The sequence below is a fragment of the Telmatherina bonti genome, assembly GCF_933228915.1.
Source record: "Telmatherina bonti genome assembly, chromosome: 22".
NCBI classification, from domain to species: domain Eukaryota; kingdom Metazoa; phylum Chordata; class Actinopteri; order Atheriniformes; family Telmatherinidae; genus Telmatherina; species Telmatherina bonti.
The window spans coordinates 14,875,762-15,019,940 of record NC_136631.1 but is presented as its reverse complement, the minus strand read 5'-3'; the positions used below and the strand labels follow the sequence as shown (position 1 = coordinate 15,019,940).

The following is a 144,179-nucleotide window of genomic DNA, read 5'->3' as shown; positions in this document are numbered from 1 at the left end:
TGCTGCACACTTATTACAAAAAGCATTGTAAGATAACTTGGACTACTTGCTTGGTCTCTACAGCCACCATACAATTGTTAGCACACTGCCATGTGCCTATATGCATTTTGATATATGTATAAAACAGACAGAAGGAAGGCTGTTTCATGTCTTAAAGGACCACTCTGCTCAAACTGGTGATCTTTATCATCCATTCAGGACAAGACTGAAGTTTTAATCATCGGTCCTGAAGACAAGAGAGAGATCATTTCATGCAAACTGCAGAGTTTTAAATCCTCCCAGTGTGTACGAAATCTGAGTGTTATTTTTGACTCTGAGCTGAATTTTATTCAACATATCAGAAATGTTACAAAGACAGGATTTTATCATCTTAAAAACATCGCCAGAGTCCGCCCATTTCTCTCTCTTGCCAGCACGGAGGTGCTAATGCATGCTTTTATTTCTTGTAGACTAGACTACTGTAATGCCCTGCTCTCTGGTCTTCCCAAAAAGAGTATTTCTAGTTTACAACTACTGCAGAACTCGGCAGCACGAGTTCTGACAAGGACCAGGGGGCGGGAACACATTACACCTGTTTTAAAGTCGCTGCATTGGCTCCCCGTGCATTTCAGGATTGATTTTAAGGTTTTTTTAGTGGTTTATAAATGTCTTAATGGGGTTGGGCCTTCTTATTTATCTGACCTATTTTTAAAGTATGAGCCCTCGCAGACCCTGAGGTCCTCAGGTACTGGCCTTTTAGTTCTTCCTAAAGTTCGTACCAAAACATATGGCGAGGCCACATTTCAGTATTACGGGCCTCGCCTATGGAACAGCGTGCATGAGGGCCTCAGGGCTGCAGAGACTGTTGAAGTTTTAAAAAAAAAAAAAAAAACGCTCAAGACCTACCTTTTTAGTTTAGCTTTTAACTAAGTTTTAACATTCTTATATTAACCCATATTTATTCTTCTTTTTAGTTAATTTTATTTATTTATATATTTTATATATTGATTTACATCTATTTAGTTAATATATATATATATATATATATATATATATATATATATATATATATATATATATATGTGTGTGTGTATATATATATATATATATATATATATATATATATATATATATATATATATATATATATATATATATTTTAGGTTTATTTATTTATTTTATTTTTTCATTTTAGGTTTTGTCTTAATACATTTTATAAGTTTTAAATGGTGTTTCCAGTGTTTCCTTTGTGGGAGCTGTCTGCAACCTGGATGACGGTGGTGGATAGGGTACAGTCTTACTGGTGCCTGCCATTGCGCTACCCCGGTGCAAACGGCTCCTCGGATGGGGTTTCCACGACTAGTCCGTCTGCACTTAGCCTTCTCATTTAGATGTATCTAAAAAGGGGGGTTGAAGGTATCTTTTTATATAATGTGTCTGTGTATTTCCTTAATGTCTGATTTTAAACTGTAAAGCGCTTTGAGTTACATATTTTATGTTGGAAAAGCGCTTCAAAAATAAAGTTTGATTGATTCTTTTGTCAGTGTTGGACCACAGTCTAAAGTAGATGAACAAATTGATTTCATGGTTTAAATCTCTTAAATAGATAGACTAGATAAACAGACTTGAGTTGCATAAGCAAAACACAGGCCTTGGAAATGCTTTTAATTTTGGTTTTGCTGCCTCAATTATGCTACTTTCAGTCTCCTTAGATCTCCAGATCTGTGGCAATAAGCAAAGAAGTAAACAAACAAATAGATTGACCTCTCTCTTTATAGGTGTTCAATAACTGACCAGTTTCAGAAGGATCTTAGCTCATGCAACGGTAGGACCAAAAGGAAAATGTCAGACACATTAATCCATTGTGACTCATCTCAACCTGAACAAAAGAATATGTTTCATGTTCTGCGTGGTGACTCACTCACTTTTTCTTCCTCCTCTTCCTCTTCCTGTCAGTTTCATTCTTTATCTTTCTCCCTCTCTCCTCATCTTCGTTCACATTCCTTGGAAAACATTTCATGCCTGAACAAAGTGCATCTGCTTATCTTCATCCATACCTCATTGCTTTCGTCAAGCCCGGACAGCTGGGAAGCTTTGGGTTTTTTTTTTTCCAGTGAAAGACTCAGGAAGCTTACCTCACTTTGCCCCTATACAACATAGCGACGGACACGTATTAAAAGCACCAAGATTTTGCATTGCAATGTAAACGTACAGCAATGGCACCGTGACTGTTTGTCTCTCTAGACACCCAAATACCTTAAACACTAATCATTCTCGCACTCTTGTCTGTACATATGATGTTTGATGCCTGACATTTGCTGTTCAGCAGCGGAGGAGTGATGCTGTTCGAGCACATCTCATCTGCTTCCTGTCACTTTCACACAGCATCAACCCCCCTGTGACTCCAAACAGCTCAATGGCAAAGTGCCTGCAGGAGGGCAAGAGGAATCTTTTAGGCTCCATTAAGACTTTAGGAATTCATTCTTCACGTTTTAAATCATCTATAATTATCTCTAATCTGATCTAAAATACCAGTAAAACAAAAGTAGGACATCAAGAATTACAGTTTTATATAACAACCCATGAAAAAACATTTTCTAGATTCTTTCATATTGAAGCAACCCGGTTATATTCTCCCATAATCAATAATGTTGATCAGCTATACTAGGTTCAGTGAAGTAGAAACTTTGATCAAGGAGAACATAGTAGAAATAAGTCGAGAAAGTTCACTTCCTCTTCAGCAATGAGAGAGAGTTTTATTGAAAAGGAATTTGATATTTAGATGGATTTTCAGTGAGCAACCCGAGTCACCGCCCGCTTCACGCAGCAGCTCAGAAACATCTCAGCTTTGCTCCTTTTGTTTAGATAATGATTCTGTCATTTTTATTGCACAAAATCTGTGGTGTGAATAATAAGCACAAAACTCCTAGTAAATACTGGAAAAGAGATCCCAGAAAGTGAAAAAATCAGATCAAAAGAATGTGGAACAGCCAACTATTCAAGTTATACACAGAGTGTAATGCTACTTCTACACCTTCTTTACGTTTTGTGTCTGCAATGTCGATTCCTAAACCTGACTACGTAAGTACCTAAACATGTAATTCACCACTTTAAGCTAAATATATAATCCATTCATGTCTGTTTAATCAGAATAAACAAAAAGACTGTTGTTAATAATGCGTCTGAACTGAGTTCATGATAGTTTACAAATTACCATGAGATTGGATTTGAACAATCTGTTTTACAAGCAGTATCTTTTTCTTTTTTTTTTTTTTGCATATTAAGTTGATTGTCTGGGCTTTGAAAACATGAAAGATTAATTAATCACTTCCACAACCACAAAGAAGAGAACAATGAGTAAGTGCAGTAGCAGAGAGGTGTGGTGTGTGATGTGTGACTTTGATATCGTGGTGTTGTGGTGTTACCACAGTGGTTAAAAGTATGTGTTTAGAGGCATACTAAAGGCAGTGTTGTGGCTTTTGATGTCAGGTTCTTTTGTGTGCAAGCCTCATGGCTTTTAATGAGGCAACCGGCCTCATTATCCTGGCTCTGCGAGGCCATGAAACAGCCACATGGTGGGACCGCCTCTGCTCGCTGTTCCGAAGCTGCAAATTACAGCAGCTTAGCCCCTCAGCGGGTACAGAGGCCAACCTAGTCACCCTCTCTAATGGCTCCCAGGGGGACACAGAATTGTACCTGCACATATATTTGGTCAAAGCTTAATGGGCAGTTCCTTTGTTAGTACCATTACTGGGAAACTTTAAGATGTGAATTTGGGATTTTGTCTGTGTGACTGAGAAGAAATATTCAGTAAGTAGTGACACAAAAGCCATCCGCCTCCGCTTTCAGTGCGTCCTTTGTTGTGACTCTTCTCTCACTTTGTTTGGCAGTAATTTGCCAGAACAGTTAACTGGAAATAAAAGTTTCTCCTGACCTGCCAAGATTCACCCAAATTTTAATTTCACCTGGAGACGGCTTAAAAACAGCACAGCCCAGCGGGTATGGAAATATCATCAGCAGAATAAAATTAATATGCTTCAGAGTCTGTTAAACTCCCATTAACAATATTTCATTACCTATTCTGCGGCTTTACCTCAGTCTCTAATTGACCTTTTTAAATTTGTACGAACGTTATTATGTAAATATCAACGTGTTCTTTAAAGTTTTTCCCACTGACACCTTAATTAACCTCGCTTTTAATAAAAGAATTCTGTTTTGACCAGGAGAAACAATGAAAGATTAATGCTATTTTTCAAGCAATGCAGACTCTCCTGTGTTTTTCTCTCTAGTCGTTACTGAGGAGTCATTTGCCTTTTACATTTCTGTTTAATTGAAGGAGAGGAAAAGATTGAGTTAATGAGAAGGGAATAAAATAAGTATGCTGTATGAGTAAGAAATGCTATTAAAAAGCAGTGGGATATTTATGAACCGTTTTATGTGGAGTATAGAACATGATACTTATCTCATTAAACCTGTGTGCCCTTCCCTCATCTCAGAACAGATATCTGAGTAATCTCCATATGCTCTGATCCTGTTGAATGGGGTTCTTTTACATATAATCCACTACATGATTATAATGTTCTCCAATGGATAAATACTCATTTAGAGGGAAATGACCTAAATTAGTTTTCCTGATGCCAAAGCTTGCAGACGTGAGCTTGTTCTTTAATGGCTTCTGCTACTAATGCCGATTTTCCGGTCATGCTAAGTGGAAACACGCACTCCAGTTTAATGCAAAAAAATCTTAAACCGTCTTCAGTCAAACTGGCTAAATGCAAACTGAACAATAAAGCTGATACAACCGTAAGAAAGCACTTCCCCAAACTGAAAATTTAGTGTTTACTTTCTTCAGGCAGGTAAGGCTGGGTCAACTTTAAAAAGCTGAACTAAATAAATACAAACTATAGTTCATAGTAAACAGATCATAATAGCCCATAACACTTTGATGGATCTTTTCTGCCTATTTCCAGCAACTGAATAAATTGCCAGTGTGTGCAAACTTTGTTTAACTGCATGCTGCCTGAGACAATATACTGACTTCATTTAGTTTAGTTTTTTTTTTCTTCTTTTTATTGTCTTGTCCAGCATTTAAGCAGGCAAAATTGATTTTCTGGATGCTCTATTCTGCTGGGCAAATTTACTTTGCCAAGGGAAGCATTATAGATATAATGCTCCCCTTGATATTCTGGATTTTAATTTTATTTTTCTATTTATTTTGCATAATTATTTGTTTTACAAAGTTTGTACTGCTGGACCGGACCGGAGAGGACAGAAGAGGAACAGAAAGAGAATCAAAAAGAAGAGAAAACAGAAAACACCTTGTGGAGAGAAAAGGAGAGAAAAAAAGACAAAAACAAGAGAAAGAAAGATTGAAAAAGAGAACAACCTACAAAAAACCTAAACTAAATAAATACAAACTATAGTTCACACATACACACCCACTTATATATACACACATCCATACACCTATACACACTGGAGTCATGTTCCCCCTGCGGGAGGATGAAGCCATCAGTTATCAGGAAAACCTAGAGCTCACAAGCTAAATCAGACACACAGGAAGAAAACCAGCTGTTGTGAGTAAATAAACCTGCAGACAACTCAGTGACTGTGTCACATGCAGAACATGCAGAGTGGAACGTGTTCAAAGAAGAGTGACTGACTTCATTTAGTTATATAGTGCTAATAAATTTGTCATTTCAGTTAACTTAAAAGCCTAATAGTTTTATGACACAGCTCAGTCTCATGGAAAGATGTGGTACAGCTCATGGAAAGCATTTGTGCTAAATCTGTCCTTTGTTTTTGGAGGGTGGGGCATTCTTCGTGACTTTCAAAGTGTATTCAGATAGATTATCTTGTTTGTGTGTATCGTGCATTTTGTGTGTTAAATGCTCTACCTTAAAGGTGGAGTATGTAAGATTTTCAATATTTTCAAAATAAATTAAAAAAATAACTACAATCATCCATACTGTGAGCTTTCTCCGGCCAACAGATCATTCTCAGTGGCGTCATAATCAACGACTCAAATGAATCAATAACTCAATGAATCAAACGACCATGTAAACAGTTAAATGTGTTTACATGGTCGTTTACATGGTGTGCCTTTTGGGGTATGAGTGTGTGTATAAATGGGTGAAAGTGACATTTAATGTAAAGCGCTTTGAGTGGTCGGCATGACTGAAAAAGTGCTATATAAATCCAACTCCATTTACACCATTTAAATCCTAATGCAAATTTCTATTCGGAATTAAACTTCATGCCGATGTAAGTGGCTGGTTTATTCGCTTTTTAATTCCAAACTATTTAATTCCTCTGTCATGTAAACCTTAATTCGGCTCTAAGTTAATTCCGGTCATTCTGCACATGCCCGTGACCTTGTCCTGTCCCGATGACGAGCGTAGTTTTGCCTCCCGTGTTCAGTGGTTTATCTTTCTTCTTCTTCTCAGTTGCTGCAAAAGTGAAGTAGTATGCCTGTGCTGAACTTGTACTTCAAATTTATAATAAAAATAGCAGCGAAACTGGTACTTATTATGTAGTTTTACAAGTTACAACTTAAAAGACGAAAAGCAGGGAGCGAACTTTGTTTATTTCAGGTATACGTCATACGTCACGTGCACAACTCTGTTCAATAAGAACACTTTCCAACCCACCGCTCTAAATAGGAATTAAGTAAGGACGCGGTTCATGTAAACCTTTATTTGGAATTATTATTTTTATGTAAACTCGTAGGAGAATATGTCAATTCTGAATTATTTAATTCCGAATTATTAATTCCAAATGAAAAAACATCATGTAACCGTACCCATTGCTGGTTACGCTACCATTTTGGGTGGCAAAAAGCCAGCTGCCGTTAACGAGTGACTGTTATTTTGATGCTAATTATTTATCAACAAGGATGGAACTTGCAGAATTTACACTCTCCAAACCAATTCAGTTGTTCTATGATCAGGTGAGACAGAGATAGTTTAAAAGATATGTCCTAGTTGACGCATGAGACCGTTGTGGTTTTCCAAATCTTGGTTTACAAACCTTCAAAACCACCAAATGATGAATTTAGCTTACAATAAAATTTACAATTACCTATGCTCGACAGTCGCACTTCACAGAGAAAGATTTAAACACTTAAAAGTTGTTAGAGAAATATTTTGTGTCTGGGTATCAGACCTTCAGCTGTAAAAAGTGCCCCAAAGAAAGTTTCTCCTTTTCATATCAAATTTAGTAAAAAGAAAAAAAAGCAGACACAGTTAACATTAAACCAATGTAAAACTTGTCTTGATGTTATATTTAGGTGTATACATATGATTACTGTGAGAAAACATTACCATTTTATGATGCATTTTATGTAACTTTTAAATGATACTGAAAATGTCTTTACCATATCTACAGCATTTACACCACATGAGAGCTGAATTAGTCAAATATCCAAGTCATTCGGCCACAGTTTACAATGTCAGAATCTAATTCCAGCTCAAACTAGGTCTCTCCTTTGGTCTGTAGGAATCTCCCACCACCCACACCCACCCACCCACACCCACACACACACACCTCCTTCATTTACACAGTAGTGTGATGCTGGTTTGCCCTTGTATGTGATTACTAACAGACAAATAAGTGTAGCGGTGTTACAGATACATTGATCATATTCTGCTGGATGAAAAGCAGGAGCTGCCAAATAGATAAATACAAGAGTTGCCTGACCTCTCTCCATAAAGACCCAGAAATAGCAAAGACTTCACAAACCCAACAGGCAACCGCGACACACCATTAACACATACAGGAGAACTGGCAAACACACAAAAGGATAAGGTGACAAGGACAAACAAAAGCACAAGTGGGCCCCAACACCCAAGTTATTAATCACTATCTATCAATACACAGTCCTCTGACACACTGTTTGAAATACTGTCCTGAAAAGCTTCAAACACACTTGAAACAAGATGCAAGCAGCAATGGCTTTTTTGCAAGACATGTAAGAGAATGTAGAGAAATGGGAGCTGCAACCCGAGTCCTACTTCCTGACTCTACTGTATGCAGGCTTTTATAAACACTTTCAGATTTCCTTCAATCACACATCTTCAGATTTCCTCCATCTTGTTATTTAAAACTGAAAACTTTTGTGTGTTCATGTCGAACCCTTGAAGCACTTTATGAAAGTTGACTCTTTGTTATGAGTTCTTGCCTGGACATGCCATACACCTTTCTATACTTAGCACAGACAATAGTTACCCTGCTTGTTCTTAATGAAAATTACACTTTTACTAAAATAGTGTTTGTTGCCCAAAGCAGCAGGCAAGGTGCAGAATGCTAATTGGCTGAGATGTCTGTCAGGAGTCCTCAGTGGGCTGGTACCTGCAGGCCGTTTACCCAGCACCACCCTGACGCTCAGCTGAAGTGTTTATTTTCGGCATACAGCCAATGCCCTTCATGTGGTCCACCATCCTCCACGCAGACAGTTTAGCACCCCACCACACACCAACAACTTACTCACTCTCACAGTAGCAGCTCATTGTATGAAACTGGCATCAAAGCTCTACCGAATTCCTCATTTGTAAGAACCATACTGAGATTCCCCTCAAGCAAGTCGATCCATTTTGTTTCTGCTTGTAGATGTAGATGACTTGTTCTTCTATGAGTCAAAAGCACTGTTGCATGACTTTGTTTTGAGAATATGTATTAGTACGCTAGCAAAGATGAACTATTGCTCAAGGGGGTTTCTTGTTGTTTATCAGTGAGATCGACTCATTTCAATTCCTGAATAATTAATTGATATGTCTAATGTAAAGTGGATCCTAGATGAAGAGAGATGAGAGTGCTGCTCTTAATGGAAAATAAACACAGATGGCCTTCCCAACTGCTGAGAACTCCCAATGCATCAGAGGTTTGGCGTCACACCGCTGGGCCATCAAAAAAAAAAATTAGACGTGACATCTCATCAAAAGTTTGAGGATGAATTCAGGCTAATTCATAAAGTGCACTTTGACAATTTGAAGAGGCATGCTTGTCTTTCTCAGGCATCTCAAGTATGACTCTTCATTTCCTTTCTAAATAATGTGTTGTGGTTTATTGATGAGGTTCACTTTACCGTGAAGCAGTGTATCAATTGGCTGAAGTCAAACTAAGCTCTCAACACAGTGATAGGGTTCGACAGCAAGACAGCAACTATAGATAATGTGGTACATTTGTGCAAGTGATTTTTGGGAAGGTCCACAATACTTCATAAAGTTTTTTTTTTCCATAATCATAAAAAAAACAATCCATTTTTAGATTTCTGATTATTTTTGGGCTTCAGTTTGGAAAACAATGCTAGCAGGATACACATATAAAAATTATGTTTTTAAAAATGGCATGGTAAAAGTCCTGCCACAGGCATTTTTTTCACCACCTGACTGTATTTAACATACAGTCAGCACAGACACCTTGTGATTTTTGGCCCCTAGGTGTACAAAACCTGTAACTTCAGATTACACAACATTACCAAAGTTTAAAAATCTAAATCCATGTTTTGGGATTTTATTTGCAGACCACTTTGATCAGCTCATAGCAATTCGGATTGAGGAATTCATGAATATTTTTTAAAAATTCTTCACCATTTAAGGATAAGGCTCTGGAGTAGTATGTGTCGCTGAAATGTTTAAGGCCACGTTAGCTTTGGTCTTTAGCCGATTAGCTAGAACTAGCCACATTTAGCTTCTAAAGCTAAATTAGGACACAGACGTATACTGCAATGTTCTGCAGCTCATTAGGCACTTACTGAAAGATGTTAAAAAGTCCATCACATTTTGGTACATTTGTACCACAGACAAAGAGCTAACTTATCAGTCTAATAATACCGAGGCAAATGGACTGGGTTTTGCATCCACACTGTTCTTTAATCAGACATCACCAAGCGATTTCTTTCCCAAGGTTGACTCCTGTCTTTCCTCTGGAGCGAACCATTTCCAGCTTTCTCCTTCTGGCCTCCAAAGACACCATTTTCACCTTCTTACTTTGTTCAACAATGACAAACGTTCAATTAAAGAGGAGTTAAAAGTAGTACAAAGCCGAGGCCCTCTGTGTTTATAGAGGTGGAGCCGTAAAACAAAATGCCCCAGGTCACGCAAACCCACGCAAGAAGGATCCGCTCATGCAAAGTTGCGATGTCTTGTTTTCTGAAGAGTGCTGCCCCTTTGGAGTGCCAACATGTGAAACAAGCACTGGATATTGACTCCAGAAATCATGCAAGATTGTTCACATTATGCTAACATTTAGGCTAACATTTACAGGGTATCCCTTTAATAAGTTGATTTAATATTATGAAATAAACAGATGTGTGTGGTTTTACCTGATACTTTCTCGTGCAACTGTTACAGGCCTCTGTTGAGTCCTGTATATTTTTGCAGGAAGGAAAAGACACGCGTGAGCTGTGATCTGTTGGCAGGCAGGCTCTGGTCTGAGCATGCGTTGATTCTCAGCAGATCACCACACCCAGCGCTCACCTTGGCCCAGATGTCCTCTGCTGTCCTAATATTGCAATTACACTTACAACAACAGGCCTAAAAAAAGGTGTATTATAGATGAGCTAAGACCTTCTTCTTAATAAAAAAAAACCAAATTAAATCACATTTGTGATCCTACATTTGTAGGCGTCACACAACACCATATTGAGAAAAGGGGACGATGCCTCTAAATAGCCCAACCAGAGTAGGGGATATGAGGATGCATTCCAGCTACAGGTGATTACACTTATCAGGCTTCTTGGTTTATGTCGCAGTGCAGGAGAGACAAGTAGGATAGTTGTACCTTGGATTAACCCCTTAACTAGCAGGTCTCCGCGTCAATATCCACAAGGGCTTTAAAACGCACAAACAAAAAAAACCATTTGACTGTGTCATTGCCTTCAAAAGGGCCCTGGGGTGGGCACCACTGAATAAGGGGTTAATTTAATCCTTTTAATGGAAAATTGGACCAGCTCTTAACATGGACACTGCAGGGTCCATTTACCCATCCATTCCTCATGTGTTTTTCAGACAAGTAGCTCTGTAAGAGGAGGTTTGGAAATATTTGTCAGTGTGGCCTTTGCTACAGACCATTTGCTTGATTTATATCTGGTATGGGTTGTATAGTCAGAAGTCCGATTTTTCTCTTGTGGTTGCTGAACTTCGCTAATGAGTGCCAATTTCTCCAGTCTTTTTTTTTGTAAAGGGAATCTTGGGACAAAACTAAAGGACAGAGGGTTTCTACTTCATTTGGTTTGTGATATCAGCTTTGCTTTTTGCAGATGCAGTCTTTTTGGCTTCATCAAGCAGAAACCTCTAAACAGCACAAGCATAGTTTGCAGCTGAGTGTGAAGCAGCTGGGAGGAGAGTTTGCACCTCCTAGTCTGAGGTCATTGTTTTCTTTAAAAACAAGGTTTCACAATATACCATTAAGTGGGCATTTTTCATCAATGCACTTCATCCGTCATCTCAGAATATTCTTGATGATAAGTAAAGAAGATTCCCAGAATCCCACTTGGGAGCCTCCTCCTCCCCCATGCATGCACGCAGGCAGGTATTGAATGGTAATTCAGTTCTTAGGACACTCACAATTTGCTTGATTTTTACATTTATTTGCATGCTCCATGTATTACTCTCTGTTTTTGGTATACTTTAGTGGACAGTCTTGCATATATGTGTGGAAACACACATTTCTTGGGATGATGCCATCTTTATGGAAAACATTTAAAAATACAATTAGTTCTATCTCTCTGCCTTTAGTCTGCCTGTTTGTTTCACAAACTGCTGGGTTTTGTGATTTATATGGGTTTTTTTTGTAATAGGTCTTGGTCTAACTCAGGTTCCATTGAATTTTAGGAGTGATCTAGAAGGAACTGTGGACACAGGAATTTTTAAAAGGACTCTCCCCAGAATGGGTGGAAATGAGCTGCTTAGTAGAGGTCTGCATTCTCCGAATGCTTTTGAAGTTGCCAATAAATCCATAGGGGACCTTATTTAAGTGATGGGGTCAAAAATAACCTCTGTCAGCCACTGACCAAACCTTTCTCGCTCTTGCATCACATGTGCTGGTCAAACAGAGGAAAGGTCAAAATCTGAAACACAGCAGTCTCTGCATTACATTAACTGCAGTGGCCATTACTGATCCAACCTCTCATTGTTATTAAAGGCACCATGTTTGCTCCTGCATTATAGGATAATCCCAACATTTCATTTGCAGCATAAAATAAAAGCAAACAGATTTAAAGATTCACAAGCAGGATTATACTCCTGTGATTGTATCTTTAATCAATAACTTATTGTTGCGCTTATCTCCTGGCAAGGTAACAATGGCAGCATAAAACCCATTTCAGATAACAACTTTAATACTGGCTTTGGGCACTGGTATCAACTGTCTGCATTGTTTTATGAACACAATAACCTCAAGCTGTCTCAGCCAAGTCCTAGGGCACAAAAATACATAAAGCTGTGTAGAAAAACAGCAGTAAATTGAGTTTATATGCTTGAGCCATGGTGAAATTACCTATGGAACTTATGGCTTCCACAATGGATCAAATGTCATTGTGGTACCAGTTTTCCCTCTTCATTGCTGTCTAGAGTCAAATTAAGTCATTTGTTTGGCTTTTTAACCTCCAGGCAGTTGAGAGTTATAGAGGGATGTCTATGCCATGAGCTGGTTTTAGTCCCTTTCCACATCTGAAAAGCCTCTTCTCAAACTCAGACGACCCAAGTGGTCAAAGGGATGGGAAGCACATACAAACCAATGCAGCACATAATATCAAGTAAAAAAAAAACAAAAAAAAAACATTTAACTGTTAATGTCAAAGCTTCAAGTAAATAAAAACATATTTATGTTAGGTTACCTTAAATTAGAATTCATTTTAACATGACATAAATGCATTTTCCTTGTCTGAATATAAAGAGGTCCACAATCACAACTATAGCATTAAGTAAGCCTCTAAGCATCTTTTTTTTTTTACATTAAAAATATGAAAATAGTATTTTACATAATAATGATAATAATAAATAAAAATACAATATTTTGCAAAAAAAAAAAGCCATTCTTGTCATGAGAAGCTTAAATTTACTCAAAAATACAGAAAACTACAAGCTAAAATTGTAAAACTGTGGATATTTAGATATAAAAAGCAGTAAGTATATATATATATATATATATATATATATATATATATATATATATATATATATATATATATATATATATATATATATATATATATATATATATATATATATATATATATATATATATATATATATATATATACATATATTAATCTATCAGAGGAATGTGAATATGGAACCTGAAACATTAAAATAGACTAGTTGTGAAATTCACTGGTTAAGAGGACCAGCTGGATGCAGTTAAGTATGAAACAGTCCACTTTATCTAAAGAAAATACCCATAAAACATTGGTGGAGCAGGAAAACCTAACTTTAAAGAAAAAGGCTGCACGAGGAAAGGCAAGACTTAAGTGATATCTGAAAGCAGCATCATCAAGTAAAGGAAAACCTTCAGTGTTTATCGAAAGCAAGCTGACAAATGAACAAATGGGAACAAAAGCCTGGTTTGTAGCAGGAAAACCGTGAGCAATTATACATCAGTTTTTGGACAAACGCTGATATTAGTATTTCTTTTTGCCTTCCATCCACGTGAAAATGCAGTTCTAAGTCATAAAAAATTAACTCAGGGGGTCACTTTAAAGGCTGAAGATTTTCTGATAATATGGCTGTGTTGTAGGGTAGAACGGATAAAGGAGGAGGGGGGCAATCCAACCTTTATTTATCTGGAACTGGATGACCTTTTCAATGTTATCCTTGTTAAGAGGACTTTGTGTACAGCAAAACCAACTCTATCAAGATCAGGCTGGTACTACTGAAACAGAGCCATAAGATTATGACGCCAGAAAGAAGGAACTTTGTAATTGCACATAATGCACAAGCTATCAAGGTCTAGCTGTTCCTGATGTCATGTCAGGGTGTTAGGTCAATGTTGGCCAAAAGAAGACAAAAAGTTGCCTCTGGAAACAAAGACTCAAGGAGAAACAACCAGCATTGACCTACTTCTGCCACCCATGGATGGGTTCACAGCTTGCCTTCAATTTTTTAAAGCGTTTCTCGGCTCACGACATCAGCATGATTCACATCATTGTTTGCTTTTATTCCTGTCTCTGGTTGTGCTTTTTCAGGGATGAAGGTTGTCAAAAACAGCAAGCTATGATTGGTCAGTGACCAAAGTCTGGCATGCTCTGTGTTTTGGCCAAAAAAACAAATACAAAGTGCAACAATCAACAACAACCAAACAAGTGCTTTTCAATGGCATTATTACTGCAAACATGCTGTTTTAGATTTGAGCATTTCAGAGCTCTGCTATGTAAAGAGCTGATCTCATGGCTGCAGAGTCTTGTTGTTAAAATCTGTGGAAAGAACAGTCAAATTCTGCTCTCTCTGTGACCTGCGTCAGACAAACGGTTTTAGCACAAGCAGTCAAAATGCGTAGCTCGTACTTCTCATGACGAGGGGTCCATGAAATCTCAAAATGTACTTATTCAGTACTCTCAGTTCTGACGCTTCAAATTACACAAGCTGAAAGTGGCAAAGATCCAAAGAGCAATAAATGCACCATGAAGTAGAAATTTAAAACTCTTCAGAAGAATAGACAGCAGCACCATAAACCACTCATAGAAGTTTACCTCTGCTTCCTTCTTTAAATTTTGCACGAGTCAGCGGCCGTGTGAAACCCATTAACCCTGTTAACAGATAACAACATTTATTATTCATGGAAAGGAGGAGCATCTTAAGATTTAATTATGTAATCACCATCTTTATCAGTGTCTTCAATCTTGTGTTCTTTTTGCTTTCTTTCCAGACTGTCATTGTTCTTCACCGACTGTGAATCACATGTTGTGATTGAACTGTAATTATCATCATGTCACTGAAAGAGGGTGGCTGCACCGTTTTATGAAAAACAACATACAGGAAGGAAGCAGCAATTTAAATGATAACCTTGTGATTAGGGATAAATGGATCATTACTTAAACATGTTTATGATCACTGACTACAACCTCCAGCATGATTGCCTTGATTGCAGCGATCCTTTGTTTTGTGCACCTGGCAGAACTGATGGCACGGTTCTTCTGGCTCTGTATGCTTCCCAGACATTTTTTGTTGGAGGAGCTGGAATGAGATACGATTAAAGTAAGGTGGTATTATACAGTATTTGACATTTTTCTATCACCCCCTCTGCCTCACACACTTGTTCTTGCTCTGTCTGATCCGCTGTATAATCCTCTCACCTTTTTCTTTTCTGTGTTTGAATCCGTCCGCAAGTGAAGGATTACCTTTTACTGATCTCAGAGACTTTGTGGTTTGTGTGCAGCATTATCAGGATCAATACTGTAGAGCATGAACATATTCTTTCATACTGCATACATTAAAGCATCGGTCCGACATTTTGAGGAAAGACATTTATCCGAGGGGGTGAATATCAAAGACTGATAGCACTCCAAGATTGAGGACTTCACAGAAAAACATCTTCTGTTTGGTGATGAGGCGCTAATCCCTTCCCTGATAGCAGAGAAGACATATTATCCACTTTAAAAAGTCTGAAAACAATAATGATGGTAAATTTCAATCGTATTTGAAGGGGAATATTAAGATGTACTAATCAGAAGGGAAAAATAATGACTCAGAATCTCATGAATGATTGTTTATTTCAGCATTACTTGTTATATACTGGAAATACTCCCAGTAAAGAAAGATAAATAAGAATCTACTATGAAAGAAAAAGTAATAGAGGTTAATAGACAAAGCTGAACATTAAAGAAATCTGCATTTTTTTTCTTTTTAAGAGTGATGTGAAATAAATGCCAGAGCGCAGAATGTAAAATGGCAGCCTTTAAAGAGTGATTTCTTAGAAAATGTCAAAAGGAAAATGTTATTCCCAAAGTTTATTTTAATGATCCTGCATAGTGACATGAAAGTATTTACAAAAATGAGAAAAATGTCAATCAATACAGCAACAGGTTTGAAATACAGCTGTATTAGACAGAAAGGGTAGAAAGGGCAACAGGAAGTTAACATATTTATTTGTTTTGAGACGGGATGAAAATTACTTTCACTGCAAGGCTGAGCCCGTACACCACAAAGATATCAAAGATCCACGTGAAGAAAATTGTCAATTCATAGTTCAAACTGTCCAGTGTTTAAAAAGAACATGGAGCTAAATTTCCAACCCATCTCTCAGGCTGGTATTAAGAATTGGGGGAACTGACTTGACCCAGATGGAATGACGTATTGAGCGGCAACAACAAAAGTAAAGAAAGATTTTTAACTCCAGTAATGACAGTGACAGCAGATTTTGGCAGAATTCTCCCAAGCTTCTTATTGCAACATACAAATGATAGTACACCATAATTAGGTGTTATATTTACTAAAAATTGTACAAAGGCTTTTATTTTGTCTTCTTATCTTTACCTTTGAAATGTGCGATGATATAATGTGGGTGTACAAACCTGAAACAGCAGATTTCCAGCAAGAAGAAGCTCAGAATGAATTCCTGAAAAGTCCCATTCAACTTGTCTCACATCATCATATATGGAATAAAATTATCACATTATAGATTGTTCAATAGCTTCATTCAAATGCTTCTGTTACCATGTTTTCTTTAACCTGCTATCTATACTATTCTAATTTCACTTCTAATGGAGACCTTATTTGTTTCCATTCTAATATCATATAATGACATCTTTCAGACTGTTGCTGAGACTTAGTGAACAGTAAACAATATACTGTTAGACTTATATTAAATTTGTAAAAACATGGTTTAACATACATTTATAACCCTCTCATATTCAACAGTCATGTGCTGCAACATTACTGCAATGTAAATGTGCTTATATACATATATTACACATATGTACATGGATGGATGGATGGATGGATGGATGATAGATGAATGGATGGATGAATAAATGGATGATGGATGGATGAATAAATGGATGATGGATGGATGGATGGATGGATGGATGATTGATGGATAGATGGATAGATGGATGGATGATGGATGAATAAATGGATGATGGATGAATGGATGGATGAATAAATGGATGATGGATGGATGGATGGATGGATGATGAATGAATGGATGGATGGATGAATAAATGGATGATGGATGGATGAATAAATGGATGATGGATGGATGGATGGATGGACAGATGGATGGATGGATGAATAAATGGATGATGGATGAATGGATGGATGAATAAATGGATGATGGATGGATGGATGGATGGATGATGAATGAATGGATGGATGGATGAATAAATGGATGATGGATGGATGAATAAATGGATGATGGATGGATGGATGGATGGACAGATGGATGGATGGATGGATGAATAAATGGATGATGGATGGATGGATGGATGGATGGATGGATGATGAATGAATGGATGGATGGATGAATAAATGGATGATGGATGGATGAATAAATGGATGATGGATGGATGGATGGATGGACAGATGGATGGATGGATGGACGGATGGATGGATGGATGACCGATCATAAGTGTAAGATTGTTCATAAAGTCAAACATATAAATCCTGTAGAATCTCTCCTTTGTTATTAATGTCCTGAAGCAACATAGTAGGCTTTAGTTTACACTTACAAATACTAATTCATATAATGTTGTACTTGAATGTAATCTTTCTTTGGTCATTGGAACCTGTCAATTGAATAAAGCTTAATTTGTGACTGTAAAATTCAGTAAATATGAATAAAAGTCTTTCAACTTTACTGTTGAACGGCTGCTCCCAACAGCACGGTTATTAAAATTCTGCACTTGTTCAAGCATCATGCAGACTATTGGGTTCAGCTGGAATTTCAAAGAGCAGAAGGAAACACTTACACCAACACTAACCTCCTTAATAGTGTTAAAATGTGGAGGAGCTGCAGGTCTGGATAGGGAGCAATATATCTACCCATATCTCTAATGTACAAGGAAGTCATCATCAAATAAACATGCCTCTTGATTTCCTTATCTAATTTTAAGCTATCCCAACACAGATCTCCTATGCCTAATTTAGCAGTCTGGTCTCTAAATTCCTCTGCAAATACTAAAGTCAAGATCAGCGTACAACAATGCTTACAGCAAGGATAAAAGATCTGAACCAGTCTCAGGCACGTAAAAACTATTCATTTAATACGATAGCTGCATCATAAAGTGTTACATTTTATTACTATGTATTACATTGCATTGCCATTTTTACATTTATATTTGTCAAAATCTCCTAAACAAAACAAATCATGTCAGGAACCTTACTCTTCCAGAAGGTTATACTGATAAGATCAGAAGGACAATAATTATTAGGGGGGATGGTGTAAGCCATGTTTGCTCTTTAGACAAGCTCTGATCACAGCATATTAGCATGCAGCCATTTGCTGGATGAGTGAATATCTTCATAAAGCATCTTTGTGGCTTGAAGAGATTTCATCATATTTACCTCCTAAAGAGATTCCAAGTAGTTTCAGTTTGGAAAAACACAATTTACCACTGAAAGATGGGGGACTTTTGTACCCCAATCAGTTGTGTGATGCTTTCTGTACATAAATCAGAGTTTGGATGAAAAGAAAAAGATGCACAATTTTAGATCATCTAAAGGATCATGTGTTGCATAATGGACATGGAAAACTGCGAGCATCCTGAGGTTCAGAGTCATAAACTTACGTTTATCATCTTTTTTTATCATACGAGAACATAACACACTTATTTTATTATTTGTTTAAATTTGAGCTGCATTTATTTGTTTCTTTCAAATAAACTTTGCAACAGTCTGGCATGTCCAACACGGTGGTAGTGATGAAACATGGTCAGCAACCCTGACTTTTATTGGTCCATATGTAACAGAAAGATCCTTCCAAATTCATCAAGTAGATAAAGAATCTTAATGATTTGTTATGGTGTTTTATAGGAATGTAGGAGTGTTTATGGACTAGCAGGAGAGATCATATTTCACCAGTTTTAGCCTCTCTACACTGGCTCCCTGTTAAATCCAGGATAAAGTTTAAAATTCTTCTCCTCACATATAAAGCTCTCCATGACCAAGCTCCATTGTACATAAAAGATCTTATAGTTCCATATATTCCAAATAGAGCACTGCGCTCTCAGACTGCAGGTTTACTGGTGGTTCCCAGAGTCTCGCAGAGGACTATGGGAGGAAGGGCCTTTACCTATCAGACTCCTCTCTCATTGACCCAGTACCCAGCGTGGGTTCGGGAGGCAGACTCCCTCCACACCTTTAAAATTGAACTGAAAACCTTCCTTTTTCATGATTCTTATAGTTAGGATATGAGCATCTCCTGAGTTGGAGTCTGCATGTACGGGACCCAACTATCCAGGTTATGCTCATTGCTCTTATAGTTATGGGTAGTCTAGCCAACCATTACTTATGTAGCAATGGAGATGTTACCTGATGCACTGAGAAGTACCTCGCTCTATTTCTCTAGTATATTAATGTATAAATATATGCCAGTATTGCCGTCTCTAATTTATTTCTCCTTTTTTCCGCAGGTCTTCCTGAATAAGTGCAATTGTACATGTTCTGTCTTTCCTGTCCTCTCCACCCCAACCAGTCGAGGCAGATGACTGCCCTCCCTGAGCCGGGTTCTGCCAGAGGTTTTCTTCCTGTTAAAGGGGAGTTTTTTCCTTCCCACTGTCGCCGCATGCATGCTCAGGATGGGAGATTGGATGGAAGTCATGGCTCGATGCAATCAGTTGGTTTCTATTATAGGATATGTATGAATTGGCTTGAAATGATGTGAATGTTGATTTGTGTATGTAAAGTGCCCTGTGACAACATTGTTGTGAAGTGGCGCTATACAAATAAAGTTAATTATGGTTTCCAGGTTTAACATTTCACTCTGCTCCGTTTTCTCAAAATTTTTCTGGATTTGGTTTCTATTTAGAAATCTAGGCTCGAACACTATTTTACAAAAAAAGCACATCAATATACAAAAAAAAAACATGCTCCGTAAATTTTAACAAGTGATCCTGCACTTGTGTGAATCAAAACTGTACCTACAGCTTAACTAATGCTACTATAAACAATGTGATTGACAAAACCAGATTATGTATTAACTATTGGGCCATACAGATTTTCTGCTTGACAATTCCATTTTATAATCCAGGGTTGATCTTTTGGCATAATGTATAAGTCTGAAAAGTCAAGCTTTTTGCACAATCCTCTTAACTCTCATTCATCCTTTCTACCCAGGTTTGGCCCATGATGTCAGGGCTGGAGCTGCACTTGACTTGTCCCCTGCTGTGTCAGCACAATAGAACACCCATGGAGTAGGAAGCAGCCTGTTCAGCTCACTTCAACCCCTCAGTCAGCACCGCTCACCTTGCATCACTGCCTGTCTGCACTGCTGGCCCTGCAGCATTCGGCTTCTGTACAGCTTACTGTACGTGTCCTGCTTGACCTTGAACATGAAATAGATCTTTGAGGGGTGGAAGAAAAACAACAACAACAACAACAAACTCAGACCAAGTTCTTGGCTGAAGCCCAACAACAGGAAAAAAAAGTCCATTACACCAGAAATGTACTTATGAGGCATTTTTAAAGTGCAGTAAATGTAAACGCATGAGAACATCTTGGAATAAGCTAAATCAACATTAAAAGTGAAATGCACACACTTAGAAAACTGGAAAGCTCTTGCTGGAACATGAAACCAACAGGAGTTTATAGAAGAAGAGATAAGAGATAAATTTCTCCACTGATGCATTTGTAAACAGAGACGTTTTGAAAGAAACTTCAAAGCAACATGTCTTAAGAAGTATCCCAACAAACTACGGTATCTGTGTGCTGACCACTGATGTGCTGATCTGGACTTTGTGATGATGCCAGATCAATCATTCCCTCTGACAACATTGTACTTATAGATGATGATGACTTATGTGTCAAACTTTGAAGGGCTTTGTCTTTATTCTATTTTAGTCTGCTTTGTGGCTTTCTCCATCTGACTTTCTCTCGTGCCCCTCACACAAGCCGTGTTCATGTAGCGTGGGCTTTAGGGCATAATACATCTGTCAGCGGGGCAATGATTCCCGTACTGCAGCAAGGCAGAGTGGCAACTTTTCATCGTATTCCTACATAGTGACACCATTTACACACACAGGCCAAAAGTCTATAAACACTTTATTACTATACTGAAGAGGTTGTGCCTCCTAGACTGGATTCTAGGATGTATTAAACGTCACACTTAATGCATGTATTGATTATTTGGTGTATTAGATTGAGGAAACTCTTCAGCTCTCAAAGATGATCCTAGATTGTAAAGTACATTCAGGAACTTTGGCTAACTTTTTGTTACACTTGTCTTCCCCTCAATGTACGGTCAACGAATCTTACTCAGAGCAACCCACTTTCCATTTCCATTCTGCAGCAACATCGTTTCATCCTGAAAGTTGTCGACCAGCTAAAGGTCCGATCGATTCCCATCTAAAAGTGATGACACCAGCAGGTAAAGTGTTGGATAGTGGAGTGGTTAGTTTTGTGTTACATTCTGATGCCTTTGTTATTTTACTATTGCTAATAACTGTGGATTTAGATGGAGACATGTGAAAAGTGCTCCTTACAAGGTCTCAAAACAAAGGAGAGGCCAGACCACACAAATGAGGAAATAAAATCTGACTCCGCTTGGCAAAAACTCCGGATTTCCTTTTCACAATTATACATAAAACGAATGCCTGCTTTTGTTCTAACTTGCCTCAAATATCTATTATTTGGACTGAGAGGGGGAAAAAAAACTCTGAAAATGGCTAATTTTCCTTTATGTTTTTAGTCTGTAATTGTAAGCACTGTTTCAGAGAGAAATATGAATTATTTTGTTGTATTTGTTTGTATTCCACTTTTGTTCTGTTATTCATGTCTTTGCTGGGACTTTGTGATTTTCAAGGGTTTTCTGTTTATGAAATCTGTTCCTGACTTTGTGTTTTTTCGTTTTCTCACTTCCTTTGTTTTACCACCACATCACTCAATGCCAACAATGGCTCTTCAGCTTTTTATAACATCTAACAGCACTTCAAACCCTGATATCATGACTGACACAAAGACCAAAGAGAATGTGGAAAAAGGAAGATTGCATTTTTCAAAGCTGCTGTTTATCGTCACGAACTTTCTTACAACTAATAAAACCCAACAATACATACACAAAGCGGACTCTTTTGCTAATGGACTTGCTGCAAACAGGCCTGATATGACCCATGGTTTAACTGGGGGGCCCATTTGTATATATGCAGTCTTGTTCTTCAGAAACAAGTCTTTAAGAATAAAGAAGCAATAAGTGACATGTTGCCTTAAGAATATGATGAACATTAGCTGCACATTAAAAGGCATCAGAGTTGAAAGTAAAATGACCTAAATAGCCTCTCTCCTCCTTGTCTCGACATAAGCTGGTCTGGCTCCTGGGGTATCTGTTGTGTGAAAGGCTCCTGACAGGAAGCACAAGGGGACCATACTGTATGTAGTTTCTTGTCACCGGTTGGAGGCATGCCTGCAGGAGGCCTGCTTTAGGTGACAGCACAGAATGTGACTCAAGCTGCTCCCTTTTTCTGCCCCCCTCTCGAGTGATCTGTCACTCCACTGCAGCCGCACACAGTGCGAGGGCCCGTGATGACAGGCCAGACACAAGTTTCAACCATGTTACATCAGCAATAAGTGTTGTGGGAATTATAGAGGGGAGATGGGAATTGATTAGCACTCAAAGAAAAAGTAAACCAGATATATAAAGAAAGAAAATGTTTTTTTTTATTATTGTTTGAAGGTTGAATTGGGAGGGATGATTTTCCACTAGAAAGTACAACATCCCTTAATTTGAGTCACTTAACTTTAATTCTGTGGGCCAAGTTTACTAATGTCTCCGTGCCAAAGAGCAAAGCCCTGGAGTTCATGACCAAACCCCCATTAGATACAAACTACCTCTAAATGACCTCTTTCTCTAAAACAAGTAACATAATGAACTGAATGTGAGAAATCTATGAAGTATTTGTTTATTTTCCCTTTTTTCATGAGTTTTAGCAGCCACTGTTTACTCAGTTGTGCCTCTCCAGGAACTACGTTTTTTTATGTGAGATAACATAAACGTTAAATAATGTTGTTGACGGGCTACTGTGCAGAATTACAAAAACTGTTCATTTAATATGCAATAAAAAACTTATTTACTTTATTAAGTATAAAAGTGCAAAGATTACAGATCAGATATGTGTTAATGTGACTCAGCAGAACAGATGAGAAAGATTTATCATGTTTAATGGCCATGTGGGTGCTCATTCCTGCCATCACTATCTATCCACAGACTCTTGCACTTCATTTACAAATCCAGCCTTGGGCTGCTGACATCATATTTATCATCCTACCTTCTACTTAGAGAAAATAGTCACAGCGTATGGTCCCAGGATTCTATTACTTTCAGCGTTCCCACAGTTGGTACTGAGACTGGAAACAGGGCATCATGGATCAGGATTCAGCAGGATCTATAGCTGCTCACCTTGATCATATGGGGAGAATTTGATGTTATCCTGAGGGGACTGAAGAAAGCGTGTTTCAATTCCTCTTGTCTTGGTGCGAATTTTTTTTGTTTGTTTTTTATGTAACCTGCATTTTGCCTTCATATAACATTTATATTCTGTATTCTTAGAGCTGTCTGTACTGACAGAAACATGAAAAAAAAAATACTACTGCAACTAAATATTTGTTTTGTATGTCCAACACAGGTCTCTGTTGTACTGTAAATAAGACTGTCCCAATGGGCATACATAAAGGTTTTTTTTCTTTTTAAATCCCCAAAAAGTTGGAACAGGGTGAGGATTACTTCATCTGCCTCTGAAATGCTTGAATACCTTGTCCTCTTATTGACAACTAGCCTGATTAGTTGTCTGATAATCTTCCACTTATTTATGCAAAGTGTCAGTTTCAGCATCTGACATGTTGTTTATGTTCTACTGGGAATAAAAGATGGGTTGATGTTTTTTGTAAATCATCACATTAGTTTTTTCTTTCTTTTATTTATTTAGTCCCAAATCTTTTGGAAATGAGATTGTAAAAAAAGACATTAGATACATTGTTGATTACATTAATTTATTCATTATCCTAACCGTTTAGTCCAATGAAGGGTCGCGGGGAAGCTGGAGCCTATCCCAGCAGTCTTTGGGCGAAAGCCGGGGTACACCCGCAGATAGTGTAGATTTGATTACTTTAAGTAGTTGGGCAGATTTTCTACTTAGTTATTTTTCTTTGGGAAAACCTGCTAAATGTAGGTTTATGAACAGTAGACACCTGAGTCAGTTACTGCTTCTTTTTTTTTTTAAAGGGAGTAACTTTATTAAATTAACACCTAAAAAAGAAGTAGTCCCAAAGCGTCGCCAGTGCCTGCACAAAGCTTTATTACAAGTTTGCCTTCTATGCATTAAATAAGCAGGCGGCCTGATGTGTTTGTATGTTGCTGTGATACTTAAACCACTAAAGTATTTTAATTTAAAGCATATACATCAATTCCCTTATATTTGAAATTAAAGCATATATAAAAACTCGATTAACACTCCACTGATGCAGATGATTAAAAGTTTCACATTTTTGAGACCAAACTTGATCATAAGAGGCAACATTTTAATGAGTACAGTTTTGAGTGTTTTGATAGTTTAATTGTTGCAATCTCATGCTGAGGAAAGTTCTCACCCAACTTTCATTATGGCAAATTATAGAGAATAGGCCCGCCTCTGATATTACATTGTTTCTCCTGATGCCTTTATGGCCCCATAATGTGTTCAATAATGTGGAGCTTTCACTGCATGGTTGGAGCTTTGAACATATCTGAAACTTCAAATGGACTCTGTTCTGATTTAGTTCGTTTCTTCCAATCAAATCAAAACAATATGTATTTTCATGAATTCCTATAACAATGAAATGGTTTTATGTGACTTTTAATGTAGCTATTATGAGTCACGTTGTTGAAGAACAATGGCAATGAATAACTTTTTAATTAAAAAAAAGAAAAAAGGAAAGTAGCTCACTCACTGCGTCCATCAGAACCTTGGCAGAGCTGTTACAGAATGAGGAGGCAGAGCTGCTCTCAGCAGCAAGCTGCAGCACGGTGTGGTGCCTGAGGTGTGGTGACATGATGCGAGTTGACAGGTGGCACCATGGGTAATAGGGCTAAAACTCCCATCATGCAGCCTGCTGAGACTCCGTCCTACCTCTCTGACCAACCACATGTGCTCACCTTCTCAACCACTGCTTATTTATTACTACATTATAATTAAAAGCTGCAGAAACGTCACAGTTGCGGTAGGTTTGATGCAAGTTAAATGAATTTAGCACTGATGCTGAAGCGTGGGTGTGCACAGCAGGCAAATTGCCATGAAAAATCTGAATTAACAGCAGAGATTGATGTTGTAGTCCAGCTGATTTAGTGGTTTCAGGTCTTACAACATTGTTGAGGAACATCTCAACCTTCATGTTATAATAAGCAAAGGATGAAGATTCACTGTTCTTCAATAATTTTATTTCTTTCCATCAAAAAAAAAAAAAAAAATGCACAGATCAACAAAGCTGTTACATACAAACTGCCATACAATAGCATTTTTTTCCCTTCATGTTTAAGGGCTGATCTGTAAATTCTGTTGTGTCATTTATACACTGTATCTTAGACATTTGCAGTTATGCTGCATTCAGCAACAAAATAAACATACAGATGCTGTTTTTTAACGTTCAAACGAAAACGTTCAGCCACAAACGTCATACTGTATCTGGTCAGGGATGGATTATCGCTCCAGTAAAACTACTGTACTGACATACAATAAAGAAAGAAACAAAAGTTTTGCATAGCTTCATTGTAATGTAGATACAGTACTTTAAGGCACTTCATGAAAAATTTTAGGCATTTTTTTTTTTTAAACCTTTTGCCATTTCATTCTACGAACTTCACCGTAATATGCAATTTTACAACATCAGAATAACTTTTTTTTTTTTTTTTTTCTTAAACCACAGGATGTATATCTACTTCTCTGATTTTCATTTGGCATTAAGTCTCAAGTTCAACATTCATACATTGTGCATAATATGACTGACATATTGTCCCATAACCCCACACAACCCACTATTTCTCAAAAAGACTAAATAAAAAAGAAAGAAAAGAAGAAGGAATTGTGCAATGACTTGGGGTTATGTGGAGTAAAAGGCAACACGCTGTCAAAAACAAGTCCCAAATCTATTAGAGAGCCAATATGTCTGAGCAAGTTGCAGGTCCATTTCCTCATAGACTGGTACTGTACCAGTGGTGACAAGGGTACATGTGACACAGGCAGGAAACAAATCCCCTACACTCCTATCATCCTTTTTTCTCCGTTTGAATAGAAAATTATTTTTTTTATAGTTCTCTCCAAAGAAATCCAGAGCATTACAAGGCTAACTCTGTGTGTGTGTGTTGTAGCTGTATGTCAGGATGCTTCAGGAGGATGCATCTTCTCTATCCCAGCTGATCTTCATACTGCTTACGGAAGCAGTCTCCGGCTGGAAAGAAATCCCAGCAGCGCTCCTGATACATCTTCCACACGTATGACTCCTGGATATGTACAGAAAATCAAGTTCTTAAAGGGTTAAAGACATCTTTTCTTTACTGTTAAGACTTTTCTGGACATGTAAAAGTTCTGCAATGTTATGGAAACAATACTGAGGGGCGTCATTGAGCTAAACTGCATGGTTTTTTTTTATAGACTTGATGAGAGAGAAACTAAATCACTACATTATTTGTGTCAGACGTTATTTTAGTTAGCTTAGCATCTTAATAAATATAATGTACATCACTAGTCAGAAGTTTTGACACCTATTTTTTCAGTTTGTTGAGTAAACCATAGGTCTATATGTAAGTGGGAAATTCAAAATGAACAAAATTTGTCAGAAAAATCACAGTTATGATGCAATTTCTCAAAGAGCAAGATCATTAGTGTAGATGTGATACTCCACCTGGCCAGTGTGCTCTGTCTCATCCTTGTTGATAAGGTACATCAGGAAAAACCTTTAAAAAAAGAATACATAAACCAATGTTCTATAATCAAAGCCAAATCATGTAACAGAGTAGAGGAGCTGTTTTGATGCACATTTAATTTCTGCAACACAAGCCACTTAAATGCCACATTCATGTTTCCAGGACAGGTCTCAAGTGTCCAAACAAAGCAACACCCTCCTATCTCCATCACGGAATCACCTGTTGTTTGCTAAATCAGGTGTAAATGGCAACGGTCCGCTGTATCGCAGTGGGCATCGCAGCACGCCAAATCACGATGAATACTGTATGAGAGCACGCTATCACAAACCTATTTTCCCAATAAAGTTCACGGCATTAAATTGTAATGAAGCAACCTAATGAGGTCGTTCACATATCCTCTAGCCAGCTGACTGTGAGAGCAAATGGACCAAGACTTCCCATTGTTGCCGGTATAAAACAGAGGCAGCGGCTAAGCACGGCGGGCAGGGGAAGCAAACAGAAAACTTTTGGGATCTACTCATCTGTGACTTTGGCTCAAACACAGAGTTAATGAGCTTAGACTATCAGTTGCACAGACAAATAACAGGAAAGCAAATCATGATGAGAAAAAAAAAGTATCATTTTAACTCACGTACTTGTTTTAAATATTCATACTTACAGGTAGTTTGCCAAATTGTGCTCTTGTAAAGTGTGTGTCTCAAAGCCATGGGGCGTCGTGTCAAAGTAATCATTACCAATGCCACAGATGAAGCATTTGGTCTGGCAAAAGAAAAGAAAACAGGATTGTAGCACATACTTGAGTATGATGAGTTGTAGCAATACAGAGACAACTTTGCATCAGTTTGATTTTCCACATAATGGCTTGGTCATCTGTCATGGTAAGCACCACTCAGCTTGCTGGCAGCTGCTTGATGTTTTGTGTTGAACTGAAACTTAAAAAAATCTGAGAAAATAACCCTGAAGGTTGCTGAGAGCTGCAAATCCTGCCTTGTTCAGCTCTAAGGTTGTATATTCATCCAAAACTTTCCCAAACTATCCTTTGACCGTTTGAACTGTGGAAAAAAAAATATTTATGTTCCAAGAGTCTGGTCTGACATTATTTATGCATGATTGACTGTTTAAAACCTCAAGAGAGATTGATTTTTTTTTTTTTTTGTGTCTCACATTTCTACACTGCTAATTATTTCTACAAACCAGCTCTGGCTGTATACATAATTTCTTCAGTTTAAGACAAGCATGCAGCTGCAAACAGTGGAAAATTAAGCTATAAATATCAAAACCCCATCATTTCCCCCCTGCTTCTGACGAAACTCCCTCAGCACTCCAAAAAGCAAGTGCAGGTGAGAATGAAATGTCTTCTCACTTCCATGTCCTCTTTGACCTGTTCCTGTTGGTCTCTCAGCTCTCCAAAGGCATCAATGATCAAACCTGCAGCCAAAACAGGAATTACTGTCAGCATATAAAGTATACTGCATCCTTAGTGAGTGTTGTAGGGATTGTAATGCAGGTTTACTACTCTGATGGGAAGCGCTGTGAAGTGTGTATGAAAAGTCAGCATATTTGTGGTAAGTGGCTGAGGCTGTAAGTTTGTTTTATGTAAACATTAGCAAAGGAAGTGTTGTAGAGTCCAAACTCACCCTGGATGATGGCCAGGAGGATGACAATCACAAAGAAGAAGAAAGTGATGTCAAAAAGGATGCGGTAAAGCTCATAAGGATCGCCAGCAGGGTCCTCAATCTCATCCCCAATGCCGCCTCCTGCTCTCACCCCAACGTACATGTGGAATAGGTAGCACTGCAGGAACACAAAGGGAATGTCGGTTTAAGTAAAAGAAGTTGAGAGTGAGTCAAAGCAGGAGAAATTCTGGCTCCTGTTTACCGTCATCATGTCGTCACACTTCATGTCTGGCTCATCCTCATCCTCGCTCTTATTGTAGAACTTCCTGAAGAAGTTGAAGGCCACCACAGTGTAGAGGTAGACCACAACTGCCAACAAGCCCACCGTCAACACCAGCTGCACAGAGGACAAGCACCTTACATGTGGCTCTCATTCTCTGGTTACATATTTAGTTTAAAACCCAGTGGAGACAGAACGGGAAAAGTCCCAGTTTGGCAAAATGGGAAAAATAACATTTAGAAACAGTTTAAGATAAGAAATTTGACAAATTAGTTGTTTGCTAGTGTTAAATGAGGTCACGCCTGCTATCAGATGCGGATCAGGCACTGATTTGGTCATTGACTTATAAAGACAATAACAGTGGAAGCAGCAGTAAAGTGCATTTGAATTGACAGCAGAATCGATCTGTTCGCAGGCTGCTGAGTCTGGAAAGCAGTAGCGAGCTCTTGAAGTGTATTTTTATCCTCAGTAACTAAAGTGAACTGGAACCCTTCTATTTAAACAAAAATCTTTATATGGCCAATTTCTTTTTTTTATTGTTATTATTCCTGTTGATGTTACTGTTTTTATTTGTTATTGTTATTTTAATTAATTTTTCTGTTTATTGTTGTTTTAACCTTCTCACTGTTGAGATTTGATTTAAAATGTAAAGTACACTATAAATAAAATCATTATTACTATTATTATTATTATGAAATTTTCATTCACACCTCTGGTCAGGTTACAGAAGAAAAAAATTAATATGGGAAAACTTGGCTTTTTTTTTTTATTCCAAATTCTTTAACTAGTTATTCCTAAAATCATGAATGAAGTTTAATTTCTTTGTTATTTTGTAGTCAAACATGATTAAGATTATGGACCTGATGCACAGAAGTACTTCAGCCGACAGTCCTGACAAATTTTGTTATATTCGATGTTTTAAACATCTTGTCTTTTGTTTTTTCCCAAGAATGAAGCAGAAATAATAGAGTATGTCCTGCTTATGTGCTGCTATATACTGACAGAGTGGATTTAATTAACGTGAAATGAACACAACATTTCAGTGATGAATCATTTCTACAAGGTAGAAATGAATGCAGGGTTTTGATTGGCATTACAAAAATGCCATCAGTGGAGCAGAGGCATTCAAACTGTGATAAAACAGTAGCGCACATCAGGGAACAGACAGGCGCGGATATCAACACAACCTTTAAAATGTGGTGCTGAAAACAATAATCCTCTGACTGCTAATATTTGACAGAGAAAAACATGATTGAAATTGAAAGCTATGCTAACAGTGAAACCACTGTTGTTGTTGTTGCAGTCACTCCTATTAAACACATTGAAGGAACAACAACAAACATGCACAGGGATGTCAAATTAAAGGAATTTCCTTACAATTTACTAAAGCTGGAGTTTACTTTATTACGTCCACCTTTGTAATATCAAAAATTGGTCAGACAAAGGGAACTGATCTATCTATCTATCTATCTATCATTATACAAAGTATTGATATTATTATTACAGTTATACTAAAAGTTTATGTACATATTTAAGTATTATGTGAAGAAGCTACTGCCTGGAAGAATTGTAAACATTTTGAGCCTTCATTTGCTATCATTTTGCAGGGTTTGAGTCAATCCGAGACTCTGGAATAGCTTTTCTTAACTCACAGCTGGAGCTTGTCCATGCAGTCACAGTAAATGTGTCACTAATATGTGTCACATCTGTGCTTTTGTCCCAGAGATTGTTGGTGCTGAAAAAGGCTTGAGGGGCCAAAACTTCATCTGCTCTCCTGAAACAATCAAACCACTAACTCTCCAGTGACTGTTTGGAAAGAGAACTGCAGGCTACTCCTCACCTGTTTGCCATTATGTGTGACAGAAGAGAGGATGGTGCGGAGGGTCTTGAAGCCCATGGCGATGTCCAATAGATGGGCAGCAAAGAAAAAGTTGTTGTAGTGTCCCAAAATTGACATGGTGGTGTACCAAACTAGGTACAGGAATGACTGTTGAAAAATTAGTATTTGTTAGAATTCCTCTTTTTGTCCTGAACCGTCAATCAACCTGTTCATTCTTTAAATCATTCAGTCACCCATTAAGAAAATTACAACCCTTATTCATCATCCCGATTAATGTCAAACTTACATTGTCTGTAAACACCACCCCCATTTTCCAGACATGGTACTTTGTATCGATTGAGCTCAACCTGGCAATGAGAAAAAAAAGTTGATATGAAGGGCTCATATTTTCAGTTTGACCTCTACTTTTGCTTCCAGCAGTCCCAGCTTGGCAGCTATTTATCGGTTTAATCTCTCACCATGACACCAGTGAGGCCTCCTTGGCAACCGTCTCCTCTGTAGGGTTGAAATCCAGGGCACTCTTGTCCAATCCCAGCAGCTCTGCTATCCTCTCTGCTCCGTACAGGTCTCCATATTTCTTTATCACCTACAAACAGCAGCCACGGAAAAACACGAGAGAGGAGGACACTGTAGCTGACATTTAAAAGGTTCAAACAGATTTAAATTTACGGCCTGTGTGCACTAGAGATTTAATTAGAATTACGTAAAGCCACTTACTTTGCGTTTGACAAATTTGTCCCAGTAGTTGTTGGGAAATGAACTGATAAAAAGAGACAAAACATCAGAATTAAACCCTTGTTTGCAAAAGGTTATGACATGAAGGTTTAAAACCAATGCTATAGGGGACTCACGGAGTGTTGATGACCAGCCTGTCCCACTGTCCTTTAATGTCATCATCGGATGGTTGCTCAGTGATGTAGAGGCCTGCAAACTCCAGCTTCCTCGCTATCTCTTTCTCCCGTTTAAATACCACTAGAGGCACCTAGTTTGTGTCAGATAAGATGAGTATTTGGAGGTTGATGAACTACTACATTTCACTTTTAAATAAACTACTTTTTTTTTCCCCACTGGCGGCCATTTTACCTTCAGGTAGTAGTATCCCACCACACACAGGAATGATATGATAGTGTGTAGTATTGCCAAACAGCGTAGCGTTGGCGCCATGTAACCAGTGCTCTCCTGCAGGACAAAATACTCCAGTGCCCCTTCATCCTCCTCCTCTCCTACTCTGCTTCGACCGTTCCAGGGGTCCTCGTCATCTGAGTAATCACCAGTCACCTGAAAGATGATCAGACATCATTAAATATTGAACAACGTGAAACCCCCCACTACATGCGTCAGGATGGTTTAATTACAAACGTACCTTGTAGAAGAGAAGGATGAAGTTGATCGCAAAGGCAACAAAAAGTGCTAAGAAGCGAAGGTTGTAGAAATTTCTGGCCAGGTAGTTCTGTCAGAAATTGATAATAAAAATCATTTTAGAATGAGTTGTGCATAAAAAGGAAATTTGTCCCCAATTTAACAAAAAGTTCTGGTTTCAAATCAAAATCCATTCTGATACGAGTTTTGATTCATGTAGAAAGACAAAATCTTCTGTTAGACATTGTTCCAAAACTCCTGTTTGAGCAGAAAATCTCAACAACATGCAAAATCCAAACTGCATATGTGATTGTGCTGCAGGTTGTGTAGAGGTGAAGCAGTTTATTAAGTCTGTGTTGAAAATTGGACAAGCCCTGTGTGCAATTAGTTGGAAATCATCAGTTAAAGGTTGCAAGAATGATTAAGAATTCATCCAACACAAGCTGATATATGAGGCAATTCTTTCCCCTAAAAGTCACAGTTTCCTATTTATACTGTATAAGCTGAATATCTTTCTGTTTGTCATGCTACCAATAAATCCACAGAATAATGTTTCCTGTGTTTTATCTGATTATTTCCAACTAATCCCTCATTTGAGCTGGAATTATGTTATAAACTGTTAGATGCCATAAAATTATATGGATCTGATTACAAAAGGCAGCTTTTAGAACTGCGATGGAGTTTTAGTCTCATGAATCAGACATCTGCAAACTGCCTGAAGGTCAAAGAAAAATGTTTCATAAAGAAGGTCTGGATCTGGGAGGTGTCTGGGAGTGATATCCTACAAGCATCTTGGTCTGGTAGATTTCCAAGCCAGCACAGAAGCTGGCCATGAAGGCCTCTGGTGGTTCTTTCTTCAGGCCCAGCCTCTTCTTTGGGGCTCTCTTCTCTTCAACTGAGCGCTCTGGGGGAATTTCATCTTTGGCCTTGTCGTCATCCTTCTTTTCACCATCCTCTGAGCTGCAAGCACAACTTTGCTGTTAGTAGCGGCTGTGTGGTCTTTGAGGAGGATCTAACAAGATGCATTGAAACATGCAAATAAAACAGCTACTGTGTACAAAAACAACTTGCTCATGGTTACATTTACACCCAGCTTCACTGCTAGATCATGCTCTGAAAGACCTTTTATGACAAAGTTGAGCCATAAATTAAATTACACTCACTCTCCCTTCTCAGAGTCAGACTTGTAATCTCCATTTGCAGCTCTCTTCTTTGCAGCCATCTAAAACAAAATGACATGAACAAAAAATAAATCTTCGGTTTCTCCAGTGGAAGGTACGACGACAAACAAAGCTTTCCTCGCTTCACTGGTTAAACACATTTACTGACCTGTGCTTTTTTCTGCTTGACCGCACTGGCTATCGATGGAGCGTCTCCCACCACCACCTCCGACACGTCGCCCAAACCCGGCTCGGCTCCATGCTTCCCCTCCCTCTTGGGCTGGATGTTGAGCAGCTCAGCCATGAGGTCGGCCTCTGCCACATCACCCTGAGCCATCTGACCCATCTCTGCCAACGCTGACGCCTCATTCAACTCCATCTTCTCTGCTTCCAACACATCTCCGTGTATCCCGAACTGAGTTGGGTCTGGCATGTTTCCCAAAATATCCGTCACCTTCATATTTTTGGCTCCTTCAACGAGGCCACCCCCAAACATAGTGGTCCACAAGATGTGAAAGAAACCCCAAATTAGACTGTAGACAAAGTGAAAGAGGCCTGTGATGATCATCCAGAAGAAGGAGAAGAAGCCCTGCACCATCTCCTTCACAGTCATCCTCCTGAACTTCCTGTACTGCCGCCTCATGCTCTTGAGAGTGAGCAGCTGGCGGAAGTGACTGAGGCTCTTTCTCATTGAGACGCAGGCGATTGTGAATGCGGACGAAGACTCCATCATCATGTTCTCCTCCTCTTCCTCTTCTTGGTTCTCCGCCACGCTCTGGCTGTCTTCCTCATCTTCCTCCGCCAGCTCAACTGGGTCCGGCTCGGAAATCTGAGAAGCCAGCTGCATCTCAAAGATAGTGTCCTCGCAGAAGTTGACGAAGAGTTCCATCTTCTCGCTCTCCCCACCTTCGTTGACCACATCGAATATGAACTGCCGCTTGGACTCTTTCACCTGAGGCTTCTCCCACTGCGTACGACTCGACTCGCTGATCTCAAAGTAAACTCTCTCGATGCGCTTGGCTCCGCCCATGATCTCAATACGACCTAAGAAAGGCTCGAAGTAGCTGAGAACGCTCTCGGCCAGGTCGAGGAATGTTGAGAGGCGAGCGTCGTGAGGCATGTGCTCTGACAGGTTGGTTAGCAACACAGCTACGTTAAAGCCAATGTCCTTGGCTGGTTCGTGAAATCTCTCCACAAACTGCTTGTAGTTGAACATGTCGTTCTCATCAGCCTCAGCACAGGACAGAAGAAACTCGATCTCAGATTGGGAGTACTGTTTCTGGTTCTCCATGGACTTCTGGAAGTCCTTCTTTGAGATGACTCCTTTACTGTCTTCGTCATATTCCTTGAAACTATCTGAAGTGGTCAAGTCTTTCAATTTGAGGAACATGTCAAAAAATTTCAGGATCATCTCTACATTACTGGAAGATTCCACCAAGGTGTCCACCATTTGTTTCCCAATAGTTCCATTGACAACATTACCTGTTCAGCAGTGAAGAAATAAAAGCCGGGATTGTTACTAAAGACAACGAGAAAGTCTCCAACCTAGAAATAGAAAAGTGATGCTACTGTGGTGAGCATTTGATTGAACCTGTTTTGAATGAGACAAACCTTCGAGAAGAGAGAGCATCATGACGATCATGTCCTTCTGCAAGTCCAACAGCTCCTTCAATAATTCAATTTGACTGGAATCCTGATGGAAAAAAAGAAGGGAAGTGAAATCCTGTGAGTACTGATGCCCCCCCCTGTAATGATACTCTTTAATAACCCTGAGTTTTATTTGAAGACATCAAGGCTGCTTCAATTTCTGCCAGGGAGCAGAAGGTCCTGCTAGGTAACATCCATCCATCATCACTAGGACTGATGTTATTTTACTGTCTAGGAGCAGATGGCTGGGTCAGACGGACTCATTTAGGGTCTCTCCGGAGATTGTACTCAACATACCATAAATCTAAACCATACTTTGATGGGCTAAATTCAGCCCTCTCCACCTGCGCTCTCCCTCATTCAGATTCAGAACCAGCCCTTTGTGAAGACTGTAAGATAATGTTTGGTGTATGTTTTTTATCCCACTGCTGGCTTATTGCCCATGGCTTAGATGGAGCCACATCGAAGAATTGAGTAGACTTGCATGTGACTGTACTGCAACACCCCCAAGTTATCCTAGAGGCAGGAGAGACCTCTGGTGGTCTTTTATAAAACATCACTGGTGTTCAGATTTTTATCTCACTAAAACCAGGAATAACTCCGTAGAAACTCTTAATCTTTACTATGTATGTTCAAACCTTTTTTTTTTTTTTTTACTGAAATTGTGTACACAGTTTTGTGCTTGAGCTGATTGGCAGCATTGTTAAATGTCAGAATGTCGATGAACTTAGCATCGCTTTGAAAAAGCAAAGGTGATAGCCCACACATATATCTATAAATAAAATTAATTACATCAACGCATGTCGGTACACGGACATTGCAAACATCTGGCTTGTGCTTCAGCTTCTAGGCACTCGCAGGAGCAGCCTCATATGAGAGCTTCTGCAAGATGCTTCTTTTATTGTAAAGGATGGGCAAAATATAGGATCGAAGGATAGAAAATGCTGAACAGAGGAAAAAAACAAAGTGTTTACAATTATAGTGGACCGAACTGAATATATGCATTTGCAAAATAAAATAAATAAAATAAAGTAAAATAAAATAAAATAAAATAACAGTGAATTGAATTGAATTGAATTGAATTAAAAAGACTTTCTGCATGCCAGAGGGAAATTGCAAAAAATGACTCGTGTTTTTAAACAGCTTTCCAAAAGAAATCAAAATGGCAAAATATTTATTTTCCATTATTTAATCCTGAAGTTAATCAAGTGAAGATGATCAGAAGCACAAACCATACATTAAACCATAATATATATTTTAATTGTACTTTAAAACATATTTATTTATTGACTGATAGATATAAAGCACACACCTGTGATAACTTCATCTGCATGTTGGCAAACACATGCAGGAAGCCCACCACTGCATCCCACAGTCGGCTGTGAGCCAGACTCTGCTGATTACCTATACAAGGACCCTGGAGCACACAGCAGAGAGCCGATATGGAAAAAATACATGTGGCATGTCATGCAAAATCTTCTTGATATTATCCATTTATTGTGACTGGGCTTTTAATTGTGGACAAGTTTCCTGTAATGAAGTACCTGAATATACTCAGTTAAAGAGTTGAAGACCTGTTTTGCCACTGCTAACGCTTTGGAAAAGTTCCTTTGGCCAGCTTCGTCAATGACATCCTTACCAGAATAGTACCAGTAGAAATCACTGATTGATTCCTAAACAAATTAAAAACAAATAAATCTCTTAAATCTATCAAATTCCTTAGATGTGTGGCAGAGCTGTACAGAATATGCCATAAAGCAATACCTGTAGTCTGAGCAGGTAGTCCACAGTGCTAATGATGATGTTGACTGTCGTCGTGTTCCCAGTCTGAGTTCTCAGAAAGTTTTGAAAATCTAAAACAAATGATAGAAGAGGATCAGAAACTATATACATTTGTTGATGCACCCCATCAGCTCCATAAAATCAAGCCTCTGAAACCGTGTTGCTCAGAAAAATGCAGCTCATCTTTATCTAATCTTGTTGAGTAGAAAAACAGAGTCGACTAACCATTATTGTGACCCTCACAGAGGAGCTGCAGAAACCTAAAGAGGTCTTTTGTGAACTCATCATTCTGCAGAACCTTGGAACCTGAAAACAGGAAATGATATTACATTTCCTCTTCAGTGATAAGCAACTCAAAAACCAATCAGTTTTACATCTATACAGGAATTTACAAGCTTTGGACCCTTATAATACTGTTGGGAATTTATAGGAATTATACTGAGAGCTTCAAGCACACACAAATGGTCAACAGCATCATTTGAAAAAATATAAACAAAACTGGGTTTTTTTGGTTTTTTTTTTTATTTTAAATTACCAGCAAAGCTTTGTTTTTAACAAATGAACAAAGCTTTAGGATATTTAGTTCTTAAAATACATAAGTTAGTATCATCAAAAATGAAAAAAAAAGTCTCAAACAAATAACAAGCACTGCCTTCTTATGCAAAGAAGAGGACAGATCAGAGTAAGTAAGTTCTGGGAGCGCGGACTCAGGTCAAAAGAGCATGCATGTGTTCTTTCAGTCCAAGATACAAAGACAGTGGTTATGATTCAGATCATAAGGAGGAGGAGGGAGAGGAAGGAGCAGAAAGGGACTGGAAGGAAATGAGAGGAAAGGAGCGGGATAGAGAGCAATCAAGATGTCAGCATTGCAGAAAATGAGTAAAATCTAAACCGTGTATTTACCCCGCTCACTCACGTTGACTGCGACCGATGACATAAAAACATGATCAGAAGGAAACAAACAAAACAAAAGCAGACATAAGCAAAGGAGAAGACATTGAGATTCAATCAGAAGAAGTAGGAACAGGAGAGCGTGATAGGGCTGTAGATATATACTTTACATACACTGATTAACAACACTGACAAACAATTAACAATTCTTTCAGTCTTTAAAGTACAGTCTGCTCACTTAGCAGGTATATATAGGTAACAGTTGCCATCACTTATGCCTGGGCTTATGAAGTGAAAATGAGCTGAAGAATGTATGATAAAAATATAATCTTATACTGTATGCAACCCATCAACTTTGATAAAAAAAAAACCTCAGATTACAACAGGATTGTTTTTATGTAGATGTATTTGTGATTGTGAGTCTTTTTTGAAGTGGCAGACAAAGCCAGGACAGGACTTGGACATACAGTAACACAGGTTTACCTGCAGGATGACATGACAACGTGAAACAAGAGACACACATGATGTGGAGATGGGCTTGAGCAACAACAAAGTAAAGAGTTGATATCCTGTCAAGATAATCATTCGTTATGGTTACAGGTCTACATTATGAGCCAGAATGACACACATCTGGGTAAAATAGGGCTTGTTTGCTGGGAACCTGATTCTCACACAGTACTGGTGACTCAATACCCCATCTGCTGCACAAATAAAGCCACCAATATAATCACCTCTTTCATTACCAGTTTATGAAGATGCTCTCCCATTGCAGCAGATCAGCATTTAGCAGCAGCGCAGAGCGCAGCAGATAAACTGCTGAACTTTTACTATTGAGGTTCTGTCTATGTGGCAATCTTCCAGCAGTAACAGAAGCATATTATTGACTTGCGATCCATTTTATTCTGCCTCGCTAAACCTTTCTTTGTATCAACATGATTAAAGATCTTCTTGAGGAGGACAAGTCAATTGCTTAGTCTTAAGGATCAACTAGTGCAGTGTCAAGAGTTTACCACTTTTATTGTCCTTACTTACTTGATCCCTCCTCAGTTACCATTCCCAGACCTTCAGCTTTGTTCTGCCTTTCAAAAGCGTTCAGGTCCAGGACACTGTGAGAAAAGAAAGACACAAACTGAACCATTAAAGTGTCTGCTACAGATATTCCATATGAGATGTTTTAGGACTGTTGTGCGTGCCATGGTCAGCTGTTTTAATTTGCGTGTCCAGCTGTGTGTCATTATCTCTGTTTCCTCTGCTGTGATTGGCTGGAGTGGCCTGCTGGAGTGAACATAAGGCGGGCGGTGCGCAGTGCTCGGGGGAGGTCACTGCCAACCTCTCCATCATTCTGTTTGGGTTGTTTTTGAGTTGGGAGTCTCCGGTAGTTCAGTTTTCGGTTTTGGTTCTTTGGTTTGATCCTCTTTTGTTTGGGGAGCGGCCCAGATCCTACAGCCCATTGCGTGGCTGGTTTGTGGCGGCTCCCTTTTTGTTTATTTTGGCTGGGGCTCCCTCCTCTTTCGGTTGCTGTCGGTTTCTTTACTAAACTTTGTTTACATGTTGATTGTTGGCAGTGGTTCCTCTCATATGTTATGGTTCCTACTCTCGAGCCGTACTATTGTTTTGTTTAGGGGCCGTAACATATATGGGGGCCCGTGCGGGATCTTGTTTGGATTGTGTGGCGATCTGTGTGCAGCGCTTTGTGCTGCCTGTATTGTGGGGTGTGTTCCCCTCAGGAGCTGTCCAGTGCTGAAGTTGATGTTGATGTGCCGTCCGAGGCCTTGCTGCGGGGTCGTTTACAGAACTCTGAAATTTTAGGTGAACTTGGTACGTACCTTGCGCATTTGTCTGACGTTCAACAAAGGGATGTGCTCGGTCTCGTTGAATGTCATCGTTCTTTGTTCTCTGACGTACCATCACGAACTACAGTTTTACAGCATGACATAGATGTGGGTGATGCCTCTCCTATTAAACTACATCCTTATAGGGTCAACCCTGACAAGCAACGGCATTTGCATCAGCAGGTGGATTACATGGTGTCACATGGGATTGCAGAGCCAAGCTGCAGCTCCTGGAGTTCACCGTGTCTTTTGGCTGTGAAGTCTGACGGGTCTGACCGCTTTTGTACTGACTTTAGAAAAGTGAACCGAGTTACGAAGCCGGATTGCCATCTGTTACCACGGATGGAAGATTGTGTGGACCGGGTTGGGTCCGCTGCTTATGTGTCGACGCTAGACCTCTTAAAAGGTTACTGGCAAGTACCACTGATGCAGAGAGCAAAAGAGATATCCGCGTTTGTTACACCTGACTCTTTTCTTCAGTACGTGGTCATGCCGTTCGGGGTACGTAACGCCCTGGCTACATTTCAGCGGCTGGTGAATAAGGTGCTGTCGGGGGTGCCGGGGTGTGAGGCATATCTTGATGATATCGTGGTGTATTCTAGTTGCTGGGAGGAGCACATCGGTCAACTGAGAGCTGTGTTCGACCGACTGGTCGAGGCGAATTTAACAGTTAATCTTGCAAAGTGCGCATTTGGCTGTGCCACTGTGGTTTACTTGGGGAAGATAGTGGGCAGTGGCCAAGTGACACCAGTGCACTCTAAGGTGGAGGCCATCCTACAGTTTCCCGCTCCGTCTTCCAGGCGTGAACTACAACGGTTTTTAGGAATGGCCGGTTACTATCGCAGCTTTTGTAGGAACTTTTCAGCTGTTGCCGCTCCTCTTACCGACCTCTTGAGCCCAAAAAGACCGTCTGTCTGGTCGGTAAATTGCGCTCATGCTTTTGAGTGCATTAAAGCTCTCCTGACCCATTAGCCTGTTCTTGCTGCTCCTGTGTTCGGATCGCCCTTTAAACTGGCAGTAGATGCCAGTGATTCTGGCGCGGGTGCAGTTCTTCTGCAAGATGGTCCTGACGGGGTGGAGCACCCGCTGTGCTATTTTTCTAAGAAGTTTAATCAGCATCAGCGGGTGTATTCAACTGTCGAGAAGGAGGCGCTTGCGCTCGTGTTGGCCTTGAAACATTTTGAGGTTTATCTCGGTTTGTCTATCTGTCCGATCACCGTTTTTACTGACCATAATCCTCTGGTGTTCATCGGTCAAATACGCAAGTCTAATCAGCGGCTCATGAGGTGTGCTTTGTTTCTGCAGGGGTTTAATCTGGAGATCAGACACATCGCAGGTAAGGATAACATTCTGGCTGACACATTGTCACGCATTCCTCCTGATGTTGGCTGACAGTCCTGGGCATTCCCGGCTCAACATCTTGGGGGTGGAGGTGTTGTGCGTGCCATGGTCAGCTGTTTTAATTTGCGTGTCCAGCTGTGTGTCATTATCTCTGTTTCCTCTGCTGTGATTGGCTGGAGTGGCCTGCTGGAGTGAACATAAGGCGGGCGGTGTGCAGTGCTCGGGGGAGGTCACTGCCAACCTTGAAACAATATTCATGTTTCAACATGGCTGCATTACCTGCATGACATCATCAGTCCAGACAGACTTTTGAAGAATCCGACGTCCCTTTTTTCCTTCAAGTAGTCCAGCATTTTCTGCCTCAGAATAAAAAATGCAATTAATAATGAAGCTAAAGCTGTTGCATTTTCAGCTTAAGGAGTGTAGCATACCTGCTGGACCAGTATGTTTCCGCCGTTGAGAATGGAGATGCCCAGCTTGAGTGTGAAAGTCACAGTGGCAGCGAGACGACCTGATGGCCACAGATCAGAGTTAAAGCAAAGGCAGCTGCTGTAAGATGGAGGATTGGACCGGATGCGTTGTCCTACCTTTGCTGGCACTGATCATCTGAAGCACCATTTCTGCAGCCCCTCGATCATGCAGTCTGGCTTGCTGATACAGCATCTTTTGTTTTTCCATTTCCTTTTCCTGTTAGACATCAGAAAAAAACCCCACAATTTTGAACAGCTGATAAAAGAAAAAAAGTGAAATGTAGAATACTTATCAGTATCTAATAAGTACCTCAAATGTTTTCTCTTTCCCTTCCTGCTCCTCCTCTTCTTCACCCTCAGCACAACTCTGAAAGACAAAATGAACATCAAACCTGCGCATTTTTTTGCAAAGCAACATTTATGAACAATCTTGAGCAGAGATACCTTTGCCATCATATCCGCATAGGCTATGTACAAGGGATCCTCTTCTAAAGAGCTACAACAGAAGGAAGATAGATTTATGGTGGTTAAACTGATATTCACATCACATCTCTAGGTAATAACGTATAGTAATTAGACTTACAGCTGTTATACCAACAATACTACAGAGAATACATGTGAAACTGCACGTGTTTTCCTGCTATTATATAGAATATGGGGATGATTTATGCTTAATGTTCATTTTTTGTTGAGGAAACGAGCCAAAACCATTATGTAGCACAGATGGAGCAAGCCATGCTGGTGCCAGGTAGCCAGGTGTATTTGTGTGTGTAGGGGGGGTGTATATGTGTATCCACCTGCATTCAGTCAGAGCGTTGTGGCTAAAATGCAGAATGAGCTGATGAAGAGGATCTGGCTGCTTTCTGACCTCCTCCTCTTCCTCCTCCTCCACTTCAGGCTGTGTTTTCTGGGAAATAATACACAAATCAGTCGTGCAACAAAGGCATGTCTCAGATTTTACCATATAAGCTGATGAACCAGGAAATCTGAAAGATTTTACACATAAAGGTGAGAAATATCAAAAGAAATCATTCACAAAATAAACCACAAGCACATGCGTGGACAGAACTGGCAAATTCACGCATGCTGGTACACACACATATGATGTTCCACAGTTTTAATGAATGGAGCTAAGCATGACGCCATTCTGTCATTTCACCGCAGAGCAGGAAGACTTCTAATAAAACAGATTGTTACCATTGTTTTTTCATTCCAATTGGCTGAAGCTTTATAATAATGTACCCTTTCCTTCTTGGCTTTGATTACAAATAATGTACAATAAATAAAGAACAACTAATAAAGGGTTAAAAATAAATTATATGAAAGCTGTATTCATTCCAATTTCATTTCAATACCACTCATGATATCCCTAAATGCCCTAATTAGAATTTAATCCAACAAATTGTCTTTGGTTTTATTTGTTGATGTTTTGTTTTTGTTTTTCTGAAACTGCTTTTGCTTTACTTCGTTTTATGAAAAATGACCTATTCTGCTGTCATACTTTCTTTACCGCTGTGCTTTTGTTCTAAGTTTTTGTGTTGTTTGTTTTTTCTGAGTGGATGCTTTCTTACCTGTGTTGGATGGGACACATGATCAGCTGGCTCTGACATCAGTGGTGATGTCATGCTCACTGAAAACCACCGCACCGATGACTGAAAATGGCTCAGTGATACACGGTGGAAGTGGAATATATTTGACACTTTTAACATGTAGAATGGTGCAAACGACACAAAGCTCCCCAACTGCTGCACACAAGTACGGACATGAAGACACCGGGAAAGGAGGAGGTGGGGGCAACATGAATACTTACTGCAAGGTCCTGCACTAGTTTCTCCTCAAAGGAGTACTCCTCTGTTTCTATCCATATACTCTGATAGGCCAGGAGGAAGAGGTTAATAGAGCGATGCCTAAGGGAGGAGATTAGCTAGGGTTAGATAGGAGTAGTGCAGAGAAGGAAAGAGGTCCCTTTAGGTAGGCTTTGGACTGGTTAGTTTTGGATAGGATTTGGATACAAGCACATCCAAGTGGTCACTTAACATGCAGGCTTCCTGCCACCGTAATGACCTAGTCATTATTTATTTACTTATTTACTTTTAATCTTGTCCTCATCAGCAAACAGAATTGCACTTACAAGGTTCGTTATAATAATTAAATGTGGAGGAAAATGCAACAAGGAGTAAACAAAAACATTCTCCTATTTGTTAGCAGTTAGCTTAGCATTAGTTTAGCATAACGACTGAGGGTTAGCTTAGCAGCATTTCTCCATAAATGTGCTTGCCAAAACTTCTTAAAAAAAATAATGGCTTATTTTTAACTAGAACTTATGTTTTTTACTAAATATTGACATAACAGAAGTATCTTTTTTTTTTTTTTTTTTTTTTTTTTTTTTAAGATACAACAAGCTCAGTCTGGTTGGTTTTATAAATGAACTTGTACAACTACAAATGACTGAACCAGTGACAATACCAGTGAAAATGGGTGTCATAGCAAATAACGGGCCGGATGAAAAGCAAGCAGTAAAGAGAAGACAATTCAAAGAGGCAGCAACACTGGATCAGTGCTACATTACCGTCATCACTGAGAGCAGACTGTTATAGTCTGTGCTCTCATGCATTATCTCCAGCCAAATGTGTCGGAAGGTATTCAGGAAGTAATTATTGTTTTTGTGCCTGAGGGAATGAGGTAGAGGCATAATAAAAGATGACACTAAGGACAGAGCAGAAGCTAAACAAAGATACATATATGAAAAGATGGCATCTGAATGCAAGAAATTTATTGCACATGAGGTTCCCATACTTACAGATTCAAGAGATCATTGTGTATACCACAGTATTTTGTAATTATTACCTATACTGGATTATATTTCACCATCAACAATTCTAAATGAACGAGTCATGCTGTCAGCCAGAAAGGTGGCTTCATCTGAGCACATATTGAAGACAGCCACCTTGAGGTCAGGCCGTATAATTGTTTCCCTGCACACTGTAGCACTCTGCCTGACTTCCTGTGATAGAGTTACAGAGCAGCAGGCCATGAAATTACTAGTGTCCATTCTTTCCTACTCTTATAAGTAGGTACCAGCTGTAAGCTAGAAATGTGTCCTACAAACAGATGGTGGCTGCTCATTAATGCAGGGTCAGAATCCAGAAAAGAGGAGAGAGGTTTGAGAAACAGAAAAAGAAGAAAATGTAACGGGAGAGGTGATGCTACAGCACTAGCTGCACTCCTTTTCCATCTGCTCAAGGAGCTGTGGAATTGACTTGGATCAATTAACTGTCCTTAAACTGTTTAATCTGATACTGCACAAAAAAAGAGAGAGAGATCACAATGAAGATTTAAGAAGTAACTAAATATGGTGATACCTTGGTAGGTTATAGAGTGGAGCCATTCGGAAGCAGGCAACTACTGCTCGCTTCCTCTGTTTGGATAGTAACTTCTGCCACACGCATTTTTTGGATCTCAGCGGCTGCTCCACCTAAAAAGGATGGAAAGGATAATACTCAGGGATGGCATTCTCCTGCAGACAAGCCACAGAAATATATCACTGCTGAAACGTGGCCGTTTCATCAGGCACACAAGCATTTCCTCAGCAATGGTGTTTTGTGTTTCGGTGACTCATCCTGAATCTGTTTCCTATGTGAAAGAAGAGAAAGAGCTTTCACGGATGGCTGCCGTTTTAGTTTAGTCATCTATGACAAACCAAGTGGAAAAGCACTTTTTTTTTTTTTAATCACAGATGGATGGATAAGCTGAGATATTTTTATTCACAACAACAAAACAAGACTAAAGTCTAAACAGCTGTCCTTGGCATCATGTTAAATGAAAAAATATAATTCTTTATTTGGTGATCCTGCACCTAACTAACATGATATGCACAGTGGTTTAACCCTTTGATGTCACAAAGTTTCAGAAAAAAATTAGGTCTGGCCTTGTTTTTTATTTCATTTCTTTTGATCATTTTATTATCATTATTATCATTATTATCATTATTATTATTTTTGTTATTATTATTATTATTATTATTATTTATGTTTATACTCGCCCTGCGATGGACTGGCGAGCTGTCCAGGGTGTACCCTGCCTGTCGCCCAAAGCCAGCTGGGATAGGCTCCAGCTTCCCCGCGACCCTGAATTGGAATAAGCGGTTCGGAAAATGAATGAATGAATGAATGAATGTTTATACTCTTGTTTGTGAATTTTGTTCATTCATGATTCTATACCACTCAATCCAATTCAGGGAGAAGCCGGATACCATCCCATCAAGCGGGAGGCAGGGCACACCCTGAACAGGTTGCCAGGCCACCATTTGTGAATTTATTTTACATTATTATAATTTATCATATATTTAATTATCATTATCAACATATTCAATTGTATTTTAAGTCCAATATTTTTTACTTTCTTTTTTTTTTTTTTTGTTTACTGTGACTATGAAGATATAAATGTTTAACCTGCTCCAGGTTGAAAACAGCAGCAGAGATCCTCTGGATACGATCCACCACTCTTTCAGGGTTGGGAGGCCCCTCGGTCCTCATCACTATGTCTCTGTAAAGGTTCAGCTGCCACCTCACTGCAGGGTCCTCCGACTGAATCACATCAACATGTCAGCTTAGAGTATCAAACTCAAGGTATTATCTTCCTGTAAAAGTCATTCTTCATGTGGTTTTGCATACCTTTTCTCGAAGGTGAAGATTCTGGCGGATGTGGTCTTTGACTTCTTCATCTGTATCTTTCTGTTTAACAGTGACAAAACAGCTTGTTACAAGAAGGGTTAAAACAAAGAGTTAAGATTTAGAGGTATTCATACAAAGAGTTACATAATTTACTCATAAAGGTCATGAATACTACAATAGAAATGGCACCAAAAATGTTTATTAGGATTGTAAGTATTGGATAATACTCAAAAATGATTTCCTGCAATTATTACGTAAACCTCTGTATTACTATCCTATATTATATTATTACATCCTTATTATGTTTCAATTTATTTTAGTTCAGTTAAACATTTTCCTTTTGTAATTTTCTGTATTTTATTCTTTTTTTTATTGTTACTGCTTAAATAAACTGCAGTGTAGCTGATTTGAACACACTTACTTGACAAATGATCTAGTACTTGGCTGTAAGGTAAATATAGTGGCACAAAAACACAGTATTTGCATGCTTTTAGCTGTTCTGGGCTAGAAGTGGGGAGCATCATGACACTATGACACATTGTTTATGTATTCTCATTTAAGTGGCTGGATTTATGAAAAAGTAAAAACATTTTCTTACCATGAGGTAGCGGGTTTTGGCTAACGTGATGAGCTCCTGATCCCCGGGGGTGCACATGTTGAGGCCAATTGGCAGCATCTTCTTCAGGGCAGCCACAATCAGCGATGTCTGGATGGAGTAAAACTCACCCCGTCGCTTCTTGTGTTTCCTCTCCTGGTCTTGGCCTCCAGACTGAAAGGTTCACCATAGTATCTTCAGAAAACGCAGACTGGTGCAGACTCATGTGATGCATGCTTAGCATCTGGATAACTTCTATCTCTAATGGCGGCTGAGATTTAAATTGCACTAAATTCCTGTCAAACTTTTCAGTTCTTTATTTAACAGTGGGAGCACTTTAAACGTATTTGAACGAAAGCCAGAAGCAACTGAGGCATTTATTTTTCAGTCTTTGACTGAAGCAAATCGCCATGGAAATATTAAGAATAAATCTTTACACCTCAGTTAGAAAGCAGAGCTGCGTCTCTTAGAAGTGCCGATGATGCAAAACTGCAACACTGAGCCAAACTGGAGCAGCTGGCTCCGTGAAAATCTCCATATCAACATTCACATATATACTCTACACACTGTATACACACTGACACACACACATATAGAGCATCATGACACATTGACTGCAACAACATATAAATATACTATAACTACTGGGCAAACACACCAGAGTATCACAATCAATCAACAGCACACATGATACGCCAGAGAAGGAAAGGCCTTCATTACTGAGATGAAACATGTTCCACCAATAACGCAATGAAGAATGACCAAAGTGACCAAGTCATACACGGTGATTAATGGAGGCCACAAATAATCTGGTAACATAATATGTAACTACACTATAGACTATGTAGCACAGCGGCACAAGCTATTGGCTTTTCTGCTTGGTGACTGTAGCATATAAGCCAATAAGCTGGCAGGTAAACAGCTCATGCACTGCATCACTCTACCTTTTCCTTAAAGGACTGTTCAAGATGGAGAGATAGAAAGAGACATATAGAGAGAGAGGCCGATAGCAAAAAAGGATGAGAGGACAATTAATGGAGGTGCAAAGTCCTCTCATGGATGTGCACTGCAATGAAAACCGTTTCTTTGTTGTCAAATAGCAGAAGCAGGCAGAGGAGAAATTAAATTCTGGAACCCCTGTGATGTTTGCAAAGGGTTGAGGGATGAAGGTTAGTTTGTCTTCGCTGCTGTAACAAGCATGCATGTGTATTAATATCCACACAATGTACACACACACAAATGTACATTTTAACAAAATCCAATCATTTAGGTCCACTTGAAGAAAAGGTGCTTTAATAAGTTTTCTTTGTTGCATGTGTGTGTGTGTGTTCATGTGTTGTAATTCCTAACACTGTCTTGACATGTTAACATATGAGCACATGTACACATAAATAATGTGTTAACATGGCAGGGAACATGTTAACATGGACTTTTGGACTTTTTCCTTTCATGTTTGGTTATTTCCGCCTGTATCTTAGGAACATCATTGTTGTATTTTTATTTCCTGCCTCGAGGGGTTGAACAGCAGCAGTATTAATCTGCTTCAATGTAAATATAACATGACATTGTTGAGGGGAGGTGGTTAAGTATAAAACCTGCCTTAGACATCTTTGATTTATTGTCTCCAGTTAGGAAGGAAAGGTTGTTGATTTCATTCTGCACCACAAAGTTCTGCTCTTCTCTTTTGAAATTCTGGAAAGAAAAGAAGCAAAATGGCTATTAAACATGCACCTGCGGTACTGATGTTTATACTGATGAAACAGAGATTAAAGCATTTACATGTGACTTGCACCAGAGGATAAATATCTCTGCAACCATTTTGAAGAGCTCGTTGGAGTCTGAATCTGGTTCTTTCAGCCACCTGGACCTGCAGCAGCGGAGAAAGATTAATACATTCTCTTCAGGCTTTTTTGCAGACAGTCATATACTTGCAATTGTCTTCTAAATGGACAACAAGTCCTTCTGTGGCAGCTGAGAGAGCTAACCTGTTGTTGTCCACATAACGGATGAGCATGGGGTAAAAAGCGTACAGGTCCCTGCAGAGCACAGCAAACTCATCCAGGATAAGCAGCTCGGCCTCCTGGGTGTCTCCTTTACTGTCTGCCTTGAGAAGCTCCTCTTCAGCCACCACCTTCACCGTCTTCTTCTTAAGTTTCTCCAGCGTGGGCAGGAAGTGGCTTTTCAGGAGGTCTGCACGGGCTTTGCTGATGATGGGTTGCACATAAACTGAACAGAGAAGCAGAGAGAGCGCTAACATTGGCTAATTCAGAAGGTTGACTTCATGTGGATGGCTAAATGTCTCTGTTATGTTAATAGTAATACTAATGCCCTCGTACGTGACCACCCACCTGCAATTCTCTTCATCCACGAGGCCTCATCGATGCCCAGGTTGTTGTTGAGGATCTTGAGGATGTTGCCGAGGATGAGACTAAGATGCTCTGAGGTGACGGTGGTGCAGCAGATGCTCCCCCCACTAACTGGCTGGTTTTCAGGACCCTTTTCCCACCAGTAGGACAGATAGTTGCATAGCATGGGAAGAACTACCTCGATCACATGGGGCATCTCCGTGTATCGTGCCCCAGACTCAGCCATGTCATTGATATCCTTCATTAGACCATCCAGCCGTGGCATCCCTGGACACATCTCCTCCACAGATTCTTGTATTCCAAGAACTAAAATGTCCAAAGGCGCATCGGGAGCATTTCTTACTTTGTGGATCCTTCATCCATGATTATAACTGTTTCATTATTTGTGTTTTTAACTCATTGGCTGCCATGCATTTTTGAGCATTTTGGTTCATCTGTCGAGACGGCAAAATGTGGGGGGATAATTTGGCCGTGTGTGTATTGGGGTGTCTTCGGGGTGTGCACTCAAAGTGCGTTCACAACATGTTTAGTGTGTGCTCGTTGTGCACTTGGGGGGGTGCAGTTTGGAGGCACTTTGGAAGCATTTTGATGTGTGCCCGGCCAAATCGGCCGTCAAAAGTCGTCTTCGGCAGCCAGTGAGTTCAGAATATAATCATGTGACTCACCGGCTCGATCTCTGGCATTCTTAGTATTAAACACAGAGCATGGGTTGTGCGTGTTTAGCTTCGGCTCCAGGAAGGCCACAGGCATGGCCCCAGCCAGAGTCGCCAGACACTGGCCAAGAGCTGGAAGCTGCCTGAAGGACAAACATTTATCAAATATAGGCGATTCCAAAAGTGCTGCTCAGTCAACAGAACAGTTAAGCTTAGGATACCTCTCCACATAGATGTTCTTCCCAGTGCCCAGTGCATAGAGGCTGGTCAGGATTCGATAGCAGGACACTTGGACATCATCCACTGTAAAAATGAAAGAAAACTAAAATCAGAAGACTGAAGCAGGACTTAAAGTTGGTGTCAGTAAAGCTGACATGGTAAATGCATGTGAAATGATGAGACGGAAGATGCATTGTTTGTTGAATAAAACTACATTTTTTTCCAATCTACTAGCTGCAGAGTTGCTCTGTAGTTTCTATAGTATTTAGTCAACTTGGTCACACTCTCTGGATAATGACTTGCAACTACTGGAAATCAATGACATTGCTGCAGCGTCTTGCCTCTTAATACAATCTTCTATGTATCTGATGAATTTGCATCTGTTATGTTTGATTTTCAGAGCCAGATACCCCCCCCCCCCCTCTCCTTTTAACAGACCCTCACAAATTGCACACCATCAGCACTTCCAGTGGAATACATGATTAATTATTATACGCTTGAACCTCCCTTGAGTGCATTTCAAATACAAAGAGAGCAGCAGATGAGTGAGTGACATCTAGCCCTGAAAAACATGTGCAAAAGCTTTGAAAAATATGTCTCCGAGTTCTACGTGTTTACCCCATAAAAAAATGCTTCAGATGGCAAAATGTTCTGTGCACATCAGTGTCTGACAGGACTGAAGGTGGCTTTTAAAGCACAGCGGAAAACCTCTTACGTGGAAGAAGTGTGCAATCATGTATTACAATGAACTTGACACTTTATTGCAAGTTTTGTTTTTTTTTTCTCTTTCTTGATCAAACAGCTTGTTTGATCATTTCTACGCTGTCAGGACTCACAAAGCAGGTCTACTCCGAAGTGGTGTTGAGTGATGTGCTCAAACATAGCAGTTAGGATGGGGAGCAGAGCCACAGTGGTGTAGTTGATATTCTGTGACACCCCTTTCATCTGCGAACGCGAGTGAGTGAACTTCCCCAACTTCAGGTTCTCGAAAGTCCTCTCCAGGTCCTCTGCAGCGTTCTCGAAAAATGTCCTCAACCCTACTCTCACCTGTTCCGAGCCGGACTTCATCACTGTCCTGTTAGATTGAAGAAAAAAAAATTACTGGTGACAAAGGAGTACATGCAAGAGCAAGGCTGTAATTAACTGGTGGACTCCTTTTCAAACACTAAAAAGCAATTACTCTAGTCCTGCAGAGTGTTATAAAATATGCGACGTGTGCGTCAACTGGACCACCTTCGCACTGACACATTATTTATTCAGCAAGGAGAATATTTAAATTCAAGGAGAGTCTGCCAGTGATGGAGCTTCTATAAAAAAATTAAAAAAAACTAATGAAACAGCCCAGTACATTAATATGATTAGTGTGACTGTTTTTAAGCAATTGATAGTTCAAAACACTAGTCAATAAATTACCCATTGTTAAGCTTTGATGTGTCATGGAAGGAAATGAGAAAAACGGAGTCTGTGGGCATCAGCTGTAGCTCTTCAGTGCAAATGAGACAATAATGCATTGTCGATTTAGCTTCATTATGTGTGAGCTGCATTAACAAACAGTGCACCATCTCCAAAGAACACTGTGAGCCGTGGGCAACATGTGCTGCATGAAATTTGTGCTGCTTATTTAAATGCTAGAAGATGCTCTTTGTAAATGCCAGTGCTTCCCAAAAGAATTATGGCTGAAAGAAAGCACTCACAACAAACATACGCCTTTTTAGAGTCCATATGAGGTTAAAGCCACTTAGCAGCGGAGGGAAGTAAAAAGCTTCCAGAATAGAGCATGTTTAACCGTGACCAAAACTCTAGGTTCTTGAGTTTTTCAGCTTTTCAGATCAAGCAGAAAAGTCAAAGCAGGTTTGCTCCCACCTGGTGTCCAGAGTGTGTGCAAGGATGTGCAGACAGCTGACCATGGTAGTGGAGTCGCTTCCTATGAAGAAGAAATAGAAAACACACAGACCATCATTACAGTGTGAAGTTGTGCCAGTTTGTTTGCCTTTCTTCTCCTTTGTATTCGCTTTCATCATTACTTTGTAAACTGGTATTTTCTCCCTCATTGTCATTTTTGAAAAAAATTTTGAAAGTTTTAAAGGAATTTGTGGGACAGTTTTTCTTTACTTTTTGTTTCTACTTTCCTGCATTTGGCCTGCCCTTTCACTTCTATTTAACTAAATCCTTCCCAATAATGCTCCCTGCCTGGTTAATTAAACTTAAGGTTTTCTTTGTATGTGTGCCAGGTCTGCTGCATTTGGCTCCCGTTGACCATTTTGCAGCGTCTCATTTAACTCGTGGCAAGAAAAGGAAAAGATCTTCACAATGTTAAATGGTTTCTTGCAGGTTTTTACAGTCGTACAAATTAGCATTTCACTAAAAGTGTTTACCAGAGTGTTTAGGAAGCAGTTAATAGAAGCCTCAACACAAAACACACATGCACATGCCCTTAGATCCCTAACTGGTAAGTATTGGCTTACCAAAGAGTGAAATCCTATGCCTGACAAGAGCTGCCAGTTTGCAAAACAGGCTGGAGGGGTGAAGAATACAAAACAGGGAGGAAATCAGAAGCACTCAAAGGTTAAGTCGTAGAAACTGAGTCTTAAATATTAGGCAGAAAGGTTAAATGACGGTTATGCAACCTAACCCTAACCCCTAAATGGATGAGAACTGGTACCTGGTGACCATCTCCTTCTCTTTGTTGGAGGCATACCCGCTGCTGCTGAGGTTTTTGTTGGGAGAAGAGAGGAAGTACAGAGAGTGGTTCTTGAAGTACTGGTCGATGAGAGGGAGAAGAACCTAAAGCAACAATGTTAACAAGACCACATCCAGTTAATGGAGTGCAATATTGCACAGATAACCCATTAATGCTCAGCTGTGGTATTTGGATCATTCCCTTACTTTGGCAAAAAACTTAATTTCTTGTTCATGAGGTGACCTGTCTGTTTTCCCACTGGCAGCCATGGCTTCTACATAGGGTGGGAAAAAGTTTATTAATAAGCGGCTACATCACTGCAAATTGCTTTTAATTCTGCGTTATATTTTTTTACCTAAATGGGCAATGAATTCCTGGGCTGAGTCGACATACTTGAGCAGCTTCTTGAGGAATTTATAGGCAAACCTTTTCTCCATGGAGGAAGAATCCTGCTCCAAGTCCTTTAGGCCTCTGCAACAAAGAACATATCCAGAATTAATTTTCTTATATCACTGTATTCTCCTCTCATAAAACTGAACAGAGCATTTCACCAACCACTGATGGTTATGAAGTATTGTAAAGACCTTAACATGACATCAGGGACATACTCTCTGGGTATTGACCTTGTGGTGGTATATCCATTAATTTGCAAGAAGCGAAAAAGGTCCTGAGCCTTCTCTCGATCACGGGCCTTCTCCTTGGCTGTCAACGTGTCGTAGGGCACCAACAGCGGATGTGTTCCTCCACCTGAAACCATAAACAACCTTGTGTTGGGATAGGATTAACTTTGTCTTACTGCTGAGTTTTGTGTGAGGGCAGACAGAGTGGCAGCCCCTCTCAAATGAACCTATTTATTCAGGACCAGTAAGGTACACTCATGCATACAATCTTAATCATCTCATTTTAAGCATACATGCACGTGCATACGAAGTTTCACTCCTCTGCTTTGCAGCTATCTGTGTGTAGTTTGTGTTCTTGATTGACTTCATTAGTGATTCACCTCTGCTGCCAAGGTCACTTTTTTTCTTCTTGGCCCAGATGTTATGGTAATTCTCAGCCACCACCTCCACCATCCCCTTGGACCAAAGACAAAAAAGAGACAAACTCAGCAACGAGCGCATCCCGCCCACTTTACTCATTCACATTCAGGAAGTACTGCCTTTGATCTTGCATTCATCTCAGAGGTCCTCTGATGTAAAAAAGGAAAGAAAAAAAACTTACAAGAAAACAAACATGAAGTCACTCACCTGCACTTCTCTGGACAGAACCACGTTGCTTGTGTCTATCGGGCTGGGACTGAAGCCATTTGCCTGAAAAGATGTCGGTTTACACTGTGTTACACTGTGCTAGTAGTAATGGATAAACTAAAAATTTTTGCGTTTATGCTGCTTTAACATTGTTTTTCAATTCAATAGATTTATCAGTGCCTTAAGATTTTCTTTTGTTACAACAATCCCACCAGTTGATCTGCATCAACAAATGACTACACTTAAATAAGAATGTAAAGTGATGGCACCTGTAAGGTTAGACTGATTTTATGCAAACGCTGCTCATTTTGTTATAGTGAAATAATTTGCTTGGTGAACCTGCATCCTGGCATTCAAATGAATGCTTTACACACAGCAACAGTTAACTCCCTAACCATAGCAGCACTGGGAAACTAATCTGATGGCTACTAATTGTGAGAACAATCCCATTTCACAAGTATGTTACCCCCCAGCCCACAAAGCCCAAAGGATCTTTTATAAATGTCACATTGAGAACTATTTCTGAGGATAATTTCAAATCTCCTTTGTCCATGCAGCAGCTTAGTTCTTATGGTGGCACATGGAAGACCTACTGAATATTAGCTGGACAGATTTGATGGATTGGTGCCTGTTTTAACTGTCAATCATTTGCTTCAAAGAAAAAGTACCGGTACTTTTTTTTTTTTTTAAATCAAGGAGACAACATCAAAACAGTTCAATATTTTAAAATGATTAAGTTCAATCCAGTTTCTCTGACAGATTTCACATGGAATTGAGTTTTAAGTGTACAAATAAAAACCTCTGTCTAAAAAAGATAAAACTTTACTAAAATAAAAATGTGCACACTGACAGACAGACTTGATTTTCTGACCTTTATTTACTGCAGGCTGACGCTGAGCTTCCTTACATTATGGACAATTTCCAACACACTTATAATAAATTTTGTTTAGTTATTTGAGCTACTTGACATAAAACACTTTAATGTTTCAACTGTACCTGAGAAGCCTGAGATATTTTTCTCATTTTCTCATTCTCCCTTTGTTGAGACATGCTCTCTCCATCCTTTGTCCTGTCAATGCTCCAGCCCATCGCTAGCATGCTCTTCAGAGATTCCCTAATTGGCCATCTGTAGATCTCCTTCTCCTGGAGCATGGAGTCAGAAATTGAGAACAAAGAATAGACTGAGAGGCATTCATCTTTGCACCAGTGTGCTGTATTGTACTACACCTTCTCTGTTAGGGCTTTGTAGGTCCTAAGCTGAGGGTGAGTCTTTGCCTTTTCATCCACACTGTCTCCATATTTCCACCCGAGTAGCACCTGAGACACAAAGAGACATGTGCACGTAAGGAAGAAAACAATCCCTAATACTCCCAGAGTTCTCTATTGATTGGAAGAAAAAGACTTTTAGTTAAGGGGTTAAAATTTTCAGTTCTCGCTGTTCTTACAGCAGATGCAGCCATGCAGTCTAAGCAGCTGGCACATAAGACAGTAAGAGCCATCTACAGAAACTATTTTGACCTTTGCTTATAACATAAAGGAGGTGTAACTACAGAAGTACAGTGCTGTGGAAATGCTTTTCAGCTCACATCCTGTGCAGTATTTTCTGTCCAAGTCAAGCGCCCTGTTCTTTTCTTACAACTCTCATGTCTTACTCTAAGTCCAATATGCCACCATTTAAAACACACTGCACAGTTGGTGGATGCTCTTATGCAACATTGACCTTACCTTCTCTGCACACCATTTCTCATGGCAATGTTCAGCATATTTGTTGACAAAATGTTCAAGTTTCTCTGGAAGAGCGATGCTAGGAGGAAAAACAAATAGTGTGACAATTGATATGCAAGTGTGTGCCAATGCATGTTAGTAGGGTCATATATATGTCATTACAAATTCGATATACTGAGTCAAGCTGGTTCAACATTTCCCATTGATTTCTGGCTCTAAGATGGCTTACTTAGCTGTATTGATGGGTTTAGGGTCAAAGTTCCCCTGAGCATCTACAGAAACAGGCTTTTCCACAGTGGTACTAATGGAGGCATCCACATAGTCTGGTGGCAAAGCTCCAGCTATGGCACTGAGACAAGGCATGGCCATCTTGAACAGCTCTGGGTCATACTTCTGCATGGGAAGAGCAAGAGAGTTATAACTGCAAGAAGAACGTACCTCCTGAAATGTTTTCAATCAACTGCCCTGTAAGTTGGGATTTTACTCAACAAACACAAGTATTTAGCTTTGTTGCTAATATAAGATGGATCTAAATGAAGCTGTAAAGTCTCTCCAGTCAGTGCCAGGACCAGTGGAAGAGACGTTAATAAGAAATTATTCTAAATGCTGCAGGAACCAGCAGAACCAGCCAAGTAGAGGCTGTGGATCAATGACAACTTTCCAGTTATTGATGTTTTCAGACAGGCCCTTTGCATAACCTCCGTTCATGAGGCGGCATTCAGAGGGGTTTGTGCTGAGTCCAACTTTGTGCCTTCCTAATCAGGTATAGGGGGACTTATTGTGACATGAAGAGTCCCCCTGCATGTAGACATGTTAAGCAAGACAAATGAAAGTGATGAGTTCTGCTACTTTACGTGAATTAGAATTTCTGCAGAGCAGTTGTGGTAAGGTTACACCCTCAGAGAAAGTCGTCATTAAAAATATTTAGATGCACAGTATTTGTTAAACTCATATAATTAAAAATTACAAGTTAAAAAGGAAGTTGTGATGTTAAACGGCATCTTACCCTCTGAGACAGAGAGTCAAACACTCCCCAGAAGATCGTCTTGGTGAGAAGTAGTTCATCCTCTGATGCTGTGCCAAAGCTGCCCCAGCCTGATGGGAGGCAGTAGTATTTCCAGTTCTGCTCATAGTGGTTGGTTAGCAGCTGGAGGACACACAGAAGGCAAAGGGAGAAACTTATAATGATCAATACAGAAGATTTAGATGAAAAACGGCAGTACATATGTATACTGCTAACAGGTTGCACACACTTGCTCTAAAAAAAAATGCTTGTATAGTAAATAGCTGCTGAAAGGGAATGGCTTTAACCTTGGCTCAATGAAACACAAATCAGTACATAAAAGGTAAATACAAACATAAAAACACATTCAAAACTCCACATGTCAGTAACAATCTATTACTTCTCCAGTATTTCTCTCCTGAGACGGGATAGACGGAGTGGAGTGCTGGAGCCAACAGGCTTGTAATCACACAGTCAAATACTTCATCTCATTGTTTTCTCTCCTCTAGCTGCCCGATTCTTGCACACCAGAATATTAACGCCACAAGTGTGTTACCAGCATGCACCTCTGAGTGTGGCGGTGTGAAAGCGCAAGGTGAAGAACATGTTATGTTACATTAAAAGGTGCACCTTGACAAGAGCTGGGTGGAAATAGGCTGTTGGGAGCTCCACAGCAAGCTGACAATCTAATAAACTGAGGGAACACTTTGTGAAAATGTAGCAAACACAAATTAAATAAATAGACTTTGGTTATGTAGAAAAGAAAGAGTCATTGGGAAAAAAAAAAGAGGAAAGTCGATGAGTAAAAGCAGCTAAAAGGGCGTGCAAAATCCTTAAACTGGGGCAAGAAGGAGAGCATAAGATGTAGAATAAAAGATGAAAAAACAGAATAAATAAACCAATATAAAAAGAATTTTTGCCGACCCTGAGAGGCATCTTGCAGTATTCAGTGAGCAAGGGCACATCAAAGACGAGGCGTCGCAGGAGCTGCTGCAGCATGGAGGGACGAAGGTGCCTGAAGAAAAAGGTGAGAGGAGATAAGATTACTGCTGCCCTGAGGATCCTCAGACTCTCACTAAGTTTGTCACACTGACTAGAAATGAGATTTGGGGAAAGCTGGCACTGAGTTATATTTGAATTTTCCTAGAAAGCTGATAAAATGTGTTGTTGATCTTTGCCATTCCTGCCAGCTCAGATACAGAGAATCACGTTAAATCACTGGCAGGAGAAGGTTTCTTTTGCTCCTTACTTGCAAACAGACAGCAAGCACTCCTCTATGGCATCCCTCTGCGCCTTGGTCAGCGAACGGCCCTTGGAGAGGCGGTAGATGGTGTGCAGAGTGGAGTCGATGAGAGTGGCGTAGTGCTCGGTGCCAGCAAACAGAGGTGCACAGCGGGTGAGGAGGGGCAGCATGGCTGAACCGATGTAACGATTCATAGCTAGGGCTGTCTCAGTGGTGCACAGACCCTCCTGCAGAGAGAAAAGATTACAACAGTTATTCATATTTATGTGCTTTTAAAGTAGAACTGCAGTAAACACAAGACCAGTACATCAGTGGATCAATACGTACACATACAACGATAAAAGAGGTGTGTATCTGTGTAATCAGGAGCTTGTATAGCTTGATGGAAGAGATGATAGCTGCAGGTTGAGTCATATTAAGTTGTTTCCATATTGACACCGTTGACCACTACAGACACTGGCTTTCGGGATTGTCCATAGACTGTATATAAAGATATGGACGGAGCCTCTGTGACGTCACCCGTAGGTTTCTGAAGAGCTGAACTGAAGCTCGGTGGGCGGTTCCTACCGTTGCCATCTTGGTAGCGTCATGCGCGCCGTCTCGCCCGGAAAATACAAATATGGGCAAAGAGGTGGAGCTTGACATCTAACTAACTCTGAGGTTTCTGTAGCTAAGAGCTAACCAAGCTAACCCTGAGATAAAGGGAGCTAACCAAGTAACGGAGGTAAGCGGGCTAAAGCTAAGTCACGTTGTTAACTGGCTAAAAACCGCGGTTGTTCTACGTTCGTCTTACTTGAAGCCGGAGATTGGAACCTGTCAATCAAAAGGACACGCCCCTAAATTTGCCGAACTTCGAGATTAAATTACTTTTAAACGGGCGAGTTAGAAAAAAATTCACTCCCCCCACAGTTGTCATGAAGGTAAACCTGACCTATTTAACCAAAAATGGATTTTTGAACCAGGCTGGGAACATGTTTATTTCTGCCGTGAAGTTGGCCTTTTTAACATGGGAGTCTATGGGGATTTGCTCTGTTTTGGAGCCAGCCCCTAGTGGATGAAGGGGGAACTGCAGTTTTATGCACTTCCGCATAGGCTTCACTTTTAACCGCCGGAGGGTGCCGCTTGGGATTGCCAAGACAATAAACAGTAATTGTTAAATAATAGGTATCCAGGGCTTTTCTAATAGCTGTCTTTGTTGTCAAATTTAAAACTCAAGCTCATAAACACGCTCAAGAGCTCAGAATAACTGACCTCAAACACAGCCAAAGGCTGATAAAACCTTTCATCCACTGTATGTTTTAGTGCTTTGAATTAATGAATGTTTTGATAATGCAGCATTGTTCTGCTGGGTTCTGGCATTCATACCACAACCTAAAACTCTATTACAGGCACTCCCTGACAGCAGTGGTTTCCCCCAGCAGGATAATCCGCTCTGCTGCACTGCACAAAGTGCTCAGGAATGGCTCCAGGAACATGACACATTCCCAAGTGTTGAAACAGCTTTTTGAAATCCCAAGATCCCAATCCAATCGAGAATCTGTCAGATATGCCATAACAGGCCTTGATGGGCTTGCCATCCTGAGGCCAGACAGACACCACAGGACACCATTAAAGGTGCATGTTAGCCGTTCTGGGAGATATCAATGTCAAGCCAATGATCCTGAATGAACGCAGTTGTTTTATATGAAAGTCTACTGTTTGAATTTGGATGCTTAAAATTTAGCAGGTTATTATTTTTGGTACAAAAACCCACAGATTAATGGGGTCTTCATTTAAAAAAAAATACTTCCAAGCATTAGTACCACTGAACTCCATGAACTCCAAGTTCACTGTCAATTTTCAACATTGGTCAGCTCCACCAACCGTATCCAGAGAGGTAGCAGCTCTCAGATCAGGGAGGAAGCCCACTTCAAGTAGGTGGAGCACAAAGCTTTGATCTTCAATACCGTACACTCGGTCTAAAAACAGCACCATGGGAGCTTTGTGGTCGGGACAGAAGCTCGCTGACATGTCCGGCTCGGTTACCGATCCGTCTGAGAGAAATCAAAACAGACACAGAAAGGCACAACATTTGAGCAGCGTGATCCGCACAGGTTGTGAAGAGGTGAAATACCAAGAGAGAAGAGTACAGTGCATGATGGCAAGTCTTGTTTGATTAGGAGAGTCATGTGTATTCATTAGGCTGCATGAAGCAGTTTTCTGGTGCTAGAGCTTCCACTCACTGTCTTCATTCATGGCCTGCTGACAAAGCTCGTGTGGCGGTGCTCGCAGCAGCAAATATAAGAGCCAAGTCTTGTCATGCTTATGCAGATCAATCAATAGGGCAAGACAGCTCACTATAGAAATCATCTGGCTAACTCAGAGTCATGGGAGTGAACGGTAAAGCGTTGTGCTGATTAAAAAGGCATGAACAGAGAAATGAGATCGATAACTTTCCGCTCTGCAAGGGATGTGCACAACTTTGTAACTAACTGACGTCCTAATGTATCATGCTAAAAGCAAGGATGCATTATCTGATAAAGGAGCCAACATCCTGACTAATACCTTTGTTAACGACAGGCATTTTGAGGGGTATGCTGATGATTCCCACAAGGTCCTGAGTGGGAACCAGAGAGCGCAGGATGGCACGGATACGCAGAGCTTCGCCTTTCCCTTTGTTGATGAGCTAAAGAAATGAAAATAAATTAGCTTATAAAAAAAAAAAAAAATCCACGTTAAACGACAAAGTTATGCCACAATTTACAAAAAAAAAGCACACATACGTGCATCTCAGGGGCACAGCGTCCCAACAGATCAATAAGTGCAGAGTAGAATGACATGATGGCATTGCCCATGTGGACCACTTCCTCCTCATCATCACCATCAGCAGACCTACCAGGGAGGAAGGTAAAAGGTTGAACGTTTTTACAGGAAACCACAGCAAATATGCAAATATAGGAGATAAATATGTCTTGCAGAAGATTTGCTTGTCTTTTATTGCTCACACATCTGAGCTGACTCCCTGCACAGAGCCTGGCAGGTCCAAAGCAGGCGTCTCAGATATCTTAATAGCTTCCTTCATAGCTGCTAGCAAGCCGTTCCCTCCTTCTCCCCGCAGGGCGGGTCCGAAACACTCTGGACGACGAATAAGCAGTTTGACCACAACGCTGGAGTTTTCCTCCACACTCTCTCCTGATGTATGGAGAACAAGGTCATGTTAATGCCTACTTTCAATAAGGCTTGCAAGATTTTTTAACATGTTTAACTACAAAAATTGATGAAGGGAGAGAGAGAGAGAGAGGCTGTGGCATAACCGTTAGCATACCGTTAACAAAAACAGCGAAGCGCAAGAAGGACAGATATCGCTCTCCTTCTATAGGGTTCCAGCCAATGTCTGGATAGCCTTTTGCCAAAAGCATTGGGCAGCTTTGAAGACCACAGCCAGCTAGGTAGGTGACCACCTGTACACACATTACAGTACTTCAATTTAATCCAGGGGTCTTGATTTTACCGGACTTCCTGCGTGAATCAGGACCCACCTTGTCCAGATCAGGTTCTTCTAATGCCAGAGCCAAACCGTTGTTGTCCATCACAGAGGAAGCAGCTACATCCAGAGGAGTGGATCCCCTCATAGCTGGAGAAGCTACAACACAAAGAGGCTCAGCTGCTAACTACAACGCTCCAGTTTAGGTACACATTTACACACAAAACTCAACAAACAGCAGGAGGTGATGTTTCCTCTCTTTATATTCTAACCAGCAGCTTATCTGCCAACACCTGTCTAAGGTTAGTGTGCCAGTATGCACTGGATCGTTTGTTCATATTTGGAGTTAATTTTTACTTATACTTAATTTCATTTACAGTGTACTGTCATAAATTGTACAATCAACCTGCTTTAGCACTGATATTTAACTAAGTTTGAATATATGCCTTCATAACTAGTTGAAATCTTTGCAAGTTCGGCAGATTAGGATGTTTGTTGGCCAAGAATGTCTATAATAAAGTTCCAATAACTTTCATACACCTGTTTAGAGAATCAGCATGCTATTTGTTTGTGTAATGATAACATTCATGGGACACTACTGCCCAATCAGAGAGTTGTACTCACCAAGGCCTACGCTACTATTCTCCAGCAGGTAACTGAGGTGGTCAAACATTGCCTTCTGGTTCTGACGACTGATCCGACAGAAATAGCAAAGGAAACGGCAACAGCTGGCCACCATCTTAGGGAAAGCAATTTCCTGTGGGGTGCAGAATGAGTACAATCATTCCAAAAGCAGACACATGCTGAAGTATTTCTCAGAGACATGTTTGTACTATAATAGACTTGCATGTATCAGAATCCTAAACCTGTCGACTTGCTGCTAACAAACTGTCACTCAGAAAGCTGGAGTTTGATGAGGAGTGGATTCGGAGACGTTATTTTCCTCCAGGCGGAGGTCTTTTAAATTCCCCCACGTCTTCAATCCTTGTTAAAGTGTAAAAAAGCCTGACATTTTCACCGTTTGTCAGTCACCAAGCCACATTCTGCCCTCTTTGTCCTTCTGTCACACATAAACCACATCACAGCTGTCACGCCAGACCTCTTTTACCCAGCATGTGCCCAGGTAACTGTAGTGATCTTGGCCTCCCAGGATTAAAAACATTCGACTGGATTAAACAATAGTTGTTATTTCTTTCTCTGCAGTAAGACTGGTCCACACAGGACGAAGAGGGGTGACCATTTGACCCAAGAGGCGGGGTGACACTCAGAGATTTACACCTTTACTCCCTACAGAATGCGGCTGTGTCAACACGAAGGATTAAAGCACATCTAACAATTTATGGTTGCAGGTCGGGGAAATGCCGATAGTCACATCTGACCAAACCCTGGTTCTTGTCAGAAATGACACCTTTAAGCCAAAGAAGAGACTCCATGGCGCCAGAACAACCCCTCCCCTGACGGAGAAGGAGACAGAAGGAAATCCAAACTTCTTTCCCCAATGGAAGGAACCGATTTAACTTAGTCGAAAGGACTGTTAATTGTTTTGATTGAATTTCTTCTTTTTCATTATTTTATCTGGATATGTGATTTAAATCTTTGAACTGATCACACACACACACATTAATCATAAACACTGCATTAAATAATTGTTGATTATGTTTTCTAAGCTTCAGACTTCTCTTAAGCTACTAATGTGAATGAATAAAATGTGAGTTTTCTTTTTAGGATTACCCGATGAGGACGAGTCATGACAATTAATTAATCCACCTTTAATAAAAATTACATGTAGCCAATCTTTTCCTGTGTGAAAGTAATACTATAAAATGCTTTCCTTCCCCAGCAAACGAGGAATCTGCATAACTCTGAAAGAATGTGATTGATGTGTATTGCGGCAGACAAAGCAAGGAGTTGAAAGTATCCTGTTCACATTAATGAGATGCAGAGGGAAGGAACTAGAGCTGACCTGATTGGATAAGGTTGGTCAGCCTCTGACAGAAGCAACTCATGATTGGCTGGAAGTTCGAAAGGCGGGTCTGTTTGAATTAGACTGGCAGACCAACTTCCTCAGCTTTTTGTCTCCTCCTGAGCTTTTGTCTCCTCCTAAAGTTTCAGGAGTCTTTGGTCTCCTCTAAGTTTCTTTCTTGTCCTTAGCTTTTGTCTTTAGCCTTTCGTCTTCTTTTCTTTTTGTTATTTCATTATAAGTTTTTACCTCTCCGTTCTTCCGAACGGGAGAAAGTACAACAACTGTTTATTTGTAACCAGTATTTTTCCAGAGATCAGTAATTAACTAGAACCGTAGCTCCAACTTTGTCCACTACGTCTTTACACGTAAAATCTGGAACTATCTATTTTTGGGACAATCTGGATCATCATCACACCGCTCTGGAACTCCGCTGAACGGATCCAGAAGGCCAGAGTAGCTGCGTAGACCTACATCTTCTGACGCTCCAGGGATCCAATTCCCCCGGAAAGGCGCCGAATAGGGGACCAACCACCCGCTTCGACCCACACTCCGGATTCAGCGTTCAAAGTAGGATCTGTTAGCGCTCTGACATTTGTGATGTCCCAAACCAGTACATCAAATTCTAATTAAATAATTAAATTTGAATTCTTATCCAAATTTAGAATTATTGAACATGTTCTTATCAAAGATTTAAGTAAGATAATCATCCCGATTTATTTGCTTAATTCCAACCAGTTTCTTCCTGCTCCATCTCATTTAATTAATTTCAGCGTTCCTTATTAATGTCATAAATGAAATTCCATGCTGACAAATTCATCATACCATCTCACCAATAATCTCTCCATCATTGCTCATTTTCACTGCTGTATGTTTACCATCATTGTAAATAAATATGTATAATCAATTCATCGGTTCTTGTCATAATTTCTGAATGCACGATTTCTGGTTCATTCGTTCTTAGGATTTACTCCTTTGAAGTGAGACTGTTTATTGAATTGAGTTTATTTCAGGTGTCTCATCCGCCTGAATTTTAAGTTAATTAAAGGTGATGAGTGGTGCTCCGAGGTATTTAATAAATTCATAATTTGTAGAGGCTATTCCGCTACATAACGTAGGAGTTACCACCCAGCACTAGAGAATAAGATGACAGAAAAGTAACAGAAGAAGATAATAGTTTCAGACTAACAGGTAAATGCAAATAATGCAGTTCTCAATTTACAGTAGTTATGGATGTCTTCTGAAGCTCCTCTTATCCTTTTAAAACAGTGTGCAATAGTTTAATACACTCCAGTGTTTCAGCCGACTTATCCGCTACGATGGACAGCCATGGGAGGCAGGGAAAAGTCACGTCTTTTCCCAAGAAATGAAAATCAGGGTATAAAAAGCAGAAAGTAAAGGAGAGATGGAGGAGATGATGGGGGAAGCAACTGCTTCCTGGTTTCTTTGAGAAGAGAGGTGAGCGTCACACCTCAGCTATATGAGCTGATATCTGCAGCATGTTAGCTTTCATTTAGGGACAAAATAAATTATTAACTTGCAAAAGTTCAACAAAGATGTTAGAAATAATTTGACTCAGAAAAGTCGGAGTAAAGATGGTTTGATTTTGTATTGATATGTTGTCCAAATCACATTGAACTAGGGCATTGTTAGAATCACTGATTTCCTATAATCCCAGAACCGTGAAGCCGTCACTTTCATCGTTCTATCTAAAAAACTAAATGCAACACACTTAACAAACAGAGACTTTAACACCAAGTTATATTGGGTTAAAATTAATCAAATGGAACAGAGGCGAATGTCCAAATTTAAGGCCAGAACTAATGATGAATAAGACCGAATCTAATTATTATGACTTGCTGGGGTGACATTTGAGGCAGATGTAATATCTTATCATAATTTATATTGTACTAAAAAGGGCTATTCTGTCATATTAACTCATTCATTCATGTTCTATACAGCTTATGAAAGCCACAAAGAACAAAGGAAGCATTATAAACCTGGGACTTGTCCCCTCCAAGAACGTTGACCATGACCTCCATGACCGTCTCATGCATGCCCAATATTCTCATCAGGTTCGGGTGCTGGTAGAATACTTTGTTGTTCATAATGTCACTGTGAAGCAAATAAAAAGACTGAATATTGAGAATGACAGCAAATTGTTATAAGAAAAAAAAAACTGTTTACTCCTTTAGATATTTAAACAGTTTTTTCTTCATCTATAAGGAAGTTTATGTACAAATAAGAAAAGTTGTTTACTCCTCTTGCAACCTACCCCAGTCCATCAATCATGAGCTTCTCCTCTTCTTTCCCCATACGAACAGAGAGCAGCGATCTGATCTGACCAAGGGAGGCCAGCAGGTTTATGGTATCCTGGACTGAGGCCGCACTGATGGTATAAGTCTTCCTCATGGCTCGAAGCAATTCCCCGATGCTGTCATACTGCCTCCTCAGTAGGCTGAACATCTTTCGAACGAGCTCTGGGTCCTGGATATGACACTCCTGGGCCCAGCTCACCATCGTCTGGGAGATGAGCTCCTTCAGATTGGCTGAACACAGGGTGAAATAATGATGACTCAGTTCCCCTTTATATCAGCATATCAGGAGTTTTAGCTATTAAATTATTATAATAAAAGCACTCTTCCCATTCTACATTGAACAAAAAAACTTCAGTAACACGACATAACTATTCTTTAAAAAAGTGCTGTTGTGTAAAATGTGAATAAAACAGAATGAAATTACTTTAAATCATTCAATTGTAAGCGTTTAAGGAGGCTGTTTCTTACAGATGTGGAAACTAAATGTTTTTTTCCGAGTTCTTGTCTGATAAAGGTTTTAAGAACACAACAGCTAAGGAGCCTTTTAAGTTGTATTAATGATGTAATTAAAGATATTCAGTGTGCGACAAGGTCTGGTGCTACAGGCAGAACTGCAGCTATGCATTTGGACCGCATGGAGCCTTGCAACTGTGATATCTGCAGAAAGTGGCTTGGCTTTGTTTTCTCAAAGTAATGATAATAATAACAATAAAAACTGAAATGACAAGTATTTGTCTGGATGGCAACAGTTTATATATCGTTTAGCACAGTGCTCTCTGTGTGTTTGAATAACTTTATGTCTGAAGCTACTCCTTTGCTGTATGGTGTCCCTCAGGGGTCGGTTTTAGGCCCAATTTTGTTTCTGTTGTACATCACCCCTCTGAAGAAAATCATCAGCCTTTTTAAAAATGTGTCCTATCATCTTTATGCTGATGATATCCAATTGTACTTTTCATTCAAGGTAATGAAAATGGAATCAGAGTTGCATACACTTTCAGAGTTAATGGAGTTAATGGAGTTAATGGATTGTCTGTCAAGTGTAAAGATGTGGCTGACGGAAAATTGTCTTCAGCTAAATCCTCAAAAGACTGAAACTTTAATCATTGCCCCAGAGCAGAAAATTCCTTTAATTGCTGGCCATCTTGGTTCTCTTGCTTCATCAGTTCAGCCAAGCATAAGAAATCTTGGAGTTTGGTTTGATCAATCATTGTCCCTTGACAGCCATTCCAGACTCTTGGTAAAAAACTGTTTTTATCATTTGAGAAACATCGCAAAGCTGAGGCCAATTTTATCAAGGTCTGATGTTGAATTGGTGATTCATGCTTTTATTTCGTCACGCTTGGACTATTGTAATTCCCTTTTTACTTGTTTTAACAAATCTGCTTTAAATCGTCTTCAGTTGGTTCTAAATGCTGCTGCGAGGCTTTTAACAGGATCTTGTAGGCGCGCACACATTACTCCAATTTTACACTCTCTGCACTGGCTCCCCATTAAATTCCGAATTGATTTTAAAATTTTGGTCTTGACGTTCAGAGCTTTGCATGGCCAGGCCCCCTCGTACATCTCTGAGTTGCTGCAACCCTACAGCTCCAGTCGGTCCCTTCAGTCCTCGGGCCAAAACCTCCTCATGGTCCCAAAGACCCGCTTTAAAACCAGAGGTGATTTGTCCTTTCAGGCAGTTGCTCCAAAACTGTGGAATGCCCTGCCTTTTTACCTCCGTGAGATTGAAACTGTAGATTCTTTCAAAAAGCAGCTGAAGACGTATTTATTTAGACAAGCTTTTAGTTGACTGTCTTCTGATACAGATTTTTCAAATGTACATTTGTTTATTTTGTGTTGTTGCTGTTCCCCTTTGCACTCTGTGAAGCACTTTGTGATTTTATTTCTGTGAAAGGTGCTATATAAATAAAATTTCTTCTTCTTCTTCTTCTCTTCCAGATGTGCAAGTCAGCCATGTCGTTTTTAGATGTGCATCCATAGCATTCCAGCTGCTGGTTCTGAAGCTGTGCATTAATGTAAAGTTGGATGAAGCCCAGAAGACATGACATCCAGCTGAAGCCCAAAAGAAGGCATCGCCCTCTTCTAATGTTGTTTACCTTATGCACGTCTTTTCCTACGTTTTTTTTTCTTTGCATGGCGGACTCGATTCCCCACTTTTACATTATTCTGAGAAACGACAGTGAATTGAAATGATTTGAAAATCATTGCATCCTGTTTTTATGTCCCTTTTTATGGCGCCGCTTTTTTTTTTTTTTTTTTTAGAAATTTCACGCTGTATTTTGGTGAGATAAATAATATTAAGAATATAAACAAGTAATGAAACTATGTTGCATGTACAAGGCCACTTACAATTATTTCTTAAAAAAAAAAAAAATGATGTGATCATCAAAGAGATGAATTTAAGTTGGCTCTTTTAACATAGCCAAAGCAGCAAATGTACATTTAATGTCTTTTCTGGAGCAGTAAGCTTTAAATTGAACTCATCAGTACATGGTAGTAACCAGGCAGTGGTCTTGATGTTCCTCACTAATAATGACTGCCAAGGAAAGTGGGAGTAAAGAAAAACAGTGCAGATTTGATCGAAAGTACCGCAACACTGAGTTGCTGGATGCCAAAAAGGAAGAGGGAGGGATATATTACACATTCAGTTTGACACAAGGGCCAAACAAGGTTTAACTTTTCTGCCATTCATTACTTTGAATCAAAGAGAAAGAAACCCTATTTAAGGTGAATTCACCACTCAGGACAAAAAAATCTCTACTTGAGTGGATGTGCTTTCTTTGCTTTTGTTTTTAAGAGAACCATTGAAGAAAAGCAGACAGGTTCTTCAAAGTGTTCATTATGGCGTCAGCTGAACAGAAAACAAAAGAAACAGGTAGCTGTCACATGGCTCTGCAGCTCTCCTGTTCTAAATAGATGTAATCAGATGTGCTTTGTTTTCCTTCGGAGAGGAGGAAGACCCATTTGCAAGCTCATTCATGGAAAGTCTTACTTTTGGTTAAAAAAAAAGAAACTGTTACAAAAACGGAAAGAAGCTGGATGCTATGGTGATAGTTCAGGAAAGCTGATACCTTTCAGCTTTTTAGCTCCACATAAACTGTATCAATATGTTGCGTTGCTGATGATGTAAATAGATTTACTCTTTTGGTGTAAATACATAACATAGACATGAATTGAAGGTATAAGAACCATAAGAAAACATATTTACAGAGTTTCTACAGTTTGCTTTATAACCATCAGCTGAGGGGTGGGGGATTCTGCAGAATGACAGCAGTAAGAGATCTTGCTGCTGAGCGGTGCGCAGATGTCAGAAAAATACAGGAAGAATGGATCTGTTCCCAACGAGAAGTGACATTTCATCCCCTCAGCCAACATGCTTCACAACACCTGACTCTCATGTTAGGCTATAAAACACACAGGCGCGTTCTCTCTTCATTTGTTTTAGCCTGAATGCACCTTCTCCAATACATCTGGCTGGTCAAGAGTTACAACGATGAAAGTTAGCATCTTTTATAAGAGTTCATACACAACTCTAATGCCCTCTGTGGCACACACACAGATTCCGTCAAGGCGACTCATCATGTTCAACCATTAAATGCTTCAGCAAGATGAACCATTCATCAGAGGAGGAAAATAACTTTTGCTCTCCTTTTACCTCATTTTTATGAAATAATGGCTCTGACAGTGGCTACGCCTGTATCTTCAGGGTCTCTGGCGGTGAGACGACGTGATGGGGAAGAGAAGTTATGGCTGGAGTCACAGCTCAGAATATGTTATTCATTATCCTCACTTGCCATCCTACTTCCTCCTCCTGAAACCATTTCCCACAGCCAGTTTAAGGCAGCACTATCTACTTATATTTTATATGCCTTTTTAAACAGAACCAAAATTTTTACTCGTATTAATTGCTCTAAGTATGGTCAGTCCATATATTAATCCTCAAGGTCAAACTGATATGGCTCAATAACTATTGCTGTGAAGTTGTGCGGTAATTCATTTAGCCTGGTTTTAACCTCAGTTGGTGAAACTGACTTATGAGAATATAATAAACAGCATGCAGATATCCAAAGGTGACTCATTTCACTATCTTATGATCTACTATATGTTTTTAGATCAAAAGAAGCATATTTCAACAAGGTTTTAAACAAGGTTGCACCCACTGAAATTAGCTTTCTGAACTGGGCCTGTACCACTACAGCAGGGAAAAAGTCTGAAAAGATGGTATCACACTGTTTCTTGCAAGCCATTTTGGCCTGCAATTTCTAATAATCATAACTTGAAAATAATAAAATCTAATTTCTAGCCTTCAGTAGGACTGAGAATGAGCAGCCAGCTATCTCACAGTTCACATCAATCCTGTCTCTTTATGTTTGCAGTCTTATTTTCAGTTTCATAACCTTCAGATTCAGTAAAAGAGCTTAATAAATTCCTTCAAAATTTGAGCTCTTTGCCGGTTCTTGTTGTCTTAGTTGCCGCACGCTCAGTGGAAATTTCCATATGCACGCAAAAGTTGTGTTCCCATTGATGCAGATCAGGACCACAGCTTGTATTTCTCTTGAATGCAACTAGATAAAAGATGACTCTATAGCTTCGAGGACTATGAATAAGTGTGAGGTTTGAAAACGGTGACTAATTGAAATCCATTTTCCTCCCTTTTCTTTGTTCTGTGTGTGTGTGTGTGTGTGTGTGTGTGTGTGTCTATGAATTCTACAAGCACACACAGGCTCCTACAGCTAGCGCCACTCCCTGGAGCAGCTTGTGGGTTGTCTAGACTGTTTTTTTCTTTTTATTTGTGTTTCTTTTAAAAAGTAACCTCTCTGACTTGGCATTTCTGGTCATTTTGCCTTTCATTACTTTATAATCCTGTGGTTTACTGGTTCTGTATTGTAATGTAGCAGCCAAATTTAGATGTTGCATTTGTAATTGCCATCCAATTACTCAGCATTAAAATCATTCAGTGTTTATCCTAAAATCCACCACACATTTCTTTTGAGATATACAACTTTAAATAAGATGTGTAGCCAAAAACTCTACGTTGTAGCTTTCATGCTCTAGCTGATCATCATATATCCTGCAGTGAAGATGCTGACAGATACTTGTTAACACATTTGCTAAGATGTCCCAAATATGGTGTCCAATATGCTTTAACATAATTTATTGAGACATACAATTAAAAAATGAATCAAATAAAAAACTTTAAACTGATTTTTCATCATTTAATCCCCCTCATTTGCTTTCTGATGCCTTGAACTTTTAGAAGCATGTGAAGCTCCAAAGTACCTGTGCCTTCTGCACCCTCTGGTCCATCAGTCATGTCACCGTGGAGAGACCATCACCACCATGACTTAAAGCATTCGTCTCAGGAAAGATACTCTATTTTCATCCAGCATTCCTCCTTGAGATATGTGCAGTTGGCTATAAGCTGCCCTGTCAGGGTCAGACCAAATCCCTGTGGAGAGATTGCCTTTCCTTGCCTCCAGTCAGCAACACAGGTTTAAGCCCCAAATTTATTCTTAAGATTTCTGGCTGAATCTGAAAAGGCTTTTCAGGGGTAATAAAATCTACTATTTCATATCACATAGTCAATATAATCAAAAGGAGTTGCATATGCCTTTTTTTTTCTTTTCACTGCAGGGGATATTTTTAATGTAGCTACAAAAATAATGTTCCTGCTTTTTACACCAAACAAGAAGGGTGAATGAGCCAGAAACAGCAGAGTACAGGTCAAACCAACTAAGAAATAATCTGCAATCAACATTGTGAAGGTCTCTAACATAAGTGGTTCTTCAGACAACAAACTGAGATTGGAACGGCTTTTCTTCAACTCTGTACGTGCTCATCTTTGTGTGGGTTTTCTCATCCACATGCATGTCAGGAGGTTTAATCAGGTGAGGGATTTTTATTGTCTTTTTATTTATATTTTTATATTTACCACCCCTCTCATCAATTTCCCCTCTTCCTTCCCGTAGCCGCTGACAGAAGATGTACTTCACTCTGCAACCTCCTCCTCCACCCGGCTCTGTATTACCATAATGAAATTGAAAAGAAATTGGAATGGAAATGACTGCTACACAGTGACTCAGTCCACATGACAGCCAACGGGCAGACATACAGGCAAGGCCGAAAGGGCTAGAAATGCAATACAGGAGTGGATCCTGTTAATTCTGTCTGTTCTTTGTGCCAGGAGCACAGGCAGAGAGCTTGTACAAAAAAAAAAAGGTGAACAGGGGCATGAACAAGCCCAGTGTGCAGGAGAGTAAAAACATTACAAGTGCATTTAGGTGGGGGACAAATGTTGTGCTGTACAAGCCAGGACAAGGATTTCTTTGGTTATGGACATTTGTAGGGCAAAGAAGAGGCTTAGAAAAACAAACTGGTGATTCCCAGGCACTGAACTGTTTCCAATATGTCGCTATGGTTACAATGCCCTAATAGAGAGATGATCCAGTTTTAATCCACATCAACAGAGAAATTACAAATACGTCCTTCACCCCGGCATGCAAGCACACTGCTTGCAGTAATTTACATGCTACAATAAAAGGAGAAATGTCCTTACATGGTGCAGCTTGCTCCTTCTCTGTGGGCTCCTCTGCTTTCTGAGACTGACTTTTGATCTTGTTCACCAGCATTAATAGACGACCTTTAATAGATGTATCTTGTTCGTCTTCATCTTCGTCCATAGGGATTCCTGCACAACACAAAAAAAGGCTTGTACACTCCACGGAGAGTAATAAAACAACATCTCTCTGTGCTTAGTTCAAATGAGGTCTTGAGTATTTTGCATAGTACAGGATGTACAGCATCCCTTCCAGCTTGTTTTTTTTTCTCAGCTGCATGTTTAGTGTGTTGCGTGTTGGCGCCATGCGACACAGCTGGGACTGTTATTGGCTCAGTAGTACCATAGCGGTCTGAGCAGTTCAATTATTTATTAAAACATGAAGATTTCAGAATAATCATACGGGGACTGAATTATAAAGCCTCCTGTGAGAGATGGAAAAAAAAAACCCTCTGAAATAATAAAAAAAAAAAAGCATTCCATGACGACAGCAGTGTAACTCTGCTGATGCTGACACAATACCGGCTGAAAAACGAAGCATAAAATATTGATGTTTTCCACAGCTTTCTTTATTTGTGCTTAAATTTTGCTATTTTTTCCATGGTTACAGGATTAATTTGTACTTTTTACAACTTCAATTAGCAATGTTTATTAACTTACCAATTATGTATGTACTTGATGTCTGTGGCATCTACTTTTTTTTTCTCGACTTGGTTAACATGATGTGTTTTGAAGTTAGAAAATGCAAAGTAAGATATCTGTATTCATTACCCTCAGCATAGGGTTAGGGATGAATTCATGTTAATATTTTGTGCTGATTTTGTAAAATGTTTGTAAATAAATTCTGAAATTGATCCTAATAATATAAGGGTACTGAACAATGTTGAAAACAAGAACACGTTTTCCAGTAATGGGACCAAAAATGAAGTACAAAAGCATTTTACTTGATCTGCATCTCACCACAGTGAAGCTGCAGCTGGTTGTGGAAATCATAGAGTTCCTCCTGGATGTCTGTGGGACACGGACAGTCCTCACCCATACTAAAGGTCAGCAGCATGTTGATCTGAAATTAGAAAATATACATTTTCATATGATTTCCTGATACACTGAGCTTCTTTCTTTTTCTCTTTATCTCTCTCTTTTACCCCCCCCCCCCCCCCCAAATAACAGTGTTGCATCATTAACATGTATGTCTCCTGTCTCAGCAGGTCTCCCTGGCCGGGAGTAGCAGTTCCTGTTGTCTGTTGTCTTTCTGTCCTCTTCCCCCCCACACAGCAGAGGCAGATGGCTGCCTGTCCTTGAGCCGGGTTCTGCCGGAGGTTTCCTTCCTGTTAAAAGGGAGTTTTTTCCTTCCCACTGTCGCCAGTGTGCTTGCTCAGGATGGGAGATTGAGTTGGACTCAACTCAATCTGTTGGTTTCCTTACATAGGCTATTATGAATTGGCTTTCATTATGTTTTCCCCTCTGTCTGTAAAGCGTCTTGAGATGGCATTGCCGTGATTTGACGCTATATAAATAAAGTTGAATTGAATTGAAATTGAATTGAATATGATTAAAGACTATGAATTGTTGATAAAAAAATAAAATAAAATAAAAAAACTGAATTAATCTGCCCCTTTTCTTGACTTTGACTTCGAATGACATTTGAACTGCTGTAACATTACTGTAAAGAGAAATTTACAGAGAGAAAGAAAAGCAAAGGACAACATGACAAGTCATTAAAGTGGCTGTGAAGTGCTGCACTCTGTCTCCAACTGTGACCTTAAAGAGACACTGTAATGAGTGTGTGTGTGTGTGTGTGTGTGTGTGTGTGTGTGTGTGTGTGTGTGTGTGTGTGTGTGCCTGCTTAGCTGAGAGCAGCTTCGCAATGAATTTGCCTCGAAGCTTTGCTCTACATAGTAAAAGAGGAATGTGCTGAGGAACATTTGGAACAATGAACAGCTCTCATTCTCTGAAGCCACAAAGCCAAAATTAGAAAAATTCAACGATTGGAAAAGCAAGATAAAGTATAACAGTTGGAAGTGAAATGAACCATGTATGAGGAGAATTACAGAAGTTATGTAACCTCGCTCTTCATTTATTCAGTTACATGCGTAATTTGAAGCACATAGCCTGCAGGGCTTCTTCGTAGTCACTTTTTGTGGACTCGTGTATCTTTTTCCATGAATTCTTTTAATGATGCAGCAACTCGCATTACTGAAATCAGACAGCAGACGTGTTGTCAAATCACACAAATGAAGGTGTAAAGCTGATGTTACAGGGGAGCAATATGCAGACGAAGGAGGTGCTAAAGGCCCTCAGTTTGCAACAGCATAATGCCACTCTCGTCCACAGTACTTTAAGATACACATATTTTATTGTATAAATAATCTTGTAAAGTTTTTAAAGTCCAAAAAAACTGATAAAGTGCAACAAAACAAGCAAATAGGCATGAGCCTGCCATTGGATAATTACTTAATGGATAATTATGATTCATTTGGCAAGAAGTTAATTAGCTTCTCATGTCCTAAACAATCATGTCTGAAGACACGTCTTTTGTTTGTGGAAAAGTTGTTCATTTGTTTTGGAAGGGTCAAATTAATGGCACGCATTAAAAAAAAATTAAACATCTAAGTAGATGCCAAAACTAATACAATTGGGTTAAAAACCATCTAAAACTCAGCCAGGTTATTCTATCAGTGTTTGTCTTTTTTCACTCCTAATTGTAAGGACATGACAATGCCAGAAAGTGTGGTTCAGGGAGCACCAGACATTATTTTCACACGTGGATTGACCACCACAGAGTCCAGATCTTAAACCCACTGAGAATCTCTGGAATGTGCTGGAGAGGGCTTTGCATGGTGGTCCGATGCTCCCATCATCACTACAGAGTTTTGAAGAAAAATGACATTGTAGAAGCTCATTGAAATGAGGTCACGGTGAATGTGTGTTATGATTAAAGCTAAAAGCAGTCCAACAAAATATTAGTTTGGAACTTTTTTTTTTTTAGGGGTACAATATGAATATCATCTTCTGTGCATTGAAAAGCTCCTTTTTTCCCATGAATATAAAATGATGACTTGCAGTGTCACCCATGTGGTTTTTTAACACTGATTATGCAATGTAGGGCTACTTGTCATATGATGCTGTGTGTTTCAGTGTAGCAAAGAAGTACAAACTCGCAATAAAAGCGTAAAATACAATAGAATAGTCACTAATAGAAGATCTATGACACACTAAAGCATTGAATAGGAATTAATAAATCAAAAAAAAGAATTCAGAGGGGATGCTGACAGTTCCATGTGTGCGCCCTCCTAAGGTGCAAATGTGCCGGGGTGCAGTTATTTAGTCTGAGTGGGTTATGGTGATAGTGGTGGTAGGAGACAGAGTGAGTTGACAAATCTCACTGCTTGGGGATATAAACCGTTCAGCACCCTGCTGGTCCTGCAGCTGAGCCTCGCTAGCCGTTCTCCTGATGGCAAAAAAGGAAAACAGAGTGCGGGGTGGATGATGGGGATCCTTATGATGGCTGAATGGTGTGAAGTCAAACAGCCAACACATACACACACAGACACACACCAGCCATAAAGACTCACACTGAGCTGAGGGGGCATAAAGTGAAAAAACAGTAGCTAATATATCTTTTCCCACATGACTGTGTTAGCATGTAGCAGGAGATGCTGAGGAATTCACAAAGCCAAACTGACAAGTGGGTCTGATCAGAAGCTGCTGCTGCTTTAGAAATTGTTGTTGTTGTCACTCCACTTCTTCCTCAAAGCCTGAGCGCTATCTGGATGCAGTATCTGAGGTGACACTATGCCGCCTCTATTTTGTTAATAGAGGAACAAGCAAAGGTCAGCAGCTTAACACGCATTTCCTCTTTCTGGTGTTGTTGTGCAATCTGTGTTTTAAAATGGCAAAATCTATTATGCACCTGCATGCAGAGTCCTGTCTGCACATCCTGAGGAGTGTTGCTCCTGTTTTAATGTGGTAGTTTGAGAAATACTAATGAAAAAATACCAAATACATACATTTGAAGCTCCTTGTGGAAACATCACCCCCCCCGTTTTAGTAGCTCATCCTGAGCTTTCAAATCCAATTACCATCCAGTCCAACAGCGCTTTTGCTTCACCTGTTCTTGAGGCGGGGATCTGAACTCTTTGGTCTTCTTTGCTGTAACAGCTGCAGACATATTGAGGGCCAGCATGAGCTCGTTGTAGCGGAACTTCTGGTTGTACTGCAGTTTGGAGACAAAGTTGTCGGAGAAGGAGACGATGGCCTCGATGCGGTGCTTCAGCTCGCAGTCGCAGAAATAGTGAAGCAGCTCGCACATCTGCAGAGCAGACGAGAGGAGGAGAAACATTGGTTCAGACACAGGCACGGTTGCATCAGAGCTGCATGTCTACACATATCTCTTACAAGCAAGACTGTTACAAAAAAAAACAAAAAAACATTCAAGCGCCTTATGGCTTCACATTATCCCACTTGTTTAAGAGACATTTTTTCCCAAGTGATCTGTTGTTCATTGCCAGACAGCCATTTCATGTGTGACTGACCTCTGAATTGGCCTATTACAGTGCAGCAGTTATGGAGCATGTGATTGAAAGCACAGCTGTGTCAGTCTTTAGCTGTGAAATGGTACTTACGCATGTAAGTGTTCATTGATTTTTCATGTTTTGGTGATTTACCTCCATCGCTGGACATTAATGTTTAACACAGTTAGGATGCTATTAAATCTTCTGTGTGTGCATACATGCGTTTTCATTATTACCTGCCGTTTGACAGGCTCTGGCAGCCTCTTCTCCAGCAGTCCCTTCATTGGCTGTTTAGCCTCCTTGGCTGCCTCCTCCTCTCCAGCTTCCACTGCTTTCTCCTCTGTACCTGTTAGCCCCTCTTTGTCTGTTGCCCCTGTGACTCCCTCCTCTCGTGACTCCCTAAACACATTGGGGTCAATGAGCAGTAAAATCTTTTGAACATCCTCACTGCATAAAACCCCCATAGTCAGCAAAGTGCTAATTAGCTTCAAGATGGGCACAAACTGGTACTCCACACCTCCGCCTACAGGATCTCGAATGTGTGGCCCACCACCTTGAACAGCCTCTGTCAGCATTGAAATAGCTTTCTCCTTCAGTGCATCCAGCGGCATTTGAGGGGTGTACAAATGCTCTCTTTTGGTGCTGATGAAACAAGGTGGGGTGAAGTTGAGGCGGGGCTTGAGAGAGGTGCTAAGCCCCACCCCCGGTGGAAGGTGCCTTTTGGAAGAGTTGGAAAAGAGCCGAATGGAGCGGGTCTCCGCTGTAACTGGAATGATGAATTCATCTTTCATCATGAGTCTGGCTTCTTTAGCCGTTTCCAGGTGGATGCTGATCAGGATGTTGTAGAAGCCCTCACGTAACATGCCAGACAGGTACTGGTTATCAATGGTGTATAAGAGCTGTGACTGGTCCACGTGGCTGCACAGGGCATGGGCTACACGGGTGTTTCCCAGCGCGCAGAGGGCACAGTAAAGCTTTAAGGTGTGATAGTGGAACTTTTTCATGTCCTCCTGCTCTGACAGCTCCATGATGTCCACACACCTTTGGAAGGAAGAGAGCAGATACAAGATACATCCACGTGATCAGATGTCCGATTATGAAACAACAGTACACAATAATTTACTCTGGTATTTAATTTGGTTTGTCCTGAGGATAGCAAATGATTTATTACTGGATAATGAAATGGGAATGTGAGAACTGGGCCTCTTTAGAGCTTCCATCTAGAATCCATCAACCACAAAAGCTCCTTTAGCAGCCAAAGAACATTTTGTTTGATGCTCCGACATTTACTTACAGTTTGACACATGTGCAAGATACATATAGACTTGTGTGTTTTACTTTTTTCTTTAAGATACACTAGAACAAACAGAATAAATCCAATACATCCCATGAATACAGAAAGCAACACACCTGTTCTCCTCTGGTATGTGTACTGCTAACATCTGCAGAGGCTCCACACACTGAACCACCCAGCCTTGCCTCTCGTTTACTCTGGCCGTTTCCACTTTGAGGAAGGTATTGGGCATGCGGCTCCACAGCACTGCATTGATGGTCTGGACATATAGCCTGGGGGGACACTGGGGCACTGGGTTCTTGTGTTCACTCTTAAAAATGGCTGAAGACAAAGGCATGGCATTCTGAAAAGGACAAACACAGGAAAGATTAAAAAAAAAAAAAAAAAAAAAAAAAAAAAATCCCTATCTCTAAAAAACATTCTTCCAGTTCTCTTTTAGTCTAAATACATATTTTTGATTATCTACTTGAGGTAAAAGATTTTTCTCGCTCAGTTACACAATTTCTACCCTGGAAAGTATCCCTCATTTTGTCGATGCTTTCAATATTTTTGCAGACATAAGCATGATGATATTAAGGCTGATGATAAAGGCTGTAAAGCTGTAGAAACTTCAGAAGGTTGCACCGCTGACCGAGTAGTACTGCAAAGCAACAATGTCCTAAAGGAAAATACACAGGACCTCACCTTTATTTTAGTCAGCTCAAACTGAAAGAGGTTTGGGCTCGTAGGTCGCACAAACACAGCAGGAAAGAGTTTCGTGTTTGGTTCCACCTACCGCAGAGAAAAGAAGAAGAACAAAAAGAAAGCATGAAAAAGTTCAGCAGGAGCTAGAAAGCATGACTTGCAGAAAGCCGCTTAAAGGTGCATCAGAGTAACGTTACTTATGAGTGATTCGTGTTTGTGTGTCTGTGTGTGTGAACTTTCAAGAGCATTGAGTCAGGCAGGATGAGTCAGCGCTGAGTGAAGCTTCGCAGAATTTCAGTGAGGAAGAACGTAAGAAGATTAAACAACTTGAAAGGTTTTTTTTTTTTAGATTTAGCTCTTAAAGTACATCTGAAAAGCAAATTGCATCTGAAAAAATTCAACAATACAGACATCACTACTCCGATAGGGAAATATGCAAAAGCTTAAAATGAGGTTCACACAAAATTTGCAGCACAAAGACTGAACAGTTGAGCAAGCACCGATTCGCCAGTAAAAAGTTAGTTTGCAGAATCTGTGCAAAGCCTTTAAAAACATCTGAAATCTCAATATTAAGTTTAAAATTATTATTCTTTTTGCACTGATATGTCAAAGTTTAAAACTTGAAGCCCAATCATTGTATTTAGTAGGGCTGTGATGATATGCCTTTGTCCCAATTCAATTCGATTCAGATTTCTTTGGGTGCCGATTCGATTTAAATTGCGATTCTCACAATTCTTCAATATTACTAATTTTTGTCAATTAAAAACAAACAAACAAAAATATATAAAAAACCTTTTTTTTTTTTTTTTTTTTTTTACACGTAATTTTTCTGGATTTCAATTAGGAAAAAACAACACAATAGCCAGAACAGCATTCTGCTGCTATAATGCCCAAGAAGACAAGTGAAAAGATCAATAAAAACAATAAAAATGACAAAAATGTTATAATGGATTATTTTCATTTATTTGAAAAAAAAAATTTTTTAACAAAAAAAAAAATCAATTTTAAAATTGCGAAGCAAAACTTTCCGACTTTCAATTTTTCAATACAATTTTCCCACTCTTAATATTTAGAGCAGCCTTCCTTTATGCCATCTACATAAACAAGACAACTTCAATTCCAAATCCTGATTTATACACTTCTAATAATATTTCAGCATTTTAAGACACTGTGTATTTTGCCTGTTTAACATCTAGAGGCTGTGTCAGGTTTTAACTACTTAAAACCATTTTAAAACATTTTTACAGTAAGTGCTACAACAGTCATAGTCGATCATCAAACGGTTTTGTTCAGATAAGCACATCATCTTCACTACATGTTCAAAGACTAGCATGAACTGTCTCACTTATTTTTAATAAAACAAACATTTTACACCACTTATGTGCATATGTATTCCCATCTGATGGTCTCTCATGGTAAGCTTGTCTCTATAAGCTTCAGGCATATTTTATATTCAGTATAAGCAGAATTAATCATCCTGCGTCCCTCCTGATTAGCAGTGACGAGTTGATTTCCTTTTGTTTTCCCATAGGCTAATTAAGGAAATACATTTTTCTCACTGTAATATGTCTCATTTTAGGAACAAAGATTGTAGATTCAGTCTAATTTATTTGTGTTTGAACAACATGTATGGCACTACAAGACTCTACAAAGTTTACATCCAGTATATTAAGACTAAGCTCAAAGCAGCAGAGAAATGTTTGTAACTTTTTAAAAAGGTTTTTATGTAATGTTTAGCATCAGCTAAAGCCGATCCTAATGATAAAACATAATGTTTGCCAGTATTCAGCACCTGGTAGGATGTAGAAATCTCCTTCCCGTTGACAATAAATGTCACCAGACCAGTGGCCAGGTCTATGAGACAGCCAATCTCCAGGTCAACGTTGGTGCGGCTGGAGGCATGAGCAGCACTGGTCACATCACCACCCCACACCATGTAACAGTTACTCCTCTTCACACTGTCAGTTATCAGCAGAAACAAACATTTTCAGCACCTTCAAACTCAAAACATTTATGAATTGACAGTGTTCAGCTAGGAGGGGCTTCACCTCTCGTGGACTCGTCCACGCTCGTCACCGAGGGTTACAGTAACCGTTCGGTTCTTGCTGAGGTTGAAGTTGTTGCTATAGTAGTGGTAGTCAGGGGTAACCCATCCAACCCATACATAGGCAGGGTCCTGACCTGCGAAGATCCTCACTGAGTAGTAGTACTGTACGAAAAAGAAAAAAGGAAGTTAGCGAAGAATGTCAGTGTTGCATTTACAAAGTGACATCACAGAGATGTTTAGTAAATAATAAACAAATACCATGGTGATGCTGCTGTAGTCCACTCGTCTACTTTCCTCACTGTGTCTCACAGATCTCAGTGGATATCTACAAGAAACCAAATAGAACATATAATGATAAAGGAGCTCATAAATAGCTATTGGTAAATTTTGGATTTCAAATGTATGTATCTACAATAAAATGGATTATGTATCTATAATAAAATTCACACACAAGCTTAACGAGTTCAACTGACATGGCTTAAAATCCTTTTTTTTTTTTTTTTTTTTTTTTTTTTGCACCTGTGTTTGACTTTAAGGATATCCTCCTCGTGCACTCCGTTCATGTCTAAGACAGGACAGGTCTTAAAGAAGGAATGGAACTCTACTGGCATGCTGAGACGACAAAACACCATGTCAGCATTGCTGTTCTGAGTGCCGAATGTCTTGTGGGTGACTTTAAGGCATGGAGGGCTGTCAATGGTGCCATCAATCCTGGTTACCTGCAAACAGGAAGAAGATCTTTGACTTATCTCCTCATGAGTTAAGTTTTCTTTTTTTTTTTTTTTCACAGCACACGTTCTGCTCTCATCGTACCGCAATGTGATTGTGGTCCTTCGGAACGTTGACAAAAGTGGGCAGGCGCTTGCTGAACCACATCGTGACCTCGCGGTTCATGTTGACAGCAAAGGGTTCAAATCCCTCCTGCAGGCCACACATTGTGTAGTACTTAAAGGTGCTAGCATCCTTCCCCAGATTCATGCGACCCACCTGAGCCAGCCCGAGACTGCACACTGGGATAAACCCTGAGGGACAGCCGTTGGACGTAAGTGAGGAAGGGATGACGAATGACAACAACACACACAGCAGGACAGAAACAAAACAATAAAAACAAACAATCTAGTTTTTGCAGAACGGTCATATTTAACTTTCACATTAAATAAGGAAGATTTTCATTTCATTTCATTTCTTCTTAACTCACATCCCAAGCATGGTCTTTGTAGATTAAAGCTCTCTGCTCTGCATGTGAAGGCTTTATTAAAAGATGAGCAGAGGGCCGCTTATGCCTAACAACTCTTGCTTAAATCACTTTCAGTCTAGCGTTCCCTGACTTTAAGCTAGTAGAAGTCGCTCACATTATACGCACATTTACAAATGCTCTTTCTCACCATCCTCAGTTTCAAAGTCGGTGAAGCAAAGTTCGGAGCCCTTGGTCGTAATGAGGATCTCCCCGTTAAGAGTGAAGATGACAGACTTGTCTTCCATATTGATCATGCAGCCCACCACATCCCCAGCGTGCCAGCAGCGCCCGAACAACCGGCTGCCCATGTTCAGACAGTGGCCCTGTGTACAACACATACTTGCAGCAAACACACATACAGCAGCACAAGAGAAATATAAGAAACTGGACTGATGAAGGTTTGCATGAGAGCTTACCCTGTATCCATCAAACACAAACGCAAGCTCATCTGTACCAAGTTCCACATCTGGCTTACATCCAGGTCTGGCCCAGCCCACTCTCATGTCGCCTCCTGTTACAGCCTCAAACTCAAAGTACCATTTTCCTGTTTTCACAGCGTATGTCCTCTCTACTCTGAAGAAGCGGATCTTGTCGATGCTGAGCCGTTCGGCCACTTGTCCTACCGGGAGAAATGGACAAGCTCAGTGATGTAAGAGAACTGTCAACAAAGAAAGACGGCATTCATGGAAATATAGATTGCAATAAAGCCCAGCGGGTGCAATTAAATGTAAGCACTTCACGACCCTTTTCTCTTTCACTGTAAATGGAGAGAGAGTGGGAGGTAGATTCCCATTTCTGGGCTGGAAAATGAAGCCTGGCTATAATGTAAACAACATCTTATTGTTATTATGTACGATGCAATTTGAACTACAGTATATTTTAATAGGCCTTAATTGTAAGAGTGAAACTCACCCCCTTCTTGGTCTGATGGCTCAATGTTGTATCCATATCCAATCAGAGTACGGATAGCTTCCCGCAGGCTGTCCCTGTTTGACTTCTTGGTACGCTCATCCAGCAAAACATACGGAACCAGACGAGGGTTACGTTTACTCTTCAGATCCTGACCAGAAGAGAGACTGTCAGGGAGCACGCAGTCTAATGAGAGGTCATTCCCAATTATCCCTGTTTATCCCATAAGCTTTAGACGGAATCAGGGAAGTCATAAACATCTTATTTGTCATCACTGTGCTGTCAGTCCCATTCATTCAGAACTTAATTGACCATATAGTGCATTGCCATTGGGTTGTTGCTGCTTTTCACTTATCTATATTGAAGTAAGATGTTTCATACAATTTGCAGATATAATTATTTTCCCCATCATTGCATGAAAGAGAACAACTGAAAACCCAGTGGATATTGTTGAAAGCAGCTGTCAGCTATTAGGTAATATTTTTTCTTTTGCAATTCTTCTTCAGAATAGCTTTGCTTATAATTAATAATAAAGACACCCAAGCACAGATGAAAAACAACCATTTTATGTGTTTGACATGTTTTATTTGCACTTAAGCTCCCTTGCTAATTTGCCCTCATGCAGACCTTTGCTTATATTCAGCCAAAAGCATCTTTTTCTCTTTATTGATTAGTTCTTGCTGACTAACTGCAGGAGATGTGGGTTTATTTATTACATTGTAGTTTGCACTGTGTCAGTCTTGCAAATAAGATACAAGATTCATTTTAAAAATGCAAGAAAACATACAATTTTTTTTGTTAAAAAAAAAACAACAATACATATATTATATTTGTAATGGGATGAAAAATGAAAGTAAAAAGGCTTGAAGTCTAGTTGATGTCCAAATACCTGACAACAGCACTAAAATAAAATACCTCGATTAGTTTAAGATATCTTTACAGCAGCTCATGCTCATTTTTAGTTGGGTTTTTATTATTATTTTTTTTCTACAATTTTTGCTGAGATATGTTGCCAGACTATGTTTTGTGTTAATTTGTGATTTGTAGCTAAAAAATATCCGGCTATTTAATATGTGTAAGTTAAGGTGCGTCTAGACTCTGCAAGAGGTGCATTGATAGAAAATGAAGGACACAAAAAAACATGCCTTTCTATACTTTAAAGAACTTGTTTGGCATCTTTTGTGAGTATGTTCAGGAATACCTGCTGAATGCCATACGTCCATCCCTGTTTGATGCGGTCTTTGGCCCAAACATTGTGTGCATTCTCAGCCAGTTTATCCACTAGCAGCTCCTGACCTGGAGTCAGTTTGATGTCAGACAGGTCCAGAGGGGATGGTTTATATCCATTAGACATCATATAGCTGCAGAGAGGAACAAATAAATAAATATTTCTCCTTCAGTTATGGGTGTACTATAACACACAAAACCACCAGGACAAGTTTTACCCACATTTACTACCTGATAGAGAGCTTTATGGCCGTACAGACTTTATACTAAAAATGAATGTCTTTTTACTGCCTCATACTGCTGGTAATGTTGATAATGTGCATGCTCTGGTTTACAGTTTTATCTAGATTTTATGGTTGAGAGCCCAGATGTTTCCATCATCGCGTGACAGATATGTTTCAGTAGTTATTTCTACCATCATGTCTTTGAATGCATATCATCAAACTCATGCTGACTTACTTCTTGGGCAATTTGATCTTTTTGAGGGAGTCCTCTGCATTTGGATTGACATGAACTACACGGCAGCCCAATGCCAGGAGAGTTCTGTAGAAAAAAGGAAAAAAAATAACATGCTGTGATAAAAATGGTGAGAAAAACTCTGCAAATGTTGTTTTATTTACACATTAATATTAATACTGGTTTGACCATCAATCTGGACACACCAGTAACTAAAAATGTGTTGAAAGAGGCAGAAATGAAACTGTGCATTTCTTAACCTGTTTGCAAATAAAATCCAAACAAATACTAAGGTAGGCGCTACATGGGAAATGTATTTGACAAAATTTGTTTTATGTTTCTTAGAAACAACTCAGCAGTGTCCACTGTAGTCCATCAAGACTTTCTTTTCCTTTATCTTTAAAAGATTTAAATTGACTAGTTTGATCAGATATAATGTAGTGGACAAAGATCATAAATTATTGGTGTGTACTGCCTATAAAGAGATGTGAACATACACAGCATCCGTAGGCGAGGGATACAGTTTTCTTCAAAATCTCTCTGGTTTCTGATTAAAGGCCAAGTAGTTTTGACAGATTATATTTGCATTGTGGCTGCAAGCAAGCAAGCAAGAGACACATTGTCCGACGTAGAACCCAAAGCTCTTTCAAATCTATCTTCCTTCAAATATCTACTGATGCTTGCCGTAGGAAGTTTTTGCAGCAGATATCTATCATCTGTTATTGTGATTTATGTTTATTCTGGAAGCTTAAAAGTATTGAACTAAGTCAAATGGCAATACTTTATGGGACTTCAGGGGGAAAAAAAGCTGTTGATGCTCATTAACCCTATAAAGCCAAATGTATCATATTTAATACAGTTTCTGAGACATTTTGCGTCACTTTATGGTCAAAACTTTACTCAGAACCCCGTTGTTAACCTTATAATACTGGTCTCAGCCAATTCCATGATCAGATTGTGCACCATAGAAGAAAATTCCAGACCTCTGTTACCCTTTTTAAAGAATGATAAACCTATAAAAAATAACTGCAAGAACAGGTGTAACAATCCAAGAGATCACAAAGGAACATGGTGTCACTTTGGAGCAAAACGAAGATCTCACTAGTCATCATGAGACCACCATCAGGGGTGCATAGAAAGTACAGCGAGCCATCAAATAAACCACAGAATTGGTTTTTACTAGAAAAGTATCTAAAAAAAAACAGGGAGTTCCCTTGAAAACACACAACGATAGCAGTGGTGAAACTATTGTATACAGAAGAAAGGCCTAAAATCCCTTCAAGCAACGGTTACAGTAAACAATGACTTGCTGTTATAGCAGCACCAAGGTCCCATCAGGTGAACGCAAAGGCTTCCATACATTCATATCATATAATTATATAATAGTGGATATACTCTTAATATTAAAGAATGATCAAGTTTAATATTTTTGCTTTGATTTCCACAGATGTATTCAAGCTCACAAGAATGAGAAGAAGAAGAAAAAGGAGAAGAAAAAGAAGTAGAAAAAGAAGAAGGAGTGGAAGAAGAAGAGGACAAACTCAAAATACTGAACATACTTCAGAGTTTCTGTTGACATCTGTAGATTGTAGTTCTTTTCAGTTTCTGGCAGCTTGGAGAAATCCACCAAGCATGGATGTTGTCGTTTATTGTCATCCCTTATCTGCGAGGAATGAAGAAAACCGTTAGAATATAATCAACCTTTTTCGTTTCTCATCGGCATTTCTCATCGTTAACGTCGTAAACATGAACACCACATGGAAAGGTCTGCTGGGTAGATGCATATGAAATACACAACCTTGTAAGTCTTGAGCTAACAAGGAAGTCCGCATGTGGTGTAAGTTCAGGGTGTGGCTACTTGAAGTGGTAAAGTAGCCTATTCTTGTGAACATGTTATGGAAAAGGAACAGGGAAGCATGTTTTCTTGGGGAGAGATTTAAAGGTGTGAAGCTGGAATGCTGAGTGCTTTAATGTGTATCTCAAGGCTGCACTTTATACCAAAAAAATCTCTTTGGCAATGCAGCTCAGAGGAGACGGCATGGCTGTGGTAGATGTTTACCAAGAAAACATGAAGGACTGTGTATTGTTATGCAGCTGTGTGTGTACATGTGTGCCCGCAGATGTGTGCGTCCAAAGAAAAGCAGCCAGCTCTTTTGTAAATAGTACAAGAACTACAGGATCTCTCTTCTCAGACACAACTGTTTTTAGAGAAAAAAAATAACAAAAAAAAGTATTTAGATGCAATCAGCCAGGATGTGATTACTAAACCATTCTTGCTTGTTCCCTCGGTGGCGTTACCGCAAATAAGAAAGCTGCACTTATTAAATAAAAATAATGGAAGTTAAACGTGAGGTGCAGCCAATACATTCAGCACAACTATATTGAACACATTTTAAATATTTAATTCAACCGCTCTTTTTAAATTTTTACAAAAAATATTGTATTATTGTCAGAAGAGATTTTTTTTGTGTGTTTGTATTATAAACATAAGAGCTGAGTTCCACACTGCTGGTTTTGTTCCTTTAAGACCAAACAGGTAACTTTGGCATTGTTTTGTAACTCATTGACAATAAACCAAACAGTCTTTTACAGACTTATTCCTTTTTTGACGAAATACTGTACTAGTTAAAAGTTTGGGCTTACCAATGCATTAAATATCAATATCAAGTATGTGTCCAATTAGGAATGTTGGAAATCTGTCAAGACTTTATCTAGAGATTTTGAACTTCATATATATATATATATATATATATATATATATATATATATATATATATATATATATAATATATATATATATATATATAATGTATAATAAATGTATAATGTATAGTATAATAATATATGTATAATTAAAATATATTACAGCTTGTCTTTATTTGTTGCTTTGAACAAATTTGAACAAATTTTTAATGTTGCTTTCCTTTGGGGTAAATGGTCACATTTTTTAACTTCAGTCTTAAAAACAAAACAACAACCACAACAAAAATAATAATAAATTTAGCATTAATATATAGAGGTGTCACTTTGGAAACAAACTCTTTGTTTTAACAATAATTCTTTGCATTTGGAATTATGACTTGTCTCTTAGATTTATATTAAAAACCTTAAAAGAAAAAAAAAGAAAGACAAAACAAAAAACATTAGACACTTCAGGCTTTAGTTTTGTAAACAAAAGGAAGAAAACAAAAATTTTGACTTTGCTTTTGGTTTATTGCAGTGTAGAAATTGCCAAACGTCCTGTTCTGCTCATAGGTGAAACAATACTACTTCATGACATCTAGTAAAACACATAATGGCAGGATGGTTAGCTATCTACAAACTGGAATGAACTGGCATCTACATGGGCAATATGAAAAGCATTGAACATGAAAGATGAGTGTATATTTCACTTACCCTCTTTTTGGTGTGAACCGCAAATTATAAAAGAGAAAGCAAGATGACGAACAGGCTTCTGTGATGGTTTAATCCTAAAACTACTCATAATGCATTTCAAGCTGAGAGCTGTTTTTTTTATTATTGAGAATATGTGTAATTATGACGCTCATTTTTTTTCCAAACATGGCAAAATGTATGGATTATGCTTTTATTTTTCCGGCTAACTAATGATTCTTACCTTGCCGTACATCCAACCCAGCTCAATCTTATTCATGCCCCACAGTTCGTGGATGTTCTCAGCCAACTTGTCCCGAACTTTCTCCAAATGAGGTGGCGTGACAATCTGAAGTTCAGAGAATATTGTTGAGATGTTTGTCTTTTGAGTCGCCACTTTGTGGTCCTCCTTGTGAGCTTACCTGGCTGGTCTCCACAGGTGTGGGTATGAAGGAAGCCTGGGAGGTGAACTGGGTGGTGCCCAGCAGATCTCTGACTCCGTTCACATCTCTTTTGTACTCTTTGACCGGCTCCACCTTCATCTTCTCTTTGGGTAGCAGAGCTTCATAGCATGGAGCATAGCTAGATGGAGGCAGGAACTTAAAGTCGCCATGTCGTCCACCCATCAGGAAACGGACCCTGATGAGACACAGAATGTTGGTCTTCTTCTTTGATTATATGATAAGTCCACTCACACGCCAAAAGTGAAAGGAAAAGTCATGTGCAGCAAAGGCTGTTCAAATATCTATTATCTTATTATCTTATTATCAGTTTTACTCACTGGCAAAGAAACTAACATGCTGATAAATAAAGCATAACAACATTTTTCCCCTCTTAATCCATCTCATCTCGTCCATACTAGTTCAGCTCTAACAGGAACAAGTTGAGCTCTGAGAGTGAGAAAAACGTCTTAGTCCATCACAGTAAAAGCTCCCCAGAGACTGCCCAAAATAGCTTGGAGTAGTAGGGGTGACGCAAGCAACCTTTTCTGACTGCAGCCCTCAATTATTGAGCAATCAAGTTGTGTGACTGTCATTTTCTGGCACATTTAAATCTGCATAGAGGTTCACCTGTTCACTGGGTCAGTTTCATGTACTGCTGGAGGTGTGTGATCCATTCAGCGGTTTTTAGTTTAGAAGATAAACGGTGGTTAGCGGCGTTTTGTGAGTACTTCAAGTTTTGCCATGAAATGCAAGTAATAATAATCATACAGAGTACAGGGCTGAAAATGAGAGCCAGCAGCAGGTTAGGGTGACTTGTGGTTGCAAATGAAAGTCCAAAAGGAATTGGAGTTATCAAAACCAGTGGATCAGCCATGTGTGTCCATCTTTTTGTATAACTATTGCAAGTTGCGAATATGTTTTCAGTATTTTCATTTAAAAATGTTCACATTCACTTAAAATAACAGGCAGCTTAAACAGCCTAGTGTTAAGAAAACATTAAAAATTCATACAATAGTAATTTGTCAGTGGTGGGAATTACTACGAGTATGCAGCTGTGCTCTAAACTGACTGGGAGAAAATAAAGGGGTTTTATGTCTTCAAGAGTCTTCTTAGCCATTTGTCTTCTTGGACAAGGCTCTCAAGTCTCATTTTGGGCAGCAGTGGTCATGTTTGAGAGGGAAAGAAAAAAAATGAGGAAAGTTGGATATTTCAGGGGAAGTTTAAATATTTTATTTCTCATTTTCAAACCTGTCCATAGTTTCATTGTTTTGTCTGAACCATAAATTGTCATTTTGCTCAGCTTCGATCCTCAAGGGCAACAATCCTGCAGGTTTTCCATGTCTCCCTACTCCAACACACCTACCTCAAACTAATCAGTCATTGTGTAGAACTTTATTGGCTGTTGGATCCATTTAATGGAAGCCAGATGTGTCAGATCAGAGATACATAAAAAAAACTGCAGGACAGCGGCCCTTGAGGACCGACTTTGGGCTCCCCTGATTTAGGGGCTCCACTAATGGTGCTGGAAATGTACACCAGATGAAGACCATGTGGCTTTATTTGTTAAAATTTGCAGATAGTTTATAGTAGCCTACATATACTGGTTAATTTCTGCTTAAATAGGTGTTAAATTTATTCTTTTAACAATCTCACTACATCCCAAGCTTCCATTATTCTGTGCTTTATGAGAAAGGTTTAGAAAGTGCAAGTACATAATATTAAATCACTCTGCACAACACATCACAGTTAGATCCACTGCATATATGGTGTTGTATTAGAAATCTTATCAAAGGTTTGCAAATGGGTGAGTTTCCATAAATGAATAATTTGTTACATCAACAGGGAACACAAACAACTAAAACCAAGTGATCCTAAAAAAAAAAAAGGATATCATTTATTCTCTTCGTTTCTGCTTCCCAGATCCATGCAGATAAATAAAAGTAACAGTCAAAAGCATTTTTGGAAAAATAAAAAATGAAAATGTTGCTTTAATCACACAAAACTTCCCCTTGTTCATCATGGGGAGCAGTTTTACTTATTCATGAATACATTTTTAACAGTAAATGACTAATTTATTTACTGATAACTGACATAACCAAGTAAAGCCCTGCCCGTCTCCCTGCATCTCAGAGTGAAATGTGTTGATACGAAACCCTGCTGTGGATTTTAAGAGCAACGTCAATCATGGAATCCTGAAAAAACAGCTGAAGCTTGAAATTCAATTTTAAAGGCTTGTCGATCACACAAACTGCGGTCACCATGACAACAGGGGGAAAATAAAGGCAGCCGGTTTCTTTTATATTAGTAAAGAACTTGAATATTTATACACTGAACAGAATAATAGAACAGTTTACACATATTTCATGTTTACTGGTGGATTTGGAAATATTTGCAAATGAACTCATTTCAGCTGTTTTGCTTTTAAGTGTAAATTTTTTTTATTTATGTTGTATAAATTCTCTGGGCTAAAAATGGAGACTCAAGGATTTAATCTGGTATTTAAGTATTTCCATCTTGTTAAAGGGAAGAGTGAGTACGAGTAAAAAAAAAAAAGCTGTTTTAAACAAGTGAAACTAGCTCTTTCTCAGGCTTAATGCATATCATTAACTAAGTCAGCTATAAAAAGGCAGCATTCATCATGAGGTGCAAATCACTAAAAGTAACAAGGAAATATCTTAAAAAGCCAGATCAGTTCTTAATCAGCACATTTTGGACAGATGAGTCTGAGTGCAATCTGTAACAGAATGACTGGGGCACGATTAGTATGGAGAAAGCTTGGAGGGGCGCAAACATAAAAGTTTATCTGTAAAACATACTCAGCCAAAGTGATGGCGGAGATTTCTAGGCTGTTTGTGGTCACCAGAAATTAGGTTTTAGAAGACAGAAGTTTACATTTCTGATGAGAATGATGATGATGAATATACAGTCTACTCATTCAACCACGTACAACAAAGTTTATAAAATGGCCTTTTTAGTACATATGGATAATGAACTAAACATGTTAAACATGAATTACTAAAAATTTTCTGGAAGAAATTACCCAACAGATTACAGGTCAGTAACTAAGAGTTTTTGCCAATGTAATTCCTTATCTCTCTTTTCACAAACCAGAGAAAGTTACTCATTCTTTTACCACCTCAGGATTGGACCACTGCAACTGATTTGTTGGATCGATCATGTCTACGCTGGTTACAGGTAGCTCCAAACGCTGGTAGAAAAAAGCATGAACACATAACACCAATTTTGTCCACTTTGCAACGACTCCCTGTCCGGTTCTGGATTGATTTCAAGACTTTACTTCTTACTTTTAAAGTTTTAAATGGCTTAAAGTACTTATCAGTTCTGGTTCACCTTCATATTCCTAGCAGAGCTCTGCTGTCATCCAGTAAGTTGCCCTTAGTGGTTCCCAGATCCAGACTGAAATACAACTGAGATCAAGTGTTTGTTGTTTCTGCTGCTAATCTGTGGAACAACCGTCCCCCACCAGATACGTATCACACAGTCCAACCAAAGACACGCCTCTTATCCTTGTAGTTCAACTCAAGCTGAGAAAGACGTTTATTTGCTGTATTTACATTTGAAGTTTATGTTATCCCCCTCCAGTTGTATGGTTCTGGTTCTATGTTCCTGTGTTTTTATGTTTTTACTCATATTTTTGTATGCTTTTTTTAAAAAGTTCTATATAAGTAAAATAAATAAACCTGAACATATAATTATTAGTTACAAAATTACAAAATAACACCATGAGATCATAAACTAAACTTCCTAGAATTTCTCACAACAAGAAAAGGTGGCTGTTTAGGTATCTAGTTAAAAGAGAGCGTGACATCTGCAGATGTAAAAGGGAACAATAAAGGCAATGGTCAAGAAAGGAAGCAATGGAAAGGAGCTTTAAGTATGACTAAGGAGCAACCAGTGGCTAGTCACAGTAAGACTAGTTTTTATTTTAAGAAGAGGAAGATACAAGTAAAAGAGGAAGAATCCTCCATTTTTCATTTGTAAACATTTATATGGTAATTACAAAGTTTTCTTTTATTCTTTTCTATCTATAACAACAGTATTATATATCAGCATAAATGAGGATATTCTCATATTTGAATAAGCAAAAGACAAGACTATATCTTAAGCCCACATCCACATACAACTGTAACTCAAATATGCTTCAGTAAAATGAGCATTTTTGTACCAAACAAACCCAGTGTGGGAATACGGGCACACCAGATTCCAGGTCGACCACCTGGAGTCTGAGAATGCATATCCATGGAACCCATGTCAGAGAATCAGATCAGCTCAGTAAACACACAGGAGAATGCAATCAACACTCACCTGACACCTGCAGAGAAGCTGACGACGGGGAAGAACAGTCCATCCGTGTTGAAATTTTCAAACATGCCCTGAACTGGCTGTCCGTTGATCCTGAAAGAGATGCTGGGTGCTCCCAAGTCCAAACAACAGCTCACCACGTCCTCCGAGGTCAAGATGTGCTGGTTCACAGAGGCAACTGCCCGTGGGATACGACCTGTTCAGGACACACATGCCGTGATATGTGAATATCACCTGGCACGAATCACATTTCTCAAACACACACAGGATGGAACACATTTGTACACAGCTACACACTCTGGGCAAGGAGACCATCCTTGCAGGACACTGCTTCTGTCTAGACACAAGCTGGCCTTAGCCCAGGGTTAGATTAGATGTGTCTCAGTTGCACACAGTCCCAGAATGAAATCCCTCTATCCCACTCACCTGACCAGAGGTGCAGTCCATCAAAACCATACGAGTAGAGATCATCCCCGACTCCATTGCCTCCCCATCCCTCACCTCCTCCGGGGTAGGGTGCATAACCTTTGGTGTTAGCCCACCCTACTCTCAGATGGGAGGGCTCACTGGTCACAAAGTGGTCAACATGGTCGATCATCAGCTCGTAGTACCACTTCTTATACTGAGCTGAGCCCTCACTCACCCCCAGGAAGATGTTTGGTCTCATGCTGGCAACGAAATGAAAAGCAAACTCATAACGTGTCCCCCTGAGCAATTCGAGTTTTCTAACATATTCAGTTGTTTTATTTCTCACGAAGAAACAAATGCTAAACTGCAGCGTTAAGGACGAGATCATTTGTATCCGGTGCCTTTGGTTGAATGGTTCCAAAAGATGGTTGGCAAAGACATAAACGAGAAATAACGTCACCCCTGCAGAAATTCTTCTTGTGGTTGGAAATGGTAACAGTGGAAAGGAAAAATGTGGGTGCATGAGTATAGGCTGAGCTGCAGCATGTCACAGCCTGAATGCCACATGAAGCCTGAACATTTATGCCCAATGTTCCAGTTTGACTAACTTTGTGTTGCTGGTTGAGAAAAAGTGCTTGTACAATTACACACGATGTAATGGTTGTGGTGTAAATAGCTGTGAGTCTGATCCACATCGGAACACAATGTTTACAGAGCACATATTTAAGCCATTATTAGTTTAAAATGGGTTGAGTCAAACTGCAAACTCTTATTAATAATAATGTTGAAAGTGGCATGGTGGGTGGATGAGTTCTGTCACCTCTGGACATCGTTGACCAGCTGAGTTTGTAAAAGCAGATCTCTTTTAGGAAGCAAGTGGTCACAGATGAGGTTCTGATTGGTTCGTACAGCCACACCGTTACACACACACAGTGAGCATAGCACATCCAGAATCTGGAAAAGAAGGTAGAGATGGCACGGAGGATGAGACAAAAAAAAAAAAAAAACAACACGGCAGTTCTCCAACAGATGATTACACATTTACTTCATTTTCCTTGTTAAACTCTGAATATGAAATCATATCTTCCAAGAAATGACGAATTATCTGTGTCCCTAATAACTGTCTAGGTTGCTGCTCTGGGGACAGCCTCTTTTTATACAACCACTGCGTAATTACCTGTGATGCTTACAGGAGGTAAAAACATGTCCAATAATATCCCTTTGATGTTCGCTTAACAAAGCCATCGAATTAAATGGGCTGGGAAGCTCAGCCAAGGGTGGCAGGCTGCTTTATCACTGACCTTTTCCTTCTGCTTTTATAGCAAAATGATACATTCAGGCTGATTTATGACCCAACTGTCCCCTCCTAATCTAATTTCCCCTGTAAACAGATTGATTCCTGACAGGACGTGTCACTATTTGTTGCCAAGATTCAGATCAGGGAATCATTACTTTGTTTTTATATGTGCTTAATATGCAACCAGTGCCAGTAGTTTGTTTGGTGAGCAGATAGGCTGGTCTATACAAATGAGACTTAAAAAACACCTACAAATGTCAACGCATTTAACTTAATTGACCTAATTAATGTGGTTTGAAAAGAAAGCCATGGTGTAAAATTACAATTGAACATTTCACAGGGGGTCAGATTGCTTCTTGCCATGTAGCCCATGGAGACTGCAGGGAGTTCATGACAATGAAACAAGTTCCCTAGTTCATTGTGTTTATTGTTATCCACTGTAAGCAGAATGAATTTAACTGCAGCGCACAGATGCATCCACAATTTAAAACAGATCTTCTCTTTTAAACTTCATACAACAAAGCAGATCTCTGTTGACCCAAACCAGAAAAACTAAACTGCGTAGGTCTCAATTCTCCAGCTAAAAGCTGTTCAGCATTTCATGCACTTTTTTTTTAATCTTTAGTTGGATAGATCCAGGGCAGAATTTTGACATCTTTTCACCTTTGTTGTTTATTAAAAATATTCCTGAAGGTTTAAAATAAAACACGAACACATTAAAATTCTCCTGAGTGACTCTCCAACCACCGCCCTTCTTTTCAACCATCATTTCTATTCACTTCATGCAGAAAACAGCTTCATTACTTCAAAACGCAAAGGGGGACTAAATGTGGAGATCTTTGTGGAGACAAAAGATCTCGCTATTATTTTATAAGTTGACCTAAAAACTTTTTTTCACATTTATTCAGAAAAAAGACATTAAATACATCTCCAAACATGTCAGTATGCATTTAATACATTTCATTTTATAATATTATACATATATGTATATATCTCTCATATATATATATATATATATATATATATATATATATATATATATATATATATATATATATATATATATATATATACATATATATACATATATATAGATTAAACTCAAGCCCAGAAGAATATTTCATATCACAACTGTACCCTGCATTAACATTTGACCACAGCCCTGCTACTTAATGCTCACCTTGTGGTTGCGTCCATGCTTGTATAGCAGCGATATGATGGACTTAATGTGTCCTCTCTGGATGATATTGAGCGCCTCAGGGCTCTCAATTAGAATGCAGTGCAGAACTTCCAGGATGCCTGCATGACCACAAAAATCCATCAATTAGTTAACACACGCACAAGAGAAAGGCACAGCAGAGGACACCTGTCAGAGAAACCTCCAGTCCGCATGGATCAACAGACAACGCAGAGTGCTTCCCAACTATAAATATAAAAGATAAAAGGAAGCACCACACAGGCACCTACCGATTGCTATCAAAAGAAATTAATTTGCAATATCTCACAGCTGTTATCTAAAAATTCATGTACCTGAGGAGGATTCCAGTCTCTCCAGTTTGCTCACCAACCAGTCTAAGTTGTTGGAGAACTGGGTGCAGTTGTTGCGGTTCCCTCGGATTAACGCTGCTGCAAGGCACAAAATAAAACGCATGAGCAGAAGAGATTTGATGGATCCATATCAGCACAAAGCCTAACATGATGTCTTACATAACAGAGAAACAATGTCATCCAAAGGTGGACAACGCACGTCCATGCCAAAGCCAGGTCACTGAGAGGACCTGCTTTGACACTATTATACATATTAAATTTCAAAGGGTGCTGAAGACGATAAGAGAGAGAAGGACAAGGAGAAGACATAAGAACAGCGAGCAAACACGCTCAGATAATGTTTGTCCTCGCAAAAAAGAAAAAAGGCAGGGTCATCCAATAGAGACGGGGGAGAAGAAAGGAGTGAGGCATCCCAAATCTACTTAACGCTGCACCAGGTGTGTGGAGGAGGGAACAGGGGAGCGCAGACGTGGCTGGAACACTAAATTGAGCAGCGAGGTGAAATCAGCGTAAACATAAGCGTGAAGGGCATTCTTGAAGACTAGAGGGGCTTCTGTTTGGCAAGACTTTATCTCCCACTTTATCTCTTCACAAACAGGGTACACACACATGCTTCCTTGCATATATGCAAAAAGCAAAACACTTTTAGGGTTTTACACGTCTCATCCTGAAGCTGCCTTAAAATTAGGTCAATGCAACCTCAAATAAACAACAGACAAGACAAACAAGGACTTTTTCATTTAACATGAAGCCTGGAGAATCAGAGATGCCGCTCTTTAGTTTTTTTGCCACTTAGAAAAACCAAGTCTGCTCTCAATTTCCTGCCAAAACATCTTTTATGTGACAGCTGATGAAAAGATGCCCATGACAAACATTGTGCTCAACAGATAGAGGACAGCAGGATTAGCCGACAGAAAGGGGCAGCGAAAAAAAAAGAAAACATATTTCTCCCTGCCAGATCATTTCAGTGAGACATGTTTGTGTCTGACGTAGCATACGGTTGCAGTGGAAAAGGTTAAAGGGATGTGTGGACAGGAGGGATGATGACACTGGGCTGTAAAAGCAAAAAGGGAATGGCAGGAACAAGCAAACAAAGCAGATAGTAGCACAGACAGTGATGAAAATTGGCATTTAATTACAATGTGGCATAGGGTATGCCCCAATATTGTGTGTCTGTGTGTGTGTGTGTGTGTGTGTGTGTGTGTGTGTGTGTGTGTGTGTGTGTGTGTGTGTGTGTGTGTGTGTGTGTGTGTGTGTGTGTGTGTATGCATGGGGTTGAAGTTGACCGCTGCTGTTGGGATGATAGCACTTGCTGCTACTCTATGAGCAAATGTATCTTTATGGTAAAGAATTTCTCATACATATGCGTGCGTATGTGCGTGGGTGTGTGTGCAGCATCAGTTGGATTTGGCAGCTTATTACCCAGCAGCTCATAGAGCAAGTTGAGAATGTCCTTCCATGCTGCACCTGCCTCTGACCCGGCACACTCCCCGAAGTGGGCTGCGCTGTTGTAGACGTTCAGACGGTCGATACAGTTGGACACAAGAGCCAGCATTCCCTAAAACAGCCACAGTGATCCATTACATTAACATAATTCTACAGTACAAAGAATAAAAATAGGTTTTAGAGACTCATCTTTATTTACATTCATGTTTTATGACCTAAATACATCATGTGAATGCTTTTTTTAGGTTATACCTGCAAGTTGAACAATTAGTTATTAACTATTTATATCATGGTAGAAAATTCAACAGCCATCTTCCTTTTCGCAGGTAAAATGGACAAACAGGAAAAATGGTTTAATTGAAGCTGAAAATTTTGAAGCATATGAAATTCCCTTCAGGCAAATGCAACACTTCAAACACTTCAGCTTAACTATTGATGCGTGAGCAACGTGCATTCAAATGTTTTGGGGGTTTTTTCTGCAAACAAGGTTTCTAAAAGTGTATGGAGGAAGATGAGACGTAAATTAGGTGATAAAGACTTGAGAAATACTAAACATGAGGTAACCGTGGTGCCACTTTTTCTTCTGGTGTCAACTATTTCACAGCAGTACCATCTAAAAGTACAAGTGCCCAAAGATGTGGATAGATCAGGCTGAAAGACGTCCAGCACGCGTGAATATGATTCAAAGGTTCAAGTGTCAAATTGGACCAAGAAAAAAAAAACATACAACATAGAAGACATAGAATTGGAGTAGATGGAGCAAACAGACGGTCTGTATCACTGCTGTGTCACTAATTGGCAGCACTTCAGGCAGCAGGGGAAGGGTACTGGTGTGGCTGCTGTTATTAGGGATGAAAAAGTTGAACCTTTTCAGGATGAAGACAGAAATTAACTCTGAAACTTGCCACTAATTTCCATACACTTAAAATATGAAGATACAAAGTTCAACCAGATTATAAACTTTAAGTATGTATCTAGAACCCTTTTTGAATTTCAGGTGACTAAATAACAACATGAACCCCGTCCTCTCCTGACACAAATCCCACTGGAAATCCGTTTGTCCATCTCTAATATTAGATTTACAGTGACGCATCTCTCTGATTCGTGGTTGGGAAGATGTGGTTGCTGTTCAAGCAAAAGTCAGTGATGAAAAGATAAAGACACTATGAATTCAGCACACTTTTAATTAATATAAAAGATAAGATAGATTAATGACAAGCTCTCATTAGTATCAATAAAATCTGCATCCTGCTGTTAATTAGCTGTCCATCCAAGACGCACTTCTTCCCTGTACAGTGTCATAGTGATTTATTCAGCAAAACAACATCTTCTGTTATCAGATATGCAAAATGGATGGTATAGAAAGACTAAAGGGAAACTACAGGTGATTTATGATGCCAGCAAAAAAATCACGAGTCAGCCGTGTATGGTAACAAATTGACCTTCTGAATAATTTTTATTTTAATAGAGACGTAATATGAAGCTGTATGTTGAAAAATGTATGTATGTATGTACAGTGCATTTTACTGATTTATAGTCATGTAAGATCTCAAAAATATTTGGTGACATCAGAGTTGTTTTAGCCCGAATGAGTGAAGGAATTAACATTACAGGGCCCCTCCGTATGGCAGCAGACATATAATAATTGATGAAAGCAATTTAGACCCTAAAGGCTTAGCAGGAAGCTTTAGTGCACTCATGCCCCCCCTCAGGGAAAACTTATAACACCAAAACTGCTGACACTTTCATATGCAGCACCACCAAAATACTGGGAGGCAATGAAACACACCACAAAGGATCAATTGCTTTTGCTTCTCACGCCTTTCCACCGCTGCTCTGCTGTGAGCTCAATCACACATGTGGTCATGACTGAAATTGCCTCAGTCGCAGTTTTTCACTTGGGGTTTGGAATATTTTGCAGCGCTGAGGATATTTTAAAAGCTCCTCGTTTTGCTGAACGTTGTGTGATGGTAACACTCACTTCCTGCTTGAAGAGGTTCTGCCTGTTCTTGAGGGAGCGCAGTTTGATCTGCCTCTCTTCGTGCTCCAGCTCAGCATCGGGGAGCTGGAAATAGGTGATGAGGTCATTGAGGGTTTGGAGCACCTCCTCGACAGGCAGGGCGACCAGTGCTCTGTTTTTAACACTCAGACAGTCAAGGTCTCTGTGATGGGAAGACAAAGAATATTATACATCTTTAAGACACTTCCGATTGAGACTTGACATCTGGGAAAGATTTAAAATAAACATTGAAAGAAAGCCTCTCGTCGGGAGGCTGCGCAGACTTTGAGGGGATGTGAAGTGATGACTAACACAACGTTTAGCCCACAAGTTCATTCATGCTGAAACACTGATTTCCGCTGGCCTGCTAAAAATAGCTCCCGACGTATGCGTGGGAAGGGTGGGGGGGTGGGGGGGGGTGTATGTGTCACAGCCGCAGGGGAGGCTGACAGCCTCTCACATGTTACCACCACGAGTGCCCCTGAGCCTGACCCAGGAGATAACCGGGTCCTTTGATAACAAATAAAGGTAGCATCCTCTTAAGCACACTGTGGCTCCTTTTTTCACAGCTGGCCGTGCGTAACCGTGACGATGCTGCAGCGGTTGCCATTTGGAAACGCATGACCGGTTCACTGAGTGAGCTGTCTGAGTATTTTGGCATCCCACTCAGTCAGAGGCCCACAGCACAAATCTCCACAGGTTACCTTCACAATTCGCAACTGTTTGGCCAGTATCAGAGTCTGGGTGCTTTGGGATGTCAACTTTTAGTCCTCGGCTATATAATCAGCGTTATGCGGCAGCATCACAGACTTGCTTTTGTCACCATCATCTGTGAATACTGATATTAACTTGAACAAATGATGAGTCATTGTGCAAATGACCCCGGTTCAAGACAAATGTGGACGGTAATTTGATTTGATTTGGTAATTTGTGCTATCACATCGGTGTGCAGAGGTAAGTAACACTGAGAGTCCTATACCTGATGAATCGATTAAAGAGTAGCGTGGTGTTGCGGATGATTCGCGCAGCACGGGACTCTTCATGTTGACAGCGCTGGAGGGTCAACCCATCGTCCATGTGACCCTCAGAATGTAGGCATGCCTTCAGAGGGACAGGCAGAGGATAAGACGTTCAGTCAGATGGAATACAGGAGGCAAGGAAGGGACAAGTAAAGGAAGTATTTAATGGAGACTATCTTGTCACTGAGACACAAACACAGGTGCTAACTCTACAGGCTATCTGGCTGTATTTATGTGGAGATCCCGTTGTCAAGCACATTACTGTGTGTACGTCTACTTCACTTCTGCTACAGCGGGCAAGGGACACAGCTTTCATTTAGTTGCGGCTGGGATACAAACCGATAAACAATTTTTCTGATCCAATCAACTCATTATCCTTGAAATAATTATCTGCTCTGCGGAATCTTACTTATTTATTCATTTTGTTTGTTTGCGTATGTGCTGTGCATCCAAAGATAATTAGCACTCGCGTGTGTCGCCACTCACTCTTCTCTTGAGGGGACCGAGACGAGCAGATTTGACATCAGGAGCCTGGTAGGAGAGCCACAGACCTGTGGCCACGTGTATGATGAAGCAGAGCGAGTCCCCGTACTTAATCTCCGCCACCCCCATGCCCTCAATGTCCCGCTTGGGGCTCTGCTCCAGCTTCTCCTGCACAGGGAGGAAAAAAGAAGGAAGAAAGCTGTCATATGAAAACCATGATACAAACAAGCAGAAACAGCATGCAAATTTATTCTTAATCAAACCACCAACCAAATGTCAGCAGCATCTGCTGTTTATGGCTCCACCCAGCGCTGTGAGAGGATTGTGTTTGTCCTGTTACCAGACTCCACCGTGGCCACAAAGAATCCAGTGATAAATGACTTCAATTATATTGTAATATGCAAGTTTTAAATCCACTTTTTAAGGATCACTAATTGGATCGCAATCAGTGGTCATAGCTAGAAATGTCATTACGCCAAGTACAGCTAAACGGCTGGTTCAGTTGCAGTTGGCAAATTCAATCCAATTAACCTCTGTAGCGTAGTTCTCAATGCACCAATAAGTCTTGTCATTTTCATTGTCCTTGATAGAAATGGTGATTTTCCAGTCAAATGATTGTGGGTGGTTCTTTTGCGAAGGTTAAGAGGTGATCTTTTGGATTTAACGAGGAAGCCTCTGGCTGATCCTACGCAATGCTGGTCACCTTGAGGAACAGCAGGGACTCGAGTGCGTGCATCTTGATGTGTGTGTTTGTGTCTTTCTGCGGTGCCCTTACTTTTGAAGCTCTGAAGCAGAAGGCTGTGGCGACGGTGTCAGACCTCTCCCGGTCCTGCAGCACCAGCCCCCTGTCCTCAGTCAGAGCCAGGTAGTGACCGGTGGTCAAGTGTCGTAGACGGAAAGCCTGGCCCCAGCGGATGTGGCTTCCGCTCCAGCTGTCGAGTTAAAACACTGACACATTAAAATTAGGCACACGATCAAGCAATCACAGAGAGAAAGAAAAATGTATTTTACAAGCATTCTGCTAATTAGTTGATCTAAACATCACTGCCAGCAGTTAATTAACCAACGCGGTTGGGCCTGAAACAAACAAAGCAATAGCTTAAAACATGTCTCTAAATGTGTGCTTTGTTTCTGTTTAGGAAGTTCAAAGCAGAGCAGATGTTTTAAAACATCATATGTAAAGCAGGCAGGGCCGGAGATGTGAGGGACAGAAGGAAATAAGACAGCTTTAAGATAAACTATACAAAGCCACAGGCAGAAAAAGGGAGGACTGGACAAACTGGTATAAAGAAAAAAATAGAAACTGTGGGATGGAAAGATGGGAGAGTGGTGGAAATATGAAAAAAAAAAGGATGGAAAGAGGGGGAGACACACAGGAAGGAAGAGCCCACCTGATTCGGAGTGGCTCCAGCCTCCACAAGGACCTTGCCTTGGCACCTGCTTTACCCGTCTCATAGTTGACTATCCTGGGGAGTCCGGAGAAGCAATGAGTGGGTGGTCCGTCTGTGCAGCCGTCTAGCTGGCACGTACACTGTCAAGGTCATTCATCCTAGCTCTGGAGAATACCACCTCTACACTGCAGCTCTCATTTGTCACACCGATACACACTGACAGGATGTTTGAGTGAAACACACAAACGCACGCTAACGCATGGGCTGCATTCACTCTGCCGACTACAACATCGCATCATTCAAACAGAGACGTGTGTGCCCTGATAACCCACAGCTACACTGTCTATCAGAGATATGGGTGACTGGGTCCGAAGATAAAAGAAAACCCTCATCACCCCGAGGTGACAGCTCCGTAGTGCTTTGATCTGCCCCAGAAAAATGTAAGAATTCTGACAAAGAAAAAAGCTCCTTCTGCTTATTTTCAAGGACAACACAAGGGGACAGCCAAAGCGAAAATTATTATCTAATCCCGCCCCCGTGTTTGCCATGCTCTGATCTAAAAATAGACCCAGTGTGTGTGCATGTGTGTCCAAGAGCAAGCAGCACATCGCCTGGCACCTGGCTGATGTGAATGGGCTGTGCCCACTGTTTTGACCCACTTCAAGCCCTGTGTGCCATTTTTATTCGGCCTAACCTATCTGTGGTGACACCCTGTAGCTATACAGTGGCTAAAAATAACGCCAGCATCCATTTTTGCTCCCTGGAGAGCCAAGTGTTACACTCGTGAAGGGTGAGAGAAGCAAAGGCAACAGTTAACTTGCAGCTCTTACATGTGTTTCACCATCATTTTAGTTCCAACCACGACACACACACACACACACACACACACACACACACTAACTCTGTTAGTATTCAAGAATGTGACTGCACTGTGTTTTGCACCTCTGTTGCTCTTCACTCTGGTCTGATCCCGGGATGGTGACCACCTCATCGTGACCGTGGAACAAGCGCATCACATGACCGCCCAATAGGTAGCCTGTTGGAGGAGGGAGACGGTTAGGTTTAAGTGTAATGACTTACTGTGAGTTTTTCCTGTTTTATTGCTACTTCTGCAGACGTTTCACCTGCTAATTCAGATGCTTGTTGGAAAGATAGACTTTAGACATCCCATATGTGTGCTATAAATTCAGGTTTGGCAAACTTTGATTATTCCGACATGGCAAGATTATTTTTCCATTTAAAAGCGAGTATTACTTTGCTTAAAGAGAGTTTTTTTTTTTAGGTGTTCATATTAACTACTTGGTGAGCTTCAATGTATTTCCACTCGTACACTGATTAAGGATTCAGTTGCTGGATGAATTCTACCTTCTTCTACGTTGCTGCCAGAGCAGATGGGATGGACGTTCCACAGAGTCTGCATGAAGGACGCATCCACCTGGATGTTGCCATTGGAGATGGATAGGTGCTGCAGAAAAGACCGCAGGAGACGCTCACTTATTTTTGCACAATGATGCAACAGACAGTACAATGACTGAGATATCAAATCTTGTTAGTGAGTAAAAAAAAATGAGAAAGTAAAGCAAATCTTCAAATGAATAATCAGATTTCTACGGTATAAAAGGAATTAGCACCATGAACATTGCACGGTAAATGGATTAAATAAATCTGACATGGTCATCTTGGGAAGTGATGACGACATGAGTTCAGATGGAGTTTAACCCCCCCCCCGTGTAATGGGGTTTAAAGGAATAAATGTGTATGTACACTCGCATTTTCAGCAGAATGTTTCATCCAAAACACAAATTTTGTTGCAGCTGTGTCCTGATCATCCCTTTTCCCTGGAGTCTTAATGCAGCCCTTAGGTGCTACATGTCCCAACTCACCACAGTGTGGATAACAGCTGGGTCAAACTAACAGATTGACAAAGGTAACTGTAAGGTGATGGAGGTCAGCATCTATGCACTCAGCATGGTGTGTGTGCATGTGTGGCTAATGTGATCTACTTTGTGCATCACAGAAAATATGTTGTAAAGATGAAGGCTGGTTTAATGCTATAAGAAACATCTGGCTGAGAGACTAAAAACTGCACTACATACATAATTATTATCAATAAGAGGGGATGTGATGAGGAGGAAAAAGTCGAAAGAAAACACAAACCTCCAAACCAGACATTTCTAGTGCTGATCTGGTGCTTTATGTTCATTTCAACAGGCATGCAGTCATGAAGCAAAAGAAAGTTGTTTCCTTTTGCTGCTAGAGAGGTCACAAGGAGACTGCAGTATAAGGATTGGGTTTTTTCTCAGAAATGTGGTCACATCACAGAAAACAGAGTATCTCCTTTTAATACCTCCATATTATGCATAAACACGCACACACACACAGGATCAAAAAGGCAAACAGTGAACTTACGAGGTATCGCTCAGAGGACACACTGACAAGGATGAGGTCATCACCGATGCGTACTTTCTCTCCTTCTGATCTCTGTTTGGAGGCAGGGTGGATGGTCCACCAACAGGCCTCACCTACAGTTATAAACACACAGATAAATTTAAGCAGGTTGACCCCATGTATAACTAATTCTGCCAGGTTTATCACAGTTTGTTACAGTTAAGCTGAGCAGCCATGTCGCGCCTTTTCAGAGAAAACACGAAGAGGTGATGCAGCAGTGTAAAGCATGAAAAAATAATGCATGCTGGTAACATTGAATCATGTTCATTTGCAACAAATGAGTGCAAAATTATATTAGAAACCAGAGAACAAGCTTTCTACGTGCTTTTTAAACAAACCACAATATGTTCAGATGTAATGTATTATTAGTAACAGCACAGCTAGATTACAGTCAGCAGAAATGAGGACTTGAGTTCATGCGGCTGCATTGTAGTAACAATCTTGAGCTATTGTGAGGATCTTCTACATTACTGAATGATGCAGAATGAATGATGATAGCAAAAAAAAAAGTGGGTTCAAGTATCAAGATGCAACAACAAGACTATCAAATATGTTGCCCAGATATAATCAGTACTGACAACAGAGGCTCATTGTGTGTCTGCAGTGCGTCACGGAGACTATTAACTGAGATTCTGAAAAGAAATGCAGTGAAATTCAGTCATGAGCAAATGAGGTGCAAAGAGAAAAGATAAAGAGACGGTAAAAGTGAAAGAACTAAACAGAAAGAACAGCAAGAGCAAAAACTTAAAGGAAATGATAAAGGGGGATGAAAGGAAACTGTTCTAGTTTTTTTTTTACCTGTCGAATCCTCCTGCAGGCCGACATCAAAGGAAAGCTTATCTGTTTGTGACCTTGATGTCTTCAGGCAGGCCAGGTACTGTGGTCAGCACACACACATCAAGCCATAAGAGACAGAAGATGGCATGTTTCTGTCTTTTTTTTTATTTCTGTCTTTTGCAGGTGATAATTATGCATAAATCCTGCTGCAGTGATTTATATGGTTTTTTTTTTCCTCTTTTATGGTGGTTGTGTGTGATCCCTCACCATGGAGCTGAAAGAATGCCGCAGAAGGATGGCGTGTCCATAGAGCAGAGTCTTGTGCCCGCCGCTATGCGCTGCCTGTAGAGATAATTTGCACACACAAACATGTCAGCGCAGGATCCTCACAAAAAAACAGCCTCAACAGTCCACCTTCAATCTCCACCCGACCTCTGACACTGAGCGGTTGACTTCAGCGAAGACCTCCTCACTGATGATGGTGACCTCAAGCAGGGAGCACATATCTCCTTGGGGAGGAGTTTCCCCCCCCCCAATGATCACATGCAATTGGACTCGCCACAAGAAGATGGTGTTATTGGATCCTGTATCCGTGAGCAAACTGGATACGGGGTCATCTTTCCCAACTACAGGAATGTGGGAAGGATGCACTACTACTGTCAGTCTTTCGCAAGGAATGACCGCCTTTATTTCTGGGGTTGGGTTAAGATGCAGGAGGGGGACAAATTGTATCTCTACTGGGAGAGATGCAAATGGGGTAAAGAGGCACTTCAGTTGGTTTCTTCGGCAAGCAACTCCTATGTTACTCACCTTCCTTATGAGCCTCTAGGAAGCATTAAGGTAAGAAACAGTGTCATTATTCAGAGAACCATTGTTCTCCCGAGCCCTTCTGCTTTGCTTTGATATTTGGTGAAAAGTCTTGAGGAAACGTATGATAAGTTTAGTAAAGGAATGAAGGGACACAAGTTGATTTGTTTTGGCATTTTACAAAGCAATGTCATCAATGTGACATCTAAAAATGACTTCTGAAACAATGCCAAAAAAAAAAAGCCACATTTAATGGAAAAATGCCAAATTAAATTCAAACTAATGTCTCAAAAGGACACTGACAACGTGTGCCAAATAAAGCATCTTGTTTTTCTTGTAAACTTTTGAAAATTACAGTCATCCAACATCAGAGAGATCTGAGAAATATGGCTGTGCTAGGTACAGTCTTTCTTTTGTTTATACCCATTGTGTTGCTTTTTTCTGTTCCCCTCTTAATCTGCCTCGATTGGCTACTGGGACAATAGCCCGCCTGTGATTTGATGCAGTTGTGTGGTGCAGACTGCAGCACTGGCTTCAAGGCTTGGTCTCTGCTGCTGGCTACAGTTATATGCTGGCTGAGGTACTGAGCTTAATGCGGCGAGGCACATCAAGCTGCAATCACCTCCAACCAATAAAACTAAGTCTTATGCTCACTTCCAGCACCGGGCAGAGCATTATCAGTAAGAAAACTAATCTTCTACAGGTGGGGAAAAACATTGCAGTAAAAATGCGGTACACTTCAGGCAAGTGAAATGAACTTAATTGCAACATCCTTGATTTGATAGGCCCAAAAGAAAAAGGGGTTTTTTTTGGATCAGAGAGGGATGCGACAAGGTATCAGGTTATGTGTTCCCTGTGTTGCACAGCTGTTGTCCACAACTGACACCCTCGCATCATTTTAGATGTATGACATTTAGCAAGATCCTGCCTCCTGGAGTGTGAGCCCTGCAGTAGTTTATGTGTGGCTGCAGTGTTTTGGTTTCTCTCAGTAAACATAACAGCAGAGGAACAGAAAGCAAATGAAGCTCAAGCAGTTCTGTCACTTAGAATGACTGACTGTATCAAAAGGGCATTTTTGACTGGTATCTCTTACCTAAAAAATTTAAAAAAAAAAAAAAAAAAATGAAGAGAAACAACACTTCAGCACTGCTGTATGCTGCATTAAGTAGGGTTTGGCATTTACACTTGTTTTGCTTTATATTTGCGGGTCTTGAGCATGTCTCACTGCTTTCCAGTTAAAACAGCATGAACTAGCCATTTGCTCCATCCAGTGCCTATTGATAAGCCCATCTGTTCAAAGACATATTGATTTCAGAGCCTTGGCCTGAGACACATTCAGCCTCCACTTCCTCTTTAGCAGCGCTTCCTTTGGTGACATTTCAGTGCAGGCGAAGAATGATGAATAGGTGGAAGACAATAAAAACCAGATTTATGTGAATGGAAAGAATGTGCTGAAGTATCACAGTGAAAATGTTTCACCCAAGCCACCTAAGGTCCAAAGGTCTCTAGAGGTATTTGCTACAACGTCACACATGGTGTGAAATGTCAGGAAATATGATTATGGCACTATTTATACACTGTAATATTAAAGCCAAGCTGCTCTTTGTGTAAATAAAAGCATAACTGTTCAGTACACAAAGGCTACTGTCCTGAAGGTTCTTACAAGCTTGTTAGTTGTTTCCCTGCCCCAACAGACTTGATTCAATTAAACGTATTTTGGTTATCTGCAGGATAACAAAAATAATAGCCTATTAATTTGATTTGGAGCAGGCAAACACCTAAAACCCTGGAGGATAGTGGTCCTTGAAGAGCAAAGTTTGAGATCTTGTAGTTCATTTCTGTTAAAATTACATTTATCACAGTTCACAGTTGTTGTTTTTATTTTTTTTTAATGTGGAAAGAGGATTTATCCATGAAATATTCAGATTTGTAAAACTGAAATCTGAATTTTGGATGTGGTCAAGTTCAAAGTTCTTGTTATCATTTTTTGCCTTTTGGCATTAATGATGTTTGTTTTGTTTTTTGTAGAAAGGATTGTGTACTTTCTATTCATGTAAATCAGAAAATACTGTCGACAAGCAGAAAAAAACTCACCTGAAATAAATCATTTTTTTAAAAAACAGTTTTTAATACAGTGCAATTAAATTGTTTGAATATGCAAATTATGCATCATTAATCCACAAGTTTGGATGTTGAGCCAAATAAATGCAGAAAATCATATTTCCAGTGTTTTTTTTCTCAGTTGTGTGAAAGAAGGGAATAAAACCACCTAAATCTCTTCATTTAAAACAGAAAGAAATCTGTATACTGTTTTTCCTGTGCTGCGTTGACCAGACAAGTATCGACTGCATATAGCTTAGTATCTTAGTTTAATTGTTTCGTCTTAGATTAGTCTTCTTAGGCTTAGATTAGTTAAGCTATTAGTAAATGATCATTTCTGCATAAATAAGCGCAAAAGAGGAGAATGAAACATTGAGACAGAAAAAAGTAATAAGTACTGGCATCGGTTTCCCTTTTAAAGTCTGTTACATTGTTGATTTCTGTCAGTTATTCAAGACCATAAAAAGAAGTTGTTAATAAACCTCCAAGTTTAAAATGTTCTTTAAGCTTTGCAAGAGCATTTCAAATGATTATCCTGAGCTTCCTTTTTCATCCTTTCCTTCCAGCCAGAGCTAACACAACCCACAAAAGAGTGGAACTAATGGTCTTGACGTTCATCATTCTGCTGCACAGACGGTCCCCTGTGGTCAAAAACCTCTGGCCCCGACACCTTCTTTTATCTCTCAATTTGAGCTGTAAAACGAAGAATTTAAGGATATTCTCAGAGTCATTAGACACGTGGCATTAATTGGTTCACAGGGAAAAGCTGGGATGAACCACGCTGGGAGCTTTATTTGACCACATCGTTTGTCATGATTTTATGTTTCGTTGCAGAAAATGTTTATGTCAGCGAAGCTATTTTCATCATCTCACTGCGACTCATATGGCCACTATGATTACAGGCAAATGCTGTGACAAATGAGAGCTTATCCTATGTGGTGGGCTGCACAAAATTAAATGATACTGCAATGAACATCCATCTCAATCCCCTGAGGACAAGACAAATGTTAATCGGATGCTAATCCAGCACTGAAGCTGCTCTAATTCTGCAGTGGCGAGTAAGTTGAGGCAGAAGTGATATTTCAGGAGAACATCACTGGGAAGTCCATACAAAACCCAATCATACACTCGCTACTCACACGGAGTCACACAAATAACCCATACAGTCATCAGCATTGGTTTAGGCGTGTGATAAATCATGAGTTCTGATGATTTGTGATGTAAAGACAAGTTTTTATTGGTGACCCGTAACAATGAGAAACCACCAGAGAGCAATGAGAAGAGAAGAGATGATGAAACTGTTTATTGTCACTTATCTAATGTCTTGCATGCATAAAGGATGAGGAAGAGGGGGGGGGGGGGGGGGGGGGGGGGGGCATGAGTTGTGGACATACCCATCGGTCCGGGCCTCGTGTCTATCATGCGAAAGATGAAGATTACACACAGAAAATAGAAGATAAAGATGGGAGAGTTACACATCAGTCACAGCAGTGCGGAGGAAAAGGAAGCATACTTGCAAGAAGACAGCTAATGAAGCGTCAGGAGCACAGGAATACAGTTATGAATGAGCACTAATTACTAACAAATGCAAACACAAGCTGTTGATTACATGTTCACATTTCCTCTTCGCGTTTTCTTTCTTGGGAGTTCTCAGGGAAAATCCAGAAATCCAAGAATGCTTTCAGCTGGATGTCTTAAATATGTGTCAGCAATAAAAACATCCAACTCGTTTGGCTAAACAGTGCAGCCTTGATGTTATTCATAGAGGGAGGAAAGTGCAAGCAGCAGTTGAGGAAAAGCTGCAGTCGTGTCAGGGCACCTCTTCATCCTCATTCATGTCCGCAGCGACTTGGACCTCCCTGCAATCCGGGCTTTTGTAATGGGTGTATTGTACCCATTAATCTCTTTGCAGTGACTGAACATGTTAAGTCAAGTTAGCTGCCTGTGTTATGACAGCCTATTTGGAGCATCATAAGAAGTGGGGCATACATCACATGACTTTGGGATGGTGTAAATGAGTTGGCAGTATGGATTTTCAGTGTGTGTTAGGATTCATGTTTTCCGTCACTCACCCCTTCACTGTTCTGTCCGCTCTTCGCCAACATCTCCTGCAGGGCCCGCACTGACAGAGACTGCTCCAGCACGAAGGTACAGATGCACAGGTCCGGAGGCACATACTGCAACAACAGTTAGTCTACAGTTAAAAAAAACCTAAAAACGATCCAAACAGCCTCATTAAGGACTTTCTTTCAGGGCACTTTAATTTACTGCATAATTTCCTGTGTTTCCTTGAGATCTCTGTTTTGTAGTTTCTCGCTTCCTGAGGATAAAAAATAATCACTATAATAAAAAGGCTTAATTCAAAGTTAGAAGATGTCAGATTTGTCCAGCCAGAGGGATGCTTTGCTGTGACTGGTTTAGATGTTGTCAGGCAGCTTGTGACTGTTTTCGTCAATCGCTGTAGGTTATGTGAAATTTCTATTCTGCTTAGCCTTATCTCTATAAACAGATACCCTCATCTGAAAGTAAAGATTCTGTTGGCAAGCTTAGTTCTGGAAATCAGTAGTTTATATTTGCAGCCTAAAATAGGCAAACTGAGCTGGTAGTAGTAATATCACACTTAAAAATAGGAGAAAAATTATTAGAAGCATTAATATGATGATGATAATTAATTAGCTTCTTAGAAGTTTATTTCCAAAACTGTTTTTGTTTGTTTGTTTGTTTTTTTAAGTAATAAGCTCATACTGTTTATGCAATAAGGATCATACTAGTAGTTACCAAAGGAAGCATGTGTTCTATCTAAAATATCATTTTAATCCTCTAAAGTTTGTTGAATGGTTTCTCAAAAAACAGAGAGCAAGGTATACCCTCTGCAGTAAGAAAACAACCCTTTCAATAAAATATAAAACAGTCTACCCATTTCCACTTGTTACCATGGCAAAACATCCTTATAAGCAAGAAGAAAAATGCACCTTGCTCTGCGGGAATAATACTGATCAGATTAGATTAGATAAATTAGGTACCCACTCGTAAGGTTTGTGCTGACTACAGCATTCTTCCACAGCTCAAGTTTGTCTCAATCAGGTGGGCAAAATTCATTAAGTAGTTTGAAAGCATCGAAATGAAGCACTCTCAGGTCAATCTGTGTCAAAAAATAGAAAAGTTGCCGAATTGTGTTTCAAATCAGGGCAGCAAACGGGACAAGCAGTTTGCTGACAGAATGGGGAAAACAGCAGTGGGTATATAGTGGCCACAAGATAAATGATACCAACCTGAACACCCTGGCTGTCTCCTCTCCGAGTAGCTCAACTCCTCTCTAAGTGGATCACTCACACAAGTGAATCTAACCTCATTTGAAAACCAACAGTCCACTTTCAGATTGAAGATGGTGGATTTATTTAATACACAGCCACTATAGGCTTAAAATAACTTTACTGTGAGTGGATAAAGAATACACAGCTTGTGTCATAGCAGCACATGTCTTTATTCAACATGAGCACCTCCAAAGGCCACACTTGCTTAATCTTAATAACATCTTTATTGTTACTCTTCACCTTTAAGAGATAATGAGAATTTATTTTGATTAGAAATATCCCATGATCACACTGTCCCTAAATGGAATTTTTTTTAAATTTTATTTTACAGTCATGGTTTTTGCTTTTTTATTCATTTATTTATTTTTTTTGTCAAATTTAACAATATCTTACACATTATGGCAAACATATTCATTAGGGCTGTGGCGATATGCTTTTGTCCTGATTCAATTCTATTCTGATTTTTTTGGGTGCTAAATCGATTTAAATTGCTATTCTCACAGTTCTTTGATATTGATGATTTTTGTAGATTAAAAACAAAATAAATGTACAAAACTTTTTTTTTTTACTCGTGATTTTCCTTGGTTTTAATGAGGAAAAAACAACACAGTAATCAGACCATCATTCTGCTGCTATAAAGCCTAAGAAGACAAGTTAAAAGATCAATAAAAACCATTTTTAAAAAAAGAGAAAAATGTTATCATGGATTATTTTTATTTAATTGAAAAAAATGACATTTTTTTGACAAAAAAATTGATTTTAGAACTGTGAAGCAAAAAAATCCAGATTTTCGATTTTTCTTTTTGATTTTCCCACCCCTAATATTCATGGCTGGTGACTTTTTCACCTATATTTAAACAAGAATAAACTAAAATCCCAAAAAGTCACATTGTTCTGCAAATATATTAAAAAAGTAAGTTTCACACACATCCCATTGTGTGTGAACAGTATGATCTTGTTTTAGCAGTTTGTATTTGAGAAGCCTCTTGCCTCGCTGCCTCTCCAGCAGTCACTAAAGAAATCAAATAAAGGGTCTGCCATGCAGCAATCAAGCCTTTCCCTCATCTCTGAGTGCCTAACAGCTGGCCTCTGCCCTCTTCAGTCACAGTTTCGTAACAGTTTGTGAGGAGCGAACTGTCTTCAGAGACCAGGGCAGGGAAATAAATGTCTAAGAGAGTTCATGCCCTGGCAGGCTGCTCTCCTCCGGAGCAGACCATTGAGACAGCTTTACAGCAGCCTGGCCATGCCCAGACATTTGGTTTATGACCAATCGTGTGATAAGGTAAGGAGTTTAGCTGCATGATGGGTAAGAATAAATCACATCCATACTTATGTCTTCAGAGAGTTTAAAAAGAGCTAAAGGTAATCGCCCTGCAGAGGCAACGTCAAACTTCCAATGGATTCTGCTGAATGAAAGGAGTGCTTGAACTGCTGATCGGTAAGGAGAAGAGATGAATTTACACATTTCCATTGGACATATAGCCCTAGATTTCCTTATTACACACACAACAAAGACACCAGCAGCACTGCCAAAATGGTTGGTGGGCATCTCTCCAGTGGTCATAATATTGAGTTCTCTGGCAGGCGAGAGCTTCTGGTTGTTTATCAAAATCAAGCAGCTTTTCACAGGCTGATTGATGTTGCCATTTAAACTGTGCACACTTTAAATCAACCTCATTCTGCCAGTTGCTTCTGCGCCCCATTACTAGACTAGTTCACCAAGACAAGAATGCTGTCGAGTCTTCCACTGGGTTTTTCACAACTCTGTCATTGCTTCTATGGGTTGGGGGGCGGGGTCTTTTCATTAAAACAGGTGGCAATGAAGACAAAGCACCTGATGGAGAAAATATCCATCATATCTGTCATCTGGAAATACAATCTAATATTGGTGAAAGCCTAACCTCCCCTTCCAACAGACACACACACTCTTGAGAGTGCATATTACATTCCAGTAGTATGTCGATCTTTGCTCACGTCTATGTTCAAATTGAACATTGTTTGCTCTCCCTCCATCCTCAGTGCAACATTGATGTCTCTGATGTTTACATGTACTACATAAGCCTGCTGGAGAGACCTAAATCTTAGACAATGCCAACAGACGATGATTAAAAGGCAATCAATGTGGAAGAAGTCAATAAAACGTGGCTTCATTTGCTGCTGTGTTAAGGTAAAACATCCCTGGATGAGCAGCAGAGTAACAATGGTCAGTAAAATGTGAGTGTGTTGACACAATTCCCAAACACACATTCATCATTTAGATGTCTCTGACGAATAAGTGGAGAACTAAGTTGAGGATGTGCTCCATAATATGGATTGTTTTTACACAAATATACATTAAGTGGAAATCTGAAGGAAATTAATTCAATTTTACACTAAAAATTTGCAATTTGTTGCCATAAAAAACGAAAACATATGCACATTAAACCACATTAAAACAGTATGCAGATACAGACAACAACACAACTGCTTATGAAACAATCCGTCAAACATATGCAGGGGTGTAATTTCAGCATATTATCATCTGATGGCAGGCCTACAGAGATGTGACGTTGCTGAACACATTTCAGATATGCTCATCAAGGAGACAGCAGTGGATGCGAGTTGTTGTTCTCGCTGTGATGAAGCACAGAACTGCCTGAATGAGCATCTGAGCTCAGCCTCTCTGATTGTTCGCTGGACCTAAACAAGAACTAACTGAATGGATGTCTTTCATCTGGATGAATGCTCCTTTCATGCCATCTACTTTTCTGAAAACCGCTTCATGTGGCATTCGCTGATTACATTAATGCCTGACTGTGTATACGAACAAAAACTTGATTTTATAACTGCGATAAACTGAAACCAAATAGTGCATGATGCTGACTTTTGATCACAAAGCAAAGACGCTCCAAGCCAGTAACAGCTCTCCCCTCTGCATCTCTGTGTTCCACTGAATGTTGTTCTAGATCTGAGAGAATCAACAAGTGCAGCGTTGGAGTCAGCCTGCCTACCTTTGCTTCAGATGTGGGCTCCAGGTAGCACAGTCGATTTCCCAGCCCCTCAGCAGCTAAGCAGAACTTGCGATTCTCCTTCTGGATGCAGGCCACGCACTGAAGCACCACTTCATCATCCTGTCAAGACAAAACTGACTTCAGTCTGTGTGCCTGTGCCAGCAAGATTGTAGACATGGAGTTTGTGAGCATGTTTCTGGAAAGAAACCAAATCAAGCTGCACACATTCTCATGATCTGGTTGTTTACGTTACAACATTTTATTAATAGATAAAAGAAGCAAATAGCAAACAAATAACCAGAAGATGTGGCAAACGCAATACCCTCCCTCCTTACTCACACACACACACACACATATATAAAAATTCCCATTCTTTAGAAGGATGCTGCTGTATGGAGAACTAGAATGACATCTGGACATTCCTGCTTTTATCAATTTAACCAAACCAGACAAGTGAATGTCACAATTTTCTTTTATAGAGTGTCAAAACAATGAAAGTATACATTAAAAAAAAAAAATTGTCTTCACAAATTACCCAACCCACTTCCAAACAATGTCACTTCCTATCGCAAAGCACTAAAGGATTGTTCTCTGAATTCAAAGTAAACAAGCAAACAAACCAGCAGATACTAGGCAGTAAAAACTTATTAAATAAGTAAACACTTTCATATTTAGTTCACATAAACTTGGTAGATTTCCAGTGACAAAACATTAGCAACAAATGTAGAGAAAGCATGAAAAAGAAGAAAGTAGATGAGAAAGAAGCAGAAGAGTAAACAGCGGACTAGCTAGCATGCAAGCTGTTTGCTAGCTTAGCCTCATTGCTAACATGGCTCAACTGTTGTACTTTTGTTTTCTTCGTTTTGCTTTTTCTGTGAAGTCGTGGTTTAAGAATTACCAAAGGATTGTGATAACTTCAACAATGTTTTATCTGCTATTTGAAAAATTATAGCAGGGGTGGCTAACTTCGGTCTTTGAGAACCGCAGTCCTGCAAGTGTTGGGAGTTTCCCTGCTGCAACGCACCTGACACATTCCGTACAACTGATTTGAGCCAGGTTTGTTGCAGCAGGAAAACACTTGCAGGACTGCGACTCTCAGGGATGTGAGTCGGCTACCTGATCTAAAGGTACTTTTGACACCTGAGTCATGCAGGCTAGACTAGCTTCACTTTTTCCTAATGGAATCACAGATTTGTTCAGTCTTCAACCACACATTTTGACAAGTTCAGTCAGATCTGTTTTTTTCATTTATTTTTGGATAAGCCTGGTACCATGCAAAAGTGTGTCTAACTGTAACAAAAATGCCCTGATTGTGGCTCGATTTATAGCTGTTGTAATCCCAGTATTATGACAAACTTTATAACACTTTATAGCACTAAAGGATTGTTCTCTGAATTCAAAGTAAACAAGCAAACAAACCAGCAGATATTAGGGAGATTATGTAAAAATTGATCAATCTTATTATTCTCTCCTCCCTTTGGTTGTAAATAATGTAGTTGGCCTTTTTGTTTCAACTATAAATAGCAGCAAGTGACCTCTTATAAAATGTACTACCCTACCTTGTCACTTGACATTTCTTGTGGCCTCTATTGGTGTCATTACTTGTTTCTACAGTAACAAATTCACATGTATGGCTGTCTGTCGAGCAGGGGTCAGATGGATGGTTATATTTCTGACTGGTGATAAGGGGAAGGGATTCTTTGCTGCTGTTCTGCTGGTGGGAAATGTGTTTTGGTAAGGTTTTGAGATACCACTGTGAAGTTTATTAGACTTTAGATTTAATATGGCATCATTCGTTTTTGAAGGGGGAACAAGCAAACCACAGTGGAATTACAGTGACATGTTCTTAGTGGAAACATTGCATGAAAGAGGCTTTTTGCAGCAGCTATTGTCCTAATGGTGTGTTGTTTCTCTATGCAACTTGTGAAGTGCCTTGAGGACTGACATTCAATGTTTACAGCATCTAGCCAGTAAATTTAACATTGGGTTCAGACGATCTTGCCAAAGACGTGTTTTGTTTTTTTTTTCTTCAAAATAAACCAGATGTCTCACACTGGCACATTTACAGAAATGTGGATTACTCTGTTATTTCCCCTCGAGGATGAATAAAGTATCTTTGATTTAATTTTGTGTATGAAGCGATTTTAAGTCAAATATCCTTGAATGAGACTGTTATCTGAAAAAATAAAAACTTCCAAACTGGATTCTATATTAAAATATAAAACTAAACACTGAATTTGCTTCTCCTCCTATACAACTCATCCATTTTCCTCTCCTTTTTTAGTTTTTTCCTCTAGTTTGCAAGGTTGAATGAGGGGGAGGGGCTTTTCCCCACTAAATGCGATCATACAACGCTGACTATATCTATAGCTCGTCCCTTTTAGTACACCAAACCTCTTAAGGGCAGTACAATAGAGGTTTGGGATTTTGTCTGGCACATTTTATGCATATAATTGTTCATTTAAAGTCATGTTCTATATGGAAAAGCAAATGTCTGTTATACTGCATACTGACATTTTTGTGAGAGAGACACAAGAACTGGGCGAAAGTTCTGTGGCAGAAGGTCTTAAGGTCTAATAACAAGATGAATCCTCCACAGAACATGGACTTTAAAATGACTGAAGCAGTGTGAGATCATCTTTGTGAGAACAAAGCAAAATTCAGCCAGCTTAAGGTTGCTTTACAGTTCTGTGTATTGGCAAGGATAGCTATATTTGATAGAGAATGAAGTCTCACAATATTCATTCTTTTGAGAGCTTCAACACAAACATCTGATTGTTCCTGCTGTGTAAATATGCTGATTGTGTTTATAGTGTTGGCCTTATAAATGCTGAAATGGACAGAGTTACTCTTCATGACAGCAGTGTGAGAAACATTTTTTGCTGATATTAGCTGCTGTGGGACATTGAGGTGCAGGAGCTTCTGCACAATTACCAGCTCCATTTTTAAATGTGAGGGGAATTATGCAGAGAACAGAGTGCAGCAGCAGTAGTAGTAACAGTAAAGCACTCTGTTACAGTTCAGCATGATGTGCAACAGAAACAAAGCGAGAGTAGCATCGCAGGTTCTTATTTAAGTTTGTGCCTCTGGAAACACACCATGAAAATCTCTATAACAAGCCACAGGGACATCACATCCACACATGCCTGATTTTTTTTTGTTGTGTGTGAGTGTGTGTTGATGTGAACATTTGTATAAAATGTAGCTCAAAGAGAGATTGTGATTCTGCGCACATCGGAAGCCTCTCTCTGCAAAGGATTTCATTTTCCAAGTCTGTGTACTTCTGTGGTTTTCCCTCATAGTTTTACATTTGCTGTGCTTCAGCTTTAATCAAAATGAGCTGATAAAGGCCAGATAAATATTGCAGAATCACAAGAACTCCATTATTGGCTCCTTTGTGCAATTTAATATTCAATCAATAACAGTGATTTTTCTTATTTAATCAAATTTGCAAGAGAATAATTTGATTGAAACAGACTGAATGTCTGAAAAAAAAAAAAAATATCCCACACAATTTGAGTAAGTGCATATGCTGATACTTAAAAACTGTCATTCTAACATGAACTGAGCCGTATGTGCAGCGGGAAGTAGATACTTGATCTAAACCTGACTGCTGGGATTGATGGTGCCATCCGTGACTGTTATGGGAAGGTCTCTGGATGATGATAACTGTCTCAGATCAAAATGAAAATGTTATTCAACTCAGATGCAGATTAAAACTAATAGCCCTTCATGGCAACCCAGCAGTTGGCTGGGTTAGGATATGCCATCAGTCTCCCAGTCGAGATAGAAAGCAGAGGGTTGACTTGGGCTACATCAGGACAGTATTGATCAAGGCATCGCATTCCTGCCCGTCTGAGAGCCAAGATGCTCACACACATATAGAATCAGCTCCTTAATCAGAGAAGTCAACTCTCATGTTTCTGTCTAGCCCACAGCTGGTCCTTTACAGCATCTCTCAGACCTGCTATCACTTTGTCATTTATCTCCTGTTGTACCTGATTTCTGCATCTGAGGGAGGCAGGCGGACTCACTGCTATCAATCATTCATAAGGAGAAGCACTAAGTGAAGCTGGAGGGAAAGAAGATGCTCTCCTTAATCAGGAATAGATCCGAGTAGAAAATCTAAAAGAAATGTCTGACTTCATGAAGGTCTTGCTATTAACTGTCTCTGTGTTGTGTTTTTTTTTTCTTTTTTCATTTTTTGGCATTAAAATCTGGGTGTATACATTCATTTTTACTGAATATGCTGTGGTCAGGACAACAGAAATTGTTCGTGTTTAAAGGCTGTAACGTCTCACATGTAGGTTCTTAAACTGACAGAAACAAATCACTGACAAAAAGTGAGGAGACTGATTGATTTTACTGTCTGCAAGACAGATGGTGGCTCACTCTCTGTGCAACTGTGTGGGACTTACGTTCCAACAAAAATAAATCAGCTAACATAGTTATCTCAGAGAATCCTGATGATCAGAAACGGTGCTGGGTATAATGTAATGCCACCCCTTCTCACTCCTGTAGTTGTGTTTGTCCCCAGGAAGGTAGTGACTGGTAGCCTTCAGAATCCTCTGCATCAGCTTTGCTGAAAATCAAATCATTTTTCTACTTAAAACAGCGTGAACCTCACAAACATCAATATCTTTCACTGTCAGGAAAGCAGACCCCTGAGGTGATATTTCTGACTGGACTAACACTGAAAACCAACTAACAACTTCAGCATCTTGATTTCCATGTATGAGAATTCAGCAACAGGACTTAAGCTAATAACTAACACTGTTAAAGAAAATCTAATTTGCTCGGCTGTCTTTAACACGAAGTGGAAGTGAGCTGAGCCTCCAAGGGCACCTTGGGATTGAATGGACTCAATCATTATACTCCTTCTCACTCTCACTCCATCATCCCTTGCTCTGTGTGAATACAAACCTTTATCATATCCACTGTGTATACATGTGTGCATGTTCTACAATAGCATAAGCTCCACTGCACGCTGGTGAGATTTGTGTGAGTGGTGCTTCTGCATGTCAATGAGTCTCCTCTGATGACATCTTGTTTCATTTTCCCCATTTCAACTACAGTCTCCTTCGTGCACATTGGACTGAGGACATTGGTGGAGACACATGCACAGACAGCATAGCGTAGCCAAAGTCTTCTTAATCCAGTTGCAGACACTCACTTCCACTTGATCTGTACCTCAATAGCTATAACTTTAACAGAATTTTTGCAGCAAAATTCCTTTATTACAAAGGTGTGCGGTTTTGTGATAAGCTCATCTTTTTCTCTCTCCCAGTACCTGCACATGCCGGTTTTCATCACTGCTGTGAACAGTTTTATATTCCAGTTCTCCAGAAAACAAAGTGCTCCTCTGAAGTACTACAACGAGAATAAACAATCTAAATGGAAAAACCTCTTGAGATTTTTTTTTTAAAGCAGCACGGTGTGTGTCATCAGTGGCTGCATTGCTTCAGCAGTGTATTAGCTTGTACATCCTGAAGGCTCAACGACAGCTACGGTTAAGCTAAAGTTAGAAAATACTGGAGCTGCCCAAGTCACAAACAAGCCAAATAGAAAGAGGAAACGCCTCACAGATGTTTGTTATCTAAGGCTGCAGTGGCATCGCTTGCTTCAGTCTTTCATGTTTTATTCCAATGCATCCCGTTTAGTTAGTATTACCATGTCTTGCATAATGTTACCCACGCCATCACCGTCCCCTTATTTCATTCAAGATTTTAAAACAAGCGTTAAAAAAAACTTAGAGAATAAACCTTGTAAAATAATATTAGACTTCTGAAATGTCATTAAAAGTGGAGTATGTAAGATTTTCAATATTTTCCAAAATAAATTAACTAATAAAATAACTACAATCATAATTAGATCATTTTTTGAACATGTAGGCTCCAGTCTGTCCATATTTGATGCGTTATTAATTTACAAGTTTAATTAATGACAAATGACAAAAAGCACTTTTTTTTTTACTGGTAGGCAAACATTTAAGAAGGGTCTTTGTCATTAATTAAACTTGTAAATTAATAACACAAATATGGACAGACTGGAACTTCCATGTTCAAAAAAACTATCTAATTATGATTGTAGTTATTTTTTTGGTTAATTTATTTTGAAAATATTGAAAGTCTTACATACTCTACCTTTAAGTGCAGAATCAGGCACATTAAAACCACAAGACTACCTTTCTAGATGAAAACATCCAGCATACACAATGTGGTACATCAAGCAATCAAATGAAACTTTACTGCATCTTCCCTGACTACTGTACAATCTGTCTGTGTACATGCGTCAAACCAATTTGGTCCAACAGTGCATGTAAATACCTAAAAGGAGTTTATGAAGAAAAGTCAATTATACCCCCCATTAAGAGGAACTTGCCATTGCTAAGTATATCCCATCAAAGTAAAGACCTGTGGTGATAAAATCCAAACTCCTTTCCTGCAGCTGCAGCAGCTCTACACTCTTTGCCTCGCTCTTTGAGGCCAGAGATGTTCTGCCTCTTTAGTTTGATTTTGTGCCAAAGAATCTAGTGAACCAACAGCAAGCTGATGCAAAGATGGCACCAAGTGACCCCATGGGAGGATCTTGGACGGTAAAGTGGTGGAGGGGAAAGGAAGAAACAGAGTACCGTAGGCAAACTGCAGCACTAGTTCTCACTTACTTTTCTCTCCATGTGACATTATTTTGTAGTCTAGAGGGTAATAAGTCTCCATCATCATCTGGGGCCCGCTACCAGTGAATGCTGTTTAAAGTCTAATTCACACGCTGAGACTTTTTCTGGACAGACTGATACTGTTGGCTGGGTACTGCAGAACAAAATGTAGCTGGGCAGCAGTTTTACTTGCTACAAGAATTCTGCATACCATTACAAAACAAAAACCCTGTTTGCAAACAATGAATAAACACCAAAACCAACCATCTTTTAACACATATAATCTGGAGCTTGAATGTGAAAGTTTGTATGCACCACCTCATGCATTCTTGATACCATGCAGACACAAATTTATTTCTGATTTAGAGAAAAAGAAATTGGAAAAAAGGTACCAAAAATCAACATAAAACAACAGAGACAAGACCTAAATAGCAACAAACATTATAGTATGGAATAGTCATTTTTACAGATTTGTGTTTCTCATCATTAGTGTTTCCAATATTTTCTCATTTGTAGTTACTATAAATAACTACAGCTGTGTATTATGGTTGTGTGCAATGGCTGTGGGAAGATCTTGCTAATGAGGTGTTTAATGGTCATTCGGATATTCTGGCACAAGACTGACTCATACAATGTTTAGGCTACCTAAAGCTGTTTAAAAAACAGGAACCATATCATGCATCAACTGCATATCTGGATCTACCTCCTGATCATTTCCACACAGACTGTACAATTATATGCAGTTATATGTTGCAGATAAAGCAACATATAACTGGGGGTACCACATCTCCCACAGCTCTGATGACGTCTGATGTGATTTATTGCCTCTAGATTGTAACTCTACCATTTTTTTTCACTTTAGCCATTCAGTAATTTGCCCATTTGTTAAAACTTCCAAAAATGTAAGTAGGCATTTCACAATGACAGATTTATTGCATATAAACATGCATATGCACAGCTGTGTAAACTTGTGTACCCTTTTAGTCTGAAAACCATATACAGATTTTTCTTCCTGTCCCCTGTTGTTTCAATCTATCCAAAGCAATAAGCAGAATCAGGAAGTGGATCACAACCTATAATACTATATATATATATAAAAAAAAACCTTTGCTGGTTAGGTTCAAACCACAATTGTTATATTTTCATCAGCACACCTGGGCAACCCGAATCCAAACTTAACCTTTTATAGGGCACTCAATGAAATACCTTGAAATGAGAACTTTTAACCTAAAATTGTCCTTTTGGTATGTACCAAGACCTCCATTCTGTTGTTATATTAACAAAATAAATAGTTTCATGCTGAATATGAAAGAAAATGAAGTGATCAAAAATGGTCACTTGCCCCATAAAGGGCTAAACAAGCAGTACATAAATGGTTATTTGCATTTAGTTTCAGGTCTCTCTGATTCATCACGATTAAAATGTGAAACACATACATCTCATTTAAATAAAACAAAGTTATAAAAGTTAAAAGCTTTGGACCATCGTGCTACATCTTGTTTTTCAGCAGAGACTTTCTGCATGACGAACACTGCAAGATGTTGCTTCCTTCTTCTCCTGTAATGGTGCTTCAGTATCAGAAGAAGCCCTGTGAAATAAGAAATGTCTTGCTCCATATTCTGGTAGAGATTACAGCTCTCTGCTGGTTTGCTGACGGAGTGATTCACAGGCTTGTAGCTTAAAGCCCTCACACACTGCGGTGTGACAGCAGTGGAGATGGAAAGAGAAAGAGAACAAAAAAAAAAAAAAACTTTGGACCAGAGGAGCGAAGCTTTGTTCTCATGACTCAGTGTTGCTGTGTAAATGGGAGTGCTAATGCTCATCTTGAGGCAAACAGCTGAACATGCTACCCCCAGTGCACAGACACACAGAGAGAAAAAGAGAGACAGAAACGCAAACAGAACTATACAGAGAGTATAAAGACCTCACACACAGACAGACAGACACATCATTAAAATCCTCAGGCCAGGGTGACACAACAAATTAATCTTGACATCTGCTAAACTTCTACCCTCCTTTAAAGGCTTTGCTGAGGACGAGAGCCTTACATCTTGTTCTTGAATAGAGTCACAGGCCAGATGCTGGTAGAAAATCCATGCAGCTGAAGCTAGGGCTGGGCGATTAATCGGATTTTAATCTCAATTATGATCTGGGTTTTCAACGATTATAAAAATAAAAGGGTGTGATTATTTTTCTCTTTGCACTTTCCTCTCCTGCTGTCTTTAGCTGCTAATTGAGTGTCTCTGGCATTTCAGCGCTTTGCTGTAAACTCCACCCACAGCCGCTTTGGTTTCATTCGGACACCGTTCTCACTAAATCTGGCGACTTCTGTGTTAAAAGCGACAAATCTAGCAACTTTTATTGGAGTTATTAGAGACTTTTCTTGTGTTTTTGCGATTGACTTGCGACTATTGTTCTGCAGTTACTGTAACGGACGAGCAGGGGGAGCCTCTCCCGTCCAAAAGCACTCCCAGGCGGCCAGTCTCAGTCGGCTCCGGCTGCAGGTCAATGTAGAATAACTGCAGTAGGTTGTGGAAGTTCCCCACAACATAGTTTATACCATTGTCAGTGCGAACTGGCTACATTATTTTCATATAAACGCACACGTAGTTCAGCAAATTAAACACTTTAATATCCCTCCGTTACGGGGCGTTACCATAGCAATGCGTTAATCAGCTGATTCAGACCAGCTGTCTTTTAACAGGTGAACGAGAGAAACGCACTGTAGCCTGACAGCGGTTGTTTGGCATAAAACGTACATCGAGGTCAATATAAAATAGTGCCTATATAAGCGGTAAAAGAGGATTAAACAACTCGGAACCGTGCATGAGACGGTTATAATGCGCGGCACGGAGTTGAGAAAACTATGACGTGCAGCGTTGTTTAAAAATACTGGATAATTGTGTTAAACAATCAAGATCTCAATTTCAGTCAAAATAATAGTGATTAGAATTTTTGTCATAAGCTGAAGCCTGGTCTGCAGTGTGTTTAGGAAATACTCTCACAGTTATTAAACACTAAAACAGTTATTATATTGATGATCAATGTCAAGTCAAGTGAGTTAAGTTTATCTTTAGCCTACAAGCAACCTCTCAATGGGTGTTAGAAATCCATAACAGCAAGACATCCTGAGCCCCTGCAAGAGCTTTAGACCATCATAGAGAACAAGCTCTGCTGACTTCCCAAAAATAAATAAAATCCCATCAAGGTAGTGGGAGATAATCTAATCTGATGTGGTTTAAAAGTCCCATCAATATTTAATTCTCTAAGGTTGTTTGTGTCTATATATGTGTGTGTTTAAAAATCATCTAGCACCTACTGGACTTCAGACCAGGACTGTCTAATCACTGTGGGCAATCTAATTACCCAATCACCATACACTCACTATACAGCTGTGAACAGCAGCAACCATATGGGCCAAGGCAATCCATCTTGAAGATTAGACAGGTACAGCAACTGCTGTGAAGCAAATAGCTGGAGGTGAAAAAAAAAATGGATACATATTACATGGCACCAAATGTTTGTGGCTGCTTTTGGCTTCGCACTGTAAGAGTGTGTAAACGCATGCGGTAGAAATGCCAAACAAGTTCCAGTTAATCAAGAACGAAGGGTGACGTACAGTATGTCATCTGAGGAGAAAGTTTATCCAAAAATATAGGTGAATTCAGATCCAATCCCTGCCAGGTCTAGAGGTATTCCGCCTGGCTTCATTTCTCAATACTGAAGGAACAAAGCAGGAAAGTGTTTCATTGCGCCTTGCAGCACTGCTCTGCCTCAGCGGTGGCTCTAATGTGAAAAGCTAAGTAAGTGATTTCACTCCCTCTTCTCTTGCTTTAGGCTTCAACTGACCAAGCTGCTTAAAATATAAAATAATGAAAACACAGGTAGTGAAGACGTGTGTGCTGTTTCCATGTGCTCGGAGCAGAAGCAGCACGATGACTGTGGAAAAAGATGGGTTTGTTATTGCGTTTTACCCCTGACTACAGGATGGCACCAGGGACGCTTCCAGGCAATATGTGACAACACTGCGGCTACAGTAGGATTTGCACCAGAGAACAAAAAGAGCCAACTACTTCCTGTCCACACAAAGCAGCTCCACTTACCGAGGGAATTAAGACTTTTTTTTTTTGGTGGCAGAGAAGTGAAAACAGGCTCCTGATAAGCAATGTGCTGGATTATTAAGGGGGGCAGCAAAGGGAGAAAGGGAGAGCTGCACTAACACAGTAACACAGCAATTTTCCTCCTTCCCGTGTCCAGGAAGTCAAGCATGATTTTGACTCACTTGCTCAACTGTGTGACATTTGAGGAAGTCCCAAGTGGTACCGTAATGGAAATTTCACTTCGCTATCAGGTCAAGGGGGTGGGAGTACTGGATATGTGACCTAGAATATCGACGTCAGCAATGATTGCAGTTCATTCAGACTGTATCCAAACCAAAATGACAGGATGTTGTGCTTTATGAAACTACAAATGTGTGTTTATCTACAAATCCTTTAGAAATGTTGAAAAACATGTAAAATCATCAATGCCACTTTCATGTCTATGGTAAGTGTTGCCAACTTTGTGGATATCTTAGCTCGGAGATCTTTAACAGGGTATTTATGAACCCCCAGGGGGTCCATGGAGGTACTGCTGATTTTTTGGGATGATTATATATTTTTTAAAGTATATTTCTGATATATTTTCCCCACAAATTTAAATCCACATCCCAATTCACAAAAATCCAACATATTATAGTGAATGAAGAAGGATGTTATGTTTTAGAACTGCACATATGCAGGGACTATTTCATACTGGGTACCAGTTCACTCACATTATGAGACCACTCTAGACTGGCCCATTGGAGCCTTCTGCAAACTAAGAGGAGTGGCCACGCCTATCTGTTGCCATGACATGCTGGCTCTGTCTGGTTCCCTGTGATTCCCCAGGAGAGAATATTCAGCTTTCTAACATCTGAAAACACAAGGATGCATGCACCAGTGTTATTCAAAAAGAATATACCTTTGTGAAATAATATAATAACAATTAAAAAAAAACATTTACCAAGGCATCTTGAGCAATCAAATCCACATGTTGTTGGCTAAAACATGACAGCTTCTATCCGCAACAGCAAACTACTGAGGTCAGTATGTTAGAAGAGAAAGTGTATGGACATTGTTATGTGCAAAAATGGACAGTTTTGTGACTTAACAAAAGAAAAAGGCTCAAAAAGCACAAGAGACATCTTCCACCTCGGATACCATTTGTGGCAAGACGACGCCTTCTAATAGTTTTAGCGTCTGATAAGACGTGCAAATGAGTGAAAACATGAAAATATATAGATGATTATCTAATGTTTGGATTTACCTTTAAGGAAATAGATGTCATGGATGTTTGACAAATGTTTTGCATTAAACTGTCATGGTTTGTGTTTATCTTGGGTCTTTAGTTCTAGTTTCCTGTTTTTTATTTTGTAGTGTTGTGTCTTGTTTCCTCCGTAGCCTTTGTGCCCGTTTATAGGTTTCACCTGGACTCAATTAGTTGATTCATTTCTCCTGTGTCTTGTTCTGTCTTTGTCTGTATTTACAGCCTCTGTTTCAGTTCAATGTTGCTGGATCATTACATGAGTCTCCTGGTGTTGTTGCTTTCAGTTTTCTCACATTAAAAGTCAAGTTTCTGCATCTCTGGCTCCCGTCTCCGCATTCTGGGTCCACACCTCCACCATCGCTTTCGTGACAAACGCCTGATTTTGAAAAATGGACTTGTCATGCTTATAAAGGATGTGACTCTAAAAGTGATTTAGATGCACAACATGCAACAGACGGAGTCACTTTCTGCAAAAGTCTCGAGTGCTGAATTGTCAGATGTCATGGACTCAGCCATGAATGGTGTCAATATAGTCAAGAGGAGTGCTTTGCAAATGCATCTCCTCTCTAACGTCTGTGTTGCTGGGGGAGAAGAAGACACTCTGAACCACTCTGAGGTTCATAGGCTTTCATGTGGAACTGTGACGATGCTCAGTGACAGTCTGGGTCACCAAATTCACAAATCCTACTGACATTTTCACTGAGCTAAACGACCTTTACAGTTATACACAAGGTCATGTCCTCGTCCATTTGAGGGCGTCTTTGGCCTAAGAAGCCTTGAAGACCCCTGGCTTAGCCTAAAAGACATGCAACAGCATATCAGCAAGTTGTAAAGACAAAGATGATGCGACGACTGAATGCAGCCTGTTTCTAAACGTACACACAGGTAAGGCAGCAAAGTAGTGTTGTTCCAAATTTATCACCTTTTAACAAAAGCTCACTTGGACACTAAGTAAGCTTTTAGTCATCAGATCTGTGGTCAGATGTGTCAACGGTAAGTTAAACGGATGCAGGCTCATAATCAAAGTCACCTGCGTTTAAAAATTGTTGTACTGAGACGAACTGCGATTCTGCTGCTTCCCTGTGACAACCAGTGGTTTTCTAAGGTTGTGCATGCACCTTTAAAGCAATAAGCCAGTAAGTTTGTTTTTTTTCTCTAAATGCAGAATGTGAGATGTAGTTTTGTAGCAATTAACCCTTTAACTCCCTGTTCTGCTGATGGGTAGTCATTGGTTTAGTGACTATATTTAATTTTAGAGATGATTTGTGGAAACAAACCTGCCAAAAGTAAGTGTTTCTAATCCAGTAACTGTTTCAGATTTCAACCATTTCACTATTCTTACTTTATCATTTACTGTCAATTAAATCATTTGTTAGGAAACATTCATTCTTATTATTATTATTGTTCAAAGGAAAAGAACAAATGTAAAACATTTTTTGCTTGATTGTTTTTTAAGTGACTTTTAAAGGTTGAGTACGTAAGATTTTCAATATTTTCCAAAATAAATTAACTAATAAAATAACTACAAACATAATTAGAACGTTTTTTGAACATGTAGGTTCCAGTCTGTCCATAAATTACAAATGACAAAAAGCCCTTTTTTTTACTGGTAGGCAAATATTTAAGAATAGTCTTTGTCATTAATTAAACTTGTAATTTAATAACACATCAAATATGGACAGACTGGAACCTACATGTTTAAAAAACATCCATGTTCAAAAAAACTATCTAATTATGATTGTAGTTATTTCTTTAGTTAATTTATTTTGAAATTATTGAAAATCTTACCTACTCTACCTTTAAGGAGCTGAAAACATGAGCAGAATTATTGGAATTCTTGTGTATTTATATATTTATATGTAAAATTCGACTCAGAAAATGGCTTGGTGGATGTCTTTTCACTGCACATAAATGAGCAAAAGGCAGAAAATGTTCTTCTCAGAGGAAATTTTCAGGTCACATAAAACAAAAAAATCTCTCTAAATCAAATATGGCGTTAGTAGGAAGAATCATCGCCTCAAATGATCACCGCCCCAAAGTCGTGCAAGGAACAGCATCCACAGGGCTTTTGCCAATAAAGATATGGTTTTATATCCTAACTGGATTATCTCTTCACAAATTGGAGAAATGAATGCTGACATTCCTCTCGCCCTGTTCTGCAGAAACCTTGTCAGCGTAACAGTGTTATATATCCCAATATGTGCAACAACACTGAACACAGTCTCAGCTTCTTCCATATAAAAATATCCTCTGTCCTTTAAGGCATGACCTGACAAAAACTCTTCCGTGCAAATGTCCACATGCTTCTGTGCGTAGCAGTGCTGCGCTTCCAGACCAGAAGCGAGCAAAGACTGAAGCCCAGCTGAGACATCGCTGTGTCAAACTCAATTTGCTTGGAGACTGATGATGACAGCTAGGTGAAGGTGTCAAAGCCCAAGCACAGCAGGTAAAATGATCAGGAAATGAGCGGGAAAAGAGGGAATATCAAAGCAAATAGGTTGTTTAACTAAGTGACCATCTTAGAGATGCCGCTCTGAAAGAAGCATCGTGAAAAAAAAAAAAGTGTTTTATGCTAAAAACAGTGTATTTCCACTCATCTGGAAGACAGCGTTTTGAAGGGCAATTTCTTCCCGCATTCAAAGTCAACTAGCTGCACTCTGATTTGTCATACATTTAAGGAGAAGGCTGTTAAAAGCCTGGTGAGGGACTTTATGAAGTGTCAGCTTCTCAGCTACTTTGCTACAGTAACATGTCTGTAAGATGAGAGGAAGCAGAACAGGGGGCTGAACAAAACGGAGTAATGTTGCAGAGATGCTCAGCCCAGCAAATAGATAAAAATGCTCCACTATCTCACCACATTCCCTCAACTGCAGGGCGAGACATATACCAAGCTACAAAAAGTTGCTTTACCACAGAAGCACTGCAGAGGACTAGAAGAAGAAGAGGAAGGTACAAAGAATCTACATACTGGAAGGGAATGCTGCTGAAAACTGTAAAGACAATAGAGAGAAGGTGGCATGCAGGTGTGTGGCTGAATATCCTCGCTGCAAATGCAACACTCATGAATCTCTTCCCCTGCCTGCTGAGTGCTTTTTTTTTTCTCTATACCACACATTGTTGACTGCAGCAATAAGGCCCAATAAAGAAGGTGAAAATGTCTCCCTGTCTATGCTGCAGTCTTGAATCTTTTATGAGTTACACCACCGTCAAGATTGGATGAAAATCTCTACCATTTCTAGAATTTCTGAACAAAGTGACTGTGTGTGAGGAACCTTTAAATGACATAATTACACACACTCAATTGGATTCATCCATGCAGCACTAAAACCACTGGAGATTGTGAAGGTTTTCTTGAAGAAAGTCTCTTAAATATCACCTGCAAAGTGGATCCGAACAGCAGCAGACAGAAGCAGTAAACACCCCTCGAAAAGGTTATAAGAGGCACAGCAGGGAGACAGGAACATTGGACATAATTGCAGCAGATTTCAAAACTGCAGTATGTAGGAGGGGAATGATTCACATGCACAACCACAAGAAATTATTTTAATGATTTTTGTTCATGGTAAATCAATTGAAGCAGTGATGTTGTTTCTGTGGAAATAGGAAAGTCAGTTGCACAAAGAGCACAAACACAAAAGTGCTTCCTGTCATTTAAAAAAAGGTTGTTTTCAAAGTGATATGAAAGACCTTCTTGCCTGTGTACTCCACAATGTGAGATGGATTTGGCTTGTTCTTTAATTTCTGTTTTATCTTTAAATCATTTGATGAACCCATTTGTTTGTTTTTTAGGTGAATGTTTAATTAATTAATTTTATTAATTCTAAAATTATTTATATACATACATATATATATATATATACACACACATACACTACTCACAAAAAGTTAGGGATATTTGGCTTTCAGGTGAAATTTATGGAAAATGCAATATGTTCATGCTACAGTGATATAATATCATAAAAGTAAGACATTTAAGTAGAAGGATGCACTACTGATTTCCTCATCTCAAAAAATTTATTCAACACAAAAGGTAACAACAATGGTAGTTACACCACAACAAAAAATTTGAACTTCTCAATATCTCGTCATGTGCCCTTGAGCATCAATTACAGCTTGACAACGACGTCTCATGCTGTTCACAAGGCAACTTATTGCCTGCTGAGGCATGGCATCCCACTCTTCTTGAAGGGCAGCCCTCAGGTCGTTGAGGTTCTGAGGTGCAGGGTTTCGAGCCTCTACATGACGGCTCAGCTGATCCCACAGGTTTTCAATGGGATTCAGGTCTGGAGAGAGTGCAGGCCGTTCCATTTGAGGTACACCAGTCTCCAACAGCCGTTCCCTGATGATGCGGCCTCGATGAGCAGGAGCATTGTCGTCCATGAAGATGAAATTAGGCCTGTGCTGTTCATGTAGGGGCACAATCACTGGATTAATGATGTTATTCAGGTAGTATGGGATTGTCACTGTACCATTCACAAAGTGTAGGGCAGTTCTGTACCAAGTGGACACCCCTGCCCACACTGTAACACCGCCACCACCAAAAGCTCGCCTGGTGACAACAGTGGCTGATGCATAGCGCTCTCCCTGACGTCTCCAACATCGTTGCCGGCCATCATTTCTGCTCAGTGTGAATCGACTTTCATCAGAGAACAGCACTGAGGCCCACTGGTTCCTCGTCCAGCGTAAATGCTCCATGGCCCATGCAAGACGATGATGCCTGTGCCTGGTGGTGTGGTCAGGTACCCGTGCAGGTCGTCTAGCACGCAGACCACGCTGATGTAAACGGTTTTGAATGGTCTGACGTGACACTTGGGTGCCTCTCACCTCTCTTAAACGTGCCTGGAGTTGAGTGGCATTCATCATCCGGTTTCTCAGGGCAGTGTTCACAATGTAGCCGTCATCAGCACGGGATGTGGCCAAAGGACGTCCACTTCTAGGCCTTTCTGTGACTCTTCCAGTCTCTCCATATCTCTGTTGCAACCTGCTGATGACACTCTGTGACACTCCAAGCTCAGTGGCCACTTCTGTCTGAGAACGTCCTGTTTGAAGCATCGCAATGGCAAGGGACTGTTGTTCCATTGTTAGGTGTCGTCTTGGTCTCATGATGTCAAAATGTGAACAGCATGATGAGGACAACTGTTTAAACACCAGCTCTAATTGAACCAGGACATTTATTGGTCAATTCAAGGATCACACACCTGCCGTGATTTTTGCCGTTAAGCTCCTTGTTAGAGAACAGCAACTTGTGCAAAATTTATTGAAACATTTAACAGTTGGACATGTGCATTTAAAAGCTTAGAGAAGATCACATTAAGTTCACCTGTACAGGTTTGAATGCATTTTAGGCTTGTTGTGAAATTTCACCCAAAAGCTGAATAGCCCTATATATATATATATATATATATATATATATATATATATATATATATACATATATATATATATATATACATATATATATATATATATATATATATGTATATATATATATACATATGTCTACCTATATATATATATATATATATATATATATATATATATATATATATATATATATATATATATATATATATATACACATACATATGTCTACCTATATATATATATATATATATATATATATATATATATATATATATATATATATATATATATATATATATATATATATATACATATATATATATGATCAAATTACCTTGAGAGCTGAAGCTTAAAAGAAAATAAACCTTTTCAAATTATTCATTTACAGCCACTGAGCATGTTGTGGTCAGCAAATGCTTCCTCAGTTAAATAGCCTGCTTACACAAAAGGTTATACAATATATCTGTTTAATCACATTTTTATCTGGAGTTTTGTCTAATCTCATTATTTTCTTGTAGCTATAGGTGCGACGTATTTGTAGCATCACAGAAGCCTCTGAATTATTATAGAAATATCAAAACAAATATTAAAGGAGTTATATAAGCCCCAGTATGTTTGTGTGATCTTCTTTTAAAAGTACAAGTTACTGCTCATGATCATGAAAGTGACACCACTCTGTAGAGTGCATTGACTTTACTATTTATTATATAAACTATTTATTATACAGACTGGGAAGTGTAAAACTGAGGGGAAAAAAAAGAGAAACAATTCAAATTCGGGCTGCTGTTTCAGCAACAAAGACAATGCCATGAATGAATCAATACGCAACATAGTAAGGCCAGCAATGTTTCAGAGCCATAGGCACGCTGTAGTACATTATAAATCTATAGTCATATATTAGATCAATGTGTCCCGTAGACTTGACTTATATATTCAACTGAACAATCCTTTTACTTCTGACCTCTCTCTGTTACAGGGGAAAGAGGGATCCAAAAAGAGGGTATGGCAAATTATCATGTTGCCTAATAGTGGTTTGATTGTGCAGCATTGTTGATGGTCCAAAGCAGCCAACTATAGCAACTGGGAAGCAGATGAACACAAAAAAAAAGGCAACTAAACATTTGTAACTTCAGGGTTGGTGGGATTTCTGAACATGGCAAAGAAAAATCATTTTGTTTTTGTTTCATTACAGCTTTTTATAAGAAACATTAAATCAGTCTGTGCATTCTTTTATAACATGAAATACTGCATAAGAAACACATGACAGGGTGAAGTATCCTCAAGTACACACAGCTGGGGTGTTTCAGGTGTTTTCACACATAGTTCTCCCACCTGTCAGTCAACACAGTACCATGCGTGTGCAGCAGACTGATGGAAGTGAACAAGGAGATTCGTCACCTCTGTCACATATACACCCTCTGACACAGTCACTCAGAATATAAATGCTACACGTTTTAGGGGTCCTAAACCACAGAGGAGAGGTCTTCTATGGATGGAAACTTTTTAAATATTCATTTTCTAAAACACTTGATCAATCAGGCTCGCTTACTCCATGCCACTGACGTTACCAGGGAAATTTCTTCATTTAGTGCCCCGATCAATAGCTCATTACAGCAGCTTTACACTGGGTTGTCTCCGGGCAGACGAGCTGGCTTAATTCCCTCTACATCTTGGGCATATCTGGTCTGTCCATCTTCATCACACAACAGCCTCCTCCCAATCTAAACCTACACACAAACACACTTTTCTACAAGCTGAGTTTTAGAAAGTGCAATTTAGGGAACGATGAATGACTTCACGTCGAGCTATTAAGCAAAACGAGAGAAGTCGATACTGCAGCAGGGTACATGCGTGTATAACGTATGCTCATGTGCAGCATGGCCAAAAATGTGTCTTATGAATGAGATAAGTGAAATTCTGAATATTTCAACTGTAACTCTGGAAAATAAAACACAATAACTCAATTAGATTTTAGTTTTGCCAAAAAAAAAAAAAACATGTCAGATAAAATGTACAACATGGAGATGAAGGATGTTAAGCTTATTATACCTCACCAGTAAACATAACAGCTGGCAGAAATATGTAGACAACACAAGACAAGGTAGTTCATGGCGTGACAGCTTGCATCAATCCAAGATTCCTTCCCTTCGAATCTGCACCATTATGCTCAAAATGCCTTTTGGTTGCTAATGAAACTGAGCTATTACTTTGTATAAGTCAACCGTGAAATGACAGCAGACCTCATGGTAATAACATTAAAGTTCTCCTCCATAGTGTCAAGTTGAATGCAGGGATGCGCTGAACTGAATTCCCATCCAGGGAAATAATTTCATGGTAATCTCCGATGATTATATGCAGGGCAAGTGACGGAGCAACAGGCGGAGGGAAATATGAATCCCCAACAAGTCTGAACTTATATAAATGTGAAAAAGGGAGCAGACCCTGTTGAAAGAAAGTTAAGGTGTCATTTACCAGACCAGATGAGGAAAAACAATAATCCGATGTTTGCTGGGCGAATGCATCTCTACATTGACAACAACACATAACATACGTCACTGTGTCAGGATTTATTTAAGATAAACTAAGTCAAAATGCAGAAGTGTAAAAAATAAAGCACATTCTGAACTGCTTTCATGTGAATTAAGAAGGTGCAGTCAGTGGTAGCAAGAAGCAGATGACCAAACACACCTGATTAATTGACTAAGTGTAAGAATTTCAGTAGTCTGTATGAGGTTAGAACGGATGGGCAGCTTAGAGTTGGTGAAAACACTAAGTCCAATGAGCAGCTTTTCTCTCATCTTTTGAAATTTTTAACTGAATCTATGTTGTCTAAACAAAACAATAACTTCTTTTTATTTATTAAATAGTACTGTTGCATCCAGTGTACTTTTAGAGTGGTGAAGAACGCATACAACACAGTGAGGAAACAACAGAAGGTGTTTAGTGAAAGACTTTTCCCAGTCTAAAGCGAGACAGAAAGATACAGGAAATCATTCCTGCCAGCAGTCCTCACCCCCCAGAACAACTCAAACTCTTCTAATTATTATTTTTTATATATAAATAAATATCTAAAACATTGCACTTTTTCTCTGGGGTATCGTTTCATTTTATTTCAAGACCTGTCTTGTGGACTGGTAGCTATTTGGTCATAATACAAAGCAACATTCCTAATGAAAACTGAATACTGTACACCAGCACTGACACCTTATGCCAACTGTTATGTACAGCGGAGGATGGATGATGATTTGGGAAGCAATCTGGCTGTCAGCTATACCAAGCAACAGGTTAATGAAAGACAGCAGCAAAATAATGGCTGAAAAGAAGATTTAAGTGGTGTTTTTTTTACATGTTACTATAACCTGAATTCACAAAGACCTCAACATAATCAACGAGTAAAGCACTTGGAGAGGGCAGACCTCCACCAAGCAGCCCATTTATTGTAATTTCCACCATATGTCATCATCCTACATTCATTTTAGATGGATACACTATTAGAGTCCTTGATACATTGATAAACAAATCCACCGTGTCTTGGCTATATTGTGGTGTTTGTTGCATGTTTATACCTCAATTTGTTCTCTTACAGGAATAAAAATTCCAAAGATCCCCAATTATTTTCCTGTTCTGAATCGTAGTATCCAGACTTGTGCTGGGATCCAGATCTATCTTTGATATCTTGTAGAACCTGTTGGGAACTTCACCTGAATTTTGGCCAAGCACCCTGACCATTTACTGTGGAGTTTAATGCATACATCCTATCTCACAATGATAAGTAATCCTTCAAATAAATTTCCTGGATCCGGATCACGCCCAAACATTACTGAAGTCTAAGTTAGACCAAGACCCAGAAAAAAAAGATCATAAAAATCCATTCATTAGCTTTTTGCATAAAGTAGCTAACAGACAAACAGACAGACAAACTTCCTAGACAGCGGTAAAAAAACGCAGTGGACATTAAGAAAGTTAATGAAGCTCAATGAGCTGATGCAACAGTGGAAAGCAGGAATACCTTCACGATGATGTAAGAGACATAATGATGATATCATAATGGAAATAAGTATAATATTTCTACTAAAGATTGTTATATTAGCAGCTCAATCAGGGGATGCATCCAACATTTCCCCCACTTCTTCTGTATCTTGGCTTGGTTTTTCACAGTTCAGCACATCATGCATTGATGTTCGACCTGAGGCTGCATTTTCCTCATTTTAATTCCCGTTAAGGACCAGATTTTTATTGCGTCCCCATTTATAAAAAAAAAAAAAAAAAGTTCCTTTTATTATCTGTATATACAGAACATAAAAGAAAGCGACAAATTGTTGCCAAGCTCATCTCATGGTCAAATAATTCTGCCTTTGAAGATGGGATCATCTACTTGAGGTAATTTGTTACCACTGTCTGTAGTAGCAGGTTGCAGGGTTCAGATGCACACACGTTCATCAAAATGTCCTTAACCAGCAAAGCAGCGACCACTCAAGAGACAAACCAGGAAATCAGGACAAGTGAGCCAAGTCAAACAAATGATCACAAAAGGGGGAAAAAAAGCCCAAAAGAACAGAAAAGCCCAACAGTAACAAGGGAACAGAGAAGAAATGCCCCGCAGGGTGCAGGGAAACTCAGACTCTGAGATCACAGCTGAACTGAACCGTTGTGTGTTTTTCTACTCTTCTGAAGCAGCATGCTTTGGCTAGTTGCATTATTCCTCTGTGCTGCTGCATCGACAGTCATCGCCTGGATGCAAAGTGAGGTCTGTGCCTTCACATAAACAAGCCATGCGCTGCCACAGTGCATTAGTCACAGCCTTAGTCTGGCCTTTTCAAAGTCTCTACACCCACTCAAACCGCTAATAGATCCCCAGAATTTGATATTCGCCTAGCAGGGATCCTCGCAACAAAGAAGTCGTGTGCGTGCGTGTGTGTTTGTTGCATCCAGGACCACACATTTTCTAAGTGGCCTTCTTTGTGTTTAAATAAAATCAAGGAAAAAGCAGAGTCCTCCAAGAAACATGAGTTTGTCAGGATTCCTTGATCTTTCTGCTCAACTAACAAACATGAGAAAAACAGTTCATTTAGCAAACTATCCTTACATAATGAGCTCCCTACGCAATGTAGCCATGAGTTGATATTTTCTTCACTGTACTGCTGGTTAGGAAGTCACTCCTGGTGGAGCTGGTGCATCTGAGGACGCTTGGAAACAGGACAAATACAACATGCAGGGGTTATTAAACTGTCTGTGCAACCATGTGACATTAAATAGCAGTTTGCGAGGAGAGGCTTTTCTCTGCATCTTCTGCCTCACAATCAGCACCGTTCCTCTTCCTACAACATCAAATTACCCATGGCGGAGCAATATCCTCGCTCTTCTCCCTCTCCTCCTCTCCTTTCCTCCCACTGAGTTGGCTTTATAGGCAGGGGTAATTTCTGCTACCACTCCAGGGAAATTACTTTGTGTTGTTAGAGAAAAGGCAGTCTGCAAACTGCTTTACCAAGCTCCTTCACTCCAATAACAGTCAACATTTAGATGCAAGCAAGAAATACAGCCTCTACATGTTCACACACACACAAACACACACCAAGTGATGCTGACATAAGGGTATAAGAATCAAGTCCATGTGTGTTAGCATGTGTTTGAACCCTAATATCTGCATCCAAATGAGCATTAGTATCTGCCGGACTGATTCTTTTTTTTTTGCCACGTGCCACAGAAAAAAAAAATGTCCCTAAGCATGTGCATGCACACACTCATGCTTGCATCCCTTCTGCTCTTCTAGGCTGAGTAGTTCAGCTGAGTGTCTTGCTCGGGTGATGAATAATTTCTGCACTGTGCTCTGCCGTGGCACGTCTGGTGCAGCCTGACTGCGCCACACAGCTACAGCTCTGCATTTGCATTCGACGCACACACGCACACACTTTTATACACATGGCATCCAGGCATGCTCGCTGCACCCCTGTCCCAACACCATCCAGCCTGCCAGCTGCTTTAGCATGGAGGGAAGCAACAAGCTGTTCAGCCTGTCTATATGTACAACTTCTGCAGGAGAGTGGCCCCAGTAGCCTGAAAACTTAGATTAAAAGAGATGAGCGAAGCAACTCCACCTAATCCGCAGCTGTCAGAAGCGGTTGTGTATAAAAAAAAAATCTTGAATGAGGACTGGTGGCATTTAAGTTCAGGGCCTGTGAAGAGAAGAAATGGTCCTTAAATGTCAGCTCTATTTTGAAGTGGTGGGCATGCTGATGTGGTGACCTCTTTGAGCTGCGGTTAAAAGGTTGAAGGGCTACAGACAAATAAGTAGACGGCATCAGCTTTTGTTTTTCATGAGGAAAGGAAAGGGACTTCTTAAAACTCCCCTTTAGTCTTTTTAAACTACTTTTCACTTAAAAAAAAAAAGTCTGTTGTTCATGATTCTCTTTAGGAATTTGTCCTTACTGTGTTGGATTACATGAGAATAACCAGAAGTGTGGTTGCCTCACTATACGGCAGGCTGCACATCTGCACGCAGCTTAATAAAGGGAGACCACAAGCAGCATTGCCAGTGATACGTGCAACCAAACACCTCCCACTGTCCTCAGGGGCATACTGGAAGACCTCCAGCACGCTGCTCCTTTATCTGTCATGGACTAGTGTGCATTTTCAGACATGATGTGCCTCTAAATATATTTGATCATAGATGAGTCAGCTGTGTCATCATCTATTTGTGTCAACGCTGGAAAGTGGCGAATATTTTCAAGATGAAAAGACTCAACCTAAGGAAATTACGTTTGAACTAATAAGCAAAATGTTTCCACTGTAGTGCTGTACTGAAGCCAAGAAGAGCAAAGAATCTACAGCTTGTGTTTAATCCTAAATTATTGCCTCTCTTTACGAGCATGCATTACAGTCTGTCTATATTGGCTTTGCGTCCAACAAGTGAAGCAGCATGAGTAAAATCTGGCTGGGGTGCAACAACACTGCATTTATTCCAAAATGTAGTCATTATCTCATTTGCATAAACATTTGCTGCTGCACAGGAACCCTGGGCTGACAGCTTAGCCTGCAAGGATACAAATGATTTAATGTATTTATTATAATAAGCACAGAAGTCCCTTTTCCTCAAAAAGATTTAAGTGGTGCTGAAAAGCAAAAAACAAGTGGTTTATTCAAAGTCTAATCACTGTTTTCCTGTCGATGTGGTTTGAAAATGTGGACACATGTTGACAGTAATGGTGCAATAAGGTAAAATGTAAGTTGTTTTTTTTTAAAACAGCAGGGACATTTCTGCTGGGAACTTCTTGAGACGGACTGCAGAAAAGACAATAGCTGTCAGTGAGCGATGCGCAAAACAATAGAAAACATCGCCGCCTGGAAGATCAGCAAGAAGGCACGAGGTTATCAGAGGCTACGCGGTAAAACAGCGTGCCAGGGCAGGAAAGTGGCTGGCAATCGACTCAGTTCATCTCACACGCACGAAACACAGAGCTACACACATTTCCTCAACCACCAGAGCACTTCCATGTGAAAGCGGACGGGGAAAATGTACTCACAGTTCTGAGGAACTGGATCTCATCCTCTCCTTCTCCGCCTTCAGCCATGGCTGCAAAAGGAGCCTGCTCAGACTCCGCTGGCTCGTCTCTCCTGTCGATATTAGCATATAGCTAATCCACCGCCAAAGCAGCGGGGAGAATACCGCAGCATGTGTCAGTCAAAGCCCCTGTGCTCACCGCCCGGAGGAGGAGTGTGTCGGCGTCGGTGGGCTGGAGCTACTGGGGACGGTGCTGTGGCGCCGTAAGCGCAGATACGGCGGCGGGGGTCTTTATCTTCGACGTCACAGCCAGCGCTTCTTAAAACAGCGATGAAAGCGCGAGTATTCAAACAAATAGCGAGCTGAATGGGCTTCGCAGGCTGCTGTGTGAAGCCGTTTGGTCGCCTTGTCTCTCGCGAAAGCTGCTATTTTCCGGTGAGGATCCGGATCAGCACCATGGTCAGCGCGCACATGCTCCCAGTGTGCGTGAAGTCCAACCGCAGCTTGCTGAGAAGGTTGCTGGTTGTGTCTTTACCTTGATCCCTGAACGTGACTTAAATGGAAAAAAAAATTCTATATGAAGAAAATTGTTGGACAGTTTAAACAAATATCTGAAATCCCATTAATATTCCATAAAAGTTGTCTTTTAATCGCTCAGAAACTGACTTTATCTGGCTTTTATCCTTCAATTCATGAGCAAACTTAAATTCTATTAAGTATTTAAGCCGTTTTGATGGGATGGATTTCCATTGTGTAATTACTCCAATTAGATTAAACAACTAATTCAACTCAATGAAACATAAATGAGCACAAAGTAAAATGTCGTTTTACTCTGTGACAGTAGAGATTATACTGCTCCAACCGCTATTTGCAAAGGGTGCTCACATCTCTCAAGCATAATAAAGCTCATTCATTTTCACAACAACTGGAAATAAACCATCCCAAACCAAACCAAATGCTACCCGAACCATGATGCAATGCTGCCCTCTAACGTCAGAGCTGTGACGTGTTGATGTGAAGGTATTCCTCTTTTATGCATCATTTTTCACCCAAACCCTTTCATATCATGTATCCTCACTTTTCTGAAATGTTTCTTCTTCTTCTTCAATTTCTACTTCTTTAGCCACTGTCAAATTTGAAACACACTTTAGGACTTGTGCAAAAATATGATTTTTAAAAGTTCCAGTGTTCATCTCTGAATTGTGTCTCATTCCACCATCGACTAAAGAGAGTTGCACAACTCATAAACACCCAGAATGTATTTAGAAGTAAAAGTAAAAGAAAACTTCTCATCTTCCACCATTAACATTTCCTCATGTGAAAGACAGAACATACAGATGTTCTTATGCCCTTAATATGTTACAGCAAAATACATTTTATGTAAATGCTGATGCGGCTAACTGTCCACCGCCACCATCTTCTTCAGCCGCGGCAGGCTAAGTATGGGAGATATTGATGACACGCACTAAGTTGCACCTTCTCCATCTTATACGTTTGTTTATTTTCATTGTCACAGTGAAATAAATAAGTATACACAACAAACTAAACACCACGCAGGGTACTAGATGCACAAGTTACCTAACTTGTGGTCAACAAAAGGTTTACTCCTCATCCCTACATCCTCCAAGACAAGTGATGCGCTCAGGTGAGTGCAACTATTTGTAACCTCACCCAAAGTGACACAACCTCCACCCGAGTGCCAATCAAGTGTACACACATCAGCATATTCCTGAACATCCAATCGCCCACGTTATGGCTCCTACAGATGCCAAATTTATTCTTGTCAAGCAGAAACATCTCAGCTCTTTGTGTCAATGATTAATTATTCTACTCTGATTTATTGTTGTTTCGATGAGGAACATGGTAAGTCACCTGCCTGCGCTGAGTGGGGCGATGCATGTATGTCTTTGTGTGTGTTGCTATTGGTGGTGGTTACACCCATCTCCTATCCGTCCTCTGAAACTTCAAATTAAAATCATATGTGCACCGCAGTGAGAATAAAGTTGCCAATATGTTGCGCTGGTTAACCACTTAACTTATTTCAATTTTTGCATGAAACAGGTTTTTATGCATAAAAGATTTATTGTTGACCAACTATTCTACTGAACTACTTAAACTGCACCTTTTTTTTTTCTTTAACTGAACCCTTGCTGATGCAGCAGGCTTGTTTTTGTTTTTGCTTGTTTTTGTTGCATTATGACTAAATATAGATGAAGACAGATAAATTGCATCAGTGACTTGTCAGACAGAAATGTTTACTGAATCTACAATTTGTAGCCTGGATGGTATACATCATTAAATTGTCAAGATTCTTATCTTTCTAATGGTGTACAGAATTTGTAGGTACTTTGAAGGTAGACTGAGTGCAACACATGTTTATCTGGGAGGTCTGGAGCCAAACAAAAAAGGTACAGCATCAACATTATCACTGTCATCCAAGGTACAACAGCAGAATATGTGCATGTCTCACCCTCCTGTGGGAATTAGACATGTTTCTGACCACTGTATTTTTTTTTATAAACTGTACATCCAATTTCCTCATTCAAAGATAAACACAATATGGTTTATGTTGCACATTTTTACAATGAAAGTAAACTATTTGCGTTTTAACATGATTGGATCAAATTTTCTTTTTTTTGAGTGACAGCTCTGGAAAACGGATCTAACTTACGGGAGAAAAAATACTAAAAGGTTTGAACATTATTTCTAGTATTGTTTTATATATACTCCCAGATCTTTTTAGGTCATGTTAAACCAGAACGTGCTGTTGTTCTTGTATGTAATGACATTTTATCCAGTGAAGTTAAAATTTAACAGTTAAATCTAAGCATCTGAGTTAGTGAGGGATAGAAGGATGTTTTGCATTGTGCATGTTAACCATCCTGAGAAAAATCACCATCTTAACAGACGCAGTGGGAAAATGACTATTTAACACCAAGCACCTTAGCCAAACATAGCAGTAATTTTTACCTCAAGCTAACATTTGTTTATGTATTTTTAAAATTGAATTTCAAATTTCAAAGAGAGGAGACTGAAAAATGGATCACCATAATGATTCTATAAATGGAAATAAAGTGATAATACTTTAAAATAAAAAAAACTGCAATGATAATGTAAAAGGATATTTAATAATGTCTCTGTATAAGAAAACGATAAATTGATACTGTAAACTTTTACAGAACTATTGCAATAAGTCTGCAGGATGCAGTAATTTACTGTACAATTGACAAGATCCTTTTTTTAGTGTCGCTTTGGAGCAAACCTAGAACATCACAAACTGTAACATTTGTTTTTCATTCATTCATTATCCGAACTGCTTAGTCCGATTACGGATCGCAGGGAGCTGGAGCCTATCCCAGCAATCTTTGGGCGAGAGGAGTCCAGTCCATCGCAGGACATTTGTCACGTTATCCTTAATTTTAATTTAAAATACGCGAGTTCTTTTTTGTAAAATATGGTAATATACATATTATTTTATTTATTCTGCATCACTCTCTGTCCAACATACCACATGAAAGGGACAGTAGAAAATCAAAATAAATAAGAATATAAATAAACACAAACACATCAATAGCTTAAATCAGTGGTTCCCAAACTGGGGGGTTATCACTAGTGGGGCACAGCAAGGCTAAATAAAACTTGGGAGTTTTGGTACTGGACAAATCTATAAAAGGACCAATGATGAATGATGATAAATCAAAAGGAGAGACTTCAAGTACTAATAAAAGAGAAGAAAATATGTATATCTGGTCCTGTTTGACCAGGTAATAGTGAAGTAATAGTTATAATCCATGATGGGTAATCATGAGACCACAGTCTTTAGCATGTACCAAAATATTATATTCTACTATTAAGAAGTATGAAGATAAACAAGTTACAACACCACTTGGGGACTTTTCATCCTAAATACAAAGAAAGTCCTGTAAATTACTTTAAAAATAAACCATAAAATAAACTATCATATCTAGCAGAGTTGTTTTACTCAAGCAGCATCTGTCTCATTGAAAACTCGGCTCACCTGAAGAAGTTTGAAGAGATTCGTAGTTTAAAACGTTTCGCACTAAAGCAGAAGAATGGATCATAATACTGACACTGACATGGTTTTACCTACATTACAGTCACTAAACTAATTGGTTCATGTGACAGGATGGGGGGCTTGACATTATTGTTGTTGATGAAGCAAACCTTCAAGACCTGCCAAAAAGTTTGGGAACCACTGTCTTATTTAAACATTTTTAAGATTATGATACAAGATCACAACTTGACAACTTTTCATAAAACATGCAGAAAACAAATTAACAAATACTGTCAAATATTTCTGACTACTTTTCCTTCTTTCTTTTTTCAGAAACTTTGTCTTTTCTAGAATGTTTGTGGTTTGTCTTCATTGTTTGATTTTTAATCCTTCTTTAATCAACATGACTGTTTTCTGTACACTTGCTTTTAGGCTATTGTGTTCTGCCAAATAGACCTGTATGTTGTCTAAAATATCACTTTTTGTGATTTTTTAAATTATTTTATTTATTTATTTTTTTTTTTTGTGGTGTTTGCTTGTCGTGTTGTGTTTTGTACGTCACTTTCACAGTATTTTATTTTTCTTCTTCAGTGTTACTTTTTCTAAAAACACACACAAAATACATAAGAAAGAAGTATACTTTTTTTAAAGTGTTTTTGTTTAGTTTTTTGTTGTTTGTGCCTTTTTTAATTTCTGTTTTGACAACAGTACAACTTAGACTAAAAACAACCTCACTGGCTGAAACAATAAATGTGTTGATATATACAAACATTTCCATAATTTCTACTCTGCCATCTTATTCTGTTCACATACAATATCACAGGAACTTGAAGT

At 39.6% G+C, this 144,179-nt stretch overlaps 1 protein-coding gene across 1 annotated transcript; it reads right to left on the bottom strand.

Moving 5' to 3' along the window:
* Nucleotides 1-26,496: 26,496 nt before the first annotated feature.
* Nucleotides 26,497-139,400, bottom strand: LOC306772147 (ryanodine receptor 3; the record flags this gene model as incomplete). Its single annotated transcript, XM_079261561.1, has 102 exons — nt 26,497-26,592; nt 26,994-27,045; nt 27,674-27,774; nt 28,379-28,443; nt 28,653-28,809; nt 28,894-29,028; nt 30,752-30,898; nt 31,038-31,098; nt 31,210-31,337; nt 31,469-31,511; nt 31,603-31,733; nt 31,835-32,029; nt 32,115-32,201; nt 32,896-33,070; nt 33,274-33,332; nt 33,440-34,752; nt 34,882-34,963; nt 36,230-36,334; nt 36,462-36,590; nt 36,682-36,770; nt 36,925-37,005; nt 38,623-38,696; nt 41,043-41,119; nt 41,195-41,274; nt 41,351-41,450; nt 41,544-41,600; nt 41,678-41,729; nt 42,031-42,140; nt 43,044-43,140; nt 44,596-44,708; nt 45,685-45,819; nt 45,907-45,966; nt 46,505-46,675; nt 48,101-48,193; nt 48,281-48,368; nt 48,487-48,727; nt 48,850-49,173; nt 49,533-49,663; nt 49,742-49,823; nt 50,576-50,814; nt 51,603-51,663; nt 52,205-52,254; nt 52,402-52,523; nt 52,626-52,693; nt 52,775-52,890; nt 53,043-53,166; nt 53,420-53,495; nt 53,667-53,729; nt 54,663-54,809; nt 54,894-54,983; nt 55,392-55,470; nt 55,621-55,784; nt 56,398-56,538; nt 57,319-57,409; nt 57,644-57,864; nt 59,501-59,670; nt 60,182-60,302; nt 60,400-60,508; nt 60,622-60,808; nt 60,942-61,077; nt 61,156-61,259; nt 61,725-61,854; nt 65,061-65,175; nt 65,336-65,609; nt 71,935-72,066; nt 72,895-72,997; nt 76,046-76,246; nt 76,685-77,489; nt 77,859-78,085; nt 78,427-78,513; nt 80,219-80,384; nt 80,475-80,635; nt 80,732-80,798; nt 80,993-81,192; nt 81,287-81,495; nt 81,859-82,033; nt 82,127-82,329; nt 82,623-82,770; nt 83,821-83,980; nt 84,306-84,389; nt 85,862-85,965; nt 87,919-88,023; nt 88,097-88,313; nt 92,444-92,636; nt 92,867-93,108; nt 93,669-93,802; nt 95,326-95,444; nt 95,676-95,771; nt 97,116-97,251; nt 99,121-99,283; nt 100,118-100,239; nt 100,644-100,808; nt 101,416-101,572; nt 102,032-102,106; nt 102,974-103,067; nt 103,397-103,496; nt 104,441-104,553; nt 105,278-105,356; nt 105,524-105,598; nt 110,236-110,340; nt 114,468-114,587; nt 139,353-139,400. The coding sequence occupies 102 exons, from the start codon at nt 139,398-139,400 to the stop codon at nt 26,497-26,499; spliced, it is 14,604 nt and encodes a 4,867-aa protein (XP_079117687.1).
* Nucleotides 139,401-144,179: the final 4,779 nt, after the last annotated feature.